This window comes from Rhinatrema bivittatum, chromosome 2 (assembly GCF_901001135.1).
Source record: "Rhinatrema bivittatum chromosome 2, aRhiBiv1.1, whole genome shotgun sequence".
In the NCBI taxonomy this organism is placed as follows: domain Eukaryota; kingdom Metazoa; phylum Chordata; class Amphibia; order Gymnophiona; family Rhinatrematidae; genus Rhinatrema; species Rhinatrema bivittatum.
In genome coordinates, this window is record NC_042616.1 from 164,545,113 (window position 1) to 164,675,711 (window position 130,599).

At 44.6% G+C, this 130,599-nt stretch overlaps 1 protein-coding gene across 1 annotated transcript; it reads left to right on the top strand.

Annotated features, from left to right (window-relative positions):
• The first annotated feature begins 41,527 nt into the window (after positions 1–41,527).
• LOC115084234 (metalloreductase STEAP4-like) lies at positions 41,528–105,332 on the top strand. Its single transcript, XM_029588824.1, has 5 exons — positions 41,528–41,653; positions 58,309–58,767; positions 79,129–79,656; positions 94,936–95,100; positions 101,974–105,332. The coding sequence occupies exons 2-5, from the start codon at positions 58,312–58,314 to the stop codon at positions 102,244–102,246; spliced, it is 1,422 nt and encodes a 473-aa protein (XP_029444684.1). The 5' UTR covers positions 41,528–41,653; positions 58,309–58,311; the 3' UTR covers positions 102,247–105,332.
• The last annotated feature ends 25,267 nt before the right edge of the window (positions 105,333–130,599 follow it).

A 130,599-nucleotide genomic window follows, 5' to 3' on the forward strand; every position in this document is an offset into this window, starting at 1 on the left:
TTGCTTTTTGAAATCCTGCCTGAGTGAAAGAGAACCTGGGTGTGTTGCTTGCTGTACGCCCAGCTGAAGTGGGGTGGCTTCTGCATCTGACTGGAGAGAAAGAAGTTGGCATGGGATTTTTGATACTGCTCATTGTCTTACCCTTGGTTGGGGTGTGTGTGTGTGTGTGTGTGTGTGTGTGTGTGTGTGTGTGTGTGTGTGTGTGTGGTGGGGGGGGGGGAGCTATCAGAAGGAAGAGAAGGAGTTTGCTGAGGATTACTACAGAATTTTTCACCATTCTGAAAGGCTTCCCTGCTTGTATCCAGAAGGGTTGGAACACTGATCCTTTTGCCCATGCTGGAAATCAGAAGCAAGAATGAAGAGAATTTCAGACACTTTGGGAGTGTAGACAGTAATTTGAGATTTTTCCTAGACCAGTGTGCATACTTGAGTCTGTTTTTTAACTTGGGGATTTTTTTTTTTTTTTTTTAAATCTTCTGCCTAGTTTATGCTAGAGTTGCATTCTAGTTGCCCTCAAATGGGAAAGGGTATTAAGCATGGATGGTGGTGCAGCAAGAAGGAAAACCAACTAGAAGGAAGAAAATGGACAAGGAGACTGTGATTTTCTTGATACATATTTTTTATGTTGTTTCTTATTTTCACTATTCTTGCTTCGATACTTATTTTTAAACTCAAGTAAACCCTTTTTGCTGAATACCCATTGGACTCCTTCTATTTTATTTTTCCTCCTTGTTACAGGTAGTGAATGGATCGTGAGTGGAGTGATTACTGGTTGATGGCAATTGATTTTTTTGTGCTTCTTTTGGCTATGGTTTTTGTGGTTTCCTCTGCACCTTATTGGCACCCCAGAGATCCATGACTTAGAGAAGTGGAGTTTTACTCAAATACACTTAGGGCACTGGAAGTGTATCTCCCCCACCCCCATCCCCCTCTCACTGGATGAGCACCAGCAATCGTAGTTCTCTGGATGAAGTTAACAAGCTAAATGGGAGACCCGCTACATAATGCATATTGGAAATGTGTTATATGCTTTGTAAAGTGTTTTTTACATATTTTAACTTTAAAGTGCACTTTACACACTGATTTTTGACAGTTTAAATTATTTATTAAGGATGGCTTCTGATTTATTGAAAAACCAAATTTAAAACATAATAAATAATTTTACTAGTTCTTTTATATCATCCCTGAATTAATTTTTATTTTTTTGGAAAATCATTTTTATTCAAAGCATAGAGAACACAAGCATGGAATAAAAATAAATAAATAAATAAATATAGCCTTGCTTATAACATAAGTGAAACAAGCATAAAGGCAAACAACAATTCTCTGTGCCATGACAAAAATTTAACACTTTTTACCCCAGCCTACAATCCCCCCATCATACCCACCCCCACTTTCACACCATATTCACACACCTATACTGTCTGCTTGTATATTATATTACTGCCTTAAATCTCAGTAATATAGCCAAAAAGTTTTGTATATTTGCATTGTTTGTTGCGGTCCTGGCCGCGAGCACCGCAGCCAGGCCCTTACCTCCTTGTTCCCGGACCCGCTCCCGCCTCCAGAGCCCTGGCTTGCGGCCTGTTTGGCGGTGTCCCCACTGGGGCTGCTCCACCACGAAGGTGCCTGAGGACGCCCTGCTTCTAGGTGCACGCGTGCGCCACCTGGGCGCCTTTCTAGCCTGTTTCCCGCGAGTGTTGACTCCGCCCAGTTCCTGACGTCAGACGCCGCGGCCTTGATAAGCCGGCCGTGGCCATCCAGTCTTTGCCTTGCAGCGGGTTAGCTTCCCGGTTTCCTGTGGCACTGTGCCCTGGAGTGAGCTGCCTTGGAACTCGCTCCGGACCTGCTCGCCTGCTACAGTACCAGCTTGGTTCCTGCTTGCCTGCTACAATACCTGCTTGGTTCCGGCTTGCCTGCTACAGTACCTGCTTGGTTCCTGCCTGCCTGCTGCAGTTCCTGCCTGGTTCCAGTACCCGAGTCTTGCTACAGTTCCTGTCTGGTTCCTGTACCCGAGTCTTGCTACAGTTCCTGCCTGGTCCCAGTACCCGAGTCCTGCTGCTACAGTTCCTGCCTGGTTCCAGTACCCAAATCTTGCTACAGTTCCTGCCTGGTTCCAGTACCCGAGTCCTGCTATAGTTCCTGCCTGGTTCCAGAACCCGAACCCAGTTAAAGTATTACTACTGTCTTAGTCTGGTTCCAGTTACCTGTCCTGATCCACAACCCGCCTAAGTCCCAGTGGTTGGGCTCCTATGGGCTCCTCCCGGGGGAGTACCAGCTTCCAGGGTGAAGAGCATCTACGTCCCGCCTGAACATCTGCCTCCCGGCCTGCTATTCATTAGAGACATTGACCATCTTTTCCCAGTCTTCAGCAGGTCAGCCCAAGGGTCCACTAAACTGAGACTCCCACAACAGATTGCAAGGCCATGGACTCGGCGGATGCACCTGCTCCCTCGGATCTGCCCGGGATGGCCCGGCAGATGCTACAGCGCCAGAGCTGCATTGATACTTTGGCAGCCACGGTGGAACGGCTATCCTCACACCTGGAGTCCTTGCTTCCCGCTGGCAGGGCCCCCGAGGGTCATGGCTCTTCTGTGACTCATTTACCGGCACCCTCCCGCTACGCTGGTGATTTAAGGACCTGTCGCGGCTTCCTGAACCAATGTTTCATACGGTTCTCCTTGTTGCCTCAGCAGTTTCCCTTGGATGCGGTGAAAGTGGCATATATCCTTTGCTTGCTCGAGGGTAAAGCCTTGATATGGGCTTCACCCCTTTGGGAAAACAATGATTCTTTGCTAACAGATTTACAACTGTTCATCACGAACTTTCGCCAGGCCTTTGATGAGCCTGCCCGAGTAGCCCCGGCTACGTCTGATCTGCTGCAACTTCGTCAGGGGGCTCTCTCCTTGGCAGATTATGCAATGGAGTTTTGGACTTTAGCCCAGGAAGTAGGATGGCAAGATGGTAGTCTTAAGGCCATCTTCCTGGAAGGCCTCTCCGGATGCATTAAGGATGAGATTGCGGCTCGAGATCTGCCGGAGGACCTCAACGCCTTGATTGAGATGGCTGCTCGCATTGACTGCCGCCTACAGCAACGGGCCAAGGAGCATCGCTCCTCTCACCACAGTCCGGTTCGTGGGCCGAGACCTGCGCCCTCTCCTAAGAGTTCTCGTCCAGAAGCCCCCACCTGTGAACCCATGCAGCTGGGACAGGCCCCACTTTCTGCTGAAGAAAGACAACGTCGCCGTTCGTTGAAGTTGTGTTTATATTGTGGCCAGAAGGGTCACTACTTGGCACGCTGCCAGGAGCGTGCGGAAAACACCAAAGCCTAGGAGGTCGGGAGGAGCTCTTCCTAGGCTGTGCTACAGCTCCTCAATGTACTGTCTCTGTCACTCTGGAATACCCCGGAGGATCCTTTGAGACGATGGCGTTCCTGGATTCTGGAGCCAGAGGTAATTTCATCTTGCACAACTTAGTCTCCCAGTTGCGAATTCCTACGCATAGACGGGAGGTCCCGTTACGAATTACCTCTATCCAGGGGACGCTCCTTCCCAGTCCCATCCAGATGTCCGTGGCACCCATTACGGTCCGCACCGGGGCGATCCATTCAGAGGAGATAGCCTTCCTAGTGTTGGATAAGTCTGTCCACCCTGTGGAGCTAGGGGTTGCCGTGGTTACAGAAACATGCACCCACGATTCAGTGGGATACGCTACAGATTGTTAAATGGAGTCCCTTCTGCATAGCTAATTGTATGAAAGTGCCTAAGACTCCCGCACTTCCGTTGATGTACTCTGCCGTGGGTCCCCCTGCACCTTATGAAGACTTCATGGATGTATTCTCCAAGACCAAGGCAGAGATTATTATTATTATTATTATAAATTTTTATATACCGCCGCTCATCAAAGATATCACGTCGGTGTACAGTGAACAGGAACTTACGCCGGAGCGTTATACATTTAACAGAGTTGTATAAGCGTTATACAATTAAAAGGTAAGTATATAAATATTTGAACATAAAACAATTAGAATCTTTTAAAAAACAGAACTATCATTTAGTTGTAACTTAACAGAGCTGAATTAAAAAGTACTAGAGAGTAAAAGGGTTCAAGGGGAATAGGTAAAGGCTGAGGGAAAGGGTTAGAAGGAGATAGAGTTCTAAATTAGAGGTGGTAAGAGGGGAGAGATAGCGCTTCGAATGCGATTAAGAGCAATTATATGGTAGGATATTTATAGTAAGAGCAGAAAAAGGGGAAATTAGAGATGGTATATAGGTAGGGGGTGTCGGGTAGATAGGGCAGGGCAGGTAAAGGAGAGGAAGGACATATATATTTCAAGTATAGGCATGTGTGAATAACCATGTCTTGAGTTTTTGCTTGAATGTTTTGGGAGATGGCTCAAGGCGCAGTTCGGTGGGCATGGTATTCCATAACAAAGGGCCAGCAAAGGAAAGCGCTCGCGCTTTGGTGGAAGCATGGTTATATAGTTTGGGCGAAGGGGTCTGTAATGTAGCAAGGTATTGATTTCTGGTATTTCCTTCCACAGCATCGTCCATATGACTGTGCTATTGACTTGCTACCTGGTACTATGCCCCCTCAAGGAAGGGTTTATCCCTTATCTATACTTGAGACCCGGGCCATGTCCGAGTACATTGCAGAGAATCTGGCCAAGAGGTTTATCCACCCGTCCAAGTCGCCTGCAAAAAAACACTTTTTAGTATTCAGGAATCATTTCCCATTACCACAGAAAATTCAAAATCCCAGTTAGCTCAAGTAGGATAAGACTTGTGACCCAAAGAATTGTGACCCAAAGACACCCATTCTTCACAATTGTGCAGCCCACATGTACCCCCCCCCCCAATTACACAGAGGGGGGGTGATTCGATTATTAGAAATGTAGATAGCAGGGTGGCTGGTGGACGTGAGGACCGCCTGGTAACCTGCCTGCCTGGTGCGACGGTGGCAGACCTCACGCGTCACCTAGATAGGATTATAGACAGTGCTGGGGAGGAGCCGGCTGTTGTGGTACAAGTGGGCACTAACGACATAGGAAAATGTGGGAGAGAGGTTCTGGAAGCCAAACTTAGGATTTTAGGTAGGAAGCTGAAATCCAGAACCTCCAGGGTGGCATTCTCTGAAATGCTTCCTGTTCCACGTGCAGGTCCCCAGAGGCAGGTAGAGATCCAATGCGTGGATAAGACGATAGTGCAGGGAAGAGGGATTCAGCTTTGTAAGGAACTGGGGAAACTTTTGCGGAAAGGGGAGACTTTTTCAAAAGGATGGGCTCCACCTTAACCAGAGTGGAACCAAGCTGCTGGCACTAACTTTCAAAAAGGAGATAGAGCAGCTTTTAAACTAGAACAAGGGGGAAAGCCGACAGTCACTCAGCTGTATGCCAATGCCAGTGCATGGTTTGGAGAAAAGTATCCTTGAAGGATACTAATGAAACAGGAGAGTTAGGGTATCCCAACAGAGAGGTTCCATTAAATGCAAACATAATTCATATGCCTATATGTAAAAAATCACCAGAGCTAATGATTTCCAAATTATCCCAAACAAATGAAAAGCAGGTTGTTAAAACAAGCAAAAACCACACTTTGAAATGTCTGTATGCCAATGCCAGAAGTCTAAGAAGTAAGATGGGAGAGTTAGAGTGTATAGCAGCAAATGATGAGATTGACATAATTGGCATCACAGAGTCTTGGTGGAAGGAGGATAACCAATGGGACAGTGCTATATCAGGGTACAAATTATATCGCAATGATAGGGAGGATCAACTTGGTGGGGGTGTGGCACTTTATGTCCGGGAGGGTATAGAGTCCAACAGGATAAAGATCATACAAGAGAGTAAATGCTCAGAAGAATCTATATGGGTAGAAATCCCATGTATGTTCGGTAAGAGTTTAGTGATAGGAGTATACTACCGTCCACCTGGACAAAATGGTCAGACAGATGATGAAATGCTAAGAGAAATCAGAGAAGCAAACCAATTTGGCAGTGCAATAATAATGGGAGATTTCAATTTCCCCAATATTGACTGGGTAAATGTAACATCAGTTCTTACTAGAGACATAAAGTTCCTGGATGTAATAAATGCTTCATGGAGCAATTGGTTCAGGAACCAACAAGAGAGGGAGCTATTTTAGATTTAATTCTTAGTGGAACACAAGATTTGGTGAGAGAAGTAACGGTGGTGGGGCCACTTGGCAAGAGTGATCATAACATGATCAAAATTAAACTAATAACTGGAAGGGGGACAATAATTAAATCTGCAGCTCTTACACTAAATTTTAAAAAGGGAAACTTTGATAAAATGAGGAAAATAAAAAAAACTGAAAGGCACAGCTGCAAAGGTTAAAAGTGTTAACAGGCTTGGCATTGTTTAAAAATACAATCCTAGAGGCGCAGTCCATATGTATTCCACGCATTAAGAAAGGTGGAAGGAAGGCAAAACGATTACCATCATGGTTAAAAGATGAGGTGAAAGAGGCTATTTTAGCCAAAAAAAATCCTTCAAAAATTGGAAGAAGGATCCATCTGAAGAAAATAGGATAAAACATAAGCATTGTCAAGGTAAGTGTAAAACATTGATAAGACAGGCGAAGAGAGAATTTGAAATGAGGTTGGCCATAGAGACAAAAACACATAATAAAAACTTTTTTAAATATATCCAAAGCAAGAAACCTGTGAGGGAGTCGGTTGGACCATTAGATGACAGAGGGGTTAAAGGGGCTCTTAGGGAAGATAATGCCATTGCAGAAAGACTAAATTAATTCTTTGCCTCCATGTTTACTAATGAGGATGTTGGGGAGATACCAGTTCCGGAGATGGTTTTCAGGGATGATGAGTCAGACGAACTGAACGAAATCACTGTGAATCTGGAAGATGTAGTAGGCCAGGTTGACAAAATAAAGAGTAGCAAATCACCTGGACTGGATGGTATGCATCCTAGGGTTCTGAAGGAACTAAAAAATGAAATTTCTGATCTATTAGTTAAAATTTGTAACCTATCATTAAAATCATCCATTGTACCTGAAGACTGGAGGGTGGCCAATGTAACCCCAATATTTAAAAAAGGCTCCAGGGGCAATCCGGGTAACTATAGACCAGTGAGCCTGAGTTCAGTGATGGGAAAAATAGTGGAAACTATTCTCAAGATCAAAATCGTAGAGCATATAGAAAGACATGATTTAATGGGATACAGTCAACATGGATTTACCCAAGGGAAGTCTTGCCTAACAAATCTGCTTCATTTTTTTGAAGGGGTTAATAAACATGTGGATAAAGGTGAACTGGTAGAAGTAGTGTATTTGGATTTTCAGAAGGCGTTTGACAAAGTCCCTCATGAGAAGCTTCTACGAAAACTAAAAAGTCATGGGATAGGAGGTGATGTCCTTTCGTGGATTACAAACTGGTTAAAAGACAGGAAACAGAGTAGGATTAAATGGTCAATTTTCTCAGTGGAAAAGGGTAAATAGTGGAGTGCCTCAGGGATCTGTACTTGGACCTGTGCTTTTCAATATATATATAAATGATCTGTAAAGGAATACGACGAGTGAGGTTATCAAATTTGCGGAAGATACAAAATTATTCAGAGTAGTTAAATTACAAGCAGACTGTGATACATTACAGGAGGACCTTGCAAGACTGGAAGATTGGGCATCCAAATGGCAGATGAAATTTAATGTGGACAAGTGCAAGGTGTTGCATATAGGGAAAAATAACCCTTGCTGTAGTTACACGATGTTAGGTTCCATATTAGGAGCTACCACCCAGGAAAAAGATCTAGGCATCATAGTGGATAATACTTTAAAATCATCGGCTCAGTGTGCTGCAGCAGTCAAAAAAGCAAATAGAATGTTAAGAATTATTAGGAAGGGAATGGTTAATAGAACGGAAAATGTCATAATGCCTCTGTATTGCTCAATGGTGAGACCGCACCTTGAATACTGTGTACAATTCTGGTCACCACATCTCAAAAGAGATATAGTTGCGATGGAGAAGGTACAGAGAAGGGCAACCAAAATGATAAAGGGGATGGAACAGCTCCCCTATGAGGAAAGGCTGAAGAGGTTAGGGCTGTTCAGCTTGGAGAAGAGATGGCTGAGGGGGGATATGATAGAGGTCTTTAAGATCATGAGAGGTCTTGAACGAGTAGATGCGACTCGGTTATTTAAACTTTCGGATAATAGAAGGACTAGGGTGCATTCCATGAAGTTAGCAAGTAGCACATTTAAGACTAATCAGAGAAAATTCTTTTTCACTCAACGCACAATAAAGTTCTGGAATTTGTTGCCAGAGGATGTCGTTAGTGCAGTTAGTGTAGCTGGGTTCAAAAAAGGTTTGGATAAGTTCTTGGTGGAGAAGTCCATTAATGGCTATTAATCAAGTTTACTTAGGGAATAGCCACTGCTATTAATTGCATCAGTAGCATGAGATCTTCTTAGTGTTTGGGTAATTGCCAGGTTCTTGTGGCCTGGTTTTGGCCTCTGTTGGAAACAGGATGCTGGGCTTGATGGACCCTTGGTCTGACCCAGCATGGCAATTTCTTATGTTCTTATGTTCTTATGAACAGGAACCTAAACACAAATGGATTACAGTGAGCTCTGGTAGAATAAGATCTATGATGCGGAGTCACCCACTCTCCCAAGTGACACAAGTACAAAATGCCTTCTTTGTATTAAATAATGAAGAAGCTCTATTGATGGGCATTGAAGTGGTATCTGAAAGGAAAGAAGAAACTCAATGCATGCAGAAATTCCATAATACAACCAATAACCATAAGAAAAAGCTCATTGTGCTGGGTGACTCAGTCATCAGAGGCACTGATTTGGAAACTCTTTTTGAGGGAAACACTATAGTTAAAAGCCTTCCAGGATCATCAGCTGGTAGAAATTCTATTCAGATAGTCAGTGCAATCAAAGAAGAAAGCAAAGACTCTGAAGTTGATATTATCATTCATATGGGAACCAACAACCTTGCTAGAAACAATATCCAAATGGAACAGCAAGATTTCTAGAGTCTGGCAAAGTATATTAGTCACATGGCGACTATATGTCACATGGCAACTATATATTGAAGTTATCTATATGGCTAAATAAATAAATAATGATGAAAATATCATATCATGGTCTGAGAAGGGGACCACTTCGATATCACTAGATTGCAGTTTAGAAAAAAGAGATTCCACAATCAGGATACAATCCAGTCTAGTATATTAATTATAGACATGTGAGTAATGCATAAATTCCACATCTTCTATATGCCATATTTGCCAAGAGTCAATCAGTTGCAACCCTTTGCAGAAGAAACCTACCCCAATGTGTTGTGAGCCCCGTCCGCGCTCGGCCCACTGCAGGTCCCGGGTCGACCTCCCAGGCAGTGGCTTCTAGCTCCTCCAGGCCTCGGCATCCCACGGTGGCAGTTGCCAGGCCTTCCTCAGACCCAGGCCTCCTGGCGGGGCTCGGCATCCTCCGTGGTGTCGGCCCCTCCCGTAGGCGTACGGGCACAGACCACCTGGTCCCTTATAGGGCCAGGGGTGGGTCCTAGCTCCGCGGCTTGCACTGATTGAACGTCCCACTAAAGAAGGTACTTGCCTGCACTTCTTTGCCTTGGCAATCGGGTTGACACCGTGTGTGTACTAAGTTTGCCTCCTTGTCTCATAGCCTGTTCCAGTCTTGTTTCAGTCTCATTCTAGTCTTGTTCCATTTTGTTCCACCCTTGTTCCAGCATCCTCATGTTCCAGCTTTTTTCTAACATCCTTGTGTTCCAGTGTCCTCATGTTCCAGCGTCTGTCTTTTCCTGCATTCTCCCAGTAGTACCTCTTAGACTGACTCTCTGGTACTGACCTTTGCCTGTCTCCTTGACCATGCTGATTGCTGCCTGTATTCTGACCTTTGCCTGCCTCCTTGACCTTGTCTGACCTCTGGAACATGACCCCTGATTTGGCTGACTACTCTCGGACTGATCCTTGGAACTCGACCTTGGCTATCCTTGACCACGCCTCCTTGATTCTGGCTCTGCTCCTAGCTTTGTCATTGCAGACACTGTACTGGCCTTCCTTGACACCTCAGGCCTCCAGTCAAGAAATCGATCGCACACCCTTGATCCTGGTGGGCATATCCCTATACTTCCTATCAGGGAGTCCCTGCGAGGCCCACCTAAGTCCAAGTGGCCCGGGTCCCGAAAGGCTCCACCCAGAGGGACCGTGGGCTTCCAGTGGTGAAGCTCCAGCTAGCCTCTGTCTCCTCCTGTGCTTCGCCACCTGGTGGCAGGTGCTTCCTGGGTCCAACCAGTGAGCCGTTTTCCACTGCTCCAGGACAAGGGTCCACCTCCAAGTGCAACACAATGTCAGCTTGAATATTTTTCTAGGAGGTTTTGGTGGCTTATTGTCTAGTCTGGGATTGTCAGTGACATTAAAATCCCCTCCATGATGACTACATATTCTTCCCATTCTTAATTTTTTCGACTAATTTGGTAAAAAAAAGCATGAGAATATTGATTAGGGGCAGAAGCACTGACCAATAATACTTTCATGCCCTGGAGTAATCCATGCACTATCACAATCCTCCCTTCAGGGTCGTGATCGCCCCTCTCTTAAGGAAGGAAAGTTTTTAACTTATCAAAATCTCAACCCCTCTCTGGTTAGTCTTAAAGGAAGAGAAAAAAACAATGACCTACCCAATACTTTTGTAATTTATGGTGCCCCAGGTCATTCAAGTGTGTTTCCTGCAGTAAAGCTACAGCAACATTCTTCCTTTTTAGCTCAGACAGCATTTTCTTTCGTTTTATAGGAGCGTGCAACCCAGCAATGTTAAGGGAACTCACAAATAAATTAGTCATTAATAAATATGGTCGAAGCCCATTGTGCTGCATATAGCAAAAGTAAGAGAGAAGAGGTCCCCCCAGGCTAGACACCTCTCACGGAAACATAAATATATATGAAGTACCTTTCCAAACCCATACCACACTAATAGGATGTCTACCACATTCACACATGCACTCACATCCAAAAATAAACATTAATCCCCAATAACTCTCAAACCCAAAGTCACCTCCAGATCCAGGCCCCAACATTTTTCGTCAAACGGAAACTTCAGTAACCGCCATTCATCATAGATCCAGAGCAAGGATCTTGAGGTTCTGGAAAACTGAAGACAAGTATAAGCAAAGCATCTTGACCCATTCTTCTTGAAAATTTGAGTTGAGGCTTATTATCAAAACAGTAAACCTACACAACTTATGCCACAGCTGTTCATAAAAAACAGCAGAAAAACATTAAGGTGGGACAAAATAACTTTCCCTTTACAAAAACATCATGAGAAAAGAAGCTCTCTTCAGATTGGTCATTATGAGAGGGAAAATCATGCTCCCTAGGTGTAGTTCCACCTTTAACCCCCTGCTAGTCATGGTAAAAAAAACAAATGAGACTCAGGACCACAAATCCCCAATGGGAATCACATGGCAGTTGAAAACTTGGTCAGGGTTCAAAACTGAAGCTCATCCTGCGAGACAAGTATAAACAAATTATGTTATCCCATTCTTCTTGTAAATCGGGTTGCAGCTTAATATCTAAACAGATAACCTGCACAACTTAAGCCACAACTGTTCAGAAAAACAGCAGGAAAGCAGTAAAGTAGGACAAAATAACTTTCCTTTTCCAAAAACATCATGGGAAAAGAAACACCCTTCAGATTGGCCATTATGAGAGAGAAATCATCCTCCCAAGGTGTAGTCCCACCTTTATTAACCCCCCCCCCCCATCACCACCAGTAATGGTAATAAACAGTTGAGACTCAGGACTGCAGATCCCCAACGGGAATCACATAACAGTTGAAACTTGCTCATGTTGCAAAATTAAAGCTGATCCAAAAACTTCTTAAATTCATCCTTGGAACTGAGGAGACGTGAAGATCGTTGGTGAAATACTCGCAGATGAGCGAGATATTGCAAGGCAAACCAAACACCTTTGTTATAGAGCTGTGTGCAATATGGCATAATCTCTTTTTGCACCAAAACTCGTGCTGAAAAATCAGGAAACAACAAAATTTGTTGCCCCTTATAAAGCAATTCTTTTTTTTTTTCTGAAAGCCTCCAGGATCTTCGCCTTGTCCATAAAATTGAAATATTTTGCAATTGCTGCCGAGGCCTACAATTAGAAGCTGCTGGAGATCCCAGCCAGTGAGCATGCTCCATGATTAACTGATGGCTCACGGTAGCCAAACGCAAGGCCTCCGGTAACCACTTCTCAAACCACTGCAATAAGGTTTCACTTTGAAGAGCCTCATGTAGGCCCAATACCCAGATGTGGTTTCTCCTGCTATGGTTTTCCAGCTTGTCAAGCTTACTCTCCAACTCCAAGTTTTTCTTTTGTAGCATCACTAACAAGCCTTCCATACCATCCATCTTTTCCTCCTGCCAACTCACTCTGGCATCCTTAGCGCTTAATGCACTTTGATTGTTTTCCAGCTTATCATGGAGCTCATCCACAGCTTTTGCAGTTGATCATTCAGCGCAGCCATTACAGCCTTAGCTAATTCTTTTAGTAAGACCTCTGATACCCAGTCCGTCGGTATCTTTGGATCAGCCGCCATCTTGTCCTCCTGTGAGGCTGGCTTCTCCTCCGCAACTTTTTTCTGTCTCCCGGACATAATGGCATATTTCTCCATTCCAGGAAAGTCCATTCACTTATGTAGGTCAGAAATTTTCTTTTCTGGATGACAAATCACAGGTTTATTTGGTCAAATTAGAAAAATCTCGCAGCGCGATGAGGATCCAAGAGTGCTGATGATCACTCAGCTGTGCATCATCTCTGGGAGTACATCCCTGAATTAATTTACTCCCTGCTCCCTCTCCCAACTTCTGGGAGTACCACTGATCAGGTGCTTAAATCATCTTCATCATCATTTATTTATGTGACACTTTTCAACCAAAAGTGAGAAAAATTTCTTAAAAGATTATTAGGTAACAGAGTACAACAAGAAAGGGAAATAAAGACAAGACAATAACACTGTAGTTTGCAGGTAAACAGACACTGCAAAACTGGGACCATGTGAAGGGCGTGAGAGATTACATTATGACAGGACAAGCAGAAGAAAGATGAGACAATAAACTTTCAGATTGCAAATTCAGATACAGTACTCTGAAATGGGGACAGTGTATCCCAGGAGTAGAGGTGAGGGGGTATGACAGGCCAGAAATAGTGGTTTGCTTCATAGTTCTGTATGATTTGTTGCAAAATAGGATCCTTAGGCTGAAGTGGAGTTGGAACAACTTGCAGGGAGGAGCCTTGAAGGTCCCCACCATCAGCAGGTAGAGCTGAATAGAGCAGAGGCCCACATGGAACTTTGCCAATATCAGCCCTCATTCCCCTTAGGTTGAGCCCTCAGGAGCTGGGACCAGCTGGACTTAGACGTGGGCCTCTGTGGAGGAGAAGATCTGTCATGTAGAAGGTGTTGCAGGCCAGCACGAGAGGACAGTGGAGACAGAATGGGCAGCGGTCAGTACAGGCGGCAGGCAGATGGGGTCAGGATCAGGCTGTGGTCATGGAGTTCACTCAGTGTCATGGTTCAGGCAGTGGTTGGGGCAGGCAGAGTTCAATCAGTAACAGTGAGCAGAGGGTAGTCAGAGGCAGGCAGAAGTCAAGCAGCATCAAGTCCAATCCAAGAGACGAGGATCAATGAGGAGGACACGGGATCACAGGAAAAGACGAGGCACTGAAGACAGATGAAGATGACTGACCACAAAGACTAGAGGTAAGAACATCGGACCGCGGGTTGGGCCCGTAGCTTGCCAAACGCAACATGATTGGAAAGTCATGTGCAGATAAAGTGGGATTTCTGAATGTCCAGGGAAATAGTTGTCGGGGTCTGAGCCAATATTTTTAGGAGTTCATCCTATTAACTTAAATTATCTCATAGGGAAGAGGGCATGGGATATTCACTCCCTTATGAAATAACTGGACTTGTCTCTGTCTAATTAATATCTGAAACCCTATAACCATGACAAAGGAAGCAAGAGAGGATCAGGTTCAAATGGAAATATGGAATGGCATCCATAATATGTGTAAATAAAAGTATGTGCATATAGGGTGCACATACATATTTTTACTTGCATATGGAGCAGGCATTTTTATAAGAGGCCATTTTTGCAGATAAAGCTCTGTTTTACCTGCATCAATGCCTTTGAAACATTACTCTCCCTATGGATCTTTCCCTCATCTACTTAGTTGCAGCCTTCCATAACATAACACTGACAGGTAATGAATCGTTCTTTCTCTTCTACAGTGCTATTTCCAACCAAGCTGGTTATTTCTCCCATGCTACTGGGAATCATCTGTAATATACTGCATGTACTTTGCCCTATATAGCTCTTACTGGCCTTTGAGTTATAGCCTAGCTAGTTTAAAACTTTGCTTGAGCAATCTGACACTTTAAAGTAGCAAAAATCTCCTTCCTGAGCACAGATATATGAAGAGATAAATCCCTCCAAGCCTATTTAATCTGCTTATTTTCCTTACCGGCTGCATTAATGTAGAGTAGACCCTACTTCATATCTGACTTTACTCTCACTTGCCCACTGCTAGATCTTCTGTGTTTGCTTTTGTTCTACATCAATACTATTTTTGTCTCCACCTACTCCACTGAGAAGTTGTTTCAAGCATTCAGTAATCTTTGTGTGATTAATAGGGATGTGAATCGTTTTTTGACGATTTAAAATATCGTCCGATATATTTTAAATCGTCAAAAATTGTTAGAGGCGATATTTAATAGGAATTCCCCCGATTTATCGTCAAAAATCGTAAATCGGGGGAAGGGGGGGGGAATGGGGAGGGCGGGAAAAACGGCACACTAAAACAACCCTAAAACCCACCCGACCCTTTAAAATAAATCCCCCACCCTCCCGAACCCCCCCCAAAATGCCTTAAATTACCTGGGGTCCAGTGGGGGGGTCCCGGTGTGATCTTTTACTCTCGGGCCTCCGGTGCGTTGTAGAAATGGCGCCGGCGCTACCTTTGCCCTGTCATATGACAGGGCAAAGGTAGCGCCGGCGCCATTTTGTTTTTTGTCCCCCGACGTCAGGAGCGTAGGAGATCGCTCCTGGAACCCCGCTGGACCCCCAGGGACTTTTGGCCAGCTTGGGGGGGCCTCCTGATCCCCACAAGACTTGCCAAAAGTCCAGCGGGGGTCCGGGAATGACCTCCTGCACTCGAATCGTTTTGCCATACAAAATGGCGCCGGCCATACGCCGGCCATACGCTGTATGGCTGGCGCCATTTTGTACGGCAAAACGATTCGAGTGCAGGAGGTCGTGCCCGGACCCCCGCTGGACTTTTGGCAAGTCTTGTGGGGGTCAGGAGGCCCCCCCAAGCTGGCCAAAAGTCCCTGGGGGTCCAGCGGGGGTCCGGGAGCGATCTCCTACGCTCCTGACGTCGGGGGACAAAAAACAAAATGGCACCGGCGCTACCTTTGCCCTGTCATATGTCTACAACGCACCGGAGGCCTGAGAGTAAAAGATCACACCGGGACCCCCCCTCTGGACCCCAGGTAATTTAAGGCAATTTGGGGGAGTTGAGGATGGGTGGGGGATTTATTTTAAAGGGTCGGGGTGGGTTTTAGGGATGTTTTAGTGTGCCGGTTTTCCCGCCCTCCCCCGATTTACGATTTACACGATATTTAAAAAAACAAAACCGCGACGATCCGATTCCCTCCCCCCCCAGCCGAAATCGATCGTTAAGACGATCGATCACACAATTCACATCTCTAGTGATTAAGCACTACTTTATGTTGATTCTCAGATTACCCTTCACTTCCATGATGCATTTTTTAGATTTTGCCTTTTTCTAGACTTTGTGAATCTTTCATATACTTGGGGTATTTGAATGTTCCCTTCAATCTGCTATTTCCCTTATTATGCACATCAGAGAGGAGGAGTGGTCTGGTGGTTAGAACAATGTGCTGAGGCCCAGGGAATCCAGCGTTCAAATCTTGCTTCTCCCGCTGATCTACCTTGTGACCTGGACAAGTCACTTTATGTCCCATTTACATTGTAAGCTCATTGGACAGAGAGTTTAGTTTAGTGTTATCTTACCTGAATATTTATTACCCTGTAGAGTGCTGCATATAACCTGCAGTACTCTAGAAATAATAGACATAAGTAATCATTAAGCACCAATATATCACCTTGAATACGTACTAGATTGCTCAGCCATACATAATCCTCCAAGAGCTCTTATGTCAGTTCAAAGTGATTTGCTGGATGTGCCTTCCCTGCAGTTGGAACATCTCTCTTAAAACCTGACATGAGGCTTTTTCAGTGACGGGCCCAATTTTTTGGAATATTTTACCTGAGCGATTGCGTTCAGTCTTTCATACTTTCAGGAACCAGCTCAAGACTTATTTATTCCAGCAAGCATTTGATTGCAGTAGTTAGGATAAGGTTTCTATCTCTTGCTTTAAGACTTTTCTGTGATTATTGCCCTTCAGCCTTGCAGTCCATTAGTTACAACATCAAGGCCATGTAGTGTAGCAGCTTGTTTTTGTTTTGTCATCTGTTATTATGTTTTTGATATGATTTTATGACTAGTGTGTTGTTCCTCACTTTGAATTGTGGATTAGTGTGGGTTATACATTTTTAAAATATGTAAACTAAATAAATACATTTTTGTTAATGCAGAAAAGGAAAGTTAATTAATGTTATGCCTGTCAGTCACAGACGGCTGCGACCACGTGTACTAACCTCTTGCACTACTCTCCTGTCCTCCCCGGGGCTGCTTGCGACGCGGGCCATCTACACCACCGCGTACCCCGGGACTCCTCATGGTGGCATGAACGCCGTTACCACCCTCTATGACTTCGGGCCTTCCTAGGCGCATGCGCGTGTCACTGGCCCCGCCTTTGAAGCCTCTTCGGCTGGAACCTCGGGAGCGTCCCTGTTTGATGACATCATTGGACTGCTGTATTTAAGTTCACGTTCGCCCCCTGCTAGCCGACTTGGCAACAAGTTCTGTACGAGTTTACAACTCCTGCCTTGTGTTCCTGAGACTTCGCCGCCTATCCTTTGCTCCTGGACCCTGTCTGGCACCTGTTCTTCGGGGGTCAGTGTGCGCTCCTACGGGGACTCGCTCCCCTGGCCTACCCCCACTCCTCGGGCTGGCTCTGTGCCTCCTGGGTTCTATTCTACAAGGCTTTCTACTTCTCAGAATTCTCCTTGGAACACTGTGGCAACCTGTGAGTTCACAACAGGGCTTCCCTGCTCCTCGGGGTTGTGCCTGTGTCCTACATAAGACTGTCTTCACCTCCCTGCTCCTCAGGGCCGTGCCTACAAGTATCTAGAGAGTCTCAGAGCTTCCCCCCGCACCTCTGGGTTTTGCTCTTGGATATCACTGTGACTGTCAGCTCCGCTCCTCAGGGTCACGTCTACCCTAGACTGCTGGCATTTCCTGCTCTCCAGGATTCTGCCTACATCTGCAGTGGAAATCTGGCTCGGGCTCTCCGGGTTGGACTGTGTGTTTGCATCAACACTCTCTATGCTGCACAAGCTCTGCCCTCAGGGCTGCCTTCCCGGGGAACCTCCTGCACGGCTAATCTTGTGCCTTCCGCTCCGTGGTCTGTCTGGTGCCTTCTCCCTTCCGGGTCTCAGCCCAATTACTGCCTCCAGCCTGCCATCCTACTGGGGTAACCTCCTGATCCCTGGGGACCTCTCCATCACTGTGCCCTGAGCTCACTGCTGTGCCTATTCCTCACCTCCCGATGGTGCGGACCTGTGGGGCTCCTCCCCACAGATAGCAACAACTCACATCTCGGGTCAAGGGTCCACACACCTACGAATCATAACAATTAAATAGCAGCAGATAGGTAAATGTATATCCAAGCAAACTGTCACGTGAAGGAAAAATAACTTTTTTAAAAAATTATGAACAAAAGAATAAATCACATTTGTTAGATGAATTGAAAATTACTCTGTTTTAATGGATATATTGGGTAGCTCAAAGTAATTGGCTCAGAGTCAATTATTCTGGGTCAGTGGTTAAATCCAGTTTACAACAATAGTGTTCAGTGGACAGATGTCCACAACATTAAAACACAATTATCACAATTTAGCTCTAATAGGCACCCATGTTGGCAATCTCTGTAGACAGACCATAGTTTACATCAATATAGAGTGAATTAGTGTTTACTTACAGAAGTAGTTACTCTAAAGTACAGTTCGGGCACATTGGCAGGGTAGTGTGCGGAAACTTACACTGCTATTGTCGGTTCTATACTTCTTCCATCATTAAACAGAGAACATTGGTTGCCAATGTGGTGAATCTAGTACCACTCCTGTTAAAAAAAAAATAAAACAAAACTATGTTTTACAATAAACAGTAAAATTTAAAAAAACAGCATTTTCAAAGAAGGCCTGCAATTTTGAAGGTCTGCAATTTTTTCCTTAAGGATTTATAGACTTCTATTCTAATGAAACAAATGTTCAGTTCATGTCCATTTCCATTATATAAGAAATACAAAACTAATTTTTGGTGCTTATTTTTGGTTTACTAAAGGAATTGAAGGAAAGCAATTAAAAGCTACATTTTTCACCCTGCCATGACCTTTTACTGAAGTGCTGCTTGTGTTCTCTTATGAGGAAATCCTTCACAACATTAACTTCTGAAAAAGGTTGACCTGCATGACTGGCTGGATAGAAATAATCTTTCCAGACTTCAAAAGGCTTCAGATTTTTAGAAAACCAGGGGCAAATAATATCAAGAGCAGTATACGTTTAAAGGCTATTTACCTTAGACAGAAACCTCAGAAACTGTAGCCAGGTTGGAAATCTATAACGACAAGGACAGAGGAACATCATAGAGTGCTATTGAGATCATTTCTGTGTGACAGGGACATGAGCTATTTACCAAGAATACTGGAAGGGCATTACTAGTTCATCTTTAAAAGATGGAGGCAGTAACTGAAGAAAACAGTCACATCTAGCAGTCTGTATATTCCTCCATAATAAAGAAAATAGAAACATAGATAACTGATGGCAGAAAAAGACCATGTGGCCTATCTAGTCTGCCCATCTCTACAATCCCTACCAATGCCCCAGAGATCCCCTGTGCTTGTCCCATGCTTCCTTCAATTCATATTCTGTCCTTCTCTCCACCACTTCCACAGGAAGGCTGTGCCATGCATGCATCACCTTCTCTGTGAAGAATTATTTCCTTAGAGTTCAGTCTAACTTATTTCACCCTCATCTTATGGGAATGGTGAATAAAACAGAAAATGTCGTAATGCCTCTGTATCACTCCATGGTGAGCCCGCACCTTGAATACTGTGTACAATTCTGGTTGCTGCATCTCAGAAAAGATATATTTGCGATGGGGAAGGTATAGAGAAGGGCGATCAAAATGATAAAGTGGATGGAACAGCTCCCCTATGAGGAAAGACTAAAGAGGTTAGGACTTTTCAGCATGGAGAAGAGATGGCTGAGGGGGGATATGATAAAGGTGTTTAAAATCATGAGAGGTCTAGAATGGGTAAATGTGAATCGGTTATTTACCCTTTCGGATAATAGAAGGACTAGGGGGCACTCCATGAAGTTAGCATATGGCACATTTAAAACTAATCGGAGAAAGTTCTTTTTCTCTCAACGCACAATTAAACTCTGGAATTTGTTGCCAAGGGATGTGGTTAGTGCAGTTAGTGTAGCTCGGTTTAAAAAATGATTGGATAAGTTCTTGGAGGAGAAGTCCATTACCTGTTATTAAGTTGACTTGGAAAATAGCCACTTGCTATTACTAGCAACAGTAACATGGGATAGACTTAGTTTTTGGGAATTTGCCAGGTTCTTATGGCCTGTATTGGCCACTGCTGGAGACAGGATGCTGGGCTTGATGGACCCTTGGTCTGACCCAGTATGGAAAAAAAAAAGAATTGTCTCTCAACCAAGATGTCGCAAATCAGATCTTCAGTATCTGGGGAAGCCCGAATGTGGATCTCTTCGCAGCACCTTGGAACAGTAAAGTTCTTCAGTTTTACTTCCTATATGGGACACTTTGCAAACTAGCCTCAGAATCCCTTCACCCACCGTTGGGGCAAGGGTCTCCTGTATGCATATCCTCAAGCTCCATTGGTAGTAAAGACTCTCTTGAAGCTTTGCAAGGTCAAAGGGGCTATGATCCTCATAGCCCTTTGTTGGCCAAGGCAGGTCTGGTTTCCACTCCTCAGGGAGATATCCATCTGGAAATTAATCAGACTAAGGACTTCCCTAAGAACATAAGAACATGCCATACTGGGTCAGACCATGGGTCCATCAAGCCCAGCATCCTGTTCCAACAGTGGCTAATCCAGGCCATAAGAACCTGGCAAGTACCCAAAAACTAAGTCTATTCCATGTTACCGTTGCTAGTAATAGAAGTGGCTATTTTCTAGGGGTGTGCATTCGTTTTGACCGCATATGTAAAACGCAACTTTTTTTTTTTTAACTTAAAAAAGTGATGAGGCGAAAACGATCGGATTTCCAACTTATTCAACATAGCTATGTTGAATACGTTGGAAATCGCGATTGTTGATCCTAAATAAAAATTTAAACCCCTCACCCTCCTTAATCCCCCCCAAGACTTACCAAAACTCCCTGGTGGTCCAGCGGGGAGTCAGGACGCCATTTCTGTATTCCTTTGCGAGGAGCACGTGACGTCGGCGTCACTCCGACGTGACGCCGACGTCACGTGCTCCTCGCAAAGGAATACAGAAATGGCTTCCTGACTCCCCGCTGGACCACCAGGGAGTTTTGGTAAGTCTTGGGGGGGGATTAAGGAGGGTGAGGGGTTTAAATTTTTATTTAGGGAATCGGTGCACGTATGGACATAGACTCAACTTATGGAATTCTACATATGTCCATATTGACTGAAATTGACCCCCCCTTTCGACTTATGGACTTATGAACATAAACTTTTTGTCTGCACATCCCTAGCAGCTTCCATTTTAATGTTACTGGAATAGAGGGAATGTTAGACCTGCAGGACTCAGCCTCTCTGCTAGCACTGCCTCCTTTGCAGCAAGCTCCTTGCCAGCTACGGCAGTCACTGCTCCTGGTGCTGCTATAGCTCTAAACCTGGAGTTGATCGGTGGGGTGGTGGGACTGCACCACATGGGCAAAAAGCAGTGGCCCCTGGTCACAGTCATTGCGTACCCCGATGGGGACTGAAGAATGGCTAAAGGACAGATACCAGGAGGGTGGGAGGATTAAGGTAGGCGTGGGAGGGTAGAAAGGGATAGAAGGGGGACCCAGGGAAGTCCAAGTTGGGGGTATTTAAATATTACAAACGTGGTTCCAGGGAGGGAGGGCGGCTAGGCCAGTACCTGTACCTCTTCTCTTTCAATTTATTTAAAAATGTAAACAAGATGAAGATGTTTGTCCCTGTAGGCCACTTGCCATAGCTTGGGGGAGGGGGGGGGGGAGAGGGAAGGAGAATTGTTAGGCCCATGAGCATAGTTTTTTTTTTTTTTAGTTCTGCAGCAGCACCTAACAATAGCCAGATAACTTTATATCTAACTGGCGATATTCAAAAAATATCTCCCACTGAAACATAGAAACATAGAAACATAGAAATGACGGCAGAAGAAGACCAAATGGCCCATCTAGTCTGCCCAGCAAGCTTCACACATATTTTCTCTCATACTTATCTGTTTCTCTTAGCTCTTGGTTCTATTTCCCTTCCATCCCCACCTTTAATGTAGAGAGCAGTGATGGAGCTGCATCCAAGTGAAATATCTAGCTTGATTAGTTTGGGGTAGTAGCCGCCGCAATAAGCAAGCTGCACCCATGCTTATTTGTTTTACCCAGACTATGTTATTAGCCCTTATTGGTTGTTCTTCTTCTCCCCTGCCGTTGAAGCAGAGAGCCATGCTGGATGTGCATCGAAAGTGAAGTATCAGGCCCATTTGGTTTGGGGTAGTAACCGCCGTAACAAGCCAGCTACTCCCCGCTTTGTGAGTGCGAACCCTCTTTTCTTCTCCCCTGCCGTTGAATCAGAGAACTATGCTGTATGGGCCAGATTTTCAAAAGCATTTACTCGAGCAAAACTGGTTTTTGCTCGAGTAAATACACTTTACTCAAGTAAGTGGGCTTTTCAAAATTGCTATAATATATGCCATTGAATTGTCCATAGGATTTACTCAAGTAAGTGCACTTTACTCGAGTAAATAGCTTTTGAAAATTGCTACGATAGTATGTCACATTTACATGCGTAACTCCTTTGAAAATGACCCCCTATATGCATTGAAAGTGAAGTATCAGGCTTATTTGATTTGGGGTAGTAACCGCCGTAACAAGCCAGCTACTCCCCTCTTTGTGAGTGTGAATCCTTTTTTCCACATTTCCTCTTGCTGTTGAAGCTTAGAGCGATGTTGGAGTCAAGCCTGTGTATGTTTATTTAATAAGGGTATTGACTCCAGGCAGTAGCCATCATTCTGGCGAGTCACCCACTCTTCATTGGCAGCCTCTTGACTTTATGGATCCACAGTGTTTATCCCACGCCCCTTTGAAGATTCCAGATAACTTATCTGGAATCTGGATTCCAGATAACTGAAGATTCCAGATAACTTATCCAGCTAACTTAGGGCTGGATTTTCTTATGCCGCAGAGCTCATTGAATCCCACGGTAACGGGGGGGCAGGCCTGCGAAAGCCGGCAGCGATCGCACCACCGCGGTGCGATCGCTGCCGGCTTTCGCACCCAATAGCGCCATCGTAAAAGGTGGCGCTATTGGGCGCGCTACTGGCGGTGATAAGGGGCCTTACCTTTTCACTGTCAGCGATGTTTCTGCAGCGTCTGCTCCGATGCCGCCCCAACTCCTCCTCTTCCGGTGCTGACGCCGCCCCGACTCCGCCCCGATCTAGGTATCGCACGCGAAAAGTCCCTTTTCGCGTACGATAGGGTTAGAAAATAACCCCCTTAATAGGTTATCCATGTTCTGGGTTTTGAACATTAGCCGCTAAGAGAACAGTGAGGAGTACTCTAGAGGTTAGAGCAGCGGGCTATGAACCAACGAAATCAGTGTTCAACTCCGACTGCTACTCCTTGTGACCTTGGGCAAGTCACTTAATCCTCCTTTACCTCAGGTACAAACTTAGATTGTAAGCCCTCTGGGGATAGGGAAATGCCTACAGTACCTGAATGCAGTCCACTTTGAAGTGCCAAAAAGTGGAATATAAATATATTCAAAGGGGTTTATCCAAATAAAAACTGAGTTATACCATATCAGAAGACAGACCAGTTGTGCCCTCCTGGTGCTATTTTGCAAGTATATATCCTGCAGTGTCAGTTAATTGCTGGATAAATAAAAATGTATAGATTAGAAAAATGGAAAAGCCCTCCTCTCCAGCCCTGGAGAACAACCTATCCAATTTAATTTTGTCAAAAGCAGATGCACTAAAACATCATAGAGACTCATAGTAATGTATAATCTGCAGAAATGAATTAAGTATTCAAAAGATAACGTGTTCTCTTTGCTCTTGATTATTTAAAAGAAAAAACAGTTGCCCCCCCTGGAAAGATGAGCTCATTGAAGACGACCAAAACCTTTCACAGCCCAATCTGCAAAAAGTGCTGGAATGCAACCCAGGTGGAAATATGCATTACCAAGGAAGAAATCTGGAGAAGCGAGACAGAGCTCTGAAAGACACCTAACGGAGCTCCATGTCCATCAGGTTTAATTAAAGAGCTTTGTCTTCTTGCCATTAGGTGCATAGCATGTAAAGCATAATGAAGGTTAAATGGTGGCATTAATAGCTGCTAAATTTGCACTGGGATGTAAACCAACTGATTCATAAGCCAGTCATGTGTACGCTGCATCAGACAGGCCTGATTATACCTTTTATAAGATGTGGAAAGTCTTGTCCTCCATTCAAATATAGCTTGGAGATGGGGGAGTTCATATTCTCAAGAGCCTCTTCAGGCACTTATGGGAGGGGAAAATTACAAAAGAATTCTAGCTGTGCTAAATCATCTGTCTCTCCTTAAGAATACAAATTAGTATAAAATGTTTTTTTTAAACCTCACCCATCTGTTTATCTAGATGCAGGCAATACCCATGTGCATCTTTGATTACTAGAATAAATTTATGCTCTTCTTGTGTGGTTCTTTTATGTAGCAACATATTAAGTGCAGTTTGTAAGGCAATGAAGACCTCTTTGTTGCTAGCTGAAGAGTCAGAGGCAAAAATGTCTTTTCATTTTGTTCTGTTGCTTCTCCAGGGTAAGAATCTGCTTATCAGTTTCTCTCTTCCTACTACAAGCGTCAGCTATTATCTCTCCCCTTGGCACTGCCTTGGCTGTTTCCCAGAAAAGAGCAGGACTCTTGAGATAATCTGTCTAAATTCCTCAAACTTCTTCAATTTCTTAATTAACAGTTCCTGAAAAGTTAGGTAAAAATGCTGTTGTGCTGGAAATTTCCATTACCTCAGTCAGTGCTCCTGAGTTCTTGGGATAATACCAGCCCAGACTAGTGCATGGTCTGAGATGACCACGAGCCCTATATTGGAACCTACTATTTTAGAAAAAGCCTTTCTGATACCCCAGTGCAAGACAGTGATGATGAATGTGCTCTGGAGATGAGTGCAGTCTCTATTGAGCAGGTGCAATGTCCTCCATGCATTTAAGGGGGAAAGATGCTTACAAAGAAATGGAATGCCTTTATTTCAACCTAATTCTTCCACCTGTTTTGTCCAGTGAAGCATTCCCCATACGGCTAAATCCGTTCTCCCACTCCCCCCCCCCCCCCCCAATCAAGAGTAATCCAAGAGGTTTCTGTATTTTGGTCTAACAGGCTGGACAAGAATGCATGGTTATTCTATTTATTTAGAAAATGTATTTATTGCTTATGGAACACAAGTTATACTAAGCGGGTAGCAATTTATAACACGGACATTCTTAAGAATTAGACAAAAGACTCTGCAGTTTTAGCATTAAATCTTAGGTCTGGCAGCTAATTTTTATTAATGCTAAAAAATCCAGAGGAATGCATTTAAAGGTGAATTTTAAAAGCCTGGTGCATGCATTAATTAGGGGATGCGTGAATAAATCAGGCTCACGCACACTGAGCGGATTTTAAAAGCCGGCTAGATCCATGCCTATCTCCCGCAGCGGGCACATGGAGAAAGTTTTCAAAAAGGGGTGGGGAATGGGCAAGGTCTGGGCAGGGCATGGGCGTTTCGAGGTGTGAACCAGAGATTCGAGTGGAAATACTTTCACAATTTGGTGCGCAGTGATGCCCCCGCCACGTAACTTTACTTCTGCTATGGATGCCATGTTATTTATAAAATAAAGAAAACTAGGCAGATCTGCGGGGTTTTAAGGGTCAGGGATAACTGGGGGGATTGAATAAGAACATAAGAACATGCCATACTGGGTCAGACCAAGGGTCCATCAAGCCCAGCATCCTGTTTCCAACAGTGGCCAATCCAGACCATAAGAACCTGGCAAGTTCCCAAAAACTAAGTCTATTCCATGATACTGTTGCTAGTAATAGCAGTGGCTATTTTCTAAGTCAACTTAATTAATAGCAGGTAGTGGACTTCTCCTCCAAGAACTTATCCAATCCTTTTTTAGACACAGCTATACTAACTGCACTAACCACATCCTCTGGCAACAAATTCCAGAGTTTAATTGTGAGTTGAGTGAAAAAGAGCTTTCTCCGATTAGTTTTAAATGTGCCACATGCTAACTTCATGGAGTGCCCCCTAGTCTTTCTATTATCCGAAAGCGTAAATAACCGATTCATATCTACCCGTTCTAGACCTCTCATGATTTTAAACACCTCTATCATATCCCCCCTCAGTCGTCTCTTCTCCAAGCTGAAAAGTCCTAACCTCTTTAGTCTTTCCTCATAGGGGAGCTGTTCCATTCCCCCTTATCATTTTGGTAGCCCTTCTCTGTACCTTCTCCATCGCAATTATATCTTTTTTGAAATGTGGCGACCAGAATTGTACACAGTATTCAAGTTGTGGTCTCACCATGGACCGATACAGAGGCATTACCTCATTTTCCGTTTTGTTCACATTCCCTTTCTAATAATTCCCAACATTCTGTTTGCTTTTTTGATTGCTGCAGCACACTGAACTGATGATTTCAATGTGTTATCCACTATAACGCCTAGATCTCTTTCTTGGGTGGTAGTTCCTAATATGGAACCTAACATCGTGTAACTATGGCATGGGTTATTTTTCCCTATATGCATCACCTTGCACTTATCCACATTAAATTTCATCTGCCATTTCGATGCCCAATTTTCCAGTCTCATAAGATCTTCCTGCAATTTATCACAATCTGCTTGTGATTTAACTACTCTGAACAATTTTGTATCATCTGCAAATTTGATTACCTCACTCATCGTATTTCTTTCCAGACCATTTATAAATATATTGAAAAGTAAGGGTCCCAATACAGATGCCAGAGGCACTCCACTGCCCACTCCCTTCCACTGAGAAAATTGTCCATGTAATCCTACTCTCTGATTCCTGTCTTTTAGCCAGTTTGTAATCCATGAAAGGACATCATCACCTATCCCATGACTTTTTACTTTTCCTAGAAGCCTCTCATGAGGAACTTTGTCAAATGCCTTCTGCAAATCCAAGTACACTACATCTACCGGTTCACCTTTATCCACATGTTTATTAACTCCTTCAAAAAAGTGAAGCAGATTTGTGAGGCAAGTCTTGCCTTGGGTAAAGCCATGCTAACTTTGTTCCATTAAAACATGTCTTTCTATATGTTCTGTGATTTTGATGTTTAGAACACTTTCCACTATTGTTCCTGGCACTGAAGTCAAGCTAACTGGTCTGTAGTTTCCCGGATCACCCCTGGAGCCCTTTTTAAATATTGGGGTTATATTAGCCACCCTCCAGTCTTCAGGTACAATGGATGATTTTAATGATAGGTTACAAATTTTTACTAATAGGTCTGAAATTTCATTTTTTAGTTCCTTCAGAACTCTGGGGTGTATACCATCCGGTCCAGGTGATTTACTACTCTTCAGCTTGTCAATCAGGTCTACCACATCTTCTATGTTCACCGTGATTTGGTTCAGTCCATCTGAATCATCACCCATGAAAACCTTCTCCAGTACGGGTACCTCCCCAACATCCTCTTCAGTAAACACCGAAGCAAAAAAATCATTTAATCTTTCCGTGATGGCCTTATCTTCTCTAAGTGCCCCTTTAACCCCCCGATCATCTAACGGTCCAACTGACTCCCTCACAGGCTTTCTGCTTTGGATATATTTTAAAAAGTTTTTACTGTGAGTTTTTGCCTCTACTGCCAACTTCTTTTCAAATTCTCTCTTAGCCTGTCTTATCAATGTCTTACATATAACTTGCCAACGTTTATACATTACCCTATTTTCTTCTGTTGGATCCTTCTTCCAATTTTTGAATGAAGATCTTTTGACTAAAATAGCTTTTTTCACCTCCCCTTTTAACCATGCTGGTAATCGTTTTGCCTTCTTTCCACCTTTCTTAATGTGTGGAATACATCTGGACTGTGCCTCTAGGATGGTATTTTTTAACAATGACCACACCTCTTGCACACTTTTTACTTTTGTAGCTGCTCCTTTCAGTTTTTTTCTAACTATTTTTCTCATTTTATCAAAGTTTCCCTTTTGAAGGTTTAGCACGAGAGCCGTGGATTTGTTTACTGTCCCCCTTCCAGTCATTAATTCAAATTTGTTCATATTATGATCACTAAACTAGGGGACATTGGTGGTCCTCTGTCTTAACTGGGTAAACTGGGGATGAACTGGCATAACCCAAAGCTCTCTCACCTATTTCCTCATTGAACCTCACCAGCTTATTGGTACACTCTTTTAGTAAGGGGAAACAAAGGTTCCTTATATCTGTTTAATAATGTGGTGGATAAAGCTGAATTCTGGGATACACCTGGTGTAATCTTCTTGAAAAGGGCGCAGTCCTCACCTGATCTTTCTTGTTGGAATTGATTCGCCAAGAACTGATGAAACAAACATAGCACTATTTCACCAAGACCAATGCACTCTGAGGTCCATATTTACTGTACCCAACCATGAACATTGTATACAGCAGGATATAAATCTTTGAAATAGTTAAAATAAATACATAACTAAATATCCAGCTAACTTAGCTGGGATATTCAGCGGCACAGCTGTGCCACTAAATGTACCCAGAAAACTTTATGGTAGCTGGATAAATTTATCCAGCTAACTTTAGACCTACTCAATAACAGGTCTAGCTTATCTGTCTAATTTAGCAGGATAAGTCTAAATATTGCTCCTTATCCAGTCAGGTTAGCTGGATAATTAGCTCCTCCCCATTACTTCCTTATCCCACCCATCATTTAGCCAGACAACTACTTCAGCGGAGAAGTAATTATCCAGCTAAGTGGCAACAGCTGAATGTGGCTAGATATTCAGTCACCACCAATTAGCAGATAAGACAGAACTTATCCGGTTAAGTGTCACCAAATATTGGTCCCTAAGTGTCTAAGCAACTTAGCATGACACAAAATGTCAAAGGCTGCTGCCACATCTAATAGAACAAGTACCATCAAGTTCTGCCAATCAAGCACACATTGAAAAAATAATCAGCAACTGAGACTGACAAACCCTGAAACCACTTTGAAATGTATCCAAAATCGGATGTTCATCCAAAAACTCTTGACATTGTTTACACATTTTTCCAAAATCCTAGCTATATAGAGCTATAATTTGCTGGATCTTAGGTATGTAAAGTTGTAGTTTACTTCAAATTTAGCTCAACAATTGTCTTTTTTTTTAACTGCTCAAGGACACTGCTTTCTGCCAATGAGGCATTCACTATTGCTTGATGGGCTTAGCAGAAGTCTGTTTCTGATTGCGTAGCAACCAGTAAGAGCAAAGGTCAAGAGGTAAAGTTAAAGACAGAGGAAAAGATGGCAACAATGTCAGAGTCATTACTCTGAACAAAGTATCCCACCTTACCTCACAAGGTACAGATGGGTGCTAAATCACCATGTTTAGCAGAAAAAGCAGCCTTAGAGAGAGATACAGTAATCTGCAAATGACTCGCTGCCAATGGTACAAACTGATCTCCTAACATCTGGTTTCTCATGCAGTTTTTTGCTAAATTAAAGTGTTCTTGCGATCTATTTAAGAAATCCTGGAGTCTATATTTTTATATAGGTCCTCTTGGTTATAATAATAATAATTAAGCAATGCTACCTTATTACCCTCCTTGCACGCTTCATCAGCATGGCACATGTGTTGCTTAGCAGATAGGTATTCTTTTGAAAACCATAAAGGTGAATTTTAAAAGCCTGGCACATGGACCGATTGGGGGATGCACGAATAAGTCGGGCTCGACTCAAGTGTACCGACCAAATTTTAAAAAGCATCCAGATATGTGCATAAATGCCACAGTACGCACATCTTAAAAGTTTCCAAAAAGGGGTGGGAAATGGCTGATCTGGGCAGGGTATGGGCATTCCAGGGGTCTGGCCAAGAGATGTGCGCATAAATACTTAAGCTCCCAGGGGTAGATTTTCAAATAGCGCGAATTGGCCTACTTTTGCTGGCACATCAGGCGCAAGCAAAAGTACGCTGGATTTTAGTAGATACGCGCGGAGCCGCGCGTATCTACTAAAAACCTGGATCGGCGCGCGCAAGGCTATTGATTTTGTATAGCCGGCGTGCGCCGAGCCGCGCAGCCTACCCCCGTTCCCTCGGAGGCCGCTCCGAAATCGGAGCGGCCTCGGAGGGAATCCTCTAACGCCCTCCCCTCACCTTCCCCTCCCTTCCTCTACCTAACCCACCTGCCCAGCCCTGTCTAAACCCCATCCTTACCTTTGTCGGGGGATTTACGCCTCCCGGAGGGAGGCGTAAATCCCCGCGCACCAGCGGGCCTCTTGCGTGCTGGGACGCGACCTGGGGGCGGATACAGAGGGCACGGCCACGCCCCCAGACCGCCCCGGGCCGTAGCCACGCCCCCGTACCCGCCCCCAAAACGCTGCCAACACGCCCCCTAAACGCCGCGACGACCGGGCCCGCCCCCGACACGCCCCCCTCGGAGAACCCTGGGACTTACGCGAGTCCCGGGGCTCTGCGCGCGCCGGTAGGCCTATGTAAAATAGGCTCACCGGCGCGCAGGGTCCTGCTCGCCTAAATCCGCCCCACAGTGCGCACCAAGGTCCCCTGCTACATAATTTTACTTCTGCTATGGATGTCGTGCAAGCTATAAATAGAAGTATTGAGCCATTTCTGAGGGGGTTTCAAGAGCTTGGGGTAACTGAGGGGAGTGTAGGCTATCAAATCGGGGTGGGTTGGTGGACCTACCTCTTAACTGGGTGAACTGGGGATGAACTGGCAAACTGAAAATGGTGTGGGCGCGCACCCCTTTTAAAATCCCTGACTTGCACAGTAGAAAAGAGGTTTATGCACCCATGCGCCCGCCCATTTAAAATTAGATGCCCATGTGCATGCGACCAGGTTATTTTATAACACGCACATGTATACATGCACAAGTTATAAAACAGCTGCATCCCTGGGTGCGGGCCCACGCGCCCGCGCGCCAGTTTGAAAGTTACCATCATAGTGCACGCTGAGCATTAGTAGTAGTCTTTTTCTGTGTAGATGTCCTTAAAGGGGCAATTTTATCAAGTCACTGAGAAAATGTAAAATTAAATGACTCAGGCAGTACTGCTACCTCCTGAACTGCTGAAAGAGAATAAAACTGCAAAAACTGTTTCATACTCTTTAGCATCAGTGGGACCACAAAATAATTTTCTTTCTGTAGTGCCAAGTGGAATGTGACTGGAGAGAATAGCTGGTAATGTAAATGAAATTACAAAATGACCTGACCATAATACATTACAAGTGTTATGGGTGCAGACATTACATAAGCTTAGGCTTTCTCCACACATTTTCCCCCTCCCTGCAGGCTCTTTCTTAATCTTGTCAGTAATGAATAGTAAGAATTTATGAAACAGAATACCTACCCCTGCCTTTCTGTTGCTGGAGGATGAAAAGAAGGAGTTTCCCATTAAGTCTCTTTTCAGCTTACAATGTTCTTCATCATTTAAGTGTGTTCTCTAAATAAGTGCAATCTTTTTTCCATACGTTTAAAGGGATGCAGCACTTTTTCTCTTTTTCTAGGTTACTTCTCAAATACTATGCATTATGCAAGCCAATATGCAGCTTGAAATATTTGTCCACTACCATTTCTATATCAGTTCCCCTGCCCAAAAAAAATAAAATTGTATATAAATACTCTTAAAATTTTTAACAATTGTAAGCTTGGTCCGAAAAGTTAGTCTTATCCACCTCCCTCATTTCTTCACCCAAACCTGCTTCATGAATAACATCTAGTCAAAGAAAACAGTGAACTGTACAGAGCCTTTTAATAGATTTTTAGAGTCATGTATAATTCCTACAAGAAAAATAGATGTAAAGGATTCAAATAACAGTAACAGCAGCTGAAAAAAACTTATTTGAATTCTTTAGGATAGCATCTGACATTAGTCAAATAGGCTGACAAGCCTCCGTCATGTATCCCCTTGCAGCCAGAATCTCACAATCTTCATTAGCAAATTCAAGGAGATATAATTATTAAATTAGCAATGAACCAAAAAGAAAAAAGAGGGGAATTTCTAGAGCCTATATATTCTTAAGATTTCTCAGTAGCCCTGAGAAATACTTTCGGGCTGATACAGTAAAGCGCAGCCGGGCTTGCGCGCTTTTGAATGCAAATTAGATGCGCGTTTTAGGCGTGTAAGACGGTCGCGCGATTCAGTATATGCTCTAACACGTCCTTACCGCATGCTGAAAATGACACGTTCCAATTAGCGCCCACCGCATGTAGATGGTATGTTAATGGTATTTAATGACCAGATTAGCTATTCCCCTTGATACAGTAACGCGCACCCAAATTATTGCGTCTTTAACCTGCACATTTTCTGCGTCTTTACCCTCTATTTTTACCACCTACCCTGACCCTGGTGTTAGTGTGGTGCTGTGCTCTTGACAGTCAATGAATATCCAACAGACAGCATCATGGACCTCATGTATATATTGGCTTTGGCAATCTTTTTTCTACGGATGAGAGCCAAATTAAGAAATGCTCTGTGAGCGAATTCTAGATGGCCTATTGGAGACAACAGCCAACAGGAGAACCCGGCACAAAGACCGGAGGAGGTATGTATATGTGTTGTTTGTGAATATCCAATGATATCATTTTTCTGTCTGGGCGTCTCTGAGGCTCCGCAGGTCCAGCGGAGACACAGACGCCTCTACGGACGCCGGGAGAAGGACGCTACACCCGACCTTCCTCCGGCGTCTAGAATTAGGCATCTCTGGGGCTCCGCGGGTCCAGCGGAGACATGGGTGCCTCTATGGATGCTGTAGGGAAGGATGCCATGCCAGGCCTTCCTCCGGCATCCAGAATTAGGCGTCCCTGAGGCTCCACTTCTATATTTGTTAAATGAATAATCAAGATGTATTAGGTTATACTGATTTTCTTGTGTTGTTTTTCACACAGGCACAGTGGGACAGAATCATCCATGCATAGGTCAGGGACATCAGCAGACCAGGATGGGCCATCGGCAGACTTGGAAGTATCATTCGCCCACGGACAACTCTCTTTGGCATGTCCGAGTGAGATGTAGTCCGAACCTACCGATTGAGCTCATGGGCAATCCTGTTCCTCTATGAAGATCTGCGCTGCGACCTTGAGCCCTAGCCAATTGCTACCATGTTGTGCCAGGGTTGACGAAACATCTTGGTGCCTTAAATATTTTTGGTACCGGAAGTTTTCAAACCCCCGTGTCATTGTGGGTATGACACAGAACTCCTTCTCATGGCATCTGGCACAGGTCTTGAAGGCCATGATGAAGCGGATGAGGAAGTACATCGTGTATCCTATGGATCCAGTGGAGCTGCAACAGATCCGCAGTGGGTTCATGGGTATTGCAGGCCAGGAAGCTGAATGTGTTGGGTGTTATAGACTGAACCCATATTGCATTTACCCCCAGGTCGGAAGAAGAGAGTTCGTTCCGGAATCGCAAGCACTTCCATTCAATGAATGTTCAAGTCGTTTGCGATGCACACCTTTGGATTCTAAATGTTGTAGCGAAGTATCCTGGAAGCTGCCATGACGCCTACATTCTGGCACATTCATCTATGGGGACCCATTTCCCAGAGGGGAAGTACGGTGAAGGCTGGCTACTTGGTAAGTGACATCGGCTACGGCCTGGGATTCTATGTCATGTGTACAGGTTTGGGATGTTCGGTATACAATATGTGTGCAGTTATATATGTGATGCATTTAAGATGTTAAGCGATGTAAAGTTGTTTTTGATGCATTCCTGATTATTTCCCCTATAGGTGATGGCGGCTATGGCTGTAAGCCCTGGTTGCTAACTCCACTCCAGTCTCCACGCACTGCGGCAGAAAAATGCTACAATGAGGCTCATGGTAGTACCAGAAACGTGATCGAGCTGACTTTTGGAGTTCTGAAAGGACGATTCCGATGTCTGGATCACTCTGGGGGAGCCCTGCAGTACAGTGCAGAAAAGGTGGTAAACATAATTGTTGTCTGCTGCATGCTACACAACATTTGTCAGCGATTTGGTGTGCATGCAGGTAGCAGAAAACTTGCCGCCAGATCCGCCTGTGGAACTGGCAGCTGAGGCAGACAACACTGCAAGGGGGAATGATGTCCGAAGAAGGATCATCAAATCTTATTTCTCATGTAAGTTCTTAACTGTTATACATTCATTTCTCCATACTGATGTGGCGCTTTTATTGTAGTACATAGCTCTTCAAAATTCGAGATATAATCATTTTAATGACTGTTCAGGAGCTGTGATCCATCCATCAAACCATTTCCCTTCAAGCTGATCCATTCATCACACCATTTCCCAGCAAGCAGAAAAGTAGATTTAAAATAACAAATAATAGTGAAACAAATACAATTTTTTTGGAATTTTCCCTTGTCTTCTCTGTGTTTTCCATTGCATCATTTATAGTTCTTGAAGTATAAAATCAATAAATTGTGTTCCCATTTAATCCTCAATAAATTGCTTCCTTTCCTTTTATTATAGGTTCTTACGTAATGTTATTTCAGCGTCCATGATGCTCCATGAACCAGCGGAGACATGGATGCCTCTACGGATGCCGGGAGAAGGACGCCGCGCCAGGCCTTCCTCCGGCGTCTACAATTAGGTGTCCCTGCGGCTCTGCGGGGGTCCATCGCAGACATGAACGCCTGTACAGATGCCGAGAGAAGGACGCCACACCAGGCCTTCCTCCAGCGTCTACAATTAGGCGTCCCTGAGGCTCCACAGGTTCATCGCCGACATGAACGCCTGTACAGGTGCCGGGAGAAGGATGCCACGCCAGGCCTTCCTCCAGTGTCTACAATTAGGCGTCCCTGTGGCTCCGCGGGGGTCCATCGCAGATATGAACGCCTGTACGGATGCTGGGAAAAGGACGCAGGATGCTTGAACGTGGAACTCCATCCCCTGCGGCCATGCCCAGGTGGCCATTTTGTATTTGCTTTCCAGCTATTTCCCCAACTTCAATGATGCTGCGTGGGAGGCTTCCCAATTTTTCCGAGGGGGACGTCCGGCTCCTGGCCACCCTCATCATAGCTGATAAAGGACACCTTTACTTCCGCCCTGGGCGCCCGCGGGACCAGGACCGGGCCGATGAGGCCTGGCGGGCGCTCAGGGCACAATTCAATGTCCAGTCATCCTTGGTAAGTTCATAGGCCTCTGTTGTGGTAGGCCAAGATCTGGTTTATGTTGCTTGTAAGGTATGACACAGCTTATACTTCTAGTTAGCAAAAAAAAAAAAAACCAAGTTAAATTAAATTTTGTATTTTGGTGTTGTTGGGGGTCAGAAAACAAAAACTGACACTTGACTTGTTTGCTGAGTATTCTTTTTGCCTCAGCAACCTGTGCACTCTCTCCAGTTGCAAGTTGTGGGTGCCTTCATTTCCCATCACTTCACAATAAATTTCCTTCCGTGTTGTTGCTGGACAACATTCTTCATTTTCTGACTCTGGGATACCTAGTATTCTGATATTGAAGTGTCTGTCTGTTCTTTTTCATTGCCTTTTTTAAGAGATCTCATTTGAATAAAGAAACCTGCTGTGGAATCAATTTGCTCACTTATATGCATTTCATTCACTGATACCCTCTCTTTAAGCGATTTGACATAATCTTTCCGATTTCAGACTATGTTAGAAAGGTCAGCATGAATGAATTTCATCGCAGTAAAGAGGGTAGCAATATTTGCCTGGGTTAAAGAGAGCTCTGACCCATTGTCTAATACTGAAGGGGCAATATTTGAAGCCACCTCTGTGACTTTATTTTCCTTGTTTTGGTTGATTTTTATTGTCTCTTTTAAACTTTGCCAGCATGTCGGCCTAAGTGGTATTTCATTACTAGAATTTATAAGCTTGTATTGTTACTAGTAAGAGCAGCCATCTAAGTTTAAAAGCATTAATATCATGCATTATTATTATCATGCAAGTAACACTTTCCAAATCTGAATTCTGGGCTATACCAGACCCTGCCTCAGCTTAAAGTTGATTTTCTTCCCCATTTATTTCTAGCCTAGACCTGAGGCTGGGACTCAGCCAGAAGCTAGGTCATCATGCCTAGGCCTGATAGTGGAGACCAGCCCAAGGATGGGTTCCGGTCACCAAGACCCTGGTCTAGGCTCGGATATGATGCCAGTACCTAACTGAAGCCAGATCCTAACATTGAGGCCAAGGCCTGGGCCTACAACAAAATGGCGCCATCCACTCTGGAGGAAGATGCCTCACTAATGTCATTGTGGTATGTCCTCTGGGTAGAGGAAGAAAGTAAAGGCATGGCTCTGCCCAAGAACATTATAGGGCTGGTAGTCTGTTCAGGTTTTTATGTTTTTATATGACTGTATTGTGCTGACATTTATATTGTTTTATGATGATGCTGTGAACCACTCTGATCAGTTTTCTGCATGTGCAGTATAAAAATGTCTGGAAATAAATACATTTTTGGTCACCGGATCAAGAAAATAAAACACTGGAAGGCCTGCTCCTGGCCCTCTAGGCTGGGCCTAGCCTATGCCTGGATCTCAGTGATGGGATCTGGCTTTGTGCCAGGACTAGTGTTGAACCTAGGCCTAGATGCAGGCCCAGGTCCAGGTTTTAGCATTAGGACCAAACCTTGACTGGGCCCAGGTCTGGGCTTCAGCGACCAGATGCTAGCCTTGGGCTGGACCCCGACATTGAGGCTAGATCTAAGCCCAGACCCCTGACCTTGGTGATGTGACTTGGCCTCAAGCTGGACTATGGTGTCATATCTGAGTGTTGGTGACACGACCCAATATCAAGTCTGGGCTTCGGTCTGATTTTCCTTTTACACTGTAAAACTGAAATAAAATGGAACGAATGAAACAAATGAAATTGAGGTAGCCATAAAACAAACCAAGGAACCAAAACATTTTTTGAGACTGCACATCCCTAGGTCTCAGGCTGTCAGACTCTACAACTAGCTCTGCAGATTTCACCTACCTGAATCCAGCTTCAGGGTCCCCTAGGTAACTAGTAATGAGAGCTGGCTAATTTAGTCATAGTCTCTGGATAAAAATTTCCAAAGGGGTTTCATACGTAAAAATACTTTTTTCTCCCAGATATGCTTTTTTTATTTTTATAAGTTGAGAGTACACACATGTTTCCATTTCATGAATACATTTTGTCAGTGGAAAAAAGAGTGATCTGGGGGTGTTCATGAGTGGGGTTCAGAAGTATGCACAGTAGCTGCTGTTTTGTAGGAAATACTGAATATGCTTATACATTACTGAATATATTCATGTACTTTTACACCTGCTAATTGGCTGGCGTTGAGAAGAATCAGACTTGTCTGCTGACTGCATTTTTTGAGTGGGAGGTCTGGGTGAATTGATTGAGATCCACTGTGGAGTGCTAGAGGCTCTAGGTGAACTGAAGGTGTATTGGGTGAACTGGTGGAGTGAATTGGGTGAACTGTGGTAAGTATTCTCAAAACGGTATTTGCATATGCTTTATAAAATATCTGCTTCCGCATATAAATTGGAGTTATTATATGTACATTTCTTTTTCATGCCTAAAGTATCCACGTGTATGTTTATAAACTAGGTAGAGAAAGTTTATGTGTTCTTGCATTGGAAATATTCGCGCATACTAAAACATACGCACATACTTCCAGAGCAGAACTATGAGGTATTTTATAAACCGTACAGCTCCCACTGCACATTTATAAAATACTAGGATAATCTCCACACATCCACTTAAATATGCAAATGATATACCATGAATAGGTTTGAAAGTTAGGCCCTCTAGTTCTAAAACAGCAAGAAATCTGGGGCCCGATATTCAGCACCACTTAGCTTGACTTATCCAGTTGTGGCTATGTTTGAATATTTGGCCATGTTTAACAGCATCTACATAACTGGATAAATAGTTATCCGAGTAGGCATTCCAGGACACGTGTTGCGTCCGTCGCTGCTCGACACCCTCACTCCGCCCTCTTTACCTCTGTGGCGATTCCCTCCGGGTCTGATGGATGGCTGGCTGCCGCGGTGTCTCCATGCCGTCTCCCTCCGGCGTCCCCGGACCAGCTCGATGTTGCAGATCCGCCATTTTGCCTGATGACCATGGGCACGCGCGCGCGCTCTGATTGAAGTACCAGCAAGGGCGCGAACCTCAGGGGCGTCCCCCTGAGATGACGTCATCCGCTTCCAATATTTAAAGGTCTCTAATTCACTATCCAACTGAGTTAGCAAGGGGATTGCTTCAGCTTTACTCCCAAGCTACTCTGCCTCCTCGGACTTACCAGAGGTACCCGCTCCTCGGGGGCCTCGCTCTTTTCTTTACTTTCAGATTACAGATAGGAACCGGTACTCGCTCCTCGAGGGCCCATGTTCCTGGACACTCTGAAGATTCTCTACTGCCTGGAAGCTATCGCTGCTACAAACAGCAGCTCTCTCAGAACTTTCCCTGGAACCAGGTACTCGCTCCTCGAGGGCCTAAACCTTTCTAGCTCCTGAGCTTCCTTGAGACCTTATGTGAGTTTTATCATCTAGTTCTGTTCATGAACCTTGTCTACACTGCCTACTCACTTTCTACAGTTTCTCAACAGCTCAGCCATCCTGGATCGCAGTTCCAGTGCCCGAGGGACTACAGCCCTGCCGAGCATATCAGCTCACTACTGCCACCTCTGGTGGTTTCCAAAAACCTGTCTAATAAAAGAACTAATGTGTGTCTGTCTCCATACTCAAGCCTAGCCGGTGGTCCCTCTCAAGATATCCTCCTGGGGGCGCTGTCATCTGCCACTGGCCCAGGGATTCACCACTACTATCTCAGATTCATAACAGATTGTTAACTCCTCACAGAGAACCCTAACAGATTGCTAATTCCCAGCATAGCGGAATATACAGAATCTGAGACACTACAAGATAGCTGACTCCTCCTTCTTAGGAGCCATTCATTCAGATTGCTCCTCCCATCTAACACCCAGCTTTCTTATAGATTTACATCAGATTGCTAACTCCCTAGCAGATTCTCAAAAGATTCATAACAACATGGCTACTAATCCAGCAAGGGACAATATTTTTCAAAATGATATTTTGATTGGTACAAGATCTAATTATTGTTATGGCTGATGGCTCACGGGGCTGACTCGTGAGCCGCCTCACTCACCCCCGATGCCGCCAGCTCCTGACACAGAGAAGTATGGTACAGAATCCATCGAGAGGCCCGAGAGGCAGAAATCCCACCATGTTGCACCACCCTCAGCTCTTCCTAGGTTTGTGCACGCCCGACATCCAGCATCTTAAAGGGCTCATGGCCGGAGGTAAGCCAGGAGCCCCTATATGACATCATTGGCTTCCTCCTACAAAGAACCCTTCAAAGGTGCTTCAGGTGCCTCAAAAACAGATCTACTGATATGCCTTGAGCCTCAGTGCATTTTGCCATTGTTCCAAACCCAGCTCTACTTCCAGATTTGCAGTGACCTCTTTCACCAGGTTGTAACAATGGCAGCGGGAGTTCCCCACTGCTTCTCAATGCTCCAGCAACCTTCAGTAATAGCGGCTTCAGCAGCACCATGGACTCAGCTCTACTTCCAAGAGCCAAATGGAAGTGCTAACTGTTGCTTTTTCCAATGGCAGCCTGACTGACTCCAAAGCCGCAGTCCTACTGCACTCCTCCTATGACCACAGCAACAACAATGGGGCATATGCAGCCAGCCCTCACTTTATTATCCAGGACATCAGTGTCAGTCTGAGCACCGCTGAGGAGGCATCTGTGCCCTCCAACTCCTATAAGTCTAATATATTTCATTGTTCACACCTAAATCAGAGAGAGCTAGAGAATTAGGCTATCATCCTAAATGGTGGCTCTTACATTAAAGCATTTTTAATATGCTTTAGTATCCTGAAGTGAATGTGGGATCTATTAAAGGGTGTTGTCTTTAATGAATCCAAGTTCATGCCAGTGACATGTGTTACCATAGCCAGTAATACATGTATAATACCTGTGGTGATAACTTACACGTTAGCACTCCCATTCCAAACTTATGATTGTAAAAGGGGTACATGATCCCAAATATGATACCACCCCAGAAGATACTCTCCCTCTCTCCCAAGTAGAAAGCTGTTCAACAGATTCAAACCCCCCTCCCCCAATGATATGAAAAACCCTGTCCCCTGGTAATAAACTCCATTCACAGTAGAAGTACCCCAAAACTGCCTTGGTGTCAGCACATCCAAGTTCTTCCTTCTCAATGCACCATTAACCCAGAAGGACTTGTTCAGGCTCCCAAGAAAAGGAATGATGCCCAGTTGTTCCTGCCCTGCTGATGGCAGAATTCAAAATGTTGCCAGCTGACCAGTGGCTCTCCTTTGCCCTGTGTGAAGCAAAGGAAAGCATCAAGTAAGGCTGTGTCATCTTGAATTTTGGCAATGTCAGGACAAGTGTGACTAGGCATCACTTCAGATCCTTGGGAACCCAAGCAAACCATTATGGTTTAAGAAGGGGCTAAGGGGGAGGAACCTAAGGGGGTCCAGACCAGAGGGATTTGGGGTTCTTCTACTGGGGGTGGGGTTTATCATTAGGGGCAAGATTTCATAAGATGGCTGAAGGGGTTGAATCTTTTGAGACAGGATATCTTCAGGGGGCACCCCTTTTGAGGTGTAGTTAATTTTCCAAGGCTTATCCTAGATCATAAGCTTTATTGCAGTTTATGGTAAAGTGTTTTAATATTCATGAGGTGTTTTGTATGCATTTCCATGTGAGACAGCTCATCAATATTTGTCACATTAGACTGAAATTTTCAAGTTAGCCATAATGCTTACACAGGTGTTACAGGTAATGCATGTTAATGCCTTTTTAACACATATTAAGTGACAAATTCAGTATTTGACAGACATTAATACATTTAGGGCCTGGTTTTCAAAAGTACTTTACATGCATAAAACCCTGTTTTGTAAGCATAAATTGCATTTTGAAAATCAACCAGAGGTTCCTGCAGATAAGAGTTTGCGCAAAACCAGATTTTAGCCCTATGCAAGCTGTTTGAGAATTACCCTCTTAATGTGCCTTAATAAATAGACTCCTTTGAAGAGGCTGTGTGGGTTAAGGAAAGAATTATACTGCATGTCAGGTGTGGACTTAGACTTTCCTTAATTTGCAATTAACGCCACCCCCTAGGTGGCAAACCTTTTTCTGACTTAATTATCCTGTGTTAAATTCTGCACCACTTACACTTATGGCACCCTGATACATACAGACAGGCTTCCTAAAAGCTCATTGTTCTTTACCAGCATTCCTATTACTACAATTACACAGGCTCCCATGATAATACGTATCTTGATGGCAATAATGCCATTTGTCATGTCTTAGACACAGTAAATGAGTACTATAAAATATGAGGTGTTTTTTTGTACGGTAAACACATTATTGCACTTTTGTAGTTTTACCCTTAATGCAGAGTAGTCTCCTTGCCGCAAAAAAAAAAAAAAAAAAAGATTTGTGAACCAGAATTTCAAACTGCACTCTAGAAACATCAAGCATTGCTGCTATGATAATTACAGTGAATGTGATCTAGCCATGGAAAATTGTATTGGCCAATTCAAAATGAATTTCTTATTAACTGACAGGAGGCAAAGCAAGTAAGCAGGGAAATATGAAATAGCACAAAGTGAAAAGTTTCACTGAAAAAAAACAGGAGTTTAGTAGAAGACATGCAAAATCCATCTCAAATTCAGGAACTGGCTTACAGCTCAAGTTTCCTTGGCACAAAATCTGAGCTGCACGGAAAATAAATATTTTGGCTTGTCAAGGCCCTAGATATATAGGACTTTTTCGGAGAAGGGAAATGTTTCTGCTATAGATTCAGCTGATTATAGCTTGGGATATTACCGGTAATTTGATATGCCGAGTCTTTCCACATCACTTCCCAAAAAGGGAGGATTTAATGTTGTGAAATCCATCTAAAATAAATAGAGCACACAGAGCTACTGGCAAGGTACATAGTAACAAGAAAGTTTGGGTTTTCCCAAATACATGTCACAGCTTCTCTGCATATCTGAACTTCTATAAAGTTGTCATTTCATCTGATCATTTTAAAAAGAAAATAAGAGTAAGGTAAGCTGTGATTTTAATAATTCTTTACTTCATTTTTCTAGTATAAGTGCAGTCATTAAAGCACATAACTGTATAATTTGATGCTTTATCTGATTTTGTTTATGAGCATAATATTGCATTAATAGATTACAAATAATTTCATACATTTGGAAACTTACCATAACAAATCAGTTGGAGTTATTTTTCTGAAAACTAGAAATAGAGGGGTAGATTAGAAAAAAAAACCACACACTCGTGTCCATGTGCGCTCGGTTCCTGGCACGCGCACATGGACACGGCAATTTTATAACATGCGTGCATCAGTGCGCGCATGTTATACAATCTGATTCCTGCACACATGTGAACCGGATTTTAATATCTGCGTGCACATGTGCGGGTGGGTGGCCTCTTCTTCGCCTGGGGGGGGGGGACTTTTTAAATTGCGCGTGGCGACACGATTTGCCTTTTTTCCCTACAGACGTAAGTTCTGCTGGCACACACTTCCCCAGGAAGGGGCCTAATAGCTGCTGTCCCAGCCAGACCCCTCCCTGCCCAGACCATGCCCCCGGCCCGCCCCTTATCTCTCAGCCAAAACTGCTGCATGTACCGGGGATACATGCACGGACAGCCATTGTTAAAATGCACTCGGCGTGTGCACGGCCCAGCCACGCACGGGTCCCCCAGTTTTATTGCGTGCAGCGCTTTGAAAATCTACTTGAAAGGCAGCAGTGGGCATCTTTATTTTCATTCTTGAGTGTTTTCACCTGGCAAACTGTGGTCCTGCAACAATTTAAAGAATCTGCTACACAGAAGGATCTGCTACACAGAAGTTTAAAAGAAAACTTTCAAGAATTTTATGAAATGAAGATAAATTAGGCTTTATCAGATTTACTAGTGTGTGCTGAAATTATGCACTAACAGTGTTGATTAGTGTAGTAATCGTAGTAAAAAATATCTTTACATCAAAGCAACATCGCTGTCACCAATAATATTTCTGATGATTTCTATTTGATTCCTTTTGATTTGGGTGTGTCTGATCATTCTTACCTTTAGCGAATATTGCGAAATAAATTTCCATTTTTTATATTGTGGTCTATCCTATGCATTGCCCCTTGTTTAAGCATGTCTGTCCTCCTCAAACATTCCTGCTTGCCCCCATTCATGCTTCCTGGGCATTCTGTGTGACATGAGTTATGCTGAACAGGGTTGTCTCTAAGTTTTGTTTCTGTTTTGTTATGAAGCACAGCTCAGGGTAACTAACATTAGAAAGAATACCTTAGCAAAATGAACAAGGAAAGTAGTAGAGATGTGAATCGGAACCGGAATCTGATCGGTTCCGATTCAAATCTTAAAATTTTTATCGTCCGGCCCAATTGGATTTTTGTTTATCGGCTGCGCTCGAGCCGATAAACAAAAAACCCACCCCGACCCTTAAAAATCGACCCCTTAGCTTCCCCCACCCTCCCGACCCCCCCAAAAACATTTTAAAATTACCTGGTGGTCCAGAGGGGGTGCGGGGAGCGATCTCCCGCTCTCAGGCCATCGACTGGGCTAATAAAAATGGCGCCGATGGCCCTTTGCCCTTACCATGTGACAGGGTATCCGTGCCATTGGCCGGCCCCTGTCACATGGTAGGAGCACTGGATGGCCGGCGCCATCTTTAAAATAGAATGAGAATATACAAAGCTCAGAAAAGAAGCGCTTACTGGAAGTTCCATCACTCAGGTTTGGTCAATTGGGCATTATAAGATACAGGGCTTTCTTGGCTGATCAGTCTTCTTATTTGGAACTCTTTGCCAGATCACTTATGAACCATTGAATCGAATGACATGTTTAAAAAGATCTTAAAACCTTTTTTGTTCAGTCAAGCATATAATAAATAGCAACAGGATTATGAGGTGTATCTCCTGTAACCTGACTAGGCTGAATACTAAGCCTAATTTGAGTTTATTAAAAATTGTAGCCCGCTTTCTTCACAAGCACAAAGGCATTTAAAGTGGATTAAGTGGATTAAGTGGATTAAGTGGATTAAGGGTCGGGGTGGGTTTTTTGTTTATCGGCTCGAGCGCAGCCGATAAACAAAAATCCAATTGGGCCGGACGATAAAAATTTTAAGATTTGAATCGGAACCGATCAGATTCCGGTTCCGATTCACATCTCTACTACTTTCCTTGTTCATTTTGCTAAGGTATTCTTTCTAATGTTAGTTACCCTGAGCTGTGCTTCATAACAAAACAGAAACAAAACTTAGAGACAACCCTGTTCAGCATAACTCATGTCACACAGAATGCCCAGGAAGCATGAATGGGGACTGTCGTATCAGTATCCCATTAATTGTATATTAATGTTGAATACACCGAGACATTTAGTGGTATTTTGAATAATCAAGCAGGAAAAGTGCAGACTAAAGGGGTTATTTTCTAAAGCCAGCGCACGCGAAAAGTCCCTTTTTGCGTGCGATAGCTAAAAAGGGGCGGCGTCTGCCCCGGAAGAGGAGGAGTCGGGGCGGACGCCGCAAAGACACCGTGGACGGCGAAAAGGTAAGGAGCCTTTTCGCTTCCAATTTTGCACCCAATAGCACCACCTTTTACGATGGCGCTATTGGGTGTGAAAGCGGAGGTGCAATCGCTGCCGGCTATCACAGGCCCGCTCCCTGCTTTGCCCCCCGCCCCCCCTGCACTGTGCGATTCATGACTCAGCGGTGTTTTAGAAAATATAGGCCTAAGATTTTAAAACAAGTGCACATGCATCCATACAAGAAACATATCAGGATACAAGTGGAGAAACGCTGGAATTTTCATATGTTGTAAAATACACCAAGGGGTAGATTTTAAAAAAATGCGCGTTCGCGTACTTTTGTTGGCGCACCAGTCGCAAACAAAAGTACGCTGGATTTTAGTAGATACGTGCATAGCTGCGCGTATCTTCTAAAATCCAGGATCGGCGCGCGCAAGGCTGCCGATTTTGGGCAGCCAGCGCGCGCCGAGACGCGCAGCCTGCCTCCATTCCCTCCGAGGCCGCTCCGAAATCGGAGCGGCCTTGGAGGGAACTCTCTTTCGCCCTCCCCTCACCTTCCCCTCCCTTCCTCTACCTAACCCACCCCCCCAGCCCTATCTAAACCCCCCCTACCTTTGTCCACGGATTTACGCCTCCCGGAGGGAGACGTAAATCCACGCGCGCCAGTGGGCCGCTGGCGCGCCGAGACACAACCCGGGGGCGGTTCCGGAGGGCGCGGCCACGCCCCCGGACCGCCCCGGGCTGAAACCACGCCCCCGAAACGCCGCGTCCCGCCCCCAAAATGTCGCGTCGATTGGCCCCGCCCCGACAAGCCCCCGACAAAAAACCCCGGGACTTACGCGAGTCCCGGGGCTCTGTGCGCGCCGGCAGGCCTATGGAAAATAGGCGCGCCGGCACGCAAGGCCCTGCTCGCGTAAATCTGGGCGGATTTACACGAGCAGGGCTTTTAAAATCCGCCCCCAACTGCGCACGTAAGATGCGCCTGATTTTAAGAGGCAACTCGAACACAGCTAACACACATGTATTTTCTATAGGAATATGTCAGTGGATTTTAAAACATGCTTGCACAAGGCAAATTCCCAGTTTTCCAATTAATCACCAGTTTGCCCAGTTAATATCAAGGTCTCTCAGACCCCTCTGATTCTTAATCCTGCAATCTCCTCTGTTGATTCAGACCCCTCATCCTGTCCTGTAAGCCCTAAAACTTGAGATCTGCAGACTTGCTCCTCATCAGGAGCAGCAGTAAAGTTATATGGATATCTCACATATGCACGCTTTTCAGTTTTAGAATATGGAAGTACGCATATATGCCTTGGCCCTGCTCTGAAACAACCATGCCCTGCCCCTTATCCAAGGCCTTATTCCTCATGTGTGCATGGGTACATACACACATATTTTATGACCACTTTGCTCATGTGTGGCCTACCTACGAGCATCTGTGGGCATTTTTAATGAGCAATGCTTTTAAAATTGACCTGCATATGTTTTGTTTCATTATTCTTATGAGCTGTTATTTTGTTAAGTTTTTAATCATTATATATTTTTTTTAATATTGTTATCCACTTTAAATGCCTTTGTGCTTGTGAAGAAAGCGGGCTACAATTTTTAATAAACTCAAATTAGGCCACAATTCCCCTGTAATTGCAGTTTGGCAATTTATTTTTATATACAAATGTTCATGCAATTTCAAAATGGTATGTCAAAAATAGGAGGCCGGGCTTGCTCACATCGCGCTTCCGTCGACCAGCTCCGGGCACCCCTCCCTTGCGGCTGGAGCCAGTTCACGACATCCTCAAGCTCTCTGCGTCATCGGCGTCCTCGGCAATGCCCCTAGGTGCACACGCGGCTGACGTGCAGCCCTTTAAAGGATCCAAGGCGAGAAAACCCGCGGGGGCCTTCCGATGGCGTCATTTAGTTTCCCTAACCCCTACACTAATACCTAAACCTCACCTCGAGTTACTAGGTGGGCCTCCCATAGAGATATATAAATACCTATCTAGCGTGCGGGTATTATGGCTAGTCTGTCTGTCCGTCTCTCTGTCTCTGTCTCCATCTCTCTCCTCAAAACAGCATGTGCAAATATCCTCCCCTTTTTCTCATTTGCATCACACCAAACGTTATGGTGCTTTCGCATGCGTTCATGGCGTTTTTGCATGCGAAAACGCCATATAGCTCTTTGATAAATGACCCCCTTAGAAGCCAAAGTTTTCAAGTAAAAATTCACATAAATTTAGAAAACCTAGGATCCTAAATTTAGACCTGCTATTCATTTGCCTAGATTTAAATTTGGTGCCTAGTACTGAAAATCAGTGCTAAGTTCCTAACTTTGTTTCTGTGCTCTAACTCTGCCCCTGTAGCCAGAGCTGTAACCAGGCCATTTGGTACATATAGCCAACTGAAAAAGTGCACCCTTATCCTGTACATAACATCTATAACATACTGAATAAATAAAACTGAGAAAACAGAGGCCTACATGGTGGTGACGTGAGCAAATGTGGAGGAGGTGGACTTATGGGCTACTCCATGCAGGTGTCCCCCACATGCACAGTGTTCGCAGTGGGGTGGGTCAGCTGGGAATTACTCAAGGACATAGATAACTGCTCTCTTATCCTCATCCTAAATTAAAAAGAAAATATCTCTGTCTCATTTACAACTTCATTATTTCACAACTTTTTACATTACAAAAATATATTAATTCATATTAATGTAGAATTGAGATAGACCATCCTATCAAGAATTTTTTTAAGTTTATTTTTTGCTCTATAAAACATATACCACAGAAAAATAGACAATTATACCTTCACAGCTGAAGTACAATGTATATATTATACAAAATAAGTAACAACAACACAAATTCTCCAGTACTGGGTGAGAAGGAGGGCTGAGAGAGGGCAATGAAGGAGAGTTGGGGAACTGAATAGCAAAGGCAGGGAGAACTGGAGAGAGAGAAGAAAGGATGAAATCTAGCTATTAGTGAATAGAGTGTCAGAGAGATGACTTGAAAGGGAAGTATCAACATTAGAGACAGATGTAAGGGAGGAAGAGAAGCAGAAAGGAGGAAGATAAGAAACAGAAAACTTGCAAAAAACATATTCAAAACTTATGTATAGCAAATCTGCATACAAAGCACCCCTGACTCCCAGGCCTCAAACACCAACATCACAATCAATGAAAAGGCAGCACTAAAAATATTATACCAGGCCCTAGATACCAATATAACCCCAACTGGGAAAACAGGAAAAGCTGGATCCCGACAAAGAAATAATACCACACCTCAGTCACACACATAGAATACAGAATAAGGGACCACAAATTAAATATAGAAATAAATTTAAGAACATATGAACTGTCATACTGGATCAGACCAAGGGACCATCAAGCCCAGCATCCTGTTTCCAACACTGGCCAGTCCAGGTTATAAGTACCTGGCAAGTACCAAATCTATGCAGGCAAAAAAAGAACTGGAAACTCCCAGAGGCCTGATTCTGCATGTAGGGAAACACTGAAGAAAACCAGAAAGTGCATTTCTTCCTGTACTGTACAAAATACAAAAATATCAGAGTTGTACTTTCCCTAAGATGAGATATTCCAGTCTCTAAACTTAAAATAAAATGGTTAATACTTTTACTGTCTGGGTTTTTTATTTTTTCTTACTTCATTAGTCCTGTTTTTTTTCTGCCTTTAGTGCCTTCCTCTTCTCCATTTTCTCCAAACTCCTTTTCCAGAGTCTCCTTTTCATTTTCTGTTTCTTCTCCTGTTTGCTTCTCTTCCTCCTCTACATCTGTCTTTGACATTAATATTTCTTTTTCATCTAATTTCTCTACCTTTCTATTCACTCATAGCTATATTTCACTCCTCATTCTCTCTCCAGATCTCCATGCCCCTACTATTCATTTCTCTAATATCCTTCATTGTCTCTCTCAGCCTTCCATCTCTCCATCATTGATTTCCAACTTTCTGACTCCCATGTCTTACCACACTGCTATCTCCTTTCTGGGTCTTTCACCTCCCACCAACCCAAAACTCTCTCTCCAAACATCTGCTCTCACTCAAGCTCTCCTCCTCCTGTCTCTTTACCTCTACATCCTTGCCATTTCCCAAATCTTTTGTCTTCCACATTTCCTCACTCCTTCCCATCCTATTCTAGGAGCATGTCTACCTCTTGTACCACCATTGTTTCTCCTAGTTCTCAATCTCCCTATTTTCATCTCTTCCCTAACTATAAGCTCTCTATCTCATACTTTCACCCCCTTCCCAGCCCCCCTCTCTCTTATTTTAACCCCCTACCTATTCTACCTATTACATCTGTGTTCTCACTCCTTCCCCAGCTTCATGTTTCATCCTGTCTTTCACTTAAACTTTAGTCCCCTATTTCCATTCTCTGTACTCATCACTTCCCCAGTGTTCATCTACTTTCTTCTGTCTTTCATCCCCTCACCTGCTCAACTTCCTTCCCTGTTACTCACCAATTCCTCTAGCTCTAGTTCCTTTCTTCTCTTACTCTCTACCCAGCTTCCTATTCCTCATTTCCTTCGCTCTCTTCTCAGGCCCCCATTTCCACAATCTATCATCTCCTTTCCAGTCCACCAAGTCCTTCACACCATCTCTTGCCCATTCCTCACCTTTAAACCATCTCACACCCCTCTACTTACATGTCCTAGCTGTATATCATATTCCCTATTCACAATACCTGATCCCTGTCCTATACTTCCTAAATCATAATCCCAGTTGCCAGCCTCACACACCAGTTCCATCAAACTCAACTCAATTCATTGTTCATTCACCCAATTACCCAGCCACCACTGACCTCCCAATTGCTACTCTCCCTACATACCTACTCCAATCTTACAGTCCCCACAAACCCCTCCCACCCGATATTAATTTCCACTCTCCCCCTCAATGGCCCAAGTGCTCCTCTCCCTACTAAATTCCTCAGTCCCCACCCACCTCACCTCTCATTTGACACTCTTTACATTCCCAAAATCCCAATCATTCCCTACCCAGTCCTCTATTCACCAGTCACCCCTCATCCCAAGCCCCAGTTACTTTTCTCCCCATAAACCCACTCACCCCAATCCATGTTCTCCACCTTCCCCCCGAATCTCCAACTCCCTGTTCATTCCCTCCCACTTCTAATCTCCCAGTCCAAATGTTCCCCTCCCAACCCAAATCCTCAGATACTTATCATCCCCTTCATAACCCTTAGTCACCACTGTGGCCCCTACTGCTCCAGGTTTTGCTCTTCCCTTCCAAATTCCCAGTCTCTCCCTCTCTACCTAATGCCCTAGGTACTGATCTCCCTCTTTCCTCACAGCCAAGCCCAAGCTAGAAGAAAAGTGGAACTGGTTGCTTTCCCTTTTTTCTGCATGGTTCACAGTCTAAGAAGCAGTTTGAACCATGAAATTTATCTCAGATATTTAGGGAGTTCTACACATTTCAAATGGTATCTTAGAGTCTGAACCCCATGGTGGGGGGGGGGGGGGGGTGTAGGAAAAGCAACCAGGTCCACTCTTCTTCTTCTGGCTTGTGCTGTGCCATAGGGAGGAGATAGCACCAGCATTTTTTGCTGGTTTTGTTTTGTTGGTGGTTGCAGATTCTTTAACCTCACATTAGCTGAAACTTAAGGGTGAGGCAATAGAAGAGCACTTTTTTTGGCCCCATGGAACACATTAGAGTTGGGGGTTAGGACAGAAGCCCAAAGATGCCCTTAGATGTACAATGCCCAGGGCAGGCATTCCTCTCTCCTTCCCTGCTTTCCCCTCATCCCGACAATTTCTGGACCCTTGGGGTGGCACATCGTTACAGAATCCTTAGAGCAGTTGTGCTGTGGCCTTAGTGATATTAGTCATTGGCTAGCTACAGCTATGCCTGTAGCCACCCACTTTTTAGGTTCCTAAATTTAGGAGTCTAGTGAAAGTGGGAGCCTAAATTCAGAGACTCGTCCTTAGTAAATTTTCAAAAGAGCCACCTTATGAGCTTAACTGCAAAAGATGTAGGCCTAAACACTTTGAAAATTGACCCCAACGTGAACTACGCACAGTCACAACAGCCTGCAGTTGTACAATTATACTTACAAAATAATTTGCCAATTCCTCACAGTTAATATCTTCATCAGTATAATTAACTTCAGCAAAACATAATAATTACATTACTATCACAAACAGCTCTTTTGGTTGATTTAGTGCCGATTCTAGCATACTTGAAAAGTATTTCTTTCCAGCTGTCATAATAACTTTCTGATAGCTTTTTAAACAAGCAAAACAATTTTCCTTACTCTGATGAGATTCTTTAGTTGTGCCATTTATGTTCAAGTTGTCTTAACCTCCTTTCTGCCAAAATCTCAGCAGAAAACCAGAGTGCTCCCAAATATAATGGTTTCAAAGGAGCAGCTATAGCCAATGATTAAGAATAGGCGTGAGAAGAAGTAACAATTTTGTTCCATTTTTCATTTTGTTTTTGTGGAGGGGTTCCCCATGAACTTAGTTTTGTTTAATATTTCATTTATTTAAAAAAATGTTTAATTAAATTAAAAAAACAATAAAAAATGGGGGAAAAAAAAGAAAGCGGACCTCTCAGGCCTCCCGTCCACACCACCCATTCATCCCATTCAAAAAGATGCCAGGGACAGGATTGTACCCAGCACCCATTTACCTGGTCTGGGGAGGAGGATCCAAAGCAGAGGCCTAGCTATAGCCCGAAACTTCAACCTTGCATAGGCCTAGACCTGGAAGGTTGCTGTGACCTCAGCCTAGGCCCTACACAAGGTCAGGGCTTCGAAGCCTGGTCCTGACAAAGGGGCCTCAGCCTAGATCCAAACCCAGACCTGGAGACCATGTCCCGATGCCCATGCCTCAGTTTAGGCCAGGGCCCAGGCCCAGACCTGATGCCAGGGCCTGGCCCAGAGGCCCGGTCCCAATGCAGGGGCTTCGGTGAGGGACAGATCCAGGCCCTGAGCCCAAATCTCGTAGGTCCTCTTCAGAGATATTCTCTCTTCTGTCTTTGTATTTGAAATAGCAGCATCTGCTCAGGATGCACCGGAGTTAATGCCATGCCAAAGCAGCTCATTGTAATAGGTGAGGGAATCTGCCCAAATTTATTAAAAATATTTTGAATATGGTGTGATATCACTGTGATAGGGTAATATCACATGATATAAACATAACATGTGCTGTGCAATGTGCATTATAGCCTTAATTTATTTATTTATTTATTTAGAATTCTTATATACCGACATTCTTGTATAATTAACAAATCATATCGGTTTACAGTACAACAGAACAATCGCAGCTAAGGCGTTACATTGAAACATATTGTCTAATGGAATATATAAAACAACATAACAATAGCATCTAAGGCTTGATGAATTTCCCTCTAAATTAGAAAAATCCATCCTATCAGCAACTTGTTTCCAATTATCCCAAAACACACTAAGGTCAATAATTCCTCTGCTTTGGGACTAGGATATATCAATTCATTATGAGCTATTCCCAATATAATTAATACCAAAGTAATTTAAACATTTTCTGACCATGGTACCTTGATGTCATCCAATTTATTTACACTGTAATTCCTCATAACATCATGATCATGAGTAAATACCAGGTCCAATGTATGACCAGTTTTGTGTTTGTGGGGTCATCAACAGTTTTGTGTGTGGGGGGGTCATCAACATTTGTTTTGTATGTGTGGGGGTCATCAACACTTAGGTTATACCACACAAAAACATCACTGTTTAAAAAAAACAACAACTTTTATACAACACATGACTGATCAATATGGAGATTAAAATTTCATAATATTAATAACTTCTTAAAATCATATGTTGTCATACAAGGGGCCTCTGCTCCTTTCAAAGGATCAATATGGTGGTGCTAGTGGGGGCAGTACATAAAATAAAAACAAAGCCCATACTTGTCACAGCCAGTGGTCATAAATAAATTCACCCTTATCAGGATACTCATTTCTAAAAGTTATTATTAACCCTCCCCCTCTACCATCCTTTTGTGGCTGACATTCAACCCTATGAGTAAGTATAATAACCAGGATTCGGTCATACAAAAATCATCAAGCACTAAATCCAATATCATATCAACAAGTACCAGCACTTTGCTATGAACAGAATGTGCCTTAATTAAGCAAGTCTTCAACTGCTCAAGACCAGCTCTCACATTATCACCTTGAGAAATGGCCCACAGCCTTCCAAAAGGCACAGTTATAAAGTATTTGTTCTTTCCAGAGGGATCCATGCACTAACCATATTAATGCAAGTTACCAGCCAGATTTAATACCAGCTTTAACACCCAAGGTATGAGACAGAGGAAGAAAATGGCAACATTTCTATGGTGGCACGGCCATCTCAGGTGCGAATGCCTCCTCACGTCTACCTATAATTGCCCATGCCCCTCATCTTTCCCCCATCCCCATTTTACCTATTCCATTTATAAGAGACAACTCTTTCACACTGTTATTCGAAAAGACGATCTTTATTGGATGGATATGGTCACAGCAAAGGTCAGTTGCATGCAATAATTCAATTACTAAACATCAATTACAAAACATATTCTCAATCCACAGGGGTGACCACGCCTTTGCCTACCAAATTTTAATTTACAAATGCTCAATAATATTGTGCTATAGGAATGTAATACCACTTGTGATGCAGGGCCATTGGAGATTCATCGCTCAGGCTATCCTGCAATTTGATCCTTGATTACCAACAAAGTTCTCTGTAGTGCAACAATGTCCTGCTCTGTAAAAGAGCAGGAATCACTTATTAAAAATGCCAACACAATTTTGAGTAGTGAGTGGGCCAATCCTGTCCATCACAGCCAAAGGTTTGATGGGCAACTTGCCTTGCTCTCACCCACCAATACACCTAGAAGCAGGAATACAGCTCTCTGTCCAGTGAGTTTCCAAACATTGTACTTGCCTTGCACACCAGTACATGATCAACTCCCCCACAAGCCCATGATAGCAACACCTCACTGCCATATATCGGGCTTTAACACCCAATGTATGAAACTGAGATGTATTACATGGCAACATTTCAATGGTAGCATCATAGACAACATAGCCTTGCTAATACTGTTGTTATGTTTGGCAGCTCAAATTTCTCCATGCTAATTGACCTAAAATGAAAGGGCCAATAGGTTCAGAATACTTCCCTTTTCCCTCAACTCAAAAATGAGCCTTCATGGCCCTCCTGAAGTCCTCTAAACTCCCCTTCCTCCCAAAGACACAATCAAGTCTCCATAGCCTATTAAAGCATCAAATTCCTAGACAAATACAGGCCCAAAAACCCTACCCTCCTACCCTCACCTAGCGGATAAGTCCACAAGCTCACTTAACACAACCTCCCCCACCTTCAAGCTGAAAGAGAGTCTACAATTCAAAGACAACCTCTTCCCCCCCCCCCCCCCCAGATCAAATTTCCAAACTCACCCCCCAAAATCCTCAAACTCTCTATCAGCATAAGGGAGCCAGTTTCTCTCCTGCCAGCCACAGTATATAAAAACACAGAAATATAGAAACATGACTGCAAAAAAAGACCATAATGCCTTTCTGGTCTGCCCATCCTAAATTTCACTTCCAGAACCTCTCTCCCACATTTTCCTATGTCGTTGGTGCCCTCATGTACCACCACAGCCGGCTCCTCCCCAGCACTATCTATAATCCTATCTAGGTGACGTGTGACGTCTGCCACCTTCGCGCCATGCAGGCAAGTTACTAGGGATGTGAATCGTTTTAGGACGATTAAAATTATCGTCCGATAATTTTAATATCGTCTTAAACCGTTATGGAACACAATACAATAGAGATTCTAACGATTTATCATTATAAATCGTTAGAATCGTGAGCTGGCACACTAAAACCCCCTAAAACCCACCCCCGACCCTTTAAATTAAATCCCCCACCCTCCCGAACCCCCCCCAAATGACTTAAATAACCTGCGGGTCCAGCAGTGGTCCGGAACGGCAGCGGTCCGGAACGGGCTCCTGCTCCTGAATCTTGTTGTCTTCAGCCGGCGCCATTTTCCAAAATGGCGCCGAAAAATGGCGGCGGCCATAGACGAACACGATTGGACGGCAGGAGGTCCTTCCGGACCCCCGCTGGACTTTTGGCAAGTCTCGTGGGGGTCAGGAGGCCCCCCACAAGCTGGCCAAAAGTTCCTGGAGGTCCAGCGGGGGTCAGGGAGCGATTTCCCGCCGCGAATCGTTTTCGTACGGAAAATGGCGCCGGCAGGAGATCGACTGCAGGAGGTTGTTCAGCGAGGCGCCGGAACCCTCGCTGAACGACCTCCTGCAGTCGATCTCCTGCCGGCGCCATTTTCCGTACGAAAACGATTTGTGGCGGGAAATCGCTCCCTGACCCCCGCTGGACCTCCAGGAACTTTTGGCCAGCTTGTGGGGGGCCTCCTGACCCCCACGAGACTTGCCAAAAGTCCAGCGGGGGTCCGGAAGGACCTCCTGCCGTCCAATCGTGTTCGTCTATGGCCGCCGCCATTTTTCGGCGCCATTTTGGAAAATGGCGCCGGCTGAAGACAACAAGATTCAGGAGCAGGAGCCCGTTCCAGACCGCTGCCGTTCCGGACCGCCGCTGGACCCACAGGTTATTTAAGTCATTTGGGGGGGGTTCGGGAGGGTGGGGGATTTAATTTAAAGGGTCGGGGGTGGGTTTTAGGGGGTTTTAATGTGCCGGTTTTGCGATTTTTCGATTTTTAGATTTTTCACGATTTTTCACGATATTTTACCCCCCCAAACGGCAACAATACGATTCCCTCCCCCTCCCAGCCGAAATCGATCGTTAAGACGATCGAGGACACGATTCACATCCCTACAAGTTACCAGGCGGTCCTCACGTCCACCAGCCATCCAGCTATCTACATGTCTAATAAACGAATCACCAACTATACAGCTGTATAGTGCTATCTCCTGGCCATGGACTTCATTTTTCAGGCCCTCTAATTACAGTTTGCTGAGCCCCTTCAATAACATGCACACTAGCAAGAACCTGGCCCCAGACAGGTATTAAATAATATGCCATTAACAAGCACAGAGTAAATACGGTTGAGAATAAGCATACCACATTACCTTGCATGCTCTATATGTGCATTTGCATATGATGTTCCTTCATTTACATGTGTAAACACACTGGGATCAATTTTGAAATGATTTGTTTAGTTTGGACTTAGCCAAACTGCAAGATTTACAAATCCTGAAAATGTGACCACCCCTGACATAACCAGATAAGTTGTTATCCAACTAAAAACATATATGGCTATCTCAGAGGAGGTCTGAAGTGGTCCAGAGGGTAGTACCATTATCCATCTAATAAGGCAATTTATCAAGCTGTAATAGGGCTATAACATGTGTTAAACAATATATATCTTGCAATGTTTGGACCGAAAATCCACTCCTATCACAATGAGCTGCTATGCATGGTATTTGTATGCATGCATTTTCAAATCCATGCAAAGCAACTCATGTGTACCTAATCTTTATAAATAAAATAATGCAGCTCACTTAGAAAATTTTCAGCCATGTTATTGTGGCCGGACTGCCTGATTTGGGTCCCTGCCCCCCAGACCTTACCTGGTGCAGGGATGTATGGTGTAACCCAGGGACAGAAAAAATAAATCAAACAACAAAAAACTAATAACTAGACTGATGACAACTGTATTCCAGATTGGCAGCAAGGGGACAACTGAGCACTGTTGTTTTCACTGCGGAGCAGAGAGATGTCAGAATAAAACTGTTTCAGTTTAAATCCAGCACGAGACTTGTGCTGTTGCAAAAAAAAAAAAAAAAACTGCCGTTATCGGATTACAAGAGGCACAGGGGATTCAGTTACTAAAATGAGCCAGTGAGGATAAAGCAAGAAAAGGCACGAGGAAGGCAGGCTGCTTGTGAGATCAGAGAGAGAGAGAGGAGAGGGGAAGGAAAGCCGAGAGCTATGCTTGGGCTAGGATCCCTCCTTGCCCTTTGCCCATGGCTATCAAGAGACAGAGCACAGCAGAAGGAGAGTCCAGGAGCGGAGAGTTTACGTCACCCTCCTGCAGGACCTTGTTCAGCTAAGTAATCCTAATTTGCTCAGCCGCAGTACAGCGAGTCCTGCTGTCTTGTTGGGGCCCAGACTCTTGTATCAGTGAACTGCAAGATAAACCCCCTGCTGTTTGCTACCAACCATGTAGGGGCCTGCCCTGAATTTCTAAATCCCTGCATCAGGGCAGGGAACCAGCTTGTTGCCCCTGTTTTGGAGACTGGAGTTTTCCCTGAGAGTGCCAATACTTCTCAACTTATACAGCCTACATTGATTATGATTTAACAACCACTTTTCTTACTGATACTCGTGCCCAACATTCTTGTTCTTTTCCTTTTTTTTTTTGGGTGTATACACTCCTTGGACTGGGGACTATTGAAAGTAACAGTAGAACATTTTGTTGTGCACTGGTAGGACAATTACCCTTGAGGTCTTGGGTAACCATAAGGTTTGCCAGAGGGCAGTCTGAGCAGGAGAATCCACAGACTGCTACTGCTAATTCAATTTGCTCATAGCCCTGGTTGACTGGGCAAGGTGCTTAATTTACTAGACAAATATTTGGCCAATTTGCGATTGTCAGGCTTATGAATGCGTGCTATTAAGAATTATTTTCCCCTCTGTTGTTTTATCATTTCTGTAGCGTTCTGCGTATCTGTGCATAGTAAAAGAAGTTAATGTTTACAGTAAAGTGGTGATTTTTGTGCTGTACACTTTTCCCAGGTGTGGGGTGGGAACCTCAGAGACCCCTAGAAGAGAGGATCGGGGCATTTGGATCATTTATCCCAGAGGTGCTAATGTAACCCACAAACCCCCCACTCTGACCCTCTTACACACTGGTGCAGTTGGGGGTATTCTTCTTGTGCGGCCCCTCTCCCTTGGCAGCATAATAAAACTTGAGGGGACGCTACATTATTTTATCTACATCTTTCCACAGTAGCAGCAAGGCCCTACATTTTTTTTTTTGGGGGGGGGGGGGTTGTGTTGGGCCACATGGCCTTTCAAAGTGATGGTGGCCCTGTGCACTGGGTCCCGCAAACACACGTTTTCAAGGTCCCTGTCGTGTTCTTTCGTCTCGCTGACTTTTCCCATGAGATAAAAGAACACATTGATACTGCCATGATATTTTGTCAGGTAGGGCAAAATATCGCGAGATCACCCCTCTCCCCGCAGTATTGGACCCCTCCTGAAAGAAAATATCTTGGCTTTATGATTCTAGGCCTAAGTTAGCCAGATAACGCCAATTTTCAACATTATCCGACTAAGATAGCCGTAAAACTTAGTCTACCGGAAAGCAGTTCAAAATTAATTACATAAACTTATCCAGCTAAATTATACTTACATGGATATATTCAGCATTGTATCTGCACCACTGAATGTCCCAGCAAAGTTAGCAGAATACATTTATCTGGCTAACTTTGACAGCCGTTCAGTCGCTAACTGCTTTCTGGATCATTATAATGTTTTTTTTCTGAACATGTTTTTTCATTTTACCCTATATTTTGCTGGAATATCCAGTTTTTAGCAGCAAAGGGATTAGCGTGTATGTTAAGCCTTATTACATAGTGTGCTATTTTTAGTGAATGCACAAGAGGGCCTTCAGGTGCATATTACAGTTTAATGCATAGGCCCCTTAATGTCTCTTAGGTTATGTACAGCTGTCTGTGGACAGAATATATGTCAACTTGTCGCTTGTCTCAGTTGCTAAGTAGTTTGAATTTTCAATGTCACAAAAACCAGTTAAGTAATATTATAATGTACGGTATGTACCTATGATTCGTGGATATCTAATTTTGTACTAAATAACTCTAGGGCTTTTTGTACACTTTTGTATATTGTTTTAGTGTTTAATTAATCTTGAGCAACAAATGAAGTGGTATATACTGGTACCCTAATATCTAAAAATAAATCTATTTTATACTTACAGTATATGCAATTTACTTATATTGCTAATTTGATCCCCCAGGAAACTGTGTTATTGTAGTTTATCAGCTTATATCAGTTAAAATATAATTAAAGTAAAATCTTTTATGGAAAGAACTTTTACATATTATTTCTTAATGTATGCAATAATAGTAATGCATTGTTTTGAAAACGAATATTTTATTGTTTGCTTTCCACAGATTATGGAGATAAATATGTCTAATATGATTCCACTGTGTGCGGGCTCTTCAGAAAAACATGACACCGTGTGTATTTTTGGAACAGGAGATTTTGGAAGATCCCTGGGATGTAAGATGTTACAATGTGGCTATTCCGTAGTGTTTGGGAGCCGAAATCCTTGGGCTTCCAGCCTGCTTCCTAAAGGAGCAGAAGTCCTGGGTCACAAAGAGGCAGCACAGAGAGCTTCCATTGTCATCCTAGCAATCCACAGAGACCACTATGAGTTTTTCACCGAGCTAACTGATGTCCTTGATGGAAAAGTCTTGGTAGATGTGAGCAACAACCTGAAAATCAACCAGTATCCAGAATCCAATGCAGAATATCTTGCTCAGTTGATACCAAAAGCGAAAGTAGTCAAAGCATTTAATACAGTGTCAGCCTGGGCTCTGCAATCTGGCACGTTGGATGCAAGCAGACAGGTAAAAGGGAAGTAACTGCTGTTCCAATACAGCAGGAGCAGTGGCATCCCTAAAGTATTTGGCACCTGGAGTGGATGCTTCCTTTGGCACCCCCCACCAAAGGTTCACTCCTCCATCCCCACCCCCAGTGATCTCTGGTTCCCCTCTCCCTCACATAGGCTGTCTCACGCCCACACACTCCTTCTCATAGGCTTCCTCTCTCTCTCTTGCACACACTCTCACACACCCTTGCACACAGACTCCCTCCATTTATCTCTCTCTTATACATACATACCCCTTCATACAGGCTCCTTCTCTCTGACACACAAACACATACCCTCACTCGCATGCACACACACTCTTAATCTCTTACTTACATACACACATACACACACTTGCGCTCCCATAAACACATACAAGCTCCCAATCTCTTCCTCATATACATACCCACACACCTTCACTCCCATACACATACATAGGATCTTTTACTCACATATACATGCACACACACACACCCCTTCCTCTCGCAATCACCTAGACTCATGTGCAGTCATTCTGGGCCTGTCCCTCTTCAACTGTTATGCGGCCTCTCTCTTCCCTGTCTTCTGCCCCGAGCAGGATGGGCTTGGCTTGCAGCATGCCAGGCCTCCTCCTTGGTCTTCTGCAACGAGTGGGATGGTCTCTGCTCATGGTTGCTGGATATCGCCGCTGCCAGTGGCCTCGGGTCAAAGTCTCTTGATGGCACCCCCCCTCCTGGCTGTAAACCGGGGTGGACCACCCCCCCTCCTTATTCCGCCACTGAACATGAGTAAACAATTAAAAAAGCTTCTTGTCCCAATCAACTGGGAAATACAAGCCTTTTTAATATTATCTACTCCTCATCAACATCACTGCAAATCTTAAAATGGTAAATTGGCAAAGTGCTCCAAAACATGAACATGAACTTTAGGTGACACCACTAAGTTCCATTTTTTTTCAAAGTAAAGTATTTAAAAAATTAAAAAGGTTGTTTTGAAATCTGGGCTCTAAGAATTAGTAACCGCAATTGGGGTAATATTGTAACATCATGCTTAACTTAGCTAGTAAATGTACACAAGTTACACCAATTTTCAAAGTAGATTTTCACACATAAATCCACTTTGAAAATTATTACTATGCACACACAATTACATCTGCTATTTGGTGCACACAGTTTTACCAAGAGAATTTAGGCACATGCTTTGTAAAATCAAAAAGTGCATGCATTAGTCCCAGCTACGCCCAGACTCTACCCCCGTAATGCCTCTCCGCTTGTAAAGGTACATACATAAAATGTGCATGTGTGTAATATTATGCACATATTTGTCAGTGTCACGCAATTACCTAAAGGGCCATTTCCCAGAATAAAAATAACATAAGAACATAAGAAATTGCCATGCTGGGTCAGACTAAGGGTCCATCAAGCCCGGCATCCTGTTTCCAATAGAGGCTAAACGAGGCCACCAGAACCTGGCAAGTACCCAAACACCAAGAAGATCAATGTAGTGTATTTAGGTTTTCAGAAGGTGTTTGACAAAGTCCCTCATGAGAGGCTTCTTAGAAAATTAATTATAAGCATTTATTGTTACGATCCCGGTCACTTGCACAGTGACCGGGCTCTTACCTTCGGCGCGGGCGCCGCATGGTGCCGGGTTCCAGGCCTCCAAAGCCGCGTGGCAGCGGCGTCTCCACAAGGCAGACGTCGCCGAAGACTCCGCCCCTCAGCAGGGGAACGCGCACGCGTGAGGAACGCCGTTTTAAGCGTCCAGCACCCGGATGTGCTGGGACGCCCCTGAGTGACATTTAAAATGCCCTGAGGGGCATTTAAACGAGCGCCGGAGTTCTTCAAATCGCCTTGCAACGCGGTCACTCTTTGGAGCCTTAGTTGCTAGAGATGTGAATCGTGTCCTCGATCGTCTTAACGATCGATTTCGGCTGGGAGGGGGAGGGAATCGTATTGTTGCCATTTGGGTGTGTAAACTATCGTGAAAATCGTTAAAATCGTGAGCCGACACACTAAAATCCCCTAAAACCCACCCCGACCCTTTAAATTAAATCCCCCACCCTCCCGAACCCCCCCCCCCAAATGCTTTAAATTACCTGGGGATCCAGCGGTGGTCCAGAACGGCGGCGGTCCGGAACGGCCCCCTCAATTGAATCCTGTTGTCTTCAGCCGGCGCCATTTTGCAAAATGGCCGCCGCAAAATGGCGGCGGCCATAGACAAAAACGATTTGACGCAGGAGGTCGTTCCAGACCCCCGCTGGACTTTTGGCAAGTCTTGTGGGGGTCAGGAGGCCCCCCCAAGCTGGCCAAAAGTTTCTGGGAGTCCAGCGGGGTTCAGGAAGCGATTTCTTGCCGCGAATCGTTTTCCGTACGGAAAAAGGCGCCGGCAGGAGATTGACTGCAGGAGGTCGTTCAGCAGCGGTCCGGAACCCCCGCTGAACGACCTCCTGCAGTCGATCTCCTGCCGGCGCCATTTTCCGTACGAAAACGATTCGCGGCAAGAAATCGCTCCCGGAACCCCGCTGGACTCCCAGGAAACTTTTGGCCAGCTTGGGGGGGCCTCCTGACCCCCACAAGACTTGCCAAAAGTCCAGCGGGGGTCCGGAACGACCTCCTGCTTCGAATCGTTTTTGTCTATGGCCGCCGCCACTTTGCGGCGGCCATTTTGCAAAATGGCGCCGGCTGAAGACAACAGGATTCAATTGAGGGGGCCGTTCCGGACTGCCGCCGTTCTGGACCACCGCTGGATCCCCAGGTAATTTAAAGCATTTGGGGGGGGGTTCGGGAGGGTGGGGGATTTAATTTAAAGGGTCGGGGGTGGGTTTTAGGGGGTTTTAGTGTGCCGGTTTTCCTGCCCTCCCCCTTCCCCCGATTTACGATTTTTTAACGATAAATCGGGGGAATTGGTATTGTGTCGTGGCCCTAACGATTTTTTGATGATTTAAAATATATCGGACGATATTTTAAATCGTCAAAAAACGATTCACATCCCTATTAGTTGCTGTTCCTGCTCATCTGGTTCCTGATCCTTGCTGTGCATTCCTGGACCTTGCCTGCCTGCCTGACTTCTGGACTCGTCCTGCTTACTTCCTGATCTCTGGTTGCCTTGACTCCGGTTCCTGTCTTGTTTCTGCCTGCCTGCTGCCTGCCCTGACCCTGGTTCGTGACTTCGTTTCTGCTTGCCTGCTGCCTGCCCTGACCCTGGTTCGTGACTTCGTTTCTGCTTGCCTGCTGCCTGCCCAGACTCCGGTTCGTTTCTTCACTCCAGTCCGCCTGCCGCCTGCCGGGATTCCTGTCCGTGCTTTCGCTGTCTGGCCTCGTCGCTCCTTTCGCCTAAGTCCCAGCGGTCCGGGTCCCTACGGGCTTCTCCTGGGGGGACCTCGGGCTTCCAGGGCGAAGACTCCTAAGTCCTAGCGACCCGGGCTCCCACAGCTCCTCTGGAGGGGTCACGGGTTTCCAGGTGAAACTCCAGCTCGTCCAGCGGGGATTCTGCCTTCCGACTGACTCACGCCGGTCGGCCCAAGGATCCACTCCCAGATTTCTGCAGTCGTAACAGTTTGCAAGGCCATGGATCCGGCAGACCTCGCTGGTCTCCAGGCCATTCCGGGCCTCGCTCAGCGATTGGTACAACAGCAGCAGGTTCTAGATTAGTTGGTAGCCACGGTGGAGCGTATGGCTACTCGTATGGATGCCGAACCTCCCACGCCAGCACCGGTACCGGCTGCTGCTCTGGTCGTTATGCTTCAGACGCCTACTCAACTTCCGGCTCCCTCCAGATATGCGGGGGATTCCAAGGCGTGTCGCGGATTTCTAAATCAGTGCTTCGTGCATTTTGCCTTGTTACCTAATCAATTCCCTACTGACTCCGTCAAAGTGGCATACATTTTTTCCCTGTTGGATGGGAAGGCACTAAATTGGGCATCACCAATGTGGGAGAAGAATGACGCCACACTTACTAGTCTTGATAACATCGTAGCCAATTTCAAAGCAGCCTTCAACGAGCCCGCCCGCCAGACTTCGGCGACTTCCGAGTTGCTACAACTTCGACAAGGAACACGTACCTTGTCCGAGTACGCATTGGAATTTCACACACTGGCATTGGAGGTAGGATGGCGGATGATGCACTGCGTGGCATTTTCCTAGAGGGTCTCGCAGGCCGAATCAAAGACGAATTGGCCACAAGGGATCTTCCAGAGGATCTTAACACGCTCATAGAACTCGCAGGGCGCATTGACCGACGCCTTCAACAGAGGGCAAAGGAGGTGCGTCCTCAACGGCGTCTAGCATCTCTAGCTCCGGTTTTCTCGAAGCCATTGGCACCAAGTTCCCGATCTACTGGGGCATCCTCCGAAGCGTCCACTGAGGAACCAATGCAATTGGGAAGAACGTCCCTGTCTGAGGAAGAGAAACGCCGCCGCCGCACCCAAGGTCTCTGCCTGTACTGCGGTGGGGACACTTCCTTTCACAATGTAAAGAGCGGCCGGGAAACGCGCACGCCTAGGGGTATTTGAGGAGTGTCTCCTGGGCTGTTTTAATGCTGCTCCTCAATGTACGGTACCGATAACTCTGAAATTCCCTGGAGGGACCTTTGAGACGCGGGCTCTCATTGACTCCGGGGCCGGAGGGAACTTTATCACTCTTGAACTTGTCCAGAAACTTCAGTTAGCCACGCAACCTCGTGAACCGCCATTACGGGTTATGTCCATTCAAGGAACATCTTTGCCTGGGAGTATTTCTGTTTCCACGATTCCTCTCATCCTTCAGACCGGGTTGCTGCATCACGAGACTATTTCCTTCCTGGTCTTGGAGAAGTCAGTATATCCAGTAGTTCTCGGCCTGCCTTGGCTGCAATTACACTCTCCAGTAATTCGATGGGATGAGTTACAAATTACACAATGGAGTTCGCGTTGTTTCCACTCTTGTATCAAGACAGAAGTGGTTCAACCTATTTCATTGGCACACGTTGGGCCTGTTCTTCCAAGCCATTACAGGGATTACGCCGATGTCTTTTCCAAGGAAAGAGCGGAATTACTACCTCAACACCGCCCTTTCGATTGCACCATCGAACTCCTTCCTGGGAAGGTGCCACCTCAAGGCAGAGTGTATCCGTTATCTCAGCCCGAAACTAAGGCCATGTCCGAGTACATCAAAGAAAACCTCGCCAAGGGATTCATACGTCCGTCCAAGTCACCTGCTGGGGCCGGGTTCTTCTTTGTAGCGAAGAAGGATGGGTCGCTGAGGCCCTGCATTGATTATAGAGGCCTGAACACAATTACCAGAAAAAACCGCTACCCGTTGCCCTTGATTCCGGAGCTACTGGATAGACTTCAAGGGGCTCGTGTATTCACTAAATTGGACTTACGTGGGGCCTATAATCTGGTCCGGATCCGTCCCGGGGATGAATGGAAAACCGCGTTCAACACCCGGGACGGTCACTATGAATACCTGGTCATGCCGTTCGGCTTGTGTAACGCCCCTGCTGTGTTCCAGCATCTCATGAATGAGATTCTCCACGAACTACTAAATTCCTGTGTCATAGTGTATCTGGACGATGTTCTTATCTTCTCTCGAGACTTGGATACGCATCGTCTCCAGGTTCGCCAGGTACTTCAGATTCTTCGGGATCAAAATTTGTACGCGAAACTCGAAAAATGTTTATTCGAGCAGGACTCCTTGCCCTTTTTGGGTTACATTATTTCTGCCACCGGATTCAACATGGACCCCGAGAAGGTGTCCGCTATTAAAAAGTGGCCTCAGTCAGTCGGGCTAAAGGCTTTGCAACGCTTCCTGGTGTTCGCAAACTTTTACAGGCATTTCATACCTGGTTACTCGCAACTGGTGGCGCCACTGACGGCATTAACTAGAAAGGGAGCGGATACTCGACACTGGTCTTCCGAGGCCTGTAAAGCGTTTCTGGACCTGAAAGAGGCTTTTCTGTTGAAGACCTGTTTGCATCACCCAGACCCGTCTCGGCCCTTCATTGTAGAAGTGGATGCTTCTAGTGTGGCCGTAGGAGCGGTACTTTCTCAGTACTCTAACACCAGGAGACTGCTTCCGTGTTCCTATTTTTCCAAGAAATTTACTCCTGCAGAAAACAATTACGGAATCGGCGATAAGGAACTCTTGGCCATCAAGCTGGCTTTCGAAGAATGGAGGCAGTGGCTTGAGGGGGCTCAACATCAGGTCACTGTGTATACCGACCATAAGAATCTGGAGTTCCTTTCACAGGCACAACGCCTTAACCCCAGGCAAGCTCGGTGGTCATTGTTCTTTAGTCGATTTGACTTTATTCTTAAATACCGTCCTGCGTCTAAGAACGTACGAGCCGACGCTCTATCTCAAAACACCATCTTCGAGGAGAGAGAGGACACTCCTCAGTATATCATTGATCCAGCAAGAGTTTGCCTAGCAAGTACCACGGTGTCCTCCCAGGGTAAAGTGGTAGTTCCTCGACGTGACCGGAGAAAAGTACTAGTCTGGGCTCATGACTCCCTCACGGGGGGTCACGCCGGTCTGGATAGGACATTAACTTTAATAAATCGATACTACTGGTGGTCTCGAGTACGACAAGATGTGCGGGAATACGTTACGTCCTGTCCAGTATGTGCCAGGCAGAAACCGCGCATAGGGAAGCAATGGGGACTTTTGCAAACCTTACCGATACCCACCCAGCCATGGACTCACATTGCCACGGACTTCGTGGTAGACCTGCCACCGTCTGAAGGGAACACTGTGATCTGGGTCACGGTGGATTGGTTCTCCAAGATGGTTCATCTGGTACCCCTGCCTAAACTCCCATCTGCACCTGAGCTGGCACTGCTCTTTATACAGCATATCTTTCGTGCTCATGGACTTCCACAAAGTATTGTCTCCGATCGAGGACCCCAGTTTACAGCCCGCTACTGGCGCGCTCTTTGTAAAAAATTTGGAGTACAATTAAATCTTTCCACCGCGTTTCATCCCCAGAGCAATGGGCAGACGGAATGGATGAATCGTTCTCTCAAGACTTACCTGCGCAGCTTCATTTCTGAAAGGAAAGACAATTGGGTTTCTCTTCTGCCCTGGGCAGAATTCGCCTACAATAATCACACTCACTCCGTGACAGGACAGTCACCGTTCCAGACTGTCTTCGGTTCTCATCTCAGACCACCGGTTCCAGTTCCGGTAGAGGTTCCCTCTCCTTCGGTCCAGACTGTAGCCCAGCAACTCCAACGATTATGGAAGATCCTGCAACATCGACTCTCTGGGGCAGCAGAGAAGGCACGAAGGAAAGCAGATCGTCATCGAAGTGCTGCGCCTAACTTGTTGCCTGGTACTAAGGTATGGTTGAGCACTAAGAATCTTCACTTTCCGGGTCGTTCCCATAAATTGGCTCCCCGGTTCTGTGGACCTTTTGCCGTGACAGAATGTATAGGATTGGTGTCCTATAGACTCCGTCTCCCCTCATCTTTACGCATTCACAACGTGTTCCATGTGTCGTTGCTGAAACCAGTGGTGTTCTCTCGTTTTCATCGGCTTGCTCCTGACGCGCTCTCAGCCGCATCTTCAGAAGATCCTGTGTACCAGATACGGGAGATAAGAAATGTGCGGTTTCGTAACCGCCGCTGGGAGTATTTACTGGCCTGGGAGGGATGTGGTCCTGAAGAGGATTCATGGGAGCCTGCACGGAACATATTGGATAAGTCTCTACTGTCTCAGTATCATCAGGACAACCCCGGTAAGCCCGGTCCTCTGAGGAGGGGGCGTAAGGGGGGGGGTACTGTTACGATCCCGGTCACTTGCACAGTGACCGGGCTCTTACCTTCGGCGCGGGCGCCGCATGGTGCCGAGTTCCAGGCCTCCAAAGCCGCGTGGCAGCGGCGTCTCCACGAGGGAGACGTCGCCGAAGACTCCGCCCCTCAGCAGGGGAACGCGCGCGCGTGAGGAACGCCATTTTAAGCATCCAGCACCCGGATGTGCTGGGACGCCCCTGAGTGACGTCACACACCGGCGGGGCATTTAAACGAGCGCCGGAGTTCTTCAAATCGCCTTGCAACGCGGTCACTCTTCGGAGCCTTAGTTGCTGTTCCTGCTCGTCTGGTTCCTGATCCTTGCTGTGCGTTCCTGGACCTTGCCTGCCTGCCTGACTTCTGGACTCGTCCTGCTTGCTTCCTGATCTCTGGTTGCCTTGACTCCGGTTCCTGTCTTGTTTCTGCCTGCCTGCTGCCTGCTGCCTGCCCTGACCCTGGTTCGTGACTTCGTTTCTGCTTGCCTGCTGCCTGCCCTGACCCTGGTTCGTGACTTCGTTTCTGCTTGCCTGCTGCCTGCCCAGACTCCGGTTCGTTTCTTCACTCCAGTCCGCCTGCCGCCTGCCGGGATTCCTGTCCGTGCTTTCGCTGTCTGGCCTCGTCGCTCCTTTCGCCTAAGTCCCAGCGGTCCGGGTCCCTACGGGCTTCTCCTGGGGGGACCTCGGTCTTCCAGGGCGAAGACTCCTAAGTCCCAGCGACCCGGGCTCCCACAGCTCCTCTGGAGGGGTCACGGGTTTCCAGGTGAAACTCCAGCTCGTCCAGCGGGGATTCTGCCTTCCGACTGACTCACGCCGGTCGGCCCAAGGATCCACTCCCGGATTTCTGCAGTCGTAACATTTATAAGCAGGCTATCAGCAAAGGAACCTGCAAAAGAGCATAAATACTGCTAGTATTATCGCTATTCTTATTCAGTAGTACTTATCTTCCCTAGTGCTAATATGTACATTTCAGCCCACTAATACTTGCTAATTGTACTAGTAGCTACGAAGAAGCTGATTTACTAAGTTGCAAAATGTTTGCACAAAAATGTTTTTCACGCAAAAAATTTCACAAAATACCCACAAATGTGCAAAAATGCTACAGTGTGGACATTTTATATGAAATATTTTGCAAAATCAACTTTTACAAAAAGAATTCACAAAACTGCAATTTGCAATAGCAAACTTTCATTCGTAGTCCACTATGCACGAAAGTTTATTCAAAATAATGACCTCCTGTGTTGTCAAACCATTCAAAGCAGCTCATGAATGTGCCATTTAGCCAGACAGGTATGCGAAAACAAGGCGTTGCAGGCACATTTTAAAAAGCTATAGTTACACCTCAGGAGGGGTAGTTATTTTCATAGCTAGGCCTGAGCTGCAGTGGTTTACATAAACTGTTGTGGACATTTAAAGGGGCCTCATGGCCCATATGTTATCCCCTTCTTTCTCCTCCCAAGTGTCATTTAAAATATCTGGTGACTTTAGTGATACCCCACCTGGAAGCCCATGTCCCTTGTGGGTCCTTGTGACTCTCCACCTCTTTGCCACCCTTATCCTTCAAAAACACACAAATACCCTACATTCCCATGCCTCCAAAAGTTTCCTTCAAACAGGCATGGGATTTCTGGAGGCAGGAGCAATCTCTACTCTCTCCTGCTCCATCAACACCCACTGCAGAAGTTCCATAGCACATATCGAAGTTCCTGAGCATAGCAACATGGGAAAATGTCTTGCACAATTGAACTACAGTTGTTAGTGAGCTCTAAGCTCATTAGCATCTGTAGCAAAACTGCATGCAAAATATTGCTAAGAGTTCTATAAGATATAATGCAGACTGCGGAAAATGGATATACAGTATCAGAGAGAAAGATTAAGGTATCATGAATACAATGTTGTGCTTCATTGAAAGAAGTAAAATCTTAACTAGGTATGTGCATTCATTTTAAATGAATTTGAAAAATGCAACAAATAAGAGGTAAGTTGTTTCATTAGTGAGACCACAAAACAAATTTAGGGGCCCCCCTGGATGAAACAAATCTTATTTGTTTAATTTGTTTAAAATTTCCAGTCAGGCCTACACCTAGGCCCGAGGACAGGACCTCACCTAGTGCAAAGGGCAATGTCTGAAGCAGGGGCCGCAGCCTACGTCCAAGCGTGACCATAGTATTGCATACAAATCAATGACCATCATTCACAAAATTCTAAACAATGATCATCAAGGACTAAATACCATAAACATAATCCCCCAGAATCCTCCAAGAAACCTACGCTCTAATAACTCAGGATACTTAAACATCCCCCCCATCAGAGATGCACATCTGGCAACAACAAGAGAGAGAGCCTTTTCCATTGCCTCCCCTAAACTTTGGAACTCCCTACCTAAAGATCTGAGAACCCAGCACAACCTAAAAATGTTCAAAAAAGACCTAAAAACATTAATGTTTCACAAATGCTACACTAACCTTCATACTTCTGATCATCCCAACTCACAATTGAACTTTCATCCAAAAACCTCAGAATAACTTCTTTCCAACAAGAACCTACATACCCTCCTCGTCCCACTTGAAATGTTTAACTTCTGTTTAATATTCACTTTGTTATAGTTTTTACACAACTGTTAAGAAAATGTATATTTTGTAAACCGTTATGATGGCTCTACCGAATGACTGTATATAAAACTCAACAAATAAATAAATAAATAGTGCCTCAGCTCCAAAGCAAGGGTCATGGCCTAGACCCAAGTGCATCATTGGGGTCTTGGCCTAGTCCCAGGTCAATACCAGGGCCTCAGCCAAAACATGAGCAAAGGTCAAGAACCCCTCCAAAAATTGCTTACCTGATTTGTCAGGTATCTGAAGTGTGGCCTGGCCGGGTTCCAATGCCTGGGCCTCAGCCTAGGCGAGGGTTTGAGCCCAGGGCTGATGCCATGCAGCAAAATGGCACCCTCCACTGAGGTGAGCATTGAGGAGGTGTGCTTTTTAGAAGTTGGATGAATATATCACATTGAAAACGAACATTTGAAATGATGACAAGAAGTAGTTTGTTTTTACAAGTTATATATTCTTAAGCACCATATTCGATGCCACAAAACGTATTGAAATACTTATGTGATCTTTTAAAGTGTTCAATTTTGGCGGGCCACTTTTGGAAAGATATTTTGAATTGTGGCCCCTTAGTTACTCCTTGTCTTTTTTCATATGATTACTTAATCTATTCAGCTTCATATAGTTATTTATGTTATGCAAGTCATTCAAAATTGAAATTGCCAACTAGTAAAAACACAAAAGTCAGCCACAAGAAAGATCAGGTTGCTCCAGTAAATTCAATGGAGGTGCAGCAGGTTTTCTGAAGTTGATTAAAATAAGTATGGGGATTCCTACTAGAGATGTGAATCGTGTCCTCGATCGTCTTAACGATCGATTTCGGCTGGGAGGGGAGGGAATCATATCGTCGCCGTTTGGGTGTTTAGATTATCGTGAAAAAATCGTTAAAAATCGTGAACACACACTAAAACCCCCTAAAACCCACCCCCCCCCCTTTAAATTAAATCCCCCACCCTCCCGCACCCCCCCCCCCCCCAAATGCCTTAAATTACCTGGGGGTCCAGCGGCACACTAAAACCCCCTAAAACCCACCCCCGGCACACTAAAACCCACCCCGACCCTTTAAATTAAATCCCCCACCCCAAATGCCTTAAATTACCTGGGGGTCCGTAGCGGCGGTCCGTAGCTTAAATTACCCCCGGGTCCGTAGCTAAATTGGGGGAAGGGGGAGAGCAGGAAATCCCGCACAGTAAATCGTGGTGTCTTCAGCCGGCGCCATTTTGCAAAATGGCCGCCGCAAAATGGCGGCGGCCATAGACCAATACGATTCGACGCAGGAGGTCGTTCCGGACCCCCGCTGGACTTTTGGCAAGTCTTGTGGGGGTCAGGAGGCCCCCCCCAAGCTGGCCAAAAGTTCCTGGGGGTCCAGTGGGGGCCCCTGGAGCGATCTCCTGCCGCGAATCGTTTCTGTATGGAAATGGCGCCGGCAGGAGATCGACTGCAGGAGGTCGTTCAGCGGCAGTCTGGAACCCTCGCTGAACGACCTCCTGCAGTCGATCTCCTGCCGGCGCCATTTTCCGTACGGAAACGATTCGCGGCAGGAGATCGCTCCAGGGGCGAATTTTGCAAAATGGCGCCGGCTGAAGACACCACATTTCTGTGAGTAAAACACTAAGAGGAATTTTAAAAGCCATATATACAGGTAAATAATCATTTACCCAAGTAAATTGATGGTCTGAAAATTGCCCTTCCACAATCTGCCAAAACTTGTATGTGGTGTTCTACAACTCATGTACTTATAGCTGCATTTGATGGAAGCATCCCCAAGGGATGTGATTTAGGAGGGATCAAAAAATAATGAATCTATAATAGATTGTATTTTCACATCTAATATGTTATTTTCCATTAAAAATCTACCCACACAAAAAGCAGGAGCAGATAATTTTTAAAGGGAAAGTATGCCTGTGAACACTGTAAATGGTCTTTGGCAGGCCAGAGGATAGACTTAGGCTGGACTCTGGCTGTTTTCTAGTAAACGTTTTATTAATTACAGAAAAATAAATCAGAAACAGCTCTGAAAACTTAATAGTTTTCAAAAGCAAAAGAGCAATGCAATTCATAGCTAGCCAGTATTGGCTTCCCTAGACTTCCTTCTCTTCTCTGGGACACAATATTCTCCCTGTGCCTAGTTTCTTACCCTCTTCTAAAGAAAATGTCCTCAGAAACGAACTCCATTTTTGTCTGTGGCTTAAGGAGGACCAGGCTAAATGATTGATCTTGGGCTTTTAAAGATAGTCTACCATATGCTCCTTTACATATCCTCCCCCTTAGCTCAACCTTGTCAGATTGAGTTTCTACCTTTATCCAGGCTAACTCTCAGGGAAATCCACTACCCTGCAATGTTGACACCTGGAAGGGCTTTTTTCCATCAAGCATGCCCCGTCTTCTCTTGTTCTATGGAAACCTCTGTCCAGAGCGGCCTCTAACCACTGGAACCTCTCAAATGTTTTACTCCAGTGCTGCCTCTGTGGCTTGTTTACTTCATCCCGTGAACAAGCTTCTAGAGAGGATATCTTGAAGCCATCTGGTCTGGCCCATCTGTCTATGATCTGGCCTCAGGATTTCAAACTGTGGACAATCATGCCCTAGAACCATGGGATATGGAAGCATGGGAAGTATACCTATTTCCAAAATGGCTTGCTCTGATGGAATCATCAGCAGAATCTGATTAGTTGGGTATTGCTACTGATTGCCATGTATGCAATTGATATATCCTCTCTGGATTAAATCTTTATGGATGAAAGTCTTTATGCATGCTGAATCTTATCAGAGCTTAGGTGGGAACTTCATTCAGCTCAACAGGCATCATGAAATCTGAAAGTCACAGACATGGCCCATCCACCAGATTAGAACTTTTCAGCTTTACACCCCTCATGCTCTCATTCTTCATCCTCAACTTGGGGATAGAGATTGACAATTTGCTTTTTTACTGCAAATGGGAGAACACTGGTGGGTCTTGTTCCACCTTAACTTCAACAACTCTCACAAAAGGTTCGTCATTCCCTTCATTTATTTGACTGCATTCGCCCTTGTGGAGTTTTGCTAGCTTACACTCTCATGCTAGTTCCTTTTACAATCCTCAACATCATGGTCTTTTGCCACAAAGTAGGAGCTTGCCTGCTCTGCTTTAACTTTACTACTTCCTACAAAGGGTTCTTAGTTCTCTTCTTTATCATAGGGGCAACACTCCTTCTCCTGTCTATTCCTGGCATAAAGTGAGCAAAAGGAGAACGTGTCCAGCTACTCAGGTGGACAGGTACCTCAGAGACTTCTTTCACTCTCGCACTCCGTGATCATCCCTGCTTTGAAGGGCCTTTCTTGGCAGTGTACACATTAGCCTCTAGTGCTGGCTGTGTTACCAAGTTGATATCCATGATTTTGCTTCCTTGGTATCAACAATCTCTGGCCAAGTGACCTCTCCTTCTACAATTGAATTAAACTGAGGAGCCTGGGAGCTGTGACGTGAGTACAGAACCAGACCTGTCCTATTCTGAGAACCATTGTTTGAGTCCTGCACTCTCACTGCCACAACAGAGAGTCTGTGCAGGTTATCTTTCTAGCTTCTGCACCAATTTTGGATCAATAGTCTGATGCAGGCATCTGCCACTTCTAACACTTTCTTCAGGGTGAGCTCTGGGTTCTGACACACCCAATTCCACATGGTCTGGTCCAGCCCATCCAGAAACTGCTCCAGGAGGACCTGATTGGCTATCTTGTGGCCTGTACTCACCTCTGGTTGTAGCCACTTCCATCCAGCATCTTTTATCCGATGAAAAGGCTTTGTAGAGTTTCTCCAGGCTATAAGGTGCTTCTCTGGAACTGTTGCTGGTATGTTTCCATCATGTACCCCGTTCTTTCCAGGATGGCAGTTTTGACATCTGAATAGCTGGATCTCCCATCTGGATACCAGTCAGTGTCTTTCTACCTACTCCAGTGGAGGGGGGACTAGAAGTTATCCATGCTGTTCTCTAGGGCTTTAAAAAAGAAAACTTAAACCCTTGCCGAGACTAGGCAGAATAATAGATATTACGATCATTGGTCCGCCACTGACACCTCTACCTCAGTCCAGTATAGGAACGCCACCATCTGACGCAGCCACATGCAGCCGCTACTTGCAGCTGGGATGCTGCCAATACGCCATGGTGAGGTGTGTCCTCCTTAGGCACGTGCACGCCTCCTGACTGAATTTAAAGGGGTCATGGCAAGAAAAGTCCATGGCCCCTCCTGATGACCTCACAAGCCTTGGCTTTTAAAAGGCCCTTCCTCCCTGCAGCTGGCGCCTCGGCAATAGGTTTACTACTAAGAAGTAGAGAAAGTTGCCTTAGCATTTCAGCCTGTGTTCCTGGTCTTCTTTCCTGTGTTCCTGTCTTTATCTCTTCAGTCCCTGGTCCTTATTCCTCAGTTCCTCATCTTCGTCTTCATCTTGTGGTCAGTCTTCAGTTCTTCAATGTCTTCTCTGTCTTTGCCTGCCTACCTGTGCTATTCCTCACCTCTCTGCCTGCCTATCCATTCTGCCTTCCCTCAAACAGATCTCTGGTTCTGACTTTGGCCTGTTGACTTACGACTATGCTTGAACTGCCTCTGACCACTGCCTGACTCCTGACCACCATCTGCCACTGACCACTGCCTGACTCCGACTACACCTGGTTTGAGCCTGCCTGGGACCCTGGCCTGTGACCTAACCATCTTCACAGACATCTAGCTCATCAGCAGTTTTATGACCGTCGGCTGCGGGTGGCCACAGCCCACCCAACTCATGTCTTGTCATGCTCTGCTCTCCACTCCTGGTGAACTCATGGCTGTGGCTAGCCGCTACCACTATTTCCTCCTGGCTCTCGAGACTCCACGTGGTGGCTGGGATGCCACCAACCTACACTCTGACTCCGGGCCTTCCTAGACACGTGCGCTCACCACTGGGTCTTCCTTTAAAGGCCCAATGGCGGGAACTCCAGGGGCGTCCCTGGCTGATGACATCACAAGCCTGAGATATTTAAGCTCATACTTGGGCTTATGCTAACTGACTTGGCAACAAGTTCCCTGAGCTCCTCTGGTGCTTGTTCCTGTTCTCTGGACCTGCAGTCCCTGCTTTGGATCTCTGCTCTACAACCTTGCACTCTGGCTCTGGGTACATGCTCCTCGGGGCCCTGCTCTGCTCTTCCCATTCTGGGACTCTGACTTGTGCTGCCCCGCTCTTCGCCAGAGATCCTGTCTCCATGCTTCCCCGATCCTCGGCCTCAGCGCTACCACACCAGAGTTCCTGTCTCTACTCTTCCCCACTCCTTAGGGTAGCCTCAGAGTTACTATACCAGAAGTCCTGTCTCCACACTTCCCCGCTCCTCAGGGTAGCCTCAGCATTACCACATTGGACATTCAGTCTCTATGCCTCCCCGCTCCTTGGGGTAGTCTTAGCGTTACTACACCAGAGATCCGGTCTCCACGCTTCCCCGCTCCTCGGGCCTGCTCTGTGCATCTCTGCCTTGGAGATCCTTCCTCTGGTCTACTCTATCTCCTGTCCTACCCTGCACTGCATTACCTTGGAACTGTTTCTCTCATACCACGCTCCTCGGGGCACCCCGCAGTATTGCCACAGTGCAAGTGTCTGCAATCATGTGGCTGTGACGCAGACAGCTCGGCTACGCCTCCTTTCTCCTGGGCCACAGCTGTGGTCCAGTTGCCTGTGTTTCCATTCCATCTCGCCTCCCTATGGTGGGGCCCTGTGGGGCTCAATCCCTCAGGGAGAGTCAACTCCCACCTCAGGCCCAGGGTCCATGAAACCTACAAAACCTAACAAGCAGAGATCCCACCTAATACTTGCCGGCCCTATCTCCTGAGGGCCCAACCTAAGGGAAATGAGAGCTGGTATACGTGAAGCTCTAGTCAGGCCTCTTCCTTAGCCAGCTAATCCAGCCGATGGTAGGGACATGCAGGGCTCCTCCCTGTAGGTTGTGCCAACCCCACCTCTGTCCAAGGGTCCACACTCGCAACAACTAACCCAAAGCAGCACAGCTCCAAATAGAATCCTACTTTCTTGTATGGAGCCAGTGCAGCCAGGGCTGGATCAAGGGTATTAGGTGCCCTAGATGAACCTTACAGCATTTCACCTCCCCCCACCCCCAAATTCACTCCACCCATACATACGCACACATAATTTAAAATTATGAATTTATAATAGCAGATTTTGCATAGAAAAAGGGCATTCAAAACATAAGGTTTTTTAGGTAAAAATATCACAAAATGTATATTTTATTTACATGCACTGCTGTGGTGCCAACCAGAAAACCCTACACCAGGCACTAAAACATCTATACACCTCCTATTAAGAAAACAGAAAAAGCCAGGCTATTAAAGATCCCTGAATAAAAACTATATATTAGCACAATATCTCATCTCGAAAGTACATTCAGAACATTGAAAGTCTCTCACCAAATACAGAATTAAGAGATCATAAAGTATAAATAGAAATGTGCAGACAAAACCTGAACTGGAAACTGCAACAAGCCAGACTCTGTATGCAGTGCAACAATGGAAAAAACAAACATCACCATTCCTCATGAAACATCAAAAAACAAAATCAAGAAAACAACAATGGTAAACCCATACTAATAAAAATAATAAATATTTCAAAACAGCTGATGAACACATCATCCATTTAGTAAAAAATTATAAAATTTCCCAAACACCATTAAAATATTTTACACCAGCAGATATATCAAATAACACCCAATAAATAACTAATAAGGATTAAAAAAAATCCCCTTCTCTCAATATCTGGCTGCTTTTGATTCTAGTCACCATGAGATTGTTGTAGATTACTTAGGGACAGGGAGAGGGAGGAGACACACAAACTTTCTTCTCTATCTCTCTCATATGCTCTTACAAATGCTCACTGAAAAACATATCCACACTCACTTCCTGACATGCGTACTCTCTCATGCTTCCACAATGAGCACTCCCTCACAAACATGCTCTCTTATCCTCCCACAGATGCATGCTCTCTCACATATACTTTCACATGCCCCAACACATGCATGTTCTCTCCTATGCTCTTACATATGCATGTTCTGACACTCACTCTCTTTAATGCTCCTGCATGTACACGCTTGCTCACATGCTCTCACACATGCATGCTCTCTCACACCCTCTCTCTTTTGCAGCCACACATGCAAACCCCTATGCTTTCTTTCAAGTTCCCATATATGCACATTTGTTCACATGTATGCTCGGTCACGCACACTCTCACACTTGCACACATGCAAGCTTGCTCACTAATTCACTAGCACTCACTCTCACTTTTCACCCCCCCCCCCCCCCCCCCCCCGGCCTCCAAATATATTTTAAAAAATGCTTTTACTTACACTGGTCAGAAGGAATGCAGGCTGCCTGTTGATAATCCTATAGTGGGAAGAGGAGGGCTAAAAGGCCCCGATGCTGGAGGGAAGAGGTTAAAGGTTGTTATTTTTTGCTGTGGATGAGCATAAGGAGGGGCAGGCAGCAGATTGCAGTGGGAGGCCTTCAGCCAGCGGTGAGACAATGGAAGAGAAGATCTGCTGGCTGCCTTTCACTGGCGCATGAAGTGGCAAGCAAAGATGTGAGAGGAAACTGCAAGAGTGCTTCCCACCACTGTGGTTCTACAATGGTGGAGAACTAAAGAAGAAGACCACAAAAACTGATTTGACAAGTGGTCAAGCTTCTGCAGCTGACAGCTGATATATATCCTTAAAAGTATAGACCAGAATAGCTGCGCAGACTGGATGGATCAATTGATCTTTACCTGCCACTGTCTTAAATTTCTCTGTTACTATAAATGTGTGTACTTCTTGAGAACAAAATCCACTGAAATGTACATCATTCATAGTCTCTATACTTTATCTACACTGTGTTGCGGATCCGTAGGCGGGAGCGCTAGGGGGCGCTCCTGATTCCGGGGAGATGTGTGCCCTAGCGGCGTGACAAACCCCTTCTGGGCAGACAGGAGGAATCTGAGGGCCCTGACCCTCCACCGTACCTGCATGCTCAGTGAGGCCGCCAACACAATGGTGGCCTCTGAGTAGTCCTCCAACTACTCCAAGCCCTTTCGGACCTGCCGCTGGATAATGGCAAAGAGCGGCAGGCCGGACAGAGGTCAAGGGCAGGCAGAGACATCTGAAGCTGGATGAGGGACGAAGACACTGATGAGACACAGACGAGGAACTGGAACCTAGGTGAGGAAGACTCTAAGATCTGTGCCAAAGTGCACCCTCCACAGCTAGCTAAGCCCAGGTGCAGACCACGCCATGGACAGGAAAAGAAGAGTTCATTCGAGAACAGAGGCAAAGGGAGAAGCAAACACCAGAGCTCTGACGACCTGAAGCAGATACAGATTCAATTTTGGATCCAGATTCAGATTTCAGAATGAAGGTCCCAGAGGTTGTGCTGCCAACTGGAAGGCATCTGGGAGGAGATCAGGAACAACAGGAACAAGGTTGAAGGCTTGAAGGAAGATGAAGACTCCTTGGCGATAGTAGATGGAAGAGTCCCACTGAGCGCCCTACACACCCCGGCCGGGATAATCGCGGACCACTCGGGCCACTGCGCCCTATACAACCCCGCCGGGCTGGTCACGGACCACTCAGGGATGGGATGAGTGAAGCTCAGGAGACATCAGACATGGAGGACATCTGGACAGCAAAGATGAAGGACATCAGGAAACGAAGAGACAAGACGGTCATCCAGTGAAGAAACCAGGGATGAAGAACATCAAGGGATCCCAGGACGAAGACAAGGAAGCCAGGCAGAAGCAGGAAGCTGAGAGTCCAAGAAGAACTCACTCCTTCCCATGGCCAAGCTGGAATGAAAGCAAGAGTCTTTTGTAGGCTGAAGAAGGCATTCCAGGAAGTGAGGTCATCCAGGGCCTTTTCCCTCACTGGCCTTTTAAGAAGGGCAGAGAGGCAAGGTCCCATGCCTAGGGGAAGCAGGAAGGAAGACTGCAGGACCACGGACAGTGGCCCTGCTGAAGACACTGATGCTGAAGAAAGGAGACGGAGCAGGCCTCAACCAAGCCTGACGTGGGAGGCAGCGTTTGAGCTGCAAAGATGCAAGCAGCTCCTGCCGCGGAGGTGTGTCTTCAGGATGGCCTCCAGGCCGCGGCCAGGCCCAGGGACTTTGGCGGTACTCTGCCGCGGGAATGCCTGCCACGAGCAGCTCCATGCTGTGAAGGACTCCAGTGCGGCTCCTGCCACGCTGGCTCGATGGCGGCCTCCGGACCATGAGAGAAGGACAGCTGCGGCTTCTGGCCAGCCGCGGGAGCGGCGAAGACAGCAGCAAGATGGCAGCCTCCGGCCGCGGAGGTAAGCTCCTGCTCGCGGCTAGGCCTGCGGGCAGGAGTGCAACACACTGCAGTCAACTGTCTGGGGAATTGCTCACCTGTTGACATCTTTGGCTAACCTACCAGGGTGTACCCAGTTGATTCATATCCTGCCATGCTAAAAACAGTTGTGTTTGAACAATCCTCTTGCTAATAGAAGTTTCCAGTCAACCTCTGTCTATCTAAGCCCAAGGTTTGGAAAAAAAAAAAATAGTCACATTATCTATGAATGACTACTGTTGTATTCTCTGATTTAAAATAATCCTGCACAGTTCTCAAAAATGCTCTGGCTGTAATAATGAAGCCCTCATCTTTCTAATGACTTAATTGGGTGGATAGGAGAGTTATTCCATTCAGAATTATCCTATACAAACGTACTTATTTTTATCAATGGGCTGGAGACCAAACCAAACCTCACCACCACCATTACCACTACCACCATCACCACACACCAACTAACCCCATTTCCCCTGCCTCCATGACAGACCTCTACTTGCAAATCAAAGAGGTCTAAAAAAGTGAAGGGTGACCTCACAAATGCAATATTTTGTCTACTCTTTATTAAAGGAGTTTGGAGCTTACTTCAATAAAGTCATTCTTTACAAAGAGGACTTTTCTCATGAAGAAATTAATTTTTGTATTTCAGGTTTTCGTGTGTGGAGATGATCACAAGTCTAAACAAATGGTGATAGATATTGTTCGAGCACTTGGACTTACACCACTTGATCAAGGAACTCTTCTAGCAGCCAAAGAGGTGGAAAACTACCCACTGCAACTATTTCCAATGTGGAAACTTCCCATGTACATCTGCACTGGATTAACTATATTAATTTTCCTCTATTGTTTAATAACCGAGGTTATCCATAGCTACGTTACATATAAAACAGATTATTCATTCCTATTTGCGATTTCCATTCCAAATAGAGTCTTCCCAATAGTGTCTCTTATACTGCTTGCCTTGGTATATCTTCCAGGAATTATTGCTTCAATTCTCCAGTTATACAGAGGTACAAAATACAGCCGTTTTCCTGACTGGTTGGATCAATGGATGCTATGTAGAAAACAGCTTGGACTAGTGGCCTTGGCTTATGCATTTCTTCATGTTTTATACACCCTTGTTATGCCTATTCGCTATTATATAAAATGGTGGGCAAGCAATTATGTCATTTCTCAGGTAAGTCTTTAATATTTATTTTTCAAGGAATTAGATTATGTTTCTACTTTGGCTGTTAGTGCTCATAGAAAGTGGATGGTGAAGTTCAAGCTAAATCCTCATAGAAACATGACAGCAAAAAGATCATGCAGCCTAGGGATGGGCATTCGGGAGCAAAGAAAAAGGAAATGAGATTAAATTAGTTTTGGGTCATTTTCAAAATGGAATGAGTAAAATTCAAATGAAATTTCATCGGATTCTCATTTTGTTTTGAGAACCTATTAAAAAAAGTTAAATGGTTGGACCTAGAAGTAGGCCTGAAGCCAGGGCCTCACCAAGGGAGTAGGCTGAGACCCAAAGCAGGGGTTCCTGCCAAAGCCCAAGCATGACGCTGGCACCTTGGCCTAGGGGTAAGCTCGAAGCCTGGATCTTGCCTAGACATAGGCCATAGTCTGACAAAGGGGTTGCAACCTATGCCCAAGCATGATGCCAGAGTCTCAGCCTAGGATCCAGCTTGATGCCAGGGCCTAGGCTGAGCCCTGAGTAAAGGCCCAGACCCAGGGCCAGGCATAGGCCAGGCCCAGAAATTTCCCAATGACCCCTCCATAATTACCAAATTCAGTGTCGCATCCTGGCCCAGGATGCGACACTTGATGCCAGGGCCTAGGCCAGGCCCAGACCCAGGCCCAGAAATTTCCCAATGACCCCTCCATAATTACCAAATTCAGTGTCACATCCTGGCCCAGTTCCAAAACCAGAGCATCGGCACAGAGCCAGGCCTGACACTAGGGAGACAGGATTCTAATGCCTGGGCCTCGGCCTAGGCCAGGTCCCAGAACCAGGCTAGATGCTGCACCAGCCCGAATGCAGGTCCCAACACAGAGTCTCAGCCCAGATGCAAATCCAAAACCAAGGCCCAGCCTGGAGTCCGGGTCCCAACACCTGAGCCTCAACTTAGGCCAGGTCCCGGGCCCAGGCCCAAAGCTGCAGCCTGGCCTAGAAGCCAGTCTTTTGCCAACAGAGCCTCGGCCACAACCCAGGCCTCAGGACCCTGCCTCCAGACCGGGCCATGGTAGGTCGTCGCAACTTCAGCTATGGCCTCACATGGGCCAGGGCCTAGGCTTCTTCTACAGATTCTCCTCCACATCAAGTAAGTGGGGCTGGGAGGATCCTTGTCCTGGAAGTTTTTCCAGATGGGAAGGATGGGTGGTGTGGCACAGGAGGCCCTGGGATGTCCCACTTCTTTTTTTTTTTTTCTCTTTTTGGGTTTTTTTTTCAGTATTTGTTTTTTTTTAACTAAAGAAACAAAGTAAAACATTACACAAAACGAAATTCATGGGGAAAAAGCCACCCTAGAACAAAAACGAAAATCAAAACAAAGTTCCCCCCCACCACCCTTAGCCTATCTAATTTGTCCACCCACACCACCTACCCAGCTCTCCAATCCCTACCACTTCCTTAGCAATCCCTTGTGCTTGATCCATTAATTCTTGAATTCAGATACTATCCTTCTATCCAAGTATCCTTCTATCCAAGTAACCCCACTTGGTGAGGGATACTGAAACAAGGGTGTCACACTGTTTCCAGGGCTGTCCATTACTGTCCTGGACTTCTCTTTTACTCAAACATGCCTCATAGCAGCTCCTGGCAATGCCAGGATTCATCTGGCTTTGGGGGGGGGGGGGGGGAGGTAGATTCAACCTCCTTGACCCCTGGTGTTGTTGCAGGTAACACAGTCTCTGGCATTAACTCTCGCCCCATTCTTTCATACTGGTCAGTATATACTCACAAGGCTGGTCTTCTCAAAGGACAAAGGCACCAGCAAATAAAGCATGGTATCCAATTGTGGTGTTCAACTGAAAAAATGTTTACTTTAACTTATAAAGAATGACCCAGGATAAGATAGAATAAATCATAAATAGCAAAATGAAAAGAATGACAACAAATGCTGTGCATGGTTCAACCTTTGTTCTTTCTCCTTTTTTTTTTTTAACTGAACCAGTGTTCTCTTCCAAAATCTCTTCCCCCTGGAGGGTGGGATACTTCTCCTCAACAACCAGCATCCAAACAAGAATGAAATGGTAAAAAAAAAAGTCTTAGTTGATAAACAGATACGTAACTTAAAATGTTATTCCAAAAAGTCTTTTCAAAATTCCAAAAAGTCCTTTCCAAAAATCAGCCTCGCCCACTTTTCTCTGGCCATGGGATAAAACAGCCAACCTCCAATTACCACAGCAAGGTGATACTGGCCTTACTGCAAAATCTGGCCTCAAAAATCTCCCATACTTCTTAAAACTTATCCCCACAGATCCTCACTTTCTGCTGTTAACTGGGCACAAATGAAAAAACCAGAAACCCAGCCTTTCAAGAACAGGGTTTTTTTAATTTTATTTATTTACAGTACTTATAATCCACCCTTAATGAATCATGCTAAGCAAAATACACACAAATTAACATAATACTCAAAATAACAATACATCAAATCGACATCATCATTAAAACATCATTAAACTATTAAAATAAAACAAAATTAAAGTTAATCTAGTTAAAAAAGCTTCTTCAAACAAAATTGCTTTTAGTTTTTTACAAAAAACTCCAAGATTAGAAATGAGCTTAACGTCATCTGGTAAAGCATTCTATGACTTTGGGCCAATTGATGAGATTGCACGATTGCGCACTTCTTGCAAATGTAATTCATGGGCATTTGGCTCCTCAAGTAGGCATTGGAAAAATTACCTTAAATCATGCATGGGACCATATTTCTTAAACAATCTTGCTAAATAATTGGGAAAATGTTCATTATTCAATTTCACAAATAGCAGCAGGATATTTAATTTTATCCGCTGAAATACTGGTAGCCAATGCAGCTTCTCCAATGTTGGCATAATATGTTTGTATTTTGAAATTTTAGCAATTGGCCTTGCAGATGAATTTTAAAGATACTGTAATGCACATAACCGCATCTTTGGCAATCCCATGAACAATGAGTTGCAATAATCAATTGTCGTTATGACAAACACCTGAACAATTATCCTAAAATCTTCTGGTTCACAAATGATGTAGCTGCCACAGCTTAAAATAACCCTTCGATAAGAGGGTTTTAATTTGCGGAATAAACTTAAATTGCAAATCAAATTGTATTCCCAAATTTCATACCTACTCAGCAAATTGTATCTTTAGACCCAATATTGACATTTTAGAAATCTCAATGGGCCTAGGTTCTCTAGAAATCCATAATATTTTGGTTTTACCTAATTTTGGTACCAAGGCATTCGCTGACATCCAATTATTAATCATAGCAAGACAGTGAGATCTGTTATTCTCTACCTTAGAAAAATTGCCAGAAACAGGAAAATATAGCTGTATATTGTCAACATAAAGCATAAACTATACCTTAAGGAAATCACGTAAGGTACACAATGGTTGAACAAAGAGTTCTCTCAGTAATATACCTTGAGGGGTTAGTAGATGTTGTAATTTCTTGGTACAGGTTCCTCTTGTTTCGGATTTATTACTAGATTTTTTATTCACGTATTCTTATTATAATTTTAGGTATGTTAATTATTGTACCCTGGTTGGAACTGTGGAGTGATGTATTATAAATTCTTAAACTAAATTATATCTCTTATATTTTCTTTTTCCACTTGTGTGGGTACTAATAATGAACAGGGCTGGAAAAGTTTACTGAGAAAATAAGAACATAAAAAATGACATATTGGGTCAGACCAAGGTCCATCGAACCCAGCATCTTGTCTGCAACAATGACCAGACCAGGTCACAAGTATCCAGCAGATCCCCAATAGTTGATCTATTTCTAGTATCTCACTCCTAGGGATAAACGCTGGCTTTGCCAAGTCTACCTGGCTATTAACTAACTGTATGGAATTTCTTCAGGAATTGGTCCAATCCTTTTTTGAACCCTACTATATTAGTTGCTTTCACAATGTCCTCTGACAACAGATTCCATAGCTTGATTGCACACTGAATAGAAAAATACTTCCTATGATTTATTTTAAATATGACGGTTGCTAGCTTTATGGAAAGTACCCTATTCCTAGTGTTGTTTGAAAGGGTAAATAACATTTCCCTATTTACCTGTTCCATCCCATTCGTGATTTTATAAATCTCAATCATATCCCCTCTCAGTCATCTAATTTCCAAGCTAAAGAGTCCTGATTTGCTTAGCCTTTCCCCATAAGGAAGCTTTCCATTTCCTTTATCAATTTTGTCAACCTTCTGTGTACTTTTTCTATGTTCGCTATCTTTTTTAGGATATGGCGACCAGAACTGTACACAATACTCAAGGTGCAGCTGCACTATGGAGCTAAACAAAGGCATTATGATATTCTCAGTTTTGTTCTCTATTCCATTCCAAATAATTCCTAATATCCTATTTGCCTTTTTTGACCAACACTGCACACTGAGCCAAATATTTCAAGATATTGTCCACAAGGACTCTGAAGTCCTTTTTTGGGGTAGTAACTCTCACCATGGAACTCAGCATCATGTAATTGTAGTTGGGATTATTTTTCCCTACATGCATTACTTTACACTTGTCCACGATAAATTGCCATTTACAGTAGTTGCCCAGGCTCCTAGTCTCACAAGGACTTTCTGCATTACTCAAAATTCACTGCTGTTTTAATGACTTGAAACAATGCTGTGTCATCTGCAAATCTGATTACCTGACTCATTGTTCCTTTCTTCAGATCATTTATGAATATGCTAAATAGCACAGGTTCCAATTCAGACCCCTGGGGCACTCCACTAATGATCTTTTTCCATTTGGAAAACAAACCATTCAGTCCTGCCCTCTGTTTCCTGTCTTTTATCCAGTTACCAATCTATAGTAGGACATTGCCTCTGAACCTATGACCTCCCAATTTCCTGAGGAGTCTCTCATAGGGCACTTTGTCAAATGCTTTCTGAAAAGCAAAATACACTGTATCAACTGGCTCACCTTTATCTATATGTATATTTTCACCTTCAAAAATATCTTGTAATTGGTAAGGCAAGACTTCCCTTTTCATAAGACAGGTTGACTCTCCCCCCATTAAATCATGTCTTTCTCTGTGGTCAGTAATTTGATTTTATGAATAGTTTTACTATTTTGCCTGGCACCAATGTCGAGATCACCGGTTTATAGTTTCATGAATCACAACTGGAGCAATTTTTAAAAACTAGCATTTTAAAGCATTATTATTGAATCTAATTTCTCTGAATTGGGATTCTCCAGCTGATAGCCTGTTGAATACTTAAAAATAAGGAACTCAGGCTGTTTTGGAAAAGATTGCTCCATGGAAAAATATCTAATTGCTCCCAGTTTGCCTATCCATGGTTTTTGAAGACACTGTCAGGCTGCACGTTTTCGACACGCTAGTTTTACCCCTTATTCAGTAAGGGGTAATAGCGCATCGAAAACGTGCCACCAACCCCCCCCCCAAAAAAAAAACTAATAGCACCCGCAACATGCAAATGCATGTTGATGGCCCTATTAGTTATTCCCGTGCAATTCAGTAAGTAAAATGTGCAGCCAAGACGCATGTTTTACTTTCAGAAATTAGCGCCTACCCAAAGGTAGGCATTAATTTCTGCCGGCACCGGGAAAGTGTACAGAAAAGCAGTAAAAACTGCTTTTCTGTACACCCTCCAACTTAATATCATGGCGATTTTAAGTCAGAGGTCCCAAAAGTAAAAAATAACTAAAAATAAAAAAAAATAAAGATGTTAAATCAGCCCGCGGTTTCCGAACCCATGGCTGTGAGCGGGTTTGAGAACTGATGCCGGCAAAATTGAGCGTTGGCTGTCAAACTCACTGACAGCCGCTGCTTCTGTCAAAAAAGAGGCGCTAGGAATGAGCTAGTGTCCCTAGTGCATCTTTTTACCGTTGGCCCTAATTTGAATTTTTTTTTTTACTGAATCGCGTGCACAGGAGAGTGGCCTGTGCGCGCACCGGGAGAGCAAGCACTTGCCAGCTCTCCGCGACTTTTACTGTATCGGCCTGTGTGTGAGTTGAAAAGGGATACAAGGACACTGGAAAGATGTTAGGTCAAACAGCTTAATCAACTGAATAAACATAATTGGTGTAAGATGGCTAATTGTTTTTATGAAGGATAACTGGAGATGTTTTATTGTGGTATATGATGGATGCTGTATGTTTATGTTTGCTATGATGGAAAACAATAATGAATACATTAGGAGTGGAGGTTCATCAGAGAGGAATGGATACCTGTTTATTTCCTTAGGGAAGAAGTTGAAGGTAGTGTTCAAGAGTTATCTTTCTGCTAACTCAAGTGTGCTGTACTTGAGAGGAAAGTGCTAATCTGGTGCTTTCAAAAGGACATCTAAGATATTTCAGAAGACTGTAGGGGAGGTATGAGAATTGGGACTTGTTTATTCTGATAAGTAATTGGGACTAAATTCTAACTATTTTATAGTGGGGAGCAGCTTCAGATAAATTTGGGAGTTGGAAGAAGGATTACAGCTTCTTCAGTCTGAGTAATTGAAAGGAGAAGGAGATAAATTGTTAAGAAACTTGCTTCTATAAATTCAAAGAATTTGTGAAGGAATATACAAAAAACTCCCTCAGACTACCTTAAGGGACTGGACACAGATGTCTCACCCGGTCCTCCTTAAAATACAAACATACAGGGAATCCTGGGTGAAGGGAGGAGCCCTCACCACAGTATAAGAACTCAGGGACTGAAAAGGTTAGAGAGGCCCTGGGAAGCATGCAAGAATATAGAAAACCTGCTGTTTGAAGACTGTATCTACCTGAAGTTAAGGTGAGCTGTATCATTTATTGATTTTGCTTTACTCTTCATTCTCCACTGTAAATAAATTGCACAAATGGGAAACAGCCAGAGTCTGCCTCCTTATTCTTTCAGCTGTTTCCAAGCCACTATTGCCAAGTTACCACATATGGTGGCAGCAGTGGGATATCTTGCCTAAGTGGGAAGCACAGCCAAGAGCCCACAGTTGAAGCAACAGAAGAAAAAAAGGGGAAAAAAACCCTGCAGAGTTTTTTTTTCCTCCTTTCCTGAGACCTCCCCGTTTCACTCACCAACCCTTCATACAACAAGCCAAGGGGGGCTAGCCCTACCTATGTAGTTAGAGATCAAGCAGAGAGTAAGAGTCGCACAGGCCAGCAGGGTTTTTTTTTTGTTCAACTCTCCTTTCCCCAGAGGGGTATGTAGTTGGGAGGCAGCGTGGAAAGAAGTGGAGTTGCAGCAAGTAACCCAGGTCCTTGCTACAGGGCAGCAGCAAATGCAGAATGCCCTGCAAACTCAGATTAATCAGCAGCAGGCACTGGGAGAACAGGTGACTCAGCAGCATTCGGAGCTAACACAGCACAAGCGGTGCAAACTAGTCCAGCTCCCATGTCACCAACATATCTTAAGATGACACTAGGTGAAGACCCCGATGGGTTCCTGAAAAACTTTGAAAACACAGCCCAACTGGCAGACTGGCCAGAGGACAGGTGGGCTACCTATCTGGGGAATCTACTCACCGGGAGTAATCACGATGCCTCCCAAACTGCAAATCTGGAAGGAAGGGCCATATACCAGGAAGTCAAGGCCACCAGCCTAGAGAGCGCAGGACTATCCCCAGAAGCCAACTAACAGCGATTTTGGTGGGGAGGTCTTCAGGCTGGTGAAAACCCTAGGAACCTCTTCCACAGATGTTGCTTGGAAGTGGGGTGGAAGTAGCCAAAATGGTTCTGGACAGTATAGAAGAGCCTATGCGACAGTGGGTCTGCCACATGAACCTTACAAGGAACATCACTAGAAGTACTTCTTGAAACCTTGCAAGGGTTTTCCCTGGACTCCTCAAGTCAAGCCTCCTCTGGACTACATCCTTCCAGGTCTTCCATGATGGAGGGACTTCTGACAACTCTTTTTTTCCTTTGGGACCCTGGACGAATTCCTTGCTTATTTCCCCAGGAGAGGAAACCTGTTCCATCCTCTGGCCTTTCCCCTTTTGTGAGAAGGGGAAGCCTCTGCAGAGCCCTCCCCCTTTGGAGAAATACCCTGGGCCACCCCACTCTTCAAGTGGGTTCCTTCCAACTCCTCCTGCCAAGCTTTGTACTCAGCATTTTATTTTGTGAACATTCCCTCTACATGATCTCTCTCTCATCCTTCCTTAAAAGAGAATATTTCCCAAGAGTCCAACAAACCTATTTCTCACATACTATTTAGTACACATAGTATAATTCTACCATACATTGTGACATTTAGTGGCTATTTAAGATACCACATGTTCCATAACAGTGAAATGAGTAGCACTGACTGCTTCTGCTCTCCTACAATATCTCTACACTTCCTTCAGTCTACAAAATTTAGAATTAAAACCCAAGTAGAGATTAACTAATCTTCCTAACTCAGAATCCTTTCCAAAACACTATGTGACATAGTAACATATGATCAGAGCCTTCAAGGGATTCAATGAAATCCCCAGCTCTAATTGACTTTTTTTTTTCAGTGCTATTATTTTCATTCGCAGTTGTTCTAAAGTTCTCAATAATGTTAATATCTTTATCTGCAGGTCCAATTGAAGCTGCGGCAGGCACCTATAGGGAACCAATGGGAAGGAACAGATGGCGGCCTCATCATAATAGGGCCGATCATAAAAGGCTGCATTGGAAGGCGGCCTAATTCCAGACCCAGACCCATTATCAGTGTGGACTGGAAAGCAACAAGCACAGCATGGATCAGAAGATGAGACCTTGCTTTGATTTGAAGAAAAGTTCCACTGCTGCCCCATGCTGTGCTGCTGGTTGTCCCATGGCTGTGGGAAAAGCTGCACAGAAGTGCAAGATGAAGAAGCTAGTTGGCTGCACCTTTACAGTGCTGAGCAGAGGCAGATAAGCCAATATGGCTGAGAGTAGGAGCAATGCAGGAAGGAAAAATAAAGAGGTGGTGGTACAGCACAACTGCAATGGCAGCAGGAGGATCAGCATTGGAAGGCTGGGCTCGGACTGTTAGAAAGATCATCATCATCACTGTCTCCATCTCCAATGAGTTAAGAACAGATGGTCAGGCACTGACTGCTAGGATTGGGACTTGCAGAGCCATACTAGCCTATGCCACTATCAACCAGGAGTACTGTTGCACAAAAACCAAGAGCCATCTCCTCCCTTTCTCCTGGCAGCACGGCCCTCTGGACCACGACTTCCTTCTCCCTCTCGTCACCTCTGTAGTGAACAGCAGCACAGCCCAGTGAGCCATGAAAAGCATCAGCCTCCTCCTTCCCCCTACCCCCACCATTGAAGAGCACTATGGCCCATGGAACAACTAAAAGCATAGGCCTCCTCCTCCTCTCTTGCCCCCAGCCTCAGCAGTGAACTGTAGCATGGCCCGGAGGGACACAAAAAGCAGCCTCCTCCCTAACACCCACCCCAGCGTGGTCTATGGGACCACAAAAAGCATTGACCTCATCCTACCTCTCCCTGCCTCGGCAGTGAGGAGCAGCAGGGCCTCAAGGAACATTGGCCTCCTTCCCCCACTCCCAAGTAATAAGGAGCAATGTGGGTCAACAAGAGCAAGAAGCATTTGCTTCCCTTTCCATGCTGTAGCACACTTGGAGGCTAGAAGGGAGAGTGAGCCTATGATCATGTGTGGGTGTGTGTGTATGATTGAGCTTGTGAAAGAGCCTATGAGAATGTGTAAATGATTTAGCATGCGAGAGCATGTGTGGTGTGTGTACAATTGAGTATGTGAGAGAGCCTATGATCATGTGTGAATGATTGAGCATGTGAGAGCATATGATTGTGTATGTGTATGACTGAACATACAAGAGCATATGAGTATGTATATCTGAATGACTGAACATGCATGTGTGTTGTGTGTGTGTACGATTGAGTATGGGAGAGAGCCTATGAGAATGTGTGAATGATTGAGCATGTGAGAGCATATAAAGTGTGTGTGTGTGTGTGTGTGTGTGTATGTGTATGATTGTGCTTCTGAGAGTGCATGAGCACTCGTATTTGTGTATGGTTAAGAATGAGAAAGAGAGAGAGAGAACAAATGAGCATGTGTGTGTGTGTGTGTGTGTGTGTGTATATAGTTCAGCACGAAAGTGCGAACAAGTATGTGCGTGTGTATGACTGAGCATATGTGAGAGAAAGAATGGAGAAAGTTTATACGCCTCTGGCGTACCGCCAACGAAAGTATGTGAAAAAAACACCAGTTTGTTTGCCAGTTTGGGAATATTTTATCAACAATTTTCGAGGCTCTACATTGAAGGATTTAGAAGGCTTGACCCCTGAAGCAGGACCTGGTTGGTCCAAAACGTGATCACGTTGGGACTTTATCTCTCATCCTGGTTTGAGCTAAGTATTGCAATTAATTGCGTGAGATTTTATGCCAGACAAAAGCTTTTTGTGGCTTTGTTTGAACTTATAGATTCACTTTCCCGTGGCAATATTTTTTGAAAAACAAAAAACTACATAATTATTAATAAAGCAATGTGACCTCTCCTATGTTGGGTCTGATTGTCATACAGATTAGGGATGTGAATCGTTTTAGGACGATTAAAATTATCGTCCGATAATTTTAATATCGTCTTAAACCGTTATGGAACACAATACAATAGAGATTCTAACGATTTATCGTTATAAATCGTTAGAATCGTGAGCCGGCACACTAAAACCCCCTAAAACCCACCCCCGACCCTTTAAATTAAATCCCCCACCCTCCCGAACCCCCCCCAAATGAGTTAAATAACCTGCGGGTCCAGCGGCGGTCCGGAACGGCAGCGGTCCGGAACGGGCTCCTGCTCCTGAATCTTGTTGTCTTCAGCCGGCGCCATTTTCCAAAATGGCGCCGAAAAATGGCGGCGGCCATAGACGAACACGATTGGACAGGCAGGAGGTCTTCCGGACCCCCGCTGGACTTTTGGCAAGTCTCGTGGGGGTCAGGAGGCCCCCCACAAGCTGGCCAAAAGTTCCTGGAGGTCCAGCGGGGGTCAGGGAGCGATTTCCCGCCGCGAATCGTTTTCGTACGGAAAATGGCTCCGGCAGGAGATCGACTGCAGGAGGTCGTTCAGCGAGGCGCCGGAACCCTCGCTGAACGACCTCCTGCAGTCGATCTCCTGCCGGCAGCCATTTTCCGTATGAAAACGATTCGCGGCGGGAAATCGCTCCCTGACCCCCGCTGGACCTCCAGGAACTTTTGGCCAGCTTGTGGGGGGCCTCCTGACCCCCACGAGACTTGCCAAAAGTCCAGCGGGGGTCCGGAAGGACCTCCTGCCGTCCAATCGTGTTCGTCTATGGCCGCCGCCATTTTTCGGCGCCATTTTGGAAAATGGCGCCGGCTGAAGACAACAAGATTCAGGAGCAGGAGCCCGTTCCGGACCGCTGCCGTTCCGGACCGCCGCTGGACCCGCAGGTTATTTAACTCATTTGGGGGGGGTTCGGGAGGGTGGGGGATTTAATTTAAAGGGTCGGGGGTGGGTTTTAGGGGGTTTTAATGTGCCGGTTTTGCGATTTTTAGATTTTTAGATTTTTCACGATTTTTCATGATTTTTCACGATATTTTACCCCCCCCAAACGGCAACAATACGATTCCCTCCCCCTCCCAGCCGAAATCGATCGTTAAGACGATCGAGGACACGATTCACATCCCTAATACAGATCCAGTTGGTAGTGGTCCTACATAATTTTTCTAATACAAATTTCATTTATGTGGCGTGTTGAAATTTAAAAATTGACCTGGAAACTTTGTTATATTACTTTGAAAGTTTATACGCAACATCTCCCTCCCTTCTCCCTGCTAATCCATGACAATATCATGTCGTTTGGAAATCAAAATTTTCCAGGTATGGACAATAGGGGATTTTTTTCCCTTAGTTTTAATTATTAGGTGGTATTTGATGTATCAGCTATTTTGAAATATTTTATGGATGTTTGGAAAAGTTTCAAATTAGTTTTTAATTATTGGATGTTATATTTGTCAGTTGTTTTGAAATATTTATGATTTTTCTTAGCATGGTTTTATTATTATGATTTATATTTCTTGATGTTATTATTTGTTGTTATATGAGGAATGGTGATGTTTCTGTTTTTCCATCATTGCACTGCATACAGAATCTGGCTTGTTGTAGTTTCCAGTTCAGTTTTTGTTTGCATGTATCTAAACTACACCAACACTTCACCTCGAGCTATTAGCTAGCCCTCCTATAGTGATATAAATAGTTGAATACCCGGAAGGCCTCCCCAGAGGCTCTCTCTCTCTCTCCCCGCCCCCCCCCCCCCCTTCATCCTCTCTCAGAAATGGCTGAAATGCAATTTGCAAAATTTATGGTGAATTGTGTTATGGCCATTTCAGGCATATCGCACAGCTTAATGCCAGGAAAAAAGGTGTAGTTATTTCCGACATTAAAAACATGCGATATTGCCCCTCATTTTAATTAATCCCACCCAAACCCCTCACTAATCCCGCCCTTTCCAAAGATTTGCATCCACGCTCCTTAAGAAACCCTGAAATTATGTACCCTAAGTTCGGCCACAAGGTATATTATTATATAATGGCTATGACTCCTCCTGCCCCAGAGGCTCTGAACCCTGTAACCGTGTATCCCTAGCATTGGTAAAATCATCCCAAAAGCATAGAAGTATTTGACTTGCAAAAATTATTCTTTGTTATTTTATTGTTATTTTGACTTCCAAAACCATGAGAATACTTTTATTAGAACATAAGAACATATGATTTGCCATACTAGGCGTCATAGTGGATAACACATTGAAATCGTTGGTTCAGTGTGCTGCAGCAGTCAAAAAAGCAAACAGAATGTTGGGAATTATTAGAAAGGGAATGGTGAATAAAACGGAAAATGTCATAATGCCTCTGTATCGCTCCATGGTGAGACCGCACCTTGAATACTGTGTACAGTTCTGGTCGCAGCATCTCAAAAAAGATATAATTGCGATGGAGAAGGTACAGAGAAGGGCTACCAAAATGATAAGGGGAATGGAACAGCTCCCCTATGAGGAAAGACTAAAGAGGTTAGGACTTTTCACCTTGGAGAAGAGACGGCTGAGGGGGGATATGATAGAGATGTTTTAAATTATGAGAGGTCTAGAACAGGTAGATGTGAATCGGTTATTTACTCTTTCGGATAGCAGAAAGACTAGGGTGCACTCCATAAAGTTAGCATGGGGCACATTTAAAACTAATCGGAGAAAGTTCTTTTTTACTCAACGCACAATTAAACTCTGGAGTTTGTTGCCAGAGGATGTGGTTAGTGAAGTTAGTATAGTTGTGTTTAAAAAAGGATTGGATAAGTTCTTGGAGGAGAAGTCCATTACCTGCTATTAAGTTCACTTAGAGAATAGCCACTGCCATTAGCAATGGTAACATGGAATAGACTTAGTTTTTGGGTACTTGCCAGGTTCTTATGGCTTGGATTGGCCACTGTTGGAAACAGGATGCTGGGCTCGATGGACCCTTGGTCTGACCCAGTATGGCATTTTCTTATGTTCTTATGGGTCAGACCAAATGTTCATCAGTCCCAATATCTGTTTCCAACAGTGACAAATCCAGGTCACAAGTGCTTGGTAGGATCCCAAAAAAGTTGATAGATTCCATGCTGCTTATACCAGAGATAAGCAGTGGATTTTCCCAAGTCCATCTTAATAATGTTTTATGCACTATTCCTCTGGAAACTTGCTCATATGTTTTAAATCCAGCTACATTAACAACTTTCACCACATCCTCTGGCAATGGAGCCTAATTATGCATTGAATAATAAAATATTTTCACCTATTTGTTTTAAATGTACTACTTCATTGCATTTCCCTCAATCTTTATACTTTTTGAAAGAGTAAACAGTTGGTTGGCGTTTACCCATTCCATTCCGCTCATTATTTTATAGTCTTCTGTCATATCTTTCTTCAGCCATCTCTTCCCTAAGCTGAAGAGTCCTAACCTCTTTAACCTTTCCTCATAGGGGAATCATTCCATCCCTTTTGATCATTTTGGTCACCCTTCTCTGTACCTTTTCTAATTGTGTTATATATTTTGAGATATGGTGACTAGAACAAGTTGTCCCTTTCTAACACATAGGGGTAATTTTCAAAAGAATGTATGCACTCAAAACTGGGCTTTAAATGCATAAAAGTCATGTGTACATGGCATGTCCATATACATATGTGTATGGTCACGCGCAGATCTACCTCAGTATTTTATAACCCACGTGTGAAATAAATGCATGGGTTATAAAATATGTATAAATCTACCCTGCAACATTCAGGCAAACATAAAAGATATGTGCAAATAGATATTCAAGTTAGCTGGATAAGTTCAGACTTTTCCAGGTGACTGGTTGTTTTTCCACTACTTAGCCAGATAAGTCTTAAAAGCACTATTTATTCAGCTAAGTAAAATAGCCGGATAATTATAAGACTTATCCAGTTAACCGTAGGATTTATCATTCCACTATAAATATAGCTATAAATATAGCGGAATGTTGAGCCGCGTCCAGAAAAGGGGCGGGGCGATAGTGTGCAGCCAACCGCATCGCAGTGGTGCGTTTTTGCCCCTCATGGTTGCAGTCGTGCCACACACTATCTGCAAAGTGCCTGGAGCTACTGCCGGCAATAATGTAGGCAATAATGTGTAAAACATTATTGCCTACATTACACATTAATGTGTAAAACATTATTGCCCACAGCAGTGCCAGCATAACTTTTAAACTTGCTCTGAGACACATTCAGATTTAGCAGAATAACTAATTTGGCTAACTCTGAATATTGGAGTTAGCCAGGTAAGTTATTCAGTTAAATTAACTCTTCCCTGGAGTGCCTCCAATTTATCTAGATACATTTTATTCAGGTATTGACTTAGCCAGATAAAATGTATGCAGTTACAGGGGTCAGATACTGTAATTAAACCTTGGGTTTGTCTGGTTAATTGAAAAGTTATCTGGACAAAACTCTTTGAATAAGGATCTCTTAAAATCTTATTGAACTCTTGCCTGACAGCATCCCTTTAATATTATTTGGCACTAAAACTTTACAGAGGAGGTTCTCAACTCAGTCCTCATGACCATCTAGCCAGCATTCTCTCTTTTTTTTTTTTTCATGGAAGCACTGTATGCAAATATATCTCATGTGCATTCATTGTGGACATCCTGAAAATCTGACTGGCCAGGTGATCTTCTAGGACCAAGTGGATAACCACTGAAAGAAATCAAACATGAATTCTACAAAATATATAATTGTGTTGCCGTTCACCATCACATTTTAATTAAATGTATTCAGTGTTTGTTCCTGCATTAAAAGTCTATATTGATCTTTCATAGATAAAAAACAACATCACATACCCATTTGAAACTTCTTATGGCTGGCGTTCTGATTCATATGTTGCTTTGGGTATGCTTGGATTCTTTTTTTACATGCTCTTGGGGATAACTTCCCTGCCATCTGTCAGTAACGCGGTTAACTGGAGGGAGTTCCGTTTCGTACAGGTATGTGCATCAATAGTTACACTTATTCAACTGAAGTATGCAAAATTATTTTGAGGTCTGCCTTGGTGACTTAGTGGTAGTGTTACATGTTGCTATGCAAGAAATCTGGTTTAGACTCCCACACTGGACTTCAGGTCCTTGGCCTGGGTACGGCTGGGCATTCTGCAGAGACAGAATGACACCTGACTGATGATTGTTGCTCTGATGTTTGAAGTGAAAAGTAAGCAGGTTAAAATTTGGGGAAACCCCTAAGTAATTGTGAATAAAGGCTCATGGTGCCATAGCCCCAGGAGAGGCCAGATTCAGTCAAGCAAGAATCCCAAAGGAGCTGAAGAACACTGTCAGGAAAAAAAATTAATACCGAAAATAAAATGAGACAATCATCTTTTCATAATATCATTGGGGAGTTTTGTGCATGAGTTTGTTTTGCATATCATACAAAACCTTTAAGTTCCTGGTTTTGTGTTTGCGAAAAAGAGTGCTGTATTTCTGTGCATTGTATCTCATTCTAGGATAAAGAATATGTATTTATTTATTTATATTATTCACAATTAGAATTACACATACATAATAAAAAAAATACACACTAAGCACCATCTAACATAAACCATCTAAATAAAGCATGACATGGGAGTGCATTCCAAAACTGAGGCCCCACCACAAAAAATGCTCTGTCCCGGGTTTCATCTAATCTGGCTTGATGGACAGATGGCACCTTAAGGAGGTTTTGCACAACTGATCTTAAGGCTATAGAGGACTTGTAAATCTTCAGCAGAGCACTGACATAAACAAAAGTATCCAGGCTTAATGCATGATTTATTAGCCTTATTATCTTAAACTTGATCCTCCAGTACATAGGTAGCCAGTAGAGCAATCGCAGCACAGGGGTAATATGGTCAAATAACCGAGTTCCCATCAGAAGTTTGGCAATGGTATTCTGGACAGCCTGAAAGCATTTCAGTAACATGGCTAGCAAGCCAACATAGTGAATTATATTATAATAATACAATTTAAATAATACAAGTGCCCACAGGGCCATGTGAAAATCATTAGAATCTAAGCAAGGTTTTAATCTTCCCAAAATGTGCAGTTTACATAAAGCACTTTTTGCTACTCAGTTTGCAACTGAAGAGAAAGGTTGGACTCTAAGAGCAACCCTAGGTTTCAAAAATGGAAAGATACCAGAAACACCCACTCCTCAAATTGAATTGACAGAGGCAGATCATGCCGAGGAAACCTACTTAAAACTATCATGGTTACGGTCGTGGACCCTTGGTCCGGCTGAGACAGTGGATGGTATGCTGTGGAGGACAACAGCGAGCGTCACAGCCGAGAGGTGGCATGGAAGAGACTCGGAAGAGGCTTCACCACTGGTAGTCCGAGGTCCCCCCAGAAGGGGCCCGTAGGGTCCCGGACCTCTTGGACTTAGGTGGGATCCTATGCAACCAAGGATCCGAGCTGCGGCCAAAGAGATGGATGAAGGACGGCTGGCCCCAGGTAGCTGAAGAGTCTTCACCCTCGGAAGCCTGCAGCTCCCCCCAGGAGGAGCCCGTGAGAGCCCGAGCCGCTGGGACTTAGGAGAATCCTCTGGGCCAGCAATACCGGATACCTGAGGTGATGGAAGAAGCCAAAGTCGGAGTCCAAGGGCAAAGCTGGGTCAGAAGTCAGAAGTCAGAGATCCAAACCAAAGCCAGGGTTGAAAGCAGAAGATGGAGTCGTGAGACGGAGCCGAGTCGGAAGCCAGGAGTCAAACGTCAATACCAAAACCAAAAGGCAGAAGCTGAAGACAAGTCAGGATACAAGCCGGGTCGGAATCCAGAAGACAGAAGAAGCAATCCAGGGACTACAGCAGCAACTAGAGACTCAGACAACTGAGGAACCTCGTTGCAAGGCCCTGTCCTGTTGGAGCTGCAGGGTTTAAATACCCTGCAGCGTCTGACGTAATCTGGGGCGTCCCCTCTTGTCTTTCCGCGCTGGCCCCTTTAAGAATCCAGCCCCTGGGTGTGCGCGCGCGCCTAGGGGGCGAGGCCAAGCGCATCGGGCCGGCGGCATCTCCCTCGCACAGTGAGAGCCGCGGCAGGCCGTGAATCAGGCCTGCGTGGCCTAGGAGGCATCCGTGCGGGCCAGACCGGCCCGGAGGTAAGAGGAAGGGACCGGGGCACGGCCCAGTCCCGTAACAATCATCTCCATCTTACCAATGCTCACCATGAACCTGTTCTCAGACATCCAGGGGCCAAAACTGAAAGATGGCCATTCAAGTAACTTAGCCAGATTTGACTATCCTTGTTTAAGCCACTACTTAGCCAGATAATTTATATCCAGCTAAGTTAAACCTGTTAAGTTATCCAGCTAAGTAGCGCTGCCCAGATCCGCCCACTATCAAGCCAATACCAAGCACTGAACATGCATTCAATATCAGGCCCCCAGTGCTTAATGGCACTGGATAATATCTAAGACAAAGCTGACAAATAAGCCTTATGCTTTGGAATGTGTTGGATTAATTAGCTATAATAATCAAGGTCATCTCTGGCTGCATTGTACATGTGTTGTCAATATGATAAACAGATCAGTGCCTGCCTACAAGTGCTTGCCAAGAATTACTGAAGGCTATTTTTTTTAACATATGAAAGCTGAATATTTAATATAGATTGTAATAACTTACTTGCCAAAAACTTTAATAAGGAGGCACATTTTTAAACAGCTTCCATCATATATCTACAGAGGGATAGCAATTAGGGATATGCATCCGTTTTCAACGCATGCGCAATCCGCAACTAATAGGTCCCTTTTCGTTGCATTTGTGGGTCCGCAAAACGCATGGCGAATCCCCACGAATGCAACATATCATTAGTTTCCTTCTTTTGGTTCCCGGTGTTTTAGTGGCTGTTTGAAATAGAAGGCTATGTGAGAGTATCCACCAGGGGCGGATTGGCCTATCGGGGGATCGGGCTTCCCACGGTGGGCCGCCCTAGCTGATCACGTGGCCTCCTCTGCTCCTGCTCACATTTGAGGACCCTGGGCCAAAGAAAAGAAGACTGGAGCAGCCAGCCACCACCGGAGAAATGAAGACCGCAGCCAGCTGCCGGCGGAGAGCCAAAGAAAAGAAGATTGGTGCAGCCAGCCACTGCTGGAGAACAGGCCTGCGTAGAGAAGAAAAGAAGATTGGCGCTGCTAGCCACCGCCGGAGACAAGCTGTTCAGCTGGGGGCCTTTGTGTGTATGTATTTGAGATCGGAAGGGTGCTTCTGTATATCTGTATGTGAGAAAGGAATGGTGCTTCTGTGTGTGAGACAGGGAAGGTGCTTCATGTATGTGAGATAGGGAGGGGGCTTCTGTATGTGTGTGGTGTATATGTGAGTCAGGGAGGGTGCTTATGTGTGTCAATATGTGTGTGCGAGAGAGATATGTTTTTGGCTGGCTTAAGGCTGTGAGAGAGGGCATGTGTGTGATTGAGCCTGTTTGTAAGTGAGATAGAACATGTGTGTGATTGAGTGCTTGTGTGTAAGTGAAATAGAGAGAGCATGTGTGTGATTGAAAGCCTGTGTGTAAGTAAGAGAGAGCTAGAGCATTGTGTGATTGAGAGAGACTGGCCAGAGAGGTGACGTGTGTATGTGTGAGAAAGACTGATCAGGGAGATGACTGGTGTGTGTGTGTGTGTGAAAGAGACTGGTTGGGGAGATGATTGGTGTGCAAGAAACAAAAACTGGTCCTGAGGGTGTGACGTGTGTGTGTGTGAGAGAGACAGAAGAGACTGGTTGTGATCCCTAAGGTAGAGGACCGTGAGGACAGCTTCAGCAGCTACTGCTGCTTCTGGTGTGGCCTGCAAGGGAAAGGAGTAGGAGAACTGCTGGAGAGGGTAAGTAAAGGTGGCCTTTTAAGTTCATTTTTCTTGATTGACTACCATTTTAATTATTGGGTAGTATAATAACAGTGTCTGCTGTTTGAAATATTTTATTGGTGTTTGGAAAAGCTTTCAAACTTTGCATGAGTCTTTCATTATTGGATATTCTATTCATCAGCTGTTTTGAAATTATTTTATTAGTATGATTTTACTATTATGATTAATGATTTATATATCTTGATTTTATTGATTGTTTCATGAGGAATGTTGAAATTTTTGTTTTTCCATTGTTACACTGTATAGAGTCTGGTGTGATGCGTTTTACAGTTCAGTTTTTATCTGCACATTTCTATTTATACTTTATGTGGCTTTATTCTGTATTTGGTGAGGGTTTATGTTCTGCATGCAAAGACTGAGATGAAGCATTCTTTTAATATGTGGTTTCTCTGTAGGGATCTGTAGTAGCTTGGCCTGTTATGTTTTCCTGATAGGAGGTGTATTGATATTTTAGATTCTGGTGTAATATTTGTGGTATTCATGCCACTTTGGTGCCACTTTGCCATAGTCTAACTACTTTGGAGTTCTTTTCCCCTTCTGATGATTGCTGCCCAGAGGTTTCATCAGAATTGATAAGAACCCCCCACCCCCCCCCCCCTCCCACCACCACCACCACCAATTCTGCAGCCAAAAATAGGCTGCAAATACTTCCCCATTGACTTTAATGGCAAAACGAATGAAACTAATGAACAAATTGGATTTTCCCCCTATGAAATGAATAAAACGAATTTGGGTCCCAGCGAAACAGAAACGGAAATGAAACATTTTTTTTCCTTCTGCATATCCCTAATAGCTATGTTAGTCTGGTGTAGCAAAAATGACAAAAGGAATGTGGTACTTTTTAAACTAACCAATTTATTGAGGCATGAGCTTTCGAGGATAGAGCCCACTTCATCAGATGCACCCGTCTCTTGACATTTTTGCATCATATATCTAGCTTCTTTTAACCTTCTATCAGTTTACTAAGTTTGCTTTGTTTATGTTTATACAAGCCGTTAAGCCCGTTAAAACGGGCTACATCCCTCTGTCTCTCACCTCCCCCTCATTCTCTCTCCCCTCCACCCCCTACCTCCCTCCCTCTCACCCACTCCTCCCACTCAGTCCCTCCCTCCCACTCAGTCTCACTCCCTCCCTCCCCCTCTCTCCCTCCCTCTCACTCTCCCTCAGTCCCACTCCCTCCCTCCCTCCCTCCTTCTCTCAGTCCCACTCACTCTCCCTCAGTCCCACTCCCTCCCCCTCTCCCTCAGTCCCACTCCTTCCCTCTGTCCCACTCCCTCCCTCTCCCTCCCTCCCCCCTCTCCCTCAGTCCCACTCCTTCCCTGTCCCACTCCCTCCCCCCTCTCCCTCTATCTCCCTCCCCCTCACTCAGTCCCCCCCCTCTCCTTCCGTCCCACTCCCTCCCTCCCACTCACTCCCACTCCCTCTCTCCCTCTCACTCAGTCCCACTCCCTCTCTCTCCTCCCCTCTCACTCAGTCCCTCACTCTCTCTGTCAGTCCCTCCCTCTCTCTCTCCTCCCTCGCTGCCACCGCTGTTAAGCCGTTAAAAAGGGCTACATCCCTCTGTCTCTCACCTCCCCCTCATTCTCTCTCCCCTCCACCCCCTACCTCCCACCCACTCCTCCCTCTCCTCTCACTCAGTCCCTCCCTCCCACTCAGTCTCACTCCCTCCCCCCTCTCTCCCTCCCTCTCACTCTCCCTCAGTCCCACTCCCTCCCCCCTCTCCCTCAGTCCCACTCCCTCCCTCCCTCTCACTCTCCCTCAGTCCCACTCCCTCCCCCTCTCACTCTGTCCCACTCCCTCCCTCCCTCTCACTCTGTCCCACTCACTCTGTCCCACTCCTTCCCTCTGTCCCACTCCCTCCCTCTCTCTCCCTCAGTCCCACTCTTCCTCAGTCCCACTCCTTCCCTCTGTCCCACTCCCTCCCCCCTCCCTCTATCTCCCTCCCCCTCCCCCTCTCCCTCTATGTCCCACTCCCTCCCTCAGTCCCACTCCCTCTCTATCTCCCTCCCCCCTCACTCAGTCCCCCCCTCTCCCTCTGTCCCACTCCCTCCCTCCCACTCACTCAGTCCCACTCCCTCTCTTCCCTCTCACTCAGTCCCACTCCCTCTCTCTCCTCCCCTCTCACTCAGTCCCTCCCTCTCTCTGTCAGTCCCTCCTTCTCTCTCTCCTCCCTCGCTGCCGCCGCCGCCGCTGCCACCCGCCGCCACCGGACGCCACCGCCACCCAATGCCGCCGCCGCTGGACGCCGCCATGCCGCTGCCACCCGCCGCCGCCACTACCACCGGACGCCGCCGCCGCTGGATGCCGCCATGCCGCTGCCACCCGCCGCCGCTACCACCGGACGCCGCCACCCAACGCCGCCGCCGCTGCCACTGGACGCCGCCATTGTTTTTTCTTTTTTTCTGACGCTGGCTCAGACCGACGTGCTCGCCCGCACATGCGCGGTAGAACTGGTCTCTACTGCGCATTTGCGGCACGTCGGTCAAGCTTCGTTTATTAGTATAGATGTATGTATTTGTAGATGTACTTGAAGTATACTGCAAATGAGCAACACTGAGTTAACTAGACTACTGATGCCAAGAGTCTTAGTTTTAAAAGATTTGTATCCATAGGCATTGGAAAGGATAAAACAAAAAGCACAGTATCTGTGATCCATGACCTTAAAAGTACAAAGCATGCAATTCTTCGGTGACAGGTGTAGACTATTGCTCTAGTAAAAGTACAATTATAACCATGAAGCAACTATAATAAAGAAGAAAATTCATTTGTGAATTCATTTACTTTATGGCAGTAAGAGAGAATAATCCTATTTGTTGTAAATATCTAGAACTGAAACAACATTACCAATGAATTTAATTTGCTCATTTTTGAATTGAAGAGAGAATGGGTCCTATTTGTTTTTAATATGTAAAATGCAAATAACATTACCAATGAATTGAGTTTGCTCATTTTTTGTTTCTTTTGTTTGTCTTTTAGTCTAAATTGGGTTACCTTACATTGATACTGTGCACAGGACATACGCTGATCTATGGAGGGGAACGGTTTATTTACAATGACTATTTTTACAAATGGTATCTTCCTCCAGCATTTGTGCTTTCCCTTATTGTTCCCTGCATCGTGTTGGTCTTAAAATTTATCTTTATAATGCCATGTGTGGACAGAACAATTACAAGGATTCGTCAGGGCTGGGAGAGGAACCCCCAGTGCCCCAAACTATCAAACAAGGAGAACGGAAAACCAGATGTGTGACCTGACCAGCATGATCCATGTGTGCCACATGTGTGCATCTCTATGCCGGTCCATCTTTCTGTTTTCAGATTTCAACAGGATGAAAGAATTTAGAATTGGTGCCATTTCCAAAAAAAGATCAAGGTTCAGATTCAGAAAGACCTAAAACCGATAAACTAACAATCTAATTCCTTCCAAGAACTTCAGCTACAAAATTCACCAGTAGCTAGCGTATTTTAGTGGCCATGTTAAATCACTTGAATGCACAGAAATAAAGGTTAAGTAATAAAAACAAAAAATAAAAATGATACCTTTTTATTGGATTAACAATACATTTTTTGGAATAACTTTCAAGAGCTAATGTTCTCTTTCTCAGGTCAAAATTGAACAAAAGATGACATTAAGGGAGAAAAGGGATGAGAAAGGTTTGATGGTTGATCAGTTGGTGACAGGGAAGTGTAATTTTATGGCTCATAATATGATAAGGTACCTAGGTCTTTGCTGAGTCCTATCTTGTCAGTTTCAAAAATCATACTCATCTGGTTTTTGATATTTTGATGGTCTGATGTATTTTTATAGAAAGTTATACTTAATGCTTATTGCAGAAATTGATTATCTCTATAAAGATATTTTTTCTTGTAATACTTTAGACTAAAGCACACTCTGCAAAGGTCCATTCACCAAATGTGGCTGGTTTTCACAAACATAACTCAAACATTCTAGTGCTTTGCATGGTAGTGTATCTAGCAAATTAAACAAAAATGTTTGGTATCATTATGATGGAGTAAAAGTTGCTTTTTCTATAATTTTAATTAGGGTTTTGAAGAGGAAATATATACCAATAACAATTTTATTATAAAATATGCAATTACCATTTTTCAGATATGAATTGTGAATTGTAGATTTCTGAATATAAAATTCTTCAATTTAGATCTGGAAAGTCTGAAATTAGCACTTTTTACTTTTAAGTCTGTAATTTAAAATGACCTTTTAGTATTGTGTCAAATGAATGTTGCAGATGCATGTATTCAGCCCTCTAGTTAACAAAATTCCTAAACTGCATAATGGGCTGAACTTCTGGAGATACTTGTCACATGACTTTTTTCCTTATGCTCTGAAAAGTATTGTCAGGGGAAAAGGTATATTTCCTGGTCTTGAATTGGGGTTTGTTGAACCTAGGATACTCTGCATGGAGCCATGGGATAGCTCAGAGAAAGCTACCTTCAACCTAAACATAGCCTGCTATATAACCCTGCCCATGAGGATCTGGATTGGTCCACAGGGGACTGAAAAGGCATGCTGTGACACCTCCCAGGTGCTCCCAGCACCTAGATGGCTTGGAGGCCAAAGAAAGATAGGCGATCCCAAGGGAGACCATGAGTTCTTGCTGCTATGTTGGAAGTCCTGTCTGTGAATTGCTATTGGAAAGAATCTACTGTGCAAAGACCCAGACTGCTACCTGGATTGGAAGTAACCCTTATCCCTTTTGTGATTTATCTTCTTTGTGAATTATCCTTTTAATTTTACCTGCAATCCATAAGTCAGAAAGTGTTCTGTTGTTTGCATTTCTAATAATATCTCTATTGCAACATAATCTTGCGTGCATGTGCTACAGAGGTTTTCAGCCTGACAACTATATGCAAATGAACTTGGGGATATTCAGGTGTGTTCTGTAGAGATACAACTCTGTGCATAATGGTTGCATACCTCTGAAGTTTGCATAATAGAGACTTTTCTCCTGGAATATTAGAATAATTGTGTTCACTGGTGGTACTCTTGTAATTTCAAGCTTTTACAATTCAAGTAGGTAAATAGTTAAGCATAATTTTGTAACAGCCCATATAAATTTAAAATTAAGTAAACACATGTTACACTAATTTTCAAAGGGAAAGTACATTCATATTTCATCTTTGAAAATTACTCCACCAAAACCAGATGTACACATTTACACCTGGTTTCCAGCAGTTTTCCAAGAAATTTTATATGCATACTTTTGAAAATGTGAAAGTATGCATGCAAGTGCAAACCCCTTCCAAACTCTGCCATCCAGAAGGCTTTTGCTCACTGCAGGTAAACTCATTCACATACAGGCTATATACACATAAATTTACCCAAATATCAGGTGAGCAATTTTATAACAGGTCATTTCAGCAGGCATAGCAAAATTTAACCTATGGAAATGCCTTTGAAGATGACCCTCCCTGGGTATGAGATGTACATATGCAAAGCCATTTAGACAGATAACTCACAAGTTATCCATCTAAAGGGCAAGTTTCTGAATATTGAACCAGTTATCCAGCTAGATTTTTTCTGGCTAACAAAGAAGAGTTCCAGGAGCATTTCTGGCCAGGGGTTTATCTGTATAACATATCCAAATTTCATTTCTATCCTGTGCCCCTAATGCTGGAGTGAGCCAAAGGAGAAAGATAACCAGATCTGTCCCATGTTGCTTCCCAGTGCCTACCCCTCACCCGTGATTCCCGAAGGTGGCCATTCAGTCAGTCAATCACATGCTGCCAAGTGGAAGGCCTTGTTAAAATTCAAACCCAAGTAATCTTCATTGAACCTTTCATGCCATCTCTCCTGTCATCCCACTGTGCCTAAAGACAGTGGAAGTTGAGAGACAGGGCCCTCTCTCCCCAGCACCCAGTAAATCTTGGCAACAGGGACATCATGCCATCACCTTTCCATTTCCATTTAAAATCTTGATTTTCAAAAATAAGTATACAACTAAAATGATATAATGTAATTTGGAAATCAAGAACTCTTTTTGTCACCACTATACTATTTTGAACCTTGTTTTCACTAAGATAAATCAATTTAACAAGAATTTGTAGAGAATTATGATCAAGGTAAAAATAAACACATGCTGGCACATTTATTACTCCCAAAAAAGCCAAAAAGTAGCTACAAATATTCCATATTACTTATTATTTTTTACTTTTCTATGTTATTATGTAATCAGATAGAATATCCTATGTATGTATTTTCTGAAATCATTCCTAATGTACAGTTTGAGTGTCATTATTTCCTTTTAGTACAATATGCTCTATAAGGTTTTCTGTTTGTGAATATAATGCCAATAAAGATATAAAAACCTGCATAAATCTTTGTTATGTGTAATAAATCATATCTACTGGATCAAGATAATTAGTATATGTAATATGTGAATATTGGATTGAAGTTATAGCACATGAAGTCTTTTAATCTGGTAAGAGTTCAGGACATTACTGGGGGTTTAGGATATTGAAGCCATCAAGATCAAACAATTAATCATAACAATTCTGTAAATTATTTTCAACATGAATATTATTCCACGGTTACCTCAAAAGTACAAGAGCTCATTCATTTCATTAAAATAACTAAAATCAGAAAAATAGCACATTGACCCTAAAGAAATAGCACAAAAATACAAGAAGCCTGATCAATCAACTAACATTTTAAAAAGAAAACTACTTAATTGTGCTTTCTAATTCAGACTCTTGGGCAGAGCTGGGACTGCAGGGGAGGGTGCAAAAGGAGCAGATAACCCAGGCATCATACTAGAAGGAGCATCATTAAGTTGCTGCCCCCCCCCCCCCCCCCCGCCCCTCCCAGTTGTTATGTGGACAACCCACTGAGTGAAAAAAAATAGCTCCACAGTATATGGAATTCAGTGATGTATTCTCAAAACAGAAAGCAGACACTTTGCCTCCTTTACGTAAGTTCAACTGTCCCATTGAACTGCTGCCGGGCATGACGCCTCCCAAAGCAGAACCTATCCCTTGTCACAGCCTGAGATTCAGGCTATGTCAGAGTACATAAAAGAAAATTTGAAGAAGGGGTTTATTAGACCATCTGATTTGCCTGCAGGAGCGGGGTTCTTCTTTGTGAAGAAAAAAGATGGTGGACTTCGTCCGTGCATTGACTATCGGGGTCTCAATGCCATAACGCGCAAGGACCGTTACCCACTACCCCTTAACAGTGAACTATTTTACCGCCTCAAAGGCGCCAGAGTGTTTTCCAAGTTGGATTTGAGAGGTGCATATAACCTAGTACGCATCCAACCTGATGACATCTGGAAGACAGCATTTAATTCTAGGGATGGCCATTATGAATATGTAGTCATGCCCTTCGGGCTGTGTATCGCCCCAGCTGTCTTTCAGTGTCTCATGAATGAGATCTTCAGGGACCTCCTGTACAAGTTTGTTGTCATCTACCTTGACAACATTCTGATATTTTCCAAGGACATCGAAAGTCAACGTGAACATGTTCATACTGTCCTCCAATGATTAAGAGAGAATCATCTATACACTAAACTAGAAAAATGTTTGTTTGAACGCACTCGCCTACCTTTCCTAGTATATATAATATCTGACGGTGGCTTTTCCATGGACCCAGAGAAAGTCCAAGGAATCCGTGACCGGCCCTAGCCAGTTGGGATTCGAGCCTTGCAACGGTTCCTAGGTTTCACTATTATTGAAGCTTCATTGCCAACTACTCCTCCTCCTTAGTCATCGATGAAGTGGGTCACCCCACTTCATCGATGACTAAGAACGGGGCCAAACCTGAGTCTGAACATCTAGAGTCATTGCGGCCTTCCAAAGGCTCAAGGATGCCTTCAGCTCCAGTCCATGTCTTCATCACCCGGATCCCAAATGTCCGCTTGTAGTAGAGGTTGATGCCTCAGCTATTGGAGCCAGGGCTTTCCTAAGCCAACACTCATCCATGGGCAAGTTTGTTCCTTGTTCCTTCTATTCACACAAGTTCACCCGCACAGAACAATGCTACACAGTTGGCGATCGTGAACTACTGGCAGTGAAGTTAGCTCTTCAGGAATGGCGCCCCTGGTTGGAGGGGGCACAGTACAAATTCACTATATTCACAGATTCACAGATCTCAAGAACTTAGAGCACCTCAAGGAGGCTCAGCTTCTAAATCCTCGGCAGGCCCGCTAGGCCTTGTTTTTTGAGAGATTCAACTTTAATCTCTGTTTCCATCCTGTTTCTAAGAATCAGCGAGCTGATGCACATTCTCGATCCTTTGAACTGTAGGATCTTCCAGAAGTACCTAGTTATATCATCGATCCTGCCTGTATATCAATAGCAGCAACCACTACTGTTCCAGTCGGGAAGACTGTTGTTCCTCACCGACTACAAGAGCGGGTCTTAAAGTGGACCCATGATTCTAAACTAGCAAGTCACCCTGGCCATGCCAGGATACAGGAGATACTGCGCCAACATTATTGGGGGCCCACCATGGTACAGGACTCTCTGAGTTATGTGGACTCTTGTCCCACTTGGGCACAACAAAAGCCACCAACAGGAAAGCCCTGGGGCTTGCTACAGCCACTCCCAGCACCTACGGAACCCTGGTCCAGTATTTCAACAGATTTCATTACGGATCTTTCCCCCATTGCAAGGCAACACGGTGATTTGGGTCATAATTGACCGCTTCTCGAAGATGGGGCACTTCATCCCATTGCCGAATCTTCCGTCAGCCCCGGAATTAGCAAAACTCTCTTTGAGAAACATCTTTTGACTTCACGGGCTCCCCAAGGAGATTGTCTCCTATTGGGGACCACAGTTTGCCGCCAAGTACTGGCACTCCCTATATCAGAAATTCAGTATTTCCTTGTTATACCTCGGCCTACCATCCTCAGGCCAATGGCCAAGAGAATGAATTGTACCTTGAAAACGTTCCTACGTTCATACGTCAATGACCAACAGAATGATTGGTCAGACCTTCTCCCTTGGGCCGAGCTGTCACATAATACTCACGTATTTATTTTTTTTATTTATTTAAAAGGATTTATATACCGCAAAATTGAGCAGAGACCTGTCCGGCTAAGCGGTTTACAAAAACATACATAGTTAAAAAAGTACAATATAAAAACAAAAATCATATACATCATTAAATTACACGTCTAAAAAAAAATAAATTGATTAGGTGATATTATAAGCTGCGGTAAAAAGATGTGTTTTTAAAGCCTTTTTAAATTCTTTAGTATTTGCCATTAAATGAATTTTTTCCAGAGAATTGGTCCCGCAACTGAAAAAGCACATTTACATGTAAATTCCAGATGTGCTAGTTTTACTGAAGGTACCTTTAGCATACATTTGTCCATTGAACGTAATTGCCTTGTGGGTTTATAAATTTTGAGAAGTGAGCAGAGCCATATTGAGTTTGTATTATGTAAAGATTATGTATAATATTGAGAATTTTATATGTAATACAGTAGGATATAGGTAGCCAATGTAAATGTTGCAGAACCGGAGTAATGTGTGTGGTGTATTTATTTATTTATTTATTTATTTTTAGTTTTTATATACCGATCTTCTTGCATTAAATACAAATCAAACCGGTTTACAATGAACAAAAACTTGCCTGTAGGCAATACATGGAACCAAGAACATATAAGAAAAAAACTCTGGGAAACAGTATTATACAGTACATGGGAAGTGGCATTTTGAACAAGTTGTAAAGGGTCTGTAGTGGACTTTGGCAGGCCACGATACAAAGCATTGCAATAGTCCAGGCTTGTTAAGATGAGGGATTGGGTCACTGAATGGAATTCTGAAGGTGGTAACAGAGGTTTTAATTTTTTTAGCATATGAAACTTAAACATTTTTTTTACTAATGCTGATATATTATTTGTCATAGACAGTTTGGCGTCTATTATAGTGCCCAGGTTTTTTGCGTGAAGTTTTATTTCAATTTCTTGCCCTTCAAATGTAAAGGTAGCCAGTGGTTGAAAAATAGAATCTGGTACTATGGATAAAAATAGTAACTCTGTCTTTGCAGTGTTTAGTTTTAGTCTATTATGTGATAGCTATGTTTTTATTGCTGTTAGAAATATAGTTGAGCAGTGAAAAGGTTTTTTTCCAGGTGTCAGTGAAAGGAACAATAAATTGAATGTCATCTGCATATTTTTTAAATGATAGGTTAAGGCCTGTTAAGAGATGACACAAAGGTAGCAGATAAATATTAAAAAGCAACTGCGATAATGAGGATCCTTGTGGGACCCCAGATTTAGCAGTGTATCATTCTGATTTTGTGTTACCAACAATGATTCTTTGTAATCGATCAGAAATAAAAAAAAAAAAACTGCCAGCAATGTGTCTCCCTTTTCAGTGGTCTTTAGAAGGCAGCCCCGTCTGCCTCTTCCTGTTCCTGTTACGGTTCTGTCTCCTGCAGCACAATCCATGGCTCAAACCATCCGCCAAGTATGGACTCAAGTAACAAACATCTCTCGCAGGCTGCTGATTGCACTAAACGCACCTCGGATCTCCATCGATGATCTGCTCCACTCTTCCGACCTGGCCAGAAAGTTTGGCTGAGTGCCCGCCATATCCGTCTCCAACTTCCATCTCATCAACTGGCCCCGAAGTATATCGATCCTTTTCCAATACTCAGAAGTGTGGGAGCCGTTTCCTATCAGCTCCAGCTACCCCGGTCCATGGGCATCCACAACACGTTCCATGTGTCTTTGTTAAAGCCTCTTGTCCTGTCCTGGCCCTCTTGCAAAGACCCTCCAGCTCCACACGTCTCAGCAGAGCCTGATACTTCTCTGCAGGTAAGAGAAGTCTTTGATGAGGCAAATGGGAGTATCTCCTAGCTTGGGAGGGCTATGGGGCCGAGGAGAACTCGTGGGAACCCTCTCAGAATATCCTTAAGGATCTCTTGAAGACCTTCCATAGACAGAATCCTGAGAAACTCCAGCTGTGTAGGGGGAGGCCTAGTAGGAGGGTACTATTACGCACCCCACCCGCGGTCGTCCTGCACACAGGACCGCTCACCTTCGGGGTCACACAGTGGGTCCTGGTCCTGCTCCCTTGCGGTCCTTGCAAGTCCAGCTAGGCCCCGGCATCCCGCAGTGGCAGTCGTCAGGCCTTCAGTCGCACACCAGGCCTCACACTGGGCCTCGGCGTCTCAGTAGCTAGCCACGCCCCTACGCGTACGCGGACCAGCCGCCCTGATGTAGGTTCCAGGGCGGGGCCTAATTCCACGGCGCACCCTGATTGAACTCTTATTAAAAGGAAGTTCCTGGCCTCACTTCCTTGCCTTGGCAATCGGGTTGGTTTGTTCCTGAGATTGCCCTTGCTTGTGTTCCTGCTTGCTTGTTCCTAGTCTCATTCCAGGATCCTTCTGTTCCAGTTCCATTCCTGCTTGTACCTGCTTCCTTGCCCTGCTTGTTCCAGTGTTCGTTGTTCATCTCCCTGGTCTTACCCCAGACTGACTTGCTGGTAAAGACCTCAGCTTGTTCCTGACCTGCCTCCTTGTCTGCCACCTGGCAAAGACTTCAGCTTGTTCCTGACCTACCCGCCTGCCTGCCGCCTGCCAAAGACTTCAGCTTGTTCCTGATCTGCCCGCCTGCCTGCCGCCTGCCAAAGACCTCAGCCTGTTCCTGACCTGCCTACCTGCCTGCCACCCGCCAAAGACCTCAGCTTGTTCTTGACCTGCCTGCCTGCCGCCTGCCAAAGACTTCAGCTTGTTCCTGACCTGCTGCCTGCCTGCCGCCTGCTCAAGACCTCAGCCTGCTCTTCGACCTTGCCTGACCTCTGGATCTTGACCCTTGCTTCGTTGACCACTCCTCAGACTGATTCCTGGACTTTGACCTTGCTCGCCTGACCTTGCTTGATTCTGGCTCTGTCCCTAGCCTTGTCCTCACCGTCTCTATTCTGGTTCGCTGTCCTCCAACCTGGTTCCAGCCTCGAACGCGATAGCGCTCCTCTAGTGTCTGTGGGCATGCCGGCCTTATACTCTCCCAGGAGACCCTGCGAGGCCCACCTAAGTCCAAGCGGCCCGGGTCCCTACGGGCTCCTACTGGGGGGACCTCAGGCTTCCAGTGGTGAAGCTCTACACTGCCTCTGTCTCCTTCCATGCTCTGAACCCCTGTGGACAGCCCCTGTACTGCCACAGGACAGGGGTCCACCACTGAGTGCAACAAAAGGAGCATGTGTCAATAGGGTGACACATGCCATAGCCAAATCACCCTCACATTCCTCTCACATTGCCTTGAGGTTTTCATGCCAGTTTTGGAGGTGCTATTTGCCACTCAATTGTATCTGCTGTGGGTGACTGCTTTGCCCATCTCATGGTGCTTAGGAGTTTTCATGTCACTGACTGTGCTACTTTGACTTCTATCAGTGCCTACAACTCTGCATCCAAACCAAACCCCAGCAGTCTCTTCACCCCAGCACTCTCTGCCCCCTCCAAGTCTACCACTCTTCATCTCAGAACTCTTTACCCTCTCCAGCATAACCTTAGCACTCTTGTCTCAAACCCAACCCCAGCATTCTCTTGATCCCCAGCAACAAATAAATCAGCTTTTTGGAATCTGCTGGCGTGATGGATATTTGTGACCCAGACTGGCTACTGTTGGAGACAGAATACTTAGCTCAATAGACCTTTGCCTGACCCAGCATTTCATATCTTATCTTATGTTTTGATGGTCATTTATGTCCTGAGCAAGCAAGATGGCAAATCATGACATTGAAATCCTGCATGAATAAACAGAAGGAGATAAAAGCCTGGGCAAAATTCTCATTCAAGCTGATCATTCCAAATCCCAAGAATATGCAGTGACCAAGACAACTGGAATTGCTCATCAAAACGTTGGGTAAGAATGTCAACCCCAAGCACTCTTCCCCATTCTCTCACCCCAATCCAACCCCAACACTATCTTCACCCCAGCATGCTCTGTACCCTCCAGTCTGATCTCAGCACTGTCCCCCAGCTCAACTCCAGCATTCACTTCATCCCAGCCTTCCATGACCTCTCCAGGGACGGTAGAAGCACTAGGCAGAATAGGCAGCTACCTAGAGTGCCACTGGTCTGGGGGCAGTGACAGCATGGTTTCGCCTTCATCCCGCCCGCGCAGCCCAGAAGAAAAAGTGGTGGAGCCTAGGGATGTGTATTCGTTTGCAATGCATTGGCAATCCGCAATGAATATGCTCCTATTTGTTGTATTTGTGGGTTCGCGAAACGCATCGCAATCCCCCACGAATACAACATATCATATTAGTTTCATTCTTTTAGCTCGCAGTGATTTCTTAGCGGCCGTTTGAAATAGGAGATAGCAAAAACCAGCCATTTCCTGTGAGTCATAAGTGACCTCATAGCCCTGTCACAGAGTGGGTCAGACAGGTTGGCAAGGAGGCCAGAATGCAACCTATCATAGCTAAGCATTTTTTGTAATGCAGCCAATCACCGCTCTCACTCAATGCTCTGTGACGCTATTCCTGATGATGCAGCACTATTTATAAGAGATGAGCTTCATTTTTTTCTACCGGGTCGTTTTTTGAGTCAGACGCTTCGGGGTAAAGTTCGTTTTTCCTCTGTTAATTTTTTGGAAAAACGAACAAAAAACTAAATGGGGAAAAACAAAATGGGCCCAAAAAATGACGCGGGAAAACGAAGCTCCAAAAAACCCACCCAAAGCATTAAAATTTACTATAATACATTAAATAACCCCCTCCCCCCCACCATCCCGATTCCGCCCCAAGACTTAATAACATCCCTGGTGGTCCAGCGGGGTTCCGCGACCGATTTCTCCCTCCATGCTGTCAGGCTGTCTGGCCTGCCTCACATCAAAATGACACCGATAGCCTTTGTCCTACTATGAAACAGGGGCTACCGGTGCCATTGGTCAGCCCCTGTCACATGGTAGGAGCAATGGATGACTGGCGTCACAGATCATTGAGTGAGAGCGGCGATTGGCTGCATTACAAAAAATGCTTAGCTATGATAGGTTGCATTCTGGCCTCCTTGCCAACCTGTCTGACCCACTCTGTGACAGGGCTGTGAGGTCACTTATGACTCACAGGAAATGGCTGGTTTTTGCTATCTCCTATTTCAAACAGCAGCTAAGAAATCACTGCGAGCGCCGGCCATCCATTGTTCCTACCATGTGACAGGGGCTGACCAATGACACCGGTAGCCCCTGTGACATAGTAAGGGCAAAGGCTATCGGTGCCATTTTGATTACTGGCAGCCAACGGCCCAAGTGCAGGAGATCACTCCCAGACCCCCACTGGCCCACCAGGGACATTTGGCAAGTCTTGGGGGGGTCAGGAGGGTGGTGGTTTTGTTTAAATTTGCTCCTTTAGATGGCCGAATAATTTGGCGAAGATTTGTTGTATTCGTGGGAAATCGCGATACTTTTCACGACGCAACGAATACAACGAATATGGCCCTATACGTTACAGATTGCCAATACGTTGCAAATGAATGCACACTCCTACTATTTATACCTTAAGCACGCGGCGTGCCATGCACATACTTGGCGGTGAAAGTCTGGGGAGGTGATCCGGGGAGGTGGCTGCACTCAGAGCTAGTCTGAATGTCTCAAATCTGTATTCAATTGCTAGCTACTTTGATAGAATTTTCAATTGAAAAAGATATTTGTTCAATTTTGCTGCAGTTCTGCGCCAGCTAGCCATGCTTTTTCTGACCACAATATTTTTTTATTGATCTGAGATGGTCTCTCTGTCTGTGGTACTGAGAGAAGCTGCTAGCAGTGGCATTTTTCTGCTTATTTTACCCCTTGGGGTAGGTTGCAAGCAGGATTTGGGTGTTGTGGGTAGCAGATATATTAAATTGCTAGCTGCTTTGATAGAATTTTCCATTGAAAAATATATTTCTTCGTTTTTGCTGCTGTGCCAAGCAAGCCGTCTTTTTTTTATTTAACTGCAGTTTTCTTTATTGAACTCAGGCTGTCTCTTGTGCTCTTTTAAGCCAAGAAGACATGCAGTACACTCATTGGGCATCAGTGGGCACTGGGCAGTTTTGTAGCCTCACATATATATTATTGGGACAGCAGTGCTCTCTGAAGCCAAATCCCCAGTGGGCTTCTTTTTTAGTTACAAACTTGGTGTGTGCATACATACAGTGGTCCCAATTTTAGTGTACATCCAGGTACAGCCTTGTGGACCTGGGAGCACTTTTGCAGACTCACATATATTGGGAGAGTGGTGCTCTCTGAAGCCAAATCCCCAGTGGGCCTCTTTTGTAGTTTCAAGCTTGGTGTGTGCATACAGCGGTGCCAGTTTTAGGCACAGCCTCGTGGGCCGGGGAACACTTTTGCTGACTCACATATATTGGGAGAGTGGTACTCTCTGAATCCAAATCCCCAGTGGACCTCTTTTGTAGTTACATTAAATCCATAATGTCAGGGAAAGCTAGACGTGGTCAAGTGATTGGGACTGGCATAGGAGGCACTTCAAAAAGGCAGTGCCAGTCCCCCATTAAAGTTAAAAAGGGACCTGTTCCAATCTAAAATCTCTGGTGGGGCAGGCAGTTCCATCCAGAAATAAACAAAATTTAAAGATGATGCATCGCCACCACCTGTTTCTGACCCTGTAGTTTTCGAGGTGAGGGAAGGGGAGGCAAAGTCAAGTAAGACAAAATGGCGACACCCAAAAGCAGCAGTGTGACAGCAGACTCGACATAGCATTGACAATATAGCACAGGCACTGTTTGCTTCTGATTCCGATGAAGAATCATCTTGTGTGGGATTCTCATCATCAGAAATGGAAGAAGTAATCGCTGAAGAAGGTTTTGGAGGATTAGTTAGTCCTGTTTTAGCCTCCACTTCAATGCAGCAGGGGAGAGATGAAACTGATGATGATGAGGAGGAAAAGCAGTCAGCGCAGGCTCAGAGTGTGACTAATGCCCCTGGCATTGCTTCTCAGTGTGCACCCACTACTTCAGGTCCAGTGCCAGCATCTACTCCGAAGGCTATAGAGAAGGGATCATGAAAGAAATCTGCAATCTGGAGCCACTTTAAAGTGATGGAGGACCCGCGTTTTGCTCAGTGTAATTACTGTGGCAGGGCTATTAGCAAAGGCAAGCAAACGGGACATCAATCTAATTTTGGCATGATGCATCATATGAAGAGGCAACACCCAACAAAAGTACTGCCATCTGGGAATGGTGACAGTACCAGTCAGGGGACCCCTTTTTCCAGGCAGCATAAAGTGGTTGAAAAGGAGCAGAGTACCCCATTCCCTCAGCCTCTTCTAGCAGTCAGGTGGCAGGCCAGGAGCCCCCTGCCATGTGGCAGAAACGACAACCCCCATGGAGGAAATGGGGTGTTATGTGGTAATGCTATCCTGGGATAGGAGGCAGGCAGCCTCAAAAGTTGTAACTAGGAGCATTGGGGAAATGATTGCCCTTGTTGCCCAGCCCTTGCAGATAGTGGAGAATGTGGGTTTCAAGCATTTGCTGAAGGTCATCAATCCAAATTACAAAGTCCCCTCCAGAACCACATTTAGCAGACAGGTCATCCCCAGCCTGTACAACCAGTGTCACAGTCGCATCTAAGTGCTGCTAGCTAAGGCAGAGGGGAGTGTGCATTTCACCTGGGATATCTGGACCACCATGAACGCTGCATACTCTTACCTCATCTTGACAGCACACTGGTGGGACCTGGCTGAGGCAGGGGCAGGCAGCAACTCTATTATTTATTTATTTATTTATTTATTTATTTGAAGTCTTTTATATACCGAGGTATAGCAAGCTGCCTTCACTCTGGTTTACATTATAACAACTTATTACAGATAAACAAGTATCAGGGTGAAGGTGGACTTTACTGCACACCCACCTGATGGACGAGGCCCATACCTCAGCCAGTATTCTAGCATGCATCAGACAGATGCTGGGGGGCTGGCAGCTACATCAGCGAGACAGGAATCTTCAGGCAGGGTTCTTTGTCACAGACAATGGTGCAAATATGGTAAAGGCAATTTCCGATGGGCGCTTTCAGAACATCCGATGTTTTGCACATATTCTGCACCTGGTAGTGAAGTCAGCTCTGGGGTTGGAGTCCAATCACCAAGAGAATGAATACCTGCATACATTAATACACAAGTGCAGGAACATAGCAGCGCACTTCCACAGAAGTGTTAAGGCGGGGCAGGTTCTCCGACAAAAGCAGACTGATTTGGAGATCCCTCACAAGCGTCTCATTCAAGACATTGCCACCCAGTAGAATTCCACCTTTATGATGTTGCAGAAGTTAGTGGAGCTGCAGATAACCCTTCATGAACTTTCTGGTTCAATGGACATAGGTGTGCATAATCCCCTAGGGCATCATGATTGGTTAGTCATGAGTCAGCTGGTAAAAATCCTGCAGCCCTTCAAGGATGTCATGGAGGAGCTGAGTTCCAGAAGTGCCACCTTGGCTGACATCATCCCTATAGTTAATTTTCTGGAGGAAAATTTGGAGGGCTTTAAACAGGAAGAGGGAATGACAGCTGAGGTTCTGCATTGTCTGGACATTTTGCAGGAGCAGGTGCAAGAGAAATTAGGGCTTTTAACAGAAGAGCATACATACATGCTCGCCACAGTCTGTGATCCCCGTGTGAAAGGGAAACTCGCCCTACAGTCTAATTGTCTCTCATTTGTGAATGAACTGCTGTTAGCAAAAGTCAGGAGCACCATAGGCAGAGACAGATTAGGCATGAAGCAGAGCAGGAAACAGCGGTGGGCACTTCAGAGAGTTCTGCTAGCCCAAGCATGAGCAGCACTCTGTCAGCAACAGCTAGTACCTCCTCCTCCTCCACTTCAGTATGCCAAAGGCATGTTGCCCATAAAGAATTATCTGTTCTGCTAAGGGCTAGAGAGAAAGCAGCTGGAATGAGTGATTCTCAGCCCATCCAAGCAAAGGAGACACCAGCACAATTGCCAGTGACACGGTATCTCTCAGAGCCACAGAGGACAAGCAGACAGATCCGCTGGCATATTGGGCACACAAGTACACTGTCTGGCCACACCTTGCCAAAGTCGCTCATTGATATCTGTCATGTCCACCAACCAGTGTGCCCAGGGAACATGTATTTTCAATGACAGGGGATATCATGAGCCCTCACCACTCAAGGCTGGCACCAGAGTTTTTGAAAATAAACCTGCCTTTGCTTGGGTTTCCAGATTTTCCCTGTGAATGGCAAGATGAATAAAAGCAATTGAAAGACTTTCAGCAGCTCCAATTGCCTCCTATGCTACAAATAATATCGCACATGTACCTGACCTGAAACGCTGTGCCTGTCCATCCACTGTCTAGGCCGTACATCCCTACAAGGGCCTGACCTCAAACGCTGTGCCTGTCTGAGTTTAGTTCTAGTATTTATAATTTCAGTTTCATGTATTTGTGCATCACTTCTTTCTAGAATATTTGTTTCCTGTTTTGCAACATTTGGAATGTAAGAACATAAAAAGCTAACTTAAGATGTTTGGAGCTTACATAGTTCATATGCTCAATAGTTTTCATGACCTTCATAATATGAGCCATGTTCCCGAAATCTTTCTTAGGTGCCAACAGTAATGTTTCTATTACTATAGAAAACTGGTGGTAGTAGCACTCTAGTTCATCTTCTGCCTTCCCATAGTTTACAGAGGCACTGTGTAAACTACAAAGTCAATATAGGTTGATATTGTGGATTTGGACTTGAGTAGTGGTTTTCTTATTTCTGAGAGCTCTTCCTGTTCCTTTGTCATCAGCTGAAGTGCATAAGTATAGTTAATAGCTTCTGGGTATTCACAAATAATCTCCAGCTCAGTTCTTGCTTCACAAATGGCAGTCTCTATTGCTCTAAAAGCATCTTCTGTTGAATTATCTTTCAGAAATGAAAAAGATGCCATATTCTTCTGGCAGTGAACCAGTTCAAGAAGATCAAACCACAACATACCTGCACAAAAGAAATCCTCAAATGCTGTGCCTGTCCGTCCAGGCCTTAAGTCGCTAAAAGTGCTTGACCTCTAATCCTAAAAAAAAAACTGAAAGGAGCAGCTACAAAAGTAAAAAGTGTGCAAGAGGTGTGGTCATTGTTGAAAAATACCATTCTGGAAGCACAGTCCAGATGTATTCCACACATTAAGAAAGGTGGAAAGAAGGCAAAACGATTACCAGTATGGTTAAGGGGAGAGGTGAAAGAGGCTATTTTAGCCAAAAGATCTTCATTCAAAAATTGGAAGAAGGATCCAACAGAAGAAAATAGGATAATGCATAAACGTTGGCAAGTTAAATGTAAGACATTGATAAGACAGGCTAAGAGAGAATTTGAAAAAAAGTTGGCCGTAGAGGCAAAAACTCAAAGAAATTTTTTTTAAAATATATCTGAAGCAGAAAGCCTGTGAGGGAGTCAGTTAGACCGCTAGATGATCGAGGGGTTAAAGGGGCACTTAGAGAAGATAAGGCCATCGGGGAAAGATTAAATGATTTCTTTTCTTCAGTGTTTACTGAAGAGGATGTTGGGGAGGTACCCATACTGGAGAAGGTTTTCATGGGTAATGATTCAGATGGAATGAATCAAATCACGGTGAACCTAGAATATGTGGTAGACCTGATTGACAAACTGAAAAGCAGTAAATCACCTGGACCGGATGGTATACACCCCAGAGATCTGAAGGAACTAAAAAATGAAATTTTAGACCTATTAGTAAAAATTTGTAACCTATCATTAAAATCATCTATTGTACCTGAAGACTGGAGGATAGCACATGTAACCCCAATATTTAAAAAGGGCTCCAGGGGTGATCTGGGAAACTACAGACCGGTTAGCCAGACTTCAGTGCGAGGATAAATAGTGGAAAGTGTTCTAAACATCAAAATCACTGAACATATAGAAAGACATGGTTTAATGGAACAAAGTCAGCATGGCTTTACCCAGGGCAAGTCTTGCCTCACAAATCTGCTTCACTTTTTTGAAGGAGTTAATAAACATGTGGATAAAGGTGAACCGGTAGATATAGTATACTTGGATTTTCAGAAGGCGTTTGACAAAGTTCCCCATGAGAGGCTTCTAGGAAAAGTAAAAAGTCATAGGATAGGTGGCAATGTCCTTTCGTGGATTGCAAACTGGCTAAAAGACAGGAAACAGAGAGTAGGATTAAATGGACAATTTTCTCAGTGGAAGGGAGTGGGCAGTGGAGTGCCTCAGGGATCTGTATTGGGACCCTTACTTTTCAATATATTTATAAATGATCTGGAAAGAAATACGACGAGTGAGATAATCAAATTTGCAGATGATACAAAATTGTTCAGAGTAGTTAAATCACAAGCAGATTGTGATAAATTGCAGGAAGACCTTGTGAGACTGGAAAAGTGGGCATCAAAATGGCAGATGAAATTTAATGTGGATAAGTGCAAAGTGATGCATATAGGGAAAAATAACCCATGCTTTGGTTACACAATGTTAGGTTCCATATTAGGTGCTACAACCCAAGAAAGAGATCTAGGTGTCATAGTGGATAACACATTGAAATTTTCGGTTCAGTGTGCTGCGGCAGTCAAAAAAGCAAACAGAATGTTGGGAATTATTAGAAAGGGAATGGTGAATAAAACGGAAAATGTCATAATGCCTCTGTATTGCTCCATGGTGAGACCGCACCTTGAATACTGTGTACAATTCTAGTCGCTGCATCTCAAAAAATATATAATTGCGATGGAGAAGGTACAGAGAAGGGCTACCAAAATGATAAGGGAAATGGACTAAAGAGGTTAGGACTTTTCAGCTTGGAGAAGAGACGGCTGAGGGGTATATGATAGAGATGTTTAAAATTATGAGAGGTCTAGAATGGGTAGATGTGAATCGGTTATTTCCTCTTTCAGATAATAGAAAGACTAGGGGGCACTCCATGAAGTTAGCATGTGGCACATTTAAAACTAATCGGAGAAAGTTATTTTTTACTCAACGCACAATTAAACTCTGGAATTTGTTGCCAGAGGATGTGGTTAGTACAGTTAGTATAGCTGTGTTTAAAAAAGGATTGGATAAGTTCTTGGAAGAGAAGTCCATTACCTGCTATTAATGACTTAGAAAATAGCCACTGCTATTACTAGCAATGGTAATATGGAATAGACTTAGTTTTTGGGTACTTGCCAGGATCTTATGGCCTGGATTGGCCACTGTTGGAAACAGGATGATGGGCTTGATGGACCCTTGGTCTGACCCAGTATGGCATGTTCTTTTGTTCTTATGTTCTTAATGCTGTGCCTGTCCATCCAGGCCTTATGTCCCTAAAAGGGCTTGACCTCTAATGTAGTGCCTGTCTGTCCAGGCTTTACGTCTCTACAAGGGTTTGACCTCAAATGCTGTGCCTGTCCATCTAGGCCTTATGTCCCTAAAAGGGATTGACCTCTAATGCTGTGCCTGTCTATCCAGGCCTTATGTCTGTAAAAGTGCTTGACCTCTATCCTTGATTGACCATATCCATCTAGGCCTTATGTCCCTAAAAGGGCTTGACCTCTAATGCTGTGCCTGTCCGTTCAGGATTTACGTCTCTACAAGGGTTTCACCTCTAATGCTGTGCCTGTCCGTCCAGGTCTTATGTCCCTAAAAGGGCTTGACCTCTAATGTTTTTCCTATCTTTCCAGGCCTTATGTCCCTAAAATGGCTTGACCTCTATCCTTGATTGCCTGCCCATCCGGGCCTTACATCCCTAAAAGAGCCTGACCTCTAATGCTGTGCCTGTCCATCCAGGCTTTACATCTCTACAAGGGCTTGACCTCTAATGCTGTGTCTGTCCATCTAGGCCTTATATCCCTAAAAGGGCTTGACCTCTAATGCTCTGCCTGTCCTTCCAGGCTTTATGTCCCTAAAAGGTCTTGACCTCTAATGCTGTGCATGTCCGCCAGGCTTTACGTCTCTACAAGGGTTTGACCTCGAATGCTGTGCCTGTCCGTCTAGGCCTTATGTCCCTAAAAGGGCTTGACCTCTAATGCTGTGCCTGTCCATCCAGGCCTTATGTCCCTAAAAGGGCTTGACCTCTATCCTCGATTACTGTGCCTGTCCGTCCAGGCCTTACGTCCCTAAAAGGGCTTGACTTCTAACACTGTGCCTGTCCATCCACATTTTGAATGTAAGAACATAAAAAGCTGACTTAAGATGTTTGGAGCTTGCATATTTCATATGCTCAATAGTTTTTCTGACCTTCATAATATGGGCCATGTTCCCTAAATCTTTCTTAGGTGCCAACAGTAATGTTTCTAGTACTATAGAAAACTATTGGTAGTTGCACTCTAGTTCATCCTCTGTCTTCCCATAGTTTACAGAGGCACTGTATAACTACAAAGTCAACATAGGTTGATATTATAGATTTGGGCGGGAGATGACATCAGCGCTTCTTTTGGTCCTAACGGCTGAACCCTCATTGCAAAGGGAACCCTCAGTCTCTGGCAATTCAAAATACTAATCCTTCATAGCATGGATCTTTAATTAAAACAAACAATTTTCTTTTAGTTTCCAGGGCAGAGCAGAGAACTTTCTACATCTTTCACAGGATCTGTTTGCACATGCTTAAATCCTAACAATTTGTACCATTATACACTCTAGTGGCCAACCCATTCCAGGGAGTCCTTTCCTGCTGAAAGGAAAGGGAAGGGAACTCTCCCCGGGGTAGCTGCTGGCCAGCCTATCTCTTAGTACCTGTTGACCCATGTTGAACCGCTGTTCACATGGCACCCTCCTCCACCTTGGCCTTGAAAATTCTCGTTTGTATATCTGCTAACCACCAGATTTTAAAAGACCAGCGAGAGCTCACTAGACGCCAAGGGAAACACCCCACTCTAGGGACAAACCCATTCTAGGGAACCCTTTCCTGCGCAAAGGAAAGGGAACTCTCCCCGGGGCCAGCCTGTCTTGCCCCTATCAAAACCACAGGGACCTGACTATTTCAGCTCTGCCAGCCTGTCTTGCCCCTATCAGCTTTCTGCCACTCTGCCTTGCTGCCATACACCAGATGACTCATTCAACTCCTTGTGGTGTTCTTGCTACTATCATGGTCCCTCAGTGTGTTGGTGCTAGTCTTTCTGCTTGCTATGTTCCCCCTTCATTGTGCTGTAGGATGTTGATGCCATTTGCTTGCCACTTTGCCTGTCGTGCTGCCTTTGAGGGTTCATGCAACTGTTATCAGTGCTCTCTTTTGAAGCTGTGGTGTGTTTTTGACACTCTCGCTGCTGCTTTGCACCTCTGTTAAAGCACTCTTGCCACTCCTGGTACCCCTTTGCCCATTTAAAGTGCCTTAGGCTATTCATGCCACTTTAGTGTCACTTTGCCACAGTCTAAGTACCTTGGAGCTCTTTTCTCATTCTGATGATTGTTCCCCAGAAGTTTCATCAAAATTGATAAGAAAACTCCAATTCTGCAGCCAAAAATAGGCTGCAAATACTTCCCCCATTGACTTTAATGGGAAATCGGAAAACAAATAAAACTAATCAACGAATTGGTTTCCCCCTATGAAATGAAAGCAACGGATCTGGTTCCCAGCGAAACGAATACTGAATCGAAACAAATGTTTTCCTTCTGCACATCCCTAGTGGAGTCATGTGGGCAGGAAAAGGAGAAGCCATGCATTTGTAGCCAGAAACAAGAAAAAACAGTGCATCCCCCATTGCAGGAAGACACAGTATCGGCCCTGGGCCCACGCAATGTTCATGAGCAGGAGGAACAACAGCAGCAACAGTTCCCCCCCCCCCCCCCACCCCTGCAATTGCAGGAAACAGAATAGCATCAGCCCCTCGAACTCAAGAAAGATGAAGGATTATGTCTGCCACAGGGGGGCTGAAGGAGGAAGCTGCTGCTGGTCTTGCATTTCTTATAGGGCGGGGAAGGATTTGAGTGGGAGAGATTGTGTCTGTGTGATGGTGTGTAAGAGCATGTGTCTGTGTGTGTGAGAGAGCATGTTTGTGTGTGTGTATGAGAGATAGCATGTCTGTGTGTGTGCAAGAGAGCACATATATGTGTGTGTGTGTGTGTGTGTATGTGTGTGAGTATGTGTGTGTGAGTATGTGTGTGTGAGTGTGTATGTTTGTGAGAACATGTGTATGTGAGGGCATGCCTGTATCTGTATGTGTGTGAGAAAGCATATGTATATGTCTGTGTGTAATACAGCATATCTGTGTGGGGGGCATGTCTATGTGTGTTAGAACTTGTGTGTGTGTGTATGAGAGAGAGCATGTACTGTGATTGAGCACGTATGTATACATGAGACAGAGGAGAAAGACTGTGAGCAACAACATCTCTCCTCTCCCCTACTAATCCATGACAATCTCAGGACATCTGGAAATAAAAAAAATCCCAAGTATGGACACCAGGGGAATTTTTTTATCCTTTTTAAGTTTTAATTATTGGGTAGCGTTTGTATTTGCTATATTGAAATATTATATTCATCTTTGGAAAAAGTATATATTTCAGTTGTCTTAAAATGTTCTTTTTATTAGTACAGTTTTACTTCTATTGATGATTTATATTTCCTGATTTTATTGTTTGATATTTTATGAAGAATTGTAATTTTTTTTTTTTTTTTGCATTGTTGCATTGCATACATAGCCTGGCTTGTTGCAGTTTACAGTTCAGCTTTTGTTTGCACGTTTGTATTAATCCTTTATGGTCATTTTATTCTGCATTTGTTGAAGGTCTGTTTGTATTTTGCTGATGTATTTTACTAGTGTGAGGATTCTGTGTATGGATGTATAGCATCTTGATTTTTTATGTTTTCCTAATAATAGATAGCAGTTTAGGGCCTGGTTTAATAGTTGCCTTTTCCTAAGTAGGCTTGTTAGTGTTTGAGTGCTGGCAGTTATTGTAGTTTTGGTATGAGAGATTTACTATATTGCAATTGCAATTCAGTTTACTCGTGGATTTCTGAGGGCCAAGCCCACATCCAACATACTTTACAATAGACCTAATACCTATTCCAAGGGTCTTTTTTAATTTTTACATTTTTTACAGGGTTTTATATCACCATATGCAAATATAATATACATGTTGTAAGTGATATTTTTACCTCAGAAGACTACGTTAAATGTTCTGGTTCATGTAAAATCCATTAGTATAAATGTATAATTTTTTATTCTATTTGCGGAGTAGGTGACAGAGGGGGTGGGGTGGAGCGGCAGGCTGTAAGTTTCACTCAGGGCACCTAATACCTTTGCAATGGACCTCAGCGCAACCCGAGCACTCTCCCCAGCCAAACCCCAGTAATCTCTTCACCCCTGCACTCTCCCCCCAGCCCAGCCCCAGCCAATTCTCTCTTTCCTCTTCTTTCAGCACAGCAAGTCAGTCATCGAAGCAATGGGAATTAATGGGAATGTGGAAATTTCTTCTGATTCAGTCCTATAACCCTAGACTTAAGCAAGGTGCTTTGGTACGTGGGGCTAGAATTCTGGAAATGGGAAAGGAACAGCAGTGTCGATCAGACCCCAGTCACTTCCCCTACTGATCAACAAGAAACTGGTTCTTCTCAAATACTCTTTCCCCACACTCTGACCCCAAACTAACCCTAGCTCTTTATGCTGCCTCCATCCTGACACTACCTCAACTCAGCCCCAGCAGTCTCTTCACCCCACCTAGATGCCATAAGGAATCTATCTATATTGGAACAGCTCCAAATCTCCTGCATGTTGCATTCTGCGGTCCCCGGTCTAACCCCCCCCCCCCCCAACCCACGCCCTCATCTCTCGAGCCAAGCCCTGGTCACGACAATGCACCCTTGCAGCAGGATGCCACTCCTCCCCATGGCAGACGTTGCTGCTCTTTGCAGCAATGTGCCGCCGGCTTGCCTTATGGCCATACACCACTGAATCCCTGCTACCGCACTTCTCCTGAGGCATGCGCATGGCAACACTGCTGAATTTAAAGAGCCCACAGCAGGAAAAGTCCCTCAGCATGGCTTGATAACCTCACACAGTTAGGCCTATAAAAGGGTCTCCCTACTTTTATAGTAGGGCATGTTGTTCCAGCATTCTGTCTTCAGTTCCAGTATCATTGTCTTCAGTTCCTCTATGTCTCCCTCATTGCCCACCTGTTCTTCTCCTTGCCTTTCTGCCCTTCCTATCCGTCCTGCCTTTCCCTTCGGACAGATGCCCGGCATTGATCTCGGTCTGTTCTCTGGACATGCTTGACCGCTGCCTGCCACTGACCACTGCCTGCCTCTGGATATGCTTGAATGCTGCCTGCCACTGGATACGCCTGACCTTCATCTGCTTCGACCCAGTTAATTTGATGCCTGGGTCTAAGGGTCCACAAACACAATACTGCAGTTTCTTCTGGCTTCTACTAATTGTTCATAATGCTTTGCCCCTCTCACAATGCATTCCCATTGGCTCTGGTTTTATCCACTGCTGTTGCTCCTTTGCCCCTCTCACAGTGCTTTGGGTTTTCATGCCTCTGATTGGGCTGCTTTGCCTCCTCATTATCTTGGCATGACTTGGGATGTTCATGCCACTGTTGGTGTTGCTTTGCTTCTCCTTTTATGCATTAGGTCTTCATACCACTGTTGATAGTGCCCTTTGCCTCTCTTCTGGAGCCTTGGGGTGTTCTTACCACTCTTGGTGCTGTTTTGCTCCTCTCACAATGCCTTGGGATGTTGAAGCCTCTGTTTGCTTCTGTTACAATCTTAATGCGTGAAAACTCTGCTTACAAAAAATGTTTGTAACAACAAAAATAGTAATAAAGTGGAAGGGTGATAGTTTCATATATTAACTGGTCACAGGCACCAATACTTGGTTACCAAAAACTGTTTTGATTATAATCATTAACAAACCTCCCTCACCTCATAATATAGCAGATAATATGAAACTACCACCCTTCCACTTTATTACTATTTTTGTTGTTACAGAAATGTTTTCTAAGCAGAGTTTTCATGCATTAAGATTGCAACAGGCGTTAAAAATTTTGAATTAGAGGTGATCTGTTGTTAACCCCAACAGTGGAGATTTTTGTGATTTATGAAGCCTCTGTTTGGGCTGTGTTGCCCTGTCATGGTACCTTAGGCAATTCATGTCACTTTTGATGCCACATTGCCCCACTCTTGGTGTCTTGAAATGCTCTTCCATCTGCTGTTGATTTCTGCCTGCAAATTTTACTAACTTTGAATAGAAAACCCCAATTTTTGAATTCAAAATAGGATGAATTGCTTCCCCCATTGGATTTAATGGTAAACAAATGAATGAATGGCATGAATAAACCAAATAAAATGTTTTAATTTAAAATGAACTAAACAAATCATGGAGACAAAAGAACCAAAACATTTTTATGTGCATATCCCTAGGCTCTGTGCTTATCCCATGCTTTCTGGAATTCATTACTGTTTTTGTTTCCACCACTTTCACAAGAAGGACATTCCACGTATCCATTTTTCTTTCTCTGGATAAATATTTTCTAAGTCTATTGCTGTTAGAGATGATAGAGATGAAATGATATAAAAAAAAACTTCATTTTTCCTATCATTTCTAGTGCACACTATAGAACACACTATTTCTGAAACTTAAAAAAAATGGGAAAAAAAAACCTAAATGGCATGGAAATTTACCCCCAAACAACACAACAATTTTGGGTCTGCATTCTCCTAAATAGTAACACCAGGACTTGAACTGGTATTTCTGCTACCAGAGGCAATACTCTAAGCAAGGAATCAGGAGAGTAAGATGACTAGAGGACCATGTAGTAATAAGTTGGCTATTACCAGGCAGGTATAAACCACACCCCAGCCAGTAAAAAGTGGCTGGCATAAGGCCAGAGGCTTAATAGGTGCCTAGATTTAAACCTCACACTGACTCAAGGTATTTTCGAGTACAATCGGCTCCCATGGACTTTGGTTACCTGCCAAATTCTGGTATCATGACTTGACTCCATCTGGAACTCCTAATAATGACTTTGCTTCTGACTGGAACTTCCTGATCCTGCCTGACCTCTGTCTGGAACTCCACCTGGACCTTTTGATCCTGATCTTACTGCCACCTGGAAGCCCTGGTATCAGGACTGAGGCAGGCCAGTTGCAGGTAATCCCCCAAAAAGGAGTAGCACAAGATTTGAGGGTCTTCTGCCTGTCCGTCCATCTCCCCCTTGTGTTGGGCCTGCAAGTTCTGGTCGCTGACAGAACTTCTCTGGAGGAGATAAGGCAGGCCATAGTCAGTGGAGGCAGAGTTGTAGAATAGGCAGGGATCAGGGTTGGCAGAGTTCAAGTGGAGTTGTAGAACAGGCAAGAGTCTGTGGCAGGAAGTCAAACCAAATGTAGAGGAAGAGCAAAACAGGCAAGAATCAGGAAGGGCAGGGTTAGGAACACAATGGTAGGTGGCAACTGCTGGGGCGGGGGGAGGGGGGGTGCTAGATAAAACAAGGAACAAGAGAAGACACACAGGCAAGAACAAGGTAAAACAAGGGCAAAACTAGCTCAGGGGTGCAAGGTAGGATGCACATGAACAGAATAGGCCACTAGAAGGCCTAAACAGAATAAAGGCAAAGCAGGGGACAGACAGTCAGGGTACAGGAGAACTAAACAGGACAAAGGCAAGACAGGCCAAGAGACATGCTAAATAGGCCACTGGGAGGCTGAGACAGAACAAGGGAAATGTAAGGATCACAGAGGTAGGATAGGCCACTGTAAGTCCTAAACGAGGCAAGGGTAAGACTAGGAACACAGAGACAGGATAATCCACCGAGAAGCCTAGACAAGGTAAGGGCAAGACAATAAATACAGAGATATGATAGGCCACTAGGAAGCTTAGACAAGGCAAGACCAAGGCAAGGGATACACAGGCCAGCTAGGCCACTGGGAGACCTAGTCAGGACATAGGGCAAGGAATACAAAGACAAGGAGGGCCACTGGGAGGCCCAGCCAGAACAAGAACAAGGCACAGGATACACAGGTAAGAGGGCCACTGGGAAACCCAAACAGAGCAAGGATAAGTAAAGGTAGCACAAAGATGGCCAAAGCAAGGAGCCAGGGTGACTCAATGAAGATACCCAGAGCTAAGAGTGTGAGAGGGTTTCACAAGGCTGGCTTTACGGCATCATGTAGCCTTCAAGGTGGAGGCTAGAGCAGGATTGAGTGTGGCCTCACTGAGGGCCCCTACTGGCAGGGTGGCTGCCTAGCAGCCAGTATTGTTACACCTGATCTCCAATTCATGCTGGAGCTTGACTTCACTTCTGATGGTACCTGGATTCTAGACCTACAGGTGTGCTGCAAGGAACTAATTGTCAATGTAGCAGTCAGACCTGATATATTCCTTGGAGCCTCATACTATGACCTCTTGTTCTAGAGCATGTATTCCTCTGAATAAAATTTACTTCTTGACATTATGTATATTTTGAAGTACATGAAAATCTCTGTCATATTCCTCCTGTCTTTCCTTACCTCTAATATATATCTTGGGATTTTAAATCTTGTCTCAAACACTTTTGATGCAGACCCTGCACCATTTTGGTAAACATTCTCTAAAGCACCTCAACTCTGTTTATATCCTTTTTGAGTTACTTAAAGTTCCACTGCTGTTAATATTTTGTATATAGAAAAGAGATCTTTACTTGTACTGTTTCAGGCTAGAATGTATTTGATTTTTTCCTTTCTGTAAAATATATTGTACTGATTGTGAAATAAATGTTGTTAATGTTCCATACAATCTAACTAATTTTAAACCTTTTTCACATATAACAGATTTTGCCACTTGAATAAAAATATATATATATATATTTGGTGAAATCATAAGTATGTCTTGCATGTGATTAGACCTGGTATTTTGGGTCCCAAAGATTAGGCCTCTCCCCTGAATACACACAAGCAGCCCTGTGGACCTCTAACAGATACAAGTTCAGGCAGAAGGTCAGAGGCAGGCAGTGGTCAAACATGGTCAAGGAAAGCCGAGGTCAGTACCGAGAAGACAGTCCAAAGGTACTCCTCCTGTGCTCCGCCTCCTGGTGACAGGTGCTCTCTGGGTCCGACCAGGGAGCCTACTAATCCTGCACTAGGCCAAGGGTCCACATCCTGGCGCAACAGAAGCTCTCGCCACACCTGTTTGTCTCTCTTTGCACACCGATTGCCTGCTGTGTGACGAGCTCCCTCTTTGGGCCAAGGCCTGAATGTTTGAGGTGCACCTCAGAATTTCCAAAGATGCAGTCATCTTTTATGTGATGCTCTGCAAAGCACAATAAAATAGATATGCTCATTATAGCATGTTCTAATTGCAACTTAGTATATATTGTACTGTGGAAATGCCAAATCAGCTCATTCTTTGTCACTGTGCATTAGTATTTTTATATTTACAGCCATGATAACTTTCATTGTAGCCACAAATACCCCATTTATTGCATCTTGCAATAAATGGTTAGTACATAGGATGAATTGTTCACTGAGTGATAAATGTGTTATTGCAGTTTAATATGTAGGTCACTAAGGTGGAAAGTTTTGTGAATATGCACATTTTTAGAAAACATTTGAAGTTGACTTGGCTTGAATACTTCTTGAATTGTTTCCTCCCCCTTTCTCGTTGTACTAACTGGCAGGTATCGTAGCGGTTTTGCTGCATTCATTAAGAACAGAATTCATTCATTATGATTTCAAATTTAAAAACAAATCTAAGCTTTCCCTCCAATTCTTACACATTTGAAATCAATTGGAACTGGGTTTCATTTAGGGACTCTTTCAGAGCTGAAGTCCCAGTTTAAGGTAGTCCTTGAATTCATCATCAGCTTGTTTTTATACTTCCTTAAACAATTTTATCTACTACTGGAGTCTGCCACTTGAATTCTTGTCTTGACAATGTGCACCTGGCTTCTGCAAACAAAGGGGCCAATGCAATAAATTTGCGTAGAAAGCAGGCACTGAATAGTCAGTGCCCGCTTTCTTAATGCGCCCCAGGTGCCCTAATGGGGGCACCATGCAATATTTAAATTAGGGGGTCATGTTAGCAAGCTTGCGTGACCCTAGCTTGCGCGACCCTAGTGCAAAACGAGACCCTAGTGCTAACGAGAACCCAATCGGTTTTCGTGACTCGGCTGCTTTTCTATACTCCCTCCTACTTAATATCGTTGTGATATTAAGTAGGATGAAAAATTAAAGAAACAAAAAAAGGTTTTAAAAAATGGACAGTCGGATTCAGGAAATGGTCACTTCCTGAACCCTCGGTGTCGGTTTTCCTTACTGCCGGTGGCCATCACAAAAACCAATGCCCCAGTCACGAAAACTGACTCTGGGTTTATCGGCGCCGGTTTTTGTGACTCGGCCGTCCAGTTTTTTCAGCTTTTCTGTACTTGTTTTAGATGTGCTCAGCTATTAACACCTGCTCCAGGCAGGCATTAATAGATGACAGTTAAATGTGGTCCAAGATGCACATTTATTTTTTGCATGGGGAGTGAATGCCTAATAGCCTCATTCACATGCATTTGCATGTGAATGAGCACTATTAGATTCACTCCACTTTAGACAAACGTTAAATATGCGCTAATCCCCTTAATGCATTAGGGGATTGATTAGTGCCTATTCTACCCGTGTCCAACTGCGGGTTAACAGTGCGCTCGGCTGAGTGCACTGTATTGCATTGGCCCCAAAGAGTACACCATTTCAAGTATAACCTCCAGAGAGTGCAGTTAAAAACGGCAGTTGATGACTTCTCTGCAG

What these genes read in the sequence shown, in the direction of transcription:
- LOC115084234 (XM_029588824.1), top strand. Translation starts at nt 58,312, where the DNA reads ATGGAGATAAATATGTCTAATATGATTCCACTGTGTGCGGGCTCTTCA. An exon ending in CGTTGGATGCAAGCAGACAG is followed by an intron (nt 58,768 to 79,128) that starts GTAAAAGGGAAG and finishes TTTGTATTTCAG; the next exon opens with GTTTTCGTGTGTGGAGATGA. An exon ending in GCAATTATGTCATTTCTCAG is followed by an intron (nt 79,657 to 94,935) that starts GTAAGTCTTTAA and finishes GATCTTTCATAG; the next exon opens with ATAAAAAACAACATCACATA.